Here is a 140,810-nt window from a genome sequence, read left to right on the forward strand (position 1 = left end):
TTCAGTGAATAGCATCCTGTTCCAGTAGTGGGTGGTTGTTCAGCATTTTGAAAACTCAAGCCTCTTGCAACTGGAATTTATCAAAAGACTAAATTATCGTATCTGTCAAACTTGCATTGACTTGTAATATATTTGCTGTCTACCTCACTGGGCTCGTTTAAAATTTTATGTCCATTCTTCCAGTGGCTTTAGATTACAGAAAAGAACCGATTCAGGTGAGCAACGTCAGTTTGGTAATTAGCCCACATACTAAGCTAAGAAAATAACAAGTAACCACCCAGAAAGGCTGAGCCAAAATTTGAGCTTATAAGTATATAATGCTATCCCTGTACACAGAAATGAGATTTCTCTTCTGTACTCCAAAATATATTGAGTCATTTGGGCTGTAGAATAAAAAATAAGATATAAAGCCTTCTAAACTTAAAAGGAGAAAAAAAAAATAAAATGAGGCAAATTGACTAAAAAAGCTGAGATCAGATTCACAGCAGATCCCAAACTTCATGAAAATCTTAAACAAAGATGTAAACTGCTCCATTTTGTATTGATTTTGGAGAAATTAGACCACTGCAACTTACACTTTGAATGTGTTAAAATGCTAGGATAGGCTGTGGGGATTTTGTGCTGTTCATATGCTGGTATCAAGTTTGTTGCTGTACCCATATGCTTAAATTGTTATGCTATGCTCTTGAAATGCTTCCTTTTAAGCAGAACTTGGCTGCATTTTCTCAACTGATGTACCACCTGTGTTAGAATGCTACTTTTTAGGTGTGGACTCCTGTCTAATAAATGCAACAGCTGTTTAACACGGTACAAAGATATGGTAGCAATTACCTCACTACATCCACTTGAGAAAATAAAAAATCCCTGAAGGTTATTGCAGCCTTTCTCTACACTGACACCAGTGCCTTTTGTGCACAAGCATCTGCAACAACCTGTCTGTTCAATAACCTTTGTGGTTAAAATATCAGATGGATACAATCTAGTGCAGCACATAGTTTTCTCTCCAAAATATAGCAATTTAAAAGCAATGCTAGCTTCCGTGCTCACACAAAAAAAGCTGAAATCAAATGTCTGTTTGCTGTTTTATATAGCTGCAGAATTATCTTTAAAAGCGTACTTCCCAAGCAAAGCAGCATCCTTGAAGAAAGATGTGCTCCTTTCAGTCCTTGAGTAGCTGTTTTTCCATTCATCGTACCATTCAGATGTGGTTTCTGGCCCTTCCTCGAGTACATGAGAGGAGTGCAGGCGCCACCCGCATCCTGTGCCGTGGCAGGCATCCTCACCTAGCAAATTCCAGTTGTCACAGCAAAGCTGAGGAGTGGAAAAAATGTGCTTTCAGAGCTCAGCCACCTGTGGCTCTGGCTTCGTATGGACAACAAGGGCCCTACTGAGGCGGAGCACCAGCTGTCCCCAGGCTGAGGATGCCCTTTATACTCAAAAAAGCAGCCTTTCAATGGCAAGGTTTAAAAGCAGAAGTGTGTTGAATGGATCCCTTCCAGAGACAAGAGGCTTCTCGATGATGTTTCTCAACGCGTGTACCTGCCAGGTGTGGCCATGTGTCACGGACCCGATGTGGGCACCTGTATGTGGGCAATGCCACCTGGTCCCCTCTGCTGCTACCCCCTGCCCTCAGTAGCAGGTCCTGCCAAGGGGACAGACCCTGGCAGCCCAGCATTTTGGGTCTACTGAGCTCACTGGTGTCTCTGCTCCTCTGGGGAGGTCTTCATGATCTTTGTGGACAGAGGCAAGCGTTCCTCTGAGCTCTATGGATGGGAACCAGTCTGGAGACAGTGATGATGCAGCAGAGCAGAATATGATTTCTAAGCCTACTTTTTACTTTTTTTTTTTTTTTTGGGGGGGGGGGGGGGTGGAGGGAGGTGTCTGGATTTTTTTTTCCATGTTATTTGTTTGTTTTGCTCTGTTTTTTAGTCTTTTTGAGTTATCTAATCCACCTGAGCTACTCCTATTCACAAAGTTGGATAACACCTTTTAAGACAGACTATTTAGCAGGTGACACAGTGCACTTCTGGAGGTGCAGGAGGCCTTCTAAAAAGATGAATTACAGGTTTTGTGCCACTCCTACTGTGCTCAGTGTCAGTCACATGCAGAAAAAGCGGAGAACTGAGACCTTCAGCGTTGTGTAGTTCCTCCTAAGACACAGGGTGAAAAGTCAGTCCAGGTGTGTTAAAACCCATCTGCCTGAGAACTAACAAGAGCAGAGAATGGTGTTGTCCTGTGTCTGAGGTCTTCTAGACGCATAAAGTAAGTATCTGCCCATCGCTCTCAAACAAAGGAAGGGCAGATCAGTTGCTGTTTATGTAGTGCTATGGTTAGGATTGTGCAAAATAGAGAGCACATTTCAACATGACACCTCCACAAGCTTGCAGGAGCCCGCATGCAAGACAGAGATCAGGGGGATGATACAGGTGTGAATAAACATCACAAAGAAATGTTGCTCATTTGGATCAAACTCATTCAAAGCAACAGCAACCAAATAAAGTTCACACAACCCCTATTAACTTCTACATACCTGCTGTCACTTGTTGTACTGCCAGTTGTGAGAAGCTGGTTTCAGGTGCTTATGCTGGCATTTTAGCAAAGCACTGATACCTTTATGGGCCGCAGCCAAAGAGGGTTCTTTCAACAGAAAATTAGTAGAGGGTCTGCTAATCTTGTTGTGTAAAATGAGCAGGCAAGCAGGTGCACCAGGATCTTCTCAGAGGTCCTTCTGCAGGACTCGCAAACACCCCTGCCGTTCCAGCCTGATGGCTTTCCTTCGTTTTCCTGCTTCACAGAAAGAGCAAAGCCCAGCACCTCTCTTAATGCCTTTGTGACAAAATGAGGGGTTAAGTGACTGGGCTGCAGTGCTTGCCATATAGCTCTGAAGCATGTTGCAGTTTGTCATAACTACAGTGCAGTCTTCCCACCTCCATGCATCAGGGAGCATTACAGAAAGCACTGGCAATCAGCAGGTGCAGGACAGCACTAACAGAATTTAGACTCAATTGCTGCACCTCTGCAAAACTAGTATTGAAATTATTTATATATCAGCCTTGACTTCTGGTTGCTTCCCAGCACTCACCACTCCCATCTTCTATGTCCCACTATTTGGAGTTTATTTCAAGCAGAGGAAAAAAACACACTCATGTTTCTTATTTTTGAGAGGTTTTTTTGTTTGTTTGTTTGTTTTTCCCATAATGCAGAAGCAAGCTGAAGAGCAGCTTTGTGAAACAGCAGGTAATCCCTGATATGAGATCAAACTCAGAAAATTAGCTATGCCCACGCGCTTATGTCCCCACAGACAAGTGACAACGCTTTGCAAAACACAGCTGATGTCGCTGAACCATGGCCCAAGTCTTGCCTGTGGGGTGACACTGCTTTCACACTCCTCATGTCCAGGTCTCATCTTTGCACTTCATCGTATCCAGGAGGCACCTCTGATGTTTTTACTTCAGTAAAGGAAAGGGACATATTCTGTTTCTGGAAAAAAAAAAATATATTTACACACACACACACACACACACACACATATATATATTAATCCTTGTGCTGTCATTTCAACAAACTGTTCGAGTTGCTGAGTCCTCTAGGCTCCAAAGTGCTGCTTCCCACAGCCTCCTGTTCCGCACAGCTGACTAAAGGCAGAAGCAATTCATCTGTCAGCAGTGCTTGACCCAGCACCTCATCACCACCCTGGCCATTGACAAACAGGAGAAAAAAGATGTAACTGGGACAGCTTCCCCTTTTTGCTGACAGCCTGGTGAAGCTGAGCAAATCTGAACTTCTACACCATTTCCCTGCCTCTCCCTCCAAAGTATCTCTTGTAGTTATCATGTTGTCTCTTCTTCTTGGCCCTTGACCTCAAAAAGCATTTAAAGAATAGGAAGCTTTGAGCTTTAAAGCTTCAGGTGAGACCTCACTCTCAAAACTACCCATTGGCTCAGACACTAAATACACATACTTTTTAATCGTGTATTCTGTACACACTGGGGAAATTTATGTTATAAAGGACTACTAAGGAACGGCATGGAGAAACACTCTTTACTTGGGTAAATGATAGGACAAGGTGGAATAGTCTTAAACTAAAAGAGGATAGATTTAGATTAGACATTAGGAGGAAATTCACTGTAAGGTTAGCGAGGCACTGAAACACATTGCTCAGAGAAGCTGTGGATCACAGAATCATCTAGGTTGGAAGAGACCTCCAAGACCACCAAGTCCAACCTCTGACCTAAGACTAACAAGTCCTGCACTAAACCGTATCACTAAGCTCTACATCTAAACGTCTCTTAAAGACCTCCAGGGATGGTGACTCAACCACTTCCCTGGGCAGCCGATTCCAATGTCTAACAACCCTTTCAGTAAAGAAGTTCTTCCTAATATCCAACCTAAACCTCCCATGGCGCAACTTTAGCCCATTTCCCCTCATCCTGTCACCAGGCACGTGGGAGAACAGACCAACCCCCACCTCACTACAACCTCCTGTAAGGTACCTGTAGAGAGCGATAAGGTCACCCCTGAGACTCCGCTTCACCAGGCTGAACAAGCCCAGCTCCCTCAGGTGCTCCTTGTAAGACTTGTTCTCCAGACCCCTCACCAGCTTCGCTGCCATTCTCTGGACATGGTCGAGCACCTCAATGCCCTTCTTGTAGTGAGGGGCCCAAATCTGAACACAGTACTCTTGGTGCAGCCTCACCAGAGCCGCGTACAGGGGGACAAGGGGACAATCACTTCCCTAGTCCTGCTGGCCACACTGTTTCTTATACAAGCCAGGATGCCATTGGCCTTCTTGGCCACCTGAGCACACTGCTGGCTCATATTCAGCCGACTATCAACCAATACTCCCAGGTCCTTCTCTGCCAGACAGCTTTCCAACCACTCCTCTCCCAGCCTGTAGGTCTGCTTGGGGTTGTTGTGCCCCGGAACAGGACCCGGCACTTGGCCTTGTTGAACTTCACACAGTTGGCCTCAGCCCATCAGTCCAGCCTATCCAGATCCTCCTGAAAAGCCTTCCTTCCCTCGAGCATATTGACACACGCGCCTAACTTGGGGTTGTCTGCAAACTTACTGAGGGTGCACTCGATTGTGCAATGAGGAAGGCCAAGGCCTGGTTAGAATGAAATTTAGCAACAGACATCAAGGACAACAGGAAGGGCTTCTTCAAATACATTAGCAGCAAAAGGAAATCTTAGGAAAATATGGGTGCACTGCTAAATGAGGTGAGTGCCTTGGTTACAGCAGATACAGAGAAGGCAGAGTTACTGAATGCTTTCTTACGTTCATTCTTCACTGCTAAGGCTAGCCCTCATGCAGTACTGAGCCCAGAAACAAGAGAGAAAATGTGGAGAGAGGAAGACTTTCCCCTGGTTGAAGAGGACTGGGGTACAGGTTATTTAGGGAAGCTAGACACCCACAGGTCTATGGGCCCAGATGGGATGCACCCGAGCGTGCTGAGGGAGCTGGCGAATGTGATTGCTGGGCCACTTTCCATCATCTATCAGCAGAACGGTCCTGGATGACTGGAGACTTGCTAATATGATGCCCATCTCTAAGAAGGGTCATAAGAAGGAACCGGGCAACTACAAGCCTAATCTCGGTGCCAGGAAAAGGGATGGAAAAGGTCGTCTTGAATGCAATCACGCAATGTATACAGGAGCACCGGGGGATCAGGTCCAGCCAGCATGGGTTCATGAAAGGCAAGTTCTGCCTGACCAACCTCATCTCCTTCTACGACTGGGTGACCTGCCTGGTGGATGAGGGAAAGGCTGTTGATGTAGCCTACTTAGACTTCAACAAAGCCTTTGATACAGTCACAGTCTCTCAGTGTTCTGGAGAAGCTGGAGACCCATGGCTTGGACAGGTACACTCTGCTGGCTTAAAAGCTGGCTGGACAGCTGGGCCCAGAGTGGTGGTGAATGGAGTGAAATCCACAGCGTCCTGGCTTGTATCAGGAATAGTGTAGCCAGCAGGACCAGGGAGGTGATTGTCCCCTTGTATTCTGCTCTGGTGAGGCCGCACCTCGAGCACTGTGTAAAGTTTTGGGCCCCTCACTACATGAAGGACATCGAGGCCCTGAAGCATGTCAAGTGAAGGACTAGGAACATGGTGAAGGGCCTGGAGTGCAAGACATGTGAGGAGCAGCTGAGGGAACTGGGTTTTTTCAGTCTGGAGAAGTGGAAGCTCAGGGGAGACCTTATTGCTCTTTACAGCTACCTGAAAGGAAGGTGCAGGGAGCTGGTGGTTGGCCTCTTCTCACAGGTAACTAGTGACAGGACTAGAGGGAATGGCCTCAAGTTGCACCAGGTTCAGGTTGGAAATGAGGAGACATTTCTTTTCAGAAAGAGCAGTCAGGCATTAGGACAGGCTGCCCAGGGAGGTGGTGGGGTCACCGTCCCTGGGGGTGTTCAAGGACAGGCTGGACCTGGTCATTAGGGACATGATTTAGTGGGTGATAGCGTCGGCAGGGCGATACTTGGACCAGATGACCTCGGAGAACTCTCCCACCACTAACGACCCTTCACCCCCATGCCCCTGCAGCCACGCAGGCGCGCTGCCCGCTCTCCCTCCTGTCCCCTCCCCGGAGCGGGCAGGTCCCGCCCAGCGCCGCGGCGTCGCCCCGGCGACGCGTTAGCGGGGCCCGGCGGCTGTTGGCGGCCGGCTCCGCGCCCCGCGCCCCGCTCCCCGTGCGCAGCGCCGCGCTCTGCCCGCGGCTGCGGGGCTCCTGCGGGGCTCCTGCGGCTCCCGGGCGCAGGTGGGTGGCACTGCCCCTGGCGCACTCGCCCCGCCGCCGCGGTGGGCCCGTGCGCTGTTTTTGTTGCGGGTTTGGCCTTTCTGAGTTTCTTCGTTAGTTTTTGTAGCCGGCTGAGCGCGCAGCTCAGAGGTGCTCGCTAACGCGTAATTCAGGTACAGCAGAAGCCCTGGAAACGCAAAGAGCGATGCAACTTCCCAGGACTCGTTTTGGAGAATTAGGAAGCGGGTGTTCCTTATTAGCAGCGCTGGGTAAGCGGGGGATGATTCCGCCCAGCGCGTACACCTAACCGAGACAAGGAGCACTGATCTGCGGTACGGGGATAAACACCCGCGCGTTTTGCCGAGGCAGGGCAGGACTTGGTTACTGGTTTCTGCGGCCAGCTGTCGGACCGTCCCCCCTCCTTTCGCCTGCGCAGTGCCCTCTGGCGGTGGCACTTTGGGGCCGTTCCGATGAAGGTTTGTAGCCCCCTTCCCCGGGGACTTTGCTCCTTTCCCCGCTGCCCGTGCTCTGTGGTTGTTCAGCACTTCGGCAGCTTTGCTTGTTTCCAGCTCAGCCAATTCAGTTGTCTGAGTTCTACTCTGGGGCACCGTGTGCCTTCTTCAGGCTTGATTTTGTGGCTAGGGCTGAGCCTTGTTGCGTAAGGCTGATACAACAGTTGAACAGTTTGAGCAATCCCTTCGGCTTGCTGTGTTATATATTTTGCATTTTATACTTGTTGTTTCACCCTGATACTTTGCCATTATTAATTACCTTTGAAAATGGAATATCTACATTCATTTAAGGTTAGTGCTGTTGCATAAAGTAATAAAACACCAGAAATACAGGAAAAGTAAAAATGAGCTTAGAATATTGAGTAGTTCTACGTTTACACAAATGACCAGATTCTGTGGCTCTGCTGCATCAGTCCTCTGTTTGTCCCCTGCTTTCATCCCTCTTTAATCCCATCTGAGGAGCTTATGGACAGTGTGTCAGTAAGGGTGTAAAACAATAGGATTTCTGTTGTCAGTTTGGTAGAAGAGACCATTATAACAATTTTACATTTTAGAGCTTCAGGCGAGTGAGGAAATGATACCACATAAGTGTTGAAATACCAAAGGACATGTCAGAGGCCTGCAGTACCAAGTAAAGATAGATCGGGTCTTCCCTGGGCTGGTACAAAAGAGAAGAGCCTGGAGTCAAGTGTGATACACTTGGCTGGCTTTTTTCCACTGCGTTTGGTTAGTTTTCAGTTGGTGATGTCTCACTGTGAGTTGCCTCCTTTCCATCTTTTTGTTGACTGTAAGTACCTGAGGAAACTTGTTCATAAGAGTCATTTGTGAGGTGGCCTGGTCTGCATCTGTGGTGTTGAGTGTGTGTGGCATGTAAATACATTCATACAAGATACATAAGGAAAGGAATAAAGCAATAAAGTATTTGCCAGATCAGACAAAATGCATGCTTATTATGCCTGAGTTGTGTTACATTACAGAGGAATTTTGGAGGGAAGAAGTGATTTATGTGGTGCTGTTCCCAGTGCACATGCTAAAACAATAGCAAGAATTGGCCGAACGGAGTAATTGTAAAAGCAAGTGATTAATTTATAACCCTAAATAGTCTTGGAATGCAGGCAGGATTTAGGCACCAAAATCAGAGGACTTAAAGGTCAAAACCTGAGGTGTGTATCTAGATCTGGGTCTTTGGTTTTTACAAATGCAGAGTTTTCTTTCTTAGTATTTTAGTTCACTTTGTTAGAGAGCAGAAAGTTGGGCATGAAATGTAGATACACATGTGAGTTCTAATGTATACAGCTCCAGGCTAGGGCCATCTTTGACAGATACTGTGGAATTCCCCCTGAAAACCATGTCCTAACAAGCTACAGTTAGGTTTGTTGAAACAGAGAAGTGCAGTTACATTTAACTCCTACATTTAACTTCACTACAATACACAAAATGCATGCACAATACATGGTTGCTTTAGAGGCTGATACTGTTTTAAAATGTGTATTAGAATATCTTATGGAAGTTTGTGTGTGTGTGTGTACAACCTTACAATCAGAAAATAGCAAGAGATGACGAGCTAGTATGTGTCAGCTTGATCATCTGCTTTTTACTGCAGCCAACAAATGGTCTCCTTGAAGAAATAGCACTCAAGGTATTAGAGTGCATGTAGGAACTTTGGGGAATAAGACAAAAAGCTGAATTGTGAGAAACACAGTAGGCAGAAAATATATGTCTGTATTTTAAGTTGGACTAATATGAAGACGTAATTTTAATTGTCTATGATTGTAAATTTCTGTTTGTGTGTGTGTGGTTGTTTTTTTTTTTTTTGTTTGTTTTTTGTTTTTGTTTTTGTTTTTTTTTTTTTACTTTGCTGTAGAATATGCTCTTAACCAGTGACCTCACTTTATGGTAGAAATGGCTTTTTTCTGGGATGGATAAAAACTTCTTTATATTTCTTACTGCCAAACTGGTTGTTGTCTGGTGCAAAGATTATAAACTGAGGTTGTCCACAGGGCCATTCATTACTGGCATCACGACAGCTAGTGCAAGATTCCTCCCCAGTAACAGAAGCACCAGCAAGTAACGAGGTGCATGTTACTTCTCTGGGGAAGCAGCATTTCAAGTAACAACAGCTCAGAAACATCAGTGCACAGTCCACACAGAGGTTTCTTTTATGCAGCAGACATCTGCTCTAGCATGCTGTGTTCACACTCCTAAGGGACCAGTTTCATTGTTGCATTTTGCCAGACCTGTAAATCTCAAGCCTGAGATTTGTTACTGGCTGAATTTGAGCTCCTTAATCTGTTTGGACAGCCTTACCAGCCTGTCGCTAATTCTGGCATAAGCATAAGGACTACAAAGCTGCATGCTGAATTCTGCATCTCCTACAGAGGTAGGTTGTCAGTGAATGTCAGCTGATTCAAGTGTTATTTTGAATTTTCAGACAGCAGAGGCAAAAGATAGAGCTAATGCTGGAATTTGTTTAGCAGCAGGTGGTTTGTTTGCATTTAAGCGTTTGTGTTGCGGAGAATGAAAGCTGCAGTGAGCAGTTGTTAGATTTTCCTAGGACTATGTAAATAAATGAATGATTTCTGGGCGTTTGTCTAAATGCCTCAGTATTGGCTTTGAGGATTGTGTCTTGGAGGCAGCCAGAGCTGAGGTTAGAGTTAGGATTTGTGAATAGGACCCACAGGAACACTCCTAACTCTTAAACACTGGTGACATAGTATTGTGTATCACGAAAGCTAGGGTTAGGATTCAAGTTTGGATTGGGGTTCAAATTAAGATTTACATAAATTTGAAGAATCAGCATTGTTTGATGTGCTTTCTTTTCCAAATGAAAATTCAGATCAAGTCTTCCATACCAATGCATGTGAGCTCTATACTTACTTATGCAGGCCTTGTGAAATTGAAGAATAAATTTAGATCTTCAACCATTACAGTGCCGAACCCTAGCTGTGGGTCCAAGAATTCTGTGAATTAAAGAGTGAGATATTCAAGTAAATTTAGAAGAACTCAATTTACCTTGGCAACAAATGCTGTGTTTATCTTGCTTTCTCATGTCCTTTCCTCACTAACTTTAAGCGAGCCTGCTTGCACTTCCCATCCATAATGCGGCATTCAGACCAGCAAGCACCAGCCCTGGATTTACCGTAGCACCCTGTGCAAGATTTGGGTTCTGTTGCCTGTGTTCCCAAACTTCAGTCTTGCCGTTGCTGCAGATTAGGAACCTGCCTCTGCTTGCAAATTAGGGAGATCCGTCAGAGGACACCAGCCTTAAACATGCTTCTGTGGTTCTAGGGGATTATGGCAGTAATCTCAACTCTCCACTGCTTACTCTAACCCTAATCCTAGACTAGGCACCCCATGGCTTGAAGGATTGAAAAGAACTTATATTGAAGCGTTCTATTTAAGGAACGCATAAAGGTATGGAGTTATTATTCTTAGATACAAATTGCACAGTGTCTTTGCCTAAAATACTGTGAAATTACATATTTATCTATTCTCTCTCTTTTTTTTTTTTTTTTTTTTTTGAAGTATCAGTTGAGAATGGCCATGTTCTTCTCTCTCTCAAACTTTATATCTGCATCTCAAAATTTGGAGGAGACTAGTGACTATCCTGCACAGTTATGAGAAGACAACCAGCAACCTAAAGCAGCCTGGAAGAGGAGTTCTCTAAGAAAACCAAAAAGCACAAAATCCTTTAAGACATCCTTTAAAACATTTAGAATTTTATAAGCTTTTGGCTACCCTGGTCTTCAAAAAATAATTAAAAAATATGAACCGTTACACAATCATGAAGCAACTAGGTGATGGCACCTATGGCAGTGTGTTGATGGGAAAGAGCAACGAGTCAGGAGAACTTGTGGCTATCAAACGGTATGTAACATCTAAATTCAGTAGATACTTGCACAAGCTGAACATTTTCACTTTATTGCTGTCTGCTGTGTACAATAAAAAAGAGTGTCTCTTTTTATGGAAATGAATATAAAATCTATTTTATTTATGTAATTCAGATGCCTAACTGAGAGTGGATCAGGCTCCTAAGCTGGTGTATCACCAGTGAGACACATCAGTTTGTATAACTTGGCATATTGGCATACGAAATTACATGCTGCCTTTATTCAGTTAGTATGTGCTTCCTTGTAAAGTGTTGCTAGGTTTTTGTTTTGTTTTTACACCAAAGGAAAAAACAAACAATGTGCAGGGGGTTGTTTAGGGAGCTTTTATATTTATATGAATCGTAAAAATTGGTAACAACCGTCTTAATGGGTAGATGTGAAATACCTCTCCACTCCCCAAATCTCTTTACATACTACGTAAGTGTCAGATACTACTACAACAATAAATAGCAGGTAACAGTCTGGTCAGATAAATATAAGGTATCTCCTTGGAGCTAACAAAGTTGTGTTATGCGTATCCATCAGCATTGCTATACTTCTTTAAAAAGATTATCACAAAACAACAAAAATCACATTAGAGGAGTGGGGATGCTCCCTACAGAATTACAAGCAAGATCCAAGACATAAGTACTAAAAACTGTAGATTGCTGAGATTTTTTTCCTCCTTTTATGGGTTTATCTTATGTCCTTTTATGGAGATATCTTTCTGAAAAGATAACTTTAAAGAGTTATCTGCAAAGTAAAAGCTGCAGAAGGGTAATTGGAATGTAATTGATTCTTTTTTGTTGTTTGTTTTGAGAATTTCTGAGAGTGTTAGCTTTCTCCATATACTGCTAGTACTGTTGCCTGTTTGTAATATGAATCTATACCCAAAGGAAAATCTCTGATTTGATTATTTTTGTGATTTTATTATTATTATTATTATTATTATTATTATTATTATTATTATTATTATTATTATTATTATTTATTATTATTATTATTTATTATTATTATTTAAAAGCAAAAACAAAAACAACTATTTTCACTATTTCGAGACTTGGAATTTTTTTGTGTGACTGTCAAGTTTGGGATTTGGGGAAGGAACAGTTTTGGTTGAAAATGCATTTATTTTAAATTAAATCTTAGTTTTATATAGTTTCACTCTAGGAGCTGGAACTTTACAAAAACACAATAAACAATATGACATTAACAACTCAGTGCCAAAATCTGAGCAACACTTAATTATCCTTATTTGTATCTAAGACTTCTGAATAAATGTATTACACAACTATATGTAGTGGTTAGTTTAGAGATTATTGTATTTATGTATGGGTATTGCTTGGAAAAAATGAAACAATTTCTATTCACTATTTAGTATTTTTGAACAGGCTTGTAAAAAAGACTGATCAAGTCAGATGGCTAATTACAATTTTAGGCAGTTAAGATACTTCACAGATTTCAGAAGTATCATTTACTTGTTTTCCTAGAATGTGCAAGGTAGGCATGAGGAAGTGATTTTTCTTGTTTTAAAATCCATGCTTTATGTGTTGTGTCACTGTTGCTTTCCTCTTTATCAAGGGCACAATTCAAACAATACAACAGGAATCTGTGTCCCTGATGCTTTTAGAAATACCTTTGTAGTATCGTGGTCTCTGGTTATCTACTCTGCTAGAAATGTTTGCAGTGATTAATCATCAAGCATGTTAATTTCTAGTACATGTAAGACTTCAGTTTACTTTGATGATGTTGCTGAAGAGTAATATAAAATATTTTCAATTTGGTTCAAAATACAGCTAGTGCTATATTCAGGAAAAAAAAGAAAACAACAACATCCTGGTTTGCTCTAAAAGTATTCTGTGCTACTCACTGAAGATACTTTTTCTCTGACCTTATTTCAGAATGAAAAGAAAGTTCTATTCATGGGATGAATGCATGAATTTGAGAGAAGTCAAGGTAAAATGGCAGACATACCACATTTAAAAATGTTTGGTTAGGTTTTCCTGAAAGAGAAGGGCATCTACCATGTCATAATAAGGCCAAACTTAGTGAACTCTTTAAATGGGGTGACAGGTTCCACAAAGCCATGAACTGATGGCACTCCAAGAGCTGCTTCTGCTTTGCAGAATATTCTGCCATTCTCAAGCTGTGGCCATGTCTTGTAGCCAAGCCTCTTGTCTTTGAGAAAAGATGGATTTGATTTGCTTTTGTGTGTGTATTTTAGCAGTCTGCTCTTTCACTTTATTGATGGATTTCCAGTCCATCCAGTATATTTAGTCCTCATATCTTTTCTTTGGGGCATCTGTAGAAAGCACCAGGAGTTTTGGCTAGCCAAGTGATAGAATAAAGCCTGACACGTGAAAACGTGGACTAAAATTTCAAGTCATCCCATGTTTCAAGCATCTAATTTTTTGTAAAAACAAAACTCCCTAACAGAGGAATTAGGCATCTATAATTTAGGTTTGACTAGATTTATAATTTAGGTACTGGAAATTGCATATATCTCCAAAAAGAAAACCTATAATGGAGTATACTTGTTCATGAAATTTTCATTAAAAAATGCTGGGTTGTCTTACTGAGTTCTGTAAGTAAAAGCTGTTACAGGTTCAGAACTATCTTTCAGCGTAGACATTTAGGTTTTGTTATTCTTCATCTCAGTTATGATATCCCTAGAAATGGAAGTTTTAAACTGCTACTAATATGCTGTTTTTGTTTTGAAATTAATGTAAAATGTTGTTTCATTGTTCTTAGACACAGAGTTTACAAGATAAATACAGGCTTCCAGACAGACTTATTTTGTAAATTCCTTCCAATAAACTTTTACATATTACAGACTTAGCTCAGATAAGGAATCAAAGCCACTGTCAAGTTATCTGAAACTGTTTCGGCTCTTTTACAGTCTCTGAAGAAGCTAAATCATGCCAATGTAATAAAACTGAAAGAAGTCATACGAGAAAATGACCACCTTTACTTTGTGTTTGAATACATGAAGGAAAATCTTTATCAGTTAATGAAGGACAGGTATGTTCCTTTTAGGGAACAACTACTGTGCTATCATGCTTTCTGTAATGATTTTTATGCCATAGTGTAGAATGTGCTGCAATTCCCTCTTGCAGCCCCACTGATGTGAACAGGAGCTGCTGCACCTACTTGTGCAAGGGTAGAATTCTGCTTTGCTCAGCATTGCACATTTCAATGCCTCTGGGAGAAAGTCTTTGCTCAGTTGTTAATGAGATAACTTGCATGTCTTCAGTATGTATTGAGCCAATGGAGAAATTCAAAATCCTTTCTTTTTTCTTAGTTAGCCTTCTTTAATGTATGAAGGATTGTACAAACATCATTAATTCTTGCATTAATTACAGATTTGGCTTGGGGTGGTGGGGGTAGTCATCTGTGCATACACACATGCATGTTTATGAGAAAACCTTGATATGGATTGTGTGATGTTACAATCTTGGACAAACAGTATGTCGCACTATTTGTCATCACTTTCAAGGTGAACTTTAGAGTAGGACCTGCCATTTCAGTAACCATTTTCTTTGCTGAATTCTTCCGAGTTTAATGTTTCCTTCATGCACATTTAGCTCCTTATGCACAAAGCCCTTAGTTACGTGTTAGCAAAGTTAGCACGCTGTTACCCTACAGCTGAGAAGCACTGTCCTCGGTCAGGGTTCCCTTAACGGTGCCACTGGGTAGCACACCTACTACATTGCTACATAGGGCAGTCTCTCGTTCATTCCTATACTGTGTGTGCCATATCATCTATATAGTCAGTCATGCTACAGGCCAGCCAGATTCATCTACGGGTCTGTTTTCATCTGTTCAGGACATATCGTGCAAGATGAGGAAGCGTGTATATTTTGTCTTACAAAAAATACAGTGTTGTGTTTTTTTTTAATCATGCAAAGTTGTTAATCTTTCTTCACAGAAGCAAGTTGTTCCCTGAGTCAGTCATCAGAAACATGATGTATCAGATATTACAAGGGCTAGCTTTTATCCACAAACACGGTAGGTTTGATACTGGAGTTTAACTATATAGTACTCTTCTAAGAAAAGAAGATACTGCACAGTAATAGCATGAATAAAAATATATAGCAAAGGCTATCAATTATCTCTAATAAAATTATTCCTATCTGCCTCAAGTATGGTGCATTTTTAAAACAATATCTGAAGTTATGTTTTATTTTTCTATAAGCAGATATTCTTCCTTTTTGAAAGTGCTAGGTATTGTTCATACACTGTTTAGTATCAGCAGATGCCAGATGAATAAATAAGCTAAAGAAGCCTGTATGCTGTGCATTTCTGTTTCCTTGGAGAGATCCATCCAAGAAACAATAATACCTTATAGATGGCAGTTTCTCTCATCTTCAGGCGTCATAACTAATATGGTGTCCTAAGTCATAATAAATAAATAAATAACTTGCTCACTAAGAAATCCAGTCTCCTCATCAAATACAATTTGGATGTAAATACTTTGAGATGAGACTTTTCTAGCAATTACAAGCACATTCTAAAAATGAGGTGCTGTGTGCTAGCAACAAAAACAAAAAGCTTCACAACACTTACAGACACTTACTTATATCGTGTTATGTGTCTGCAACCTACATTCTGAACTACTGGCATTAAGCTCCTTTGCATTTCAAAAGATAGTATCTTTTGCTTAACTTGCTTAACTCTCTTTAGTACTTGTCCATCACATCATATTCCTATCCCTAAAACTTTAGTAAAAAGCTTATTTAGAGTGAATTAAGCAGCAATGTTTCCAGTGATCTATGATTAGCTTTCATGTACCCTGATAAGGCCTGTTGATGGGTTGGAGTAATTTTTTTTTTTTATTTACTCCATTTAGTATTATAAAATACACAAAAGTTGCTGGTTTTGTGTCTTTCTGATCAAGGTCATGTATTGTTTTCTGATTTTTAGCATCCTCTTTCCCTTCCTCCTTTCTACATGTAATAAATGAGAACATTAAAATATATTAAAAATTGACACTTCTAAGTTACAGTATTAATATTTTGTTTTGAACATAAATATTTGGGAATAACAGGTATGATAAATATGAACGTTTACATTTCACTGTAATAATTTACAGTGGTTGCCAGTTTCTGCAGGCAGAAATTGAATGCTTTACTGTAGTAAGTGAATTTCAATCAAATTGATTTATAACATATTGTGAGCTCCAGTTAACCAGAACTGATTTGCTCAGCTGCTTAGCTCCTCTGCAGGTATATAGCTGCTTAAGCCACCACTAACCATTAAAGAAACTTTACGTGCCTGCTTTATTAATATTAATATTTCTGAGCAGAACTTGGATACATTTTAAATGTCTGTGCCTGCAAATTGTTGTCACACTGATAAATAAAATAATGAAAAATTGTTCAATGAATTCCATAAATGAAGCAAGTATCAGATGGTCAATTTGACAAAACAGTTCTGTTCTTGTTTTTCAAAAGATTTAATTCTAAATTGGTTGTTATTTGATACCTCTGCAATAGCCAATTCATATTCTACAGCATGTTAATGAATGTTTACATTTGTTAATTTAAGAATTCTTCATGTAATAATCACTGTAGGGAAAATATGTGTGTTGGGGGTGGGGTTGCCATTAATTTATTTTTAATTTTAAAAGGGATTTTTTTTTTCCAAAATAATCTTAAAGTAAAATTTGGATGTCTATTTAAGAAATGGCTCTTGCTGTTTAAGAAATGATGACACAATTCTTTACCATTTTTTTCTGTCTGTTTTTGTATAGGATTTTTTCATAGAGACATGAAGCCTGAAAACCTCCTTTGTATTGGTCCAGAACTTGTAAAAATAGCTGATTTTGGTTTGGCTAGAGAGCTAAGATCTCAGCCACCATATACAGATTATGTTTCTACCAGGTGGTAAGTATATCATGAAGTTAATAATTATCTTAATGAATTACCTTTCTCTGCTTACCATTTTAATTTATCTATTGCTTCTTTCCATCCTCATAGGTACCGTGCTCCTGAAGTTTTGCTGAGATCATCTGTTTATAGCTCACCTATTGATATGTGGGCAGTAGGCAGCATCATGGCTGAACTATACACACTAAGACCTCTTTTCCCAGGCACAAGTGAAGTAGATGAAATCTTCAAAATTTGCCAAGTATTAGGGACTCCAAAGAAGGTAAGACTTTTAGAAGAACTTATGCAATAGTATTAAAAAAACAAAAGTTAAATAAAATTATTATAAAACGTTGAATGTTACCTCACGTCCAGAACATACATATCAATGGCTGTTTTAGTATATTTCCCATGGAGTTAAGACTTTCTCAACTGTATGTCTTTCTAGACATCCATTAAGACATAGAATGCTGGACTTTTGTTGCATATTAGCATCTGTTTTATATCCTACTATTATGTGTAATCCTGCTCTACTCTATGATGAAAGCCAGATAAAATTGTTTTGTTTGGTTATTTAAAGCCATGCATGTCAAGAGAATTTAAAAAAATATATATTAAATCAGTCTCTTAAGGCTTCATTTAGTTTTGCTTCAGCTGATTTGTTTTCCTTTCCTGAAACCTTAATTGTTATAGGCTGGTGCCCAGATTTTGGAGTTTGTGGAATTTATCCTGAATAAGATGAATTATGCTTTTTGTGTTTTTGAAGCATAAAAGAAACACGATCTCAAACACAAACCTGTCATATAATATTCTTAGCAATAAGAAGTAATGGAGGGAAGCGTTTTTCAATTATTTTCTGACAGGGCTAAATATTTTAAAATCTACAATTAGGTAATGCATGTACAATTTATGCAATTATACTTACTTCAGTTAAAAAGTTTTTAGGAAGTGGATATGTGAATGTAAAAGAACATGTCATAGAATCATAGAATCATAGAATATCCTGAGTTGGAAGGGACCCTTAAGGATCATCAAGTCCAACTCTTGACACCGCACAGGTCTACCCAAAAGTTCAGACCATGTGACTAAGTGCACAGTCCAATCTCTTCTTAAATTCAGTCAGGCTCGGTGCAGTGACCACTTCCCTGGGGAGCCTGTTCCAGTGTGCAACCACTCTCTCTGTGAAGAACTTCCTCCTGATGTCAAGCCTAAACTTCCCCTGCCTCAGCTTAATCCCGTTCCCGCGGGTCCTGTCGCTGATGTTAATGGAGAAAAGGTCTCCTGCCTCTCGACACCCCCTTACGAGGAAGTTGTAGACTGCGATGAGGTCTCCCCTTAGCCTCCTCTTCTCCAGGCTGAACAGGCCCAGTGCCCTCAGCCGTTCCTCGTACGTCTTCCCCTCCAGGCCTTTCACCATCTTCGTAGCCCTCCTCTGGACACTCTCCAACAGTTTCATGTCCTTTTTATACTGTGGTGCCCAGAACTGCACACAGTACTCGAGGTGAGGCCTCACCAGCGCAGAGTAGAGCGGGACAATCACCTCCCTCGACCTACTAGCGATGCCGTGCTTGATGCACCCCAGGACACGGTTGGCCCTCCTGGCTGCCAGGGCACACTGCCGGCTCATATTCAACTTGCTGTCTACCACGACCCCCAGATCCCTCTCTTCTAGGCTGCTCTCCAGCGTCTCATCGCCCAGTCTGTACGTGCAGCCAGGGTTTCCCCGTCCCAGGTGCAGGACCCGGCACTTGCTCTTATTGAACTTCATGCGGTTAGCGATCGCCCAGCTCTCCAACCTATCCAGATCCCTCTGCAAGGCCTTTCCACCCTCATTCGAGTCATGTCTTACATAACCAATACTTCTGACAAGTAAGCATCAAGGTGTGTTGTTGTTCTCTATACTGACTAATATGCTTGATCCTTTGAATTACAAGAGTTCTTAATTTAATTGAATTAAGATGTTAGAGTCATACAGAAACACAGATTAAAATGCTTCATGAAAAGGTGAGTTTGAAAGAGAAGGTAAAGGATGTTTAAAAGAAAATGAATTCCTAGGAAGTGGCTCAAAACAAGTGCAAAACTAGAACATGAGAAAAACAGCACCACAGCATGGAAAAAAAGTCAAGCAAGGATTAGAAAGGAAGCCTTGAAACTAAGGTGTCTGATGAAGCTGTGAAGAGATGTCAGAATCAATTGGAATAAAAGAGGGGAACGAAGTTTACCGTTAGAATATTGAGTAAGCTGGAAAAAAAAAAAAAGACAAAATAATAGAGATATATTTTGGGGTAGCAAATTGTGATAGCTAATGTAAGAGATGACAGAAGTATATCAGCACTTTGCCCATGGGAGTAAGCAGATCTTTGTGAAATAACTGACTGAACACAGTCTCTAGAACTGCAGAATCATTGGTGTTTTACCAATAAAATATAAAGCATAACGTTTCCTCTCCTCTACAAGACCTATCAGTGGAGAAGTGAGGAACAACAACAACAAAAAAAATAGAGTAGGTGTAGCTAGGGACATACAGAGCTTGAAGTGGTGGGAAAACATCAAAGAGAACATACTGAGAGACAGGTGCGAGTTCATGACAGAGCAGAGTGTGAAAGGCCAAAGGTGGTGAGTTATATACGACATTTTGTGGAAGTTAAAATTGAGTCTAGAGGATTAAGTGCAAATTGTTAGGTGTAAAACAGTGCTCACTATGACAATTGTGCATCAGAAATAATGTGTGATAGGTAGGAGTATTTTAAGACTTGAGTTTTCAATCCAAGGTGCTAACTTAATTTTCTTAAGCATCTCACAAGTCTAGGATAGTAAGAATAAAGTTTTGATGCGTAGTCAGTGTAGCTGCGCAAGAGAACAACACACTAGCTTCTGGAACGTTTTCAGTGTTTTTAGCATAAACAAGTTCTTGGCATGCACAGGAGGTTTCCACGATGTGCAGCAGAGCAGCGTTGGGGTCACTGGTGTGGTTCTGTAACTTTACCAGTAGCTGAACAGAAGCATATCATGGCTGGTTGCTTGGGGAAGCAGGGAGCATTACCAGCTGAGTATTTCAGAGGAAACTGTGGCCTCTTTTAAAGACCCTAGGGGTTAGAGATGCTATAAATCAGCTCTTTAGAATCAGGAGACTGTAATTTAAAGCTTTGTGCCCCTCTCATCTGATGGGCAGACTTGGGAATTTTATCTCCTTATGACAATGTTAAGATATTCTTCAGGGACATATCTGTGTAAGACGAGCATTTAAATATTATGAATTATCACAAGAAACAATGTTTTGTTACTGGTGAAGTGTTTTTCCACATTCTGAAAAACACAAGGAGTTACTTTTATAGTATGTTTTTATAGATAAAGTTTCATAAACAGTTGTTTTTTTTCCAGGTATATGTTTTCATTTCTTCCATTAACCTGCAATAAGGAATTACAGGAATTATGCCCACAGATGGTCTAATTTCAAATTGCCTTCCTTTTATTGGTTTAAATCCATAATACAATGCTTATGACTTCTGTTGGTTGGTTGGTTTGCTTGTTTTAATATTGACAGGTAACTACTTTGCTCTGTTCTATAACCCTTGGATAACATTACTACAGATACAGTTCTGTTACCTAATTCAAGTATTGGTTGTGATGGTGCTCTAAGAATATCCTCTTCTAATGCAAATGTAATGTCAACATGAAAAGAAGATGAATGAAATGCATTTTCATAAGTTGAAGGTGGCAATGGCACTTTAATTCCAAATTCATTTTTTTTGAGAAATTGAAATGTTTTCTTCATTTTTCCATTGTACCATTTTCACTCTTGGTACTTCACCAGTTCAACATTTAGCCCTTGCTACTCAGTTGTAAATTGTTCCTTTTTCAGTGGGATGTCACAAGCTACGATAAAGCAGAGCTGCAGAGGAGGAGGAAAGAGTTTACCTTTATTCATTTAAATCAGCAGATAATTTTGTGATGGAATAGAATGTCACTTGAAGTCTTGAGACTTATTTTAACCAGATTTGGCTTATAATTACATTTGAGTTCTTTGATTACTGTAGACTGATAAAAGAACTAAAAAGTTGTTGTTAGTTTGTGCTACAAGATTAGCAATAGCTAACAAGGTATCTTGAGACCAAACTGTCAAATCAATCCAATTTACGGTTTTAGCAGTGTAACAAGCTTTGTGGATAGAAGAGAAGCAATAACATCATACATTGTCATCAGTAAGGCTTTTGATGCTGTTCCTTATAACATTATTAGCAGCATATTTAGACAAACAGCTATACCTATATACTGTATAGTATATACCTATATTCTGTATATACTATATACTACATATATACCTATATACTGTAGGTATATAGGTAGGTATATACTGTAGATATATATGTACCTATATACCCGAATACCTATTTGGAAGACCTTACTCAGAGAGTAACTTTTAATGGTTCACGCTCAAAATGATAGGTAGATTACATAGGACTCTGAGTGGTTCTGCGCATAATTAAAAAAAAAAATCTATTAAGTGCCTTCTGATAGAATAGGTTTTCCTTATTAAGCTGGCAGGTAGCAGGCTAGAAAGTCTGTTAGATTAGAATTCAGAATTCCTTATAAAATTAGAGATGCAGCTTTAAAAATATTCGTTAACTATGTTTAGAGTGGTATACTTGGTCAAGTATAACTATCCAGCTAACAATTCTGCAGAAGAGGATGTAGGAGATGTATACTGCATTGTACATCAACAGCTTTTTGTTGCAGCAAAGACAAATACCATATCATGTACAAAGAAAGGAGTACAGTCCATGGATATATGAACTATTCTTTTCATTTCACTTGCAGTGTGATGCGCAGTTGTAAGTTTTGCCTTTCAAGGAAGAAAATCAGAGTCTGGATAAGAGGAAAAACTTTAGAAGTCAAGACCAGAAGTTCAATTGTTTGGGCTTCTTCAGCCTACACAAAGGAAGACTGGAAAAAAAGGACAAGAAATACAGCTCCTGATATATAAAAAGGCTGTTCTAGATAGACAAACAGGATTCTTTCTTGGTATCTCTGGATACCAAAAGCATGTTCAGTTATGGTCTTGTATTGCTTCCAGAGAAGCGTACATTCCTCTAATCATGAGGAGATCCAACTACAAGTGACACTGTCTAGAACAGCTGTTTTTTACCAGGAACTGGAAGCTTTTTTGAGACTAAACTGTCAGAAAGGGACAAGGGCATGATGATTCGATGATCTCTTTTGAGATGTTTGATGATCTCTTGAGATCTGTATTCAAATAATGCAATTTTCATGCAACTAAAGACTTCAGGTTTTAGTTTTTGAAAGCACAACACTTAAAAAGAAAACTTTTTTTTAAATCTAGTGGTCATGATTTTTCCTGTTGCAATACTGTCTAGCTGTAATTTAATCAACCGTTTTAATGATGGAAGCAGGTACATTGCATAGGTTGCATTGTGGCTGCACAGCCATGGTCTGCTGGTGCAAGGGCTTCACCTCTAGTATGAAGAGAAATGCATAGAAATCAGCTGTTAGAGCTTATTTCTGTAATAGTTGGGATGTGCATTACTGCTCCTGTTATTGCTGCATTCTCTTCTCCTTCCAAGAGAGTATGTCCAAGTGTTGTATGCACAATGACAGATCCACCCTTACCTACAGGAGAGCTTGAGGACTGCCACTGGGGACTGACGCTGCAGTCACTAGTGTCATAGCAATTATAGTGAAAAATGCATGCTTTTCACTGTATAGGAAGGAGCTACAGAGACCATGCGTGACTCAAGCTGCAGAAAAGTTGATTTGATCGAACACCAAGTATGCATAGTCTTCATCCTTTTATTTATTTATTTATTTGTTTATACTGTTTTTCTTTCCTTTTAAACAGAGTGACTGGCCAGAAGGATACCACCTTGCTTCTACTATGAATTTCCGTTTCCCACAGTGTGTCCCCATAAGCCTAAAAACTCTTATCCCAAATGCAAGCAATGAAGCCATACAGCTTATGACTGATATGCTGAACTGGAATCCAAAGAAGAGACCTACAGCAAGTCAGGTCTGAGCTTCCTGAATTGTAATTATAAGTCACTTCCCCCACTTGATTTTCATCACTTGCCTGTATGGAGGGGGATAGTGAAAGTAAAGCTTTGATTTTGTAAGGCTGCAGATGGAATGCAATATGGAAGAGCTAAGGATTGCTTTTCACTAGGAGATGGGACATAAACTGTATGAAGTGATAAAGAAAGAACTTTGAAAAGAACATACCAGTAGGTCACAGAGGTTACAGGCTTTCTTTAAGTTAACTAAAAAAAAAAAAAAAAGTATACAATTTTCAAAGATGCGTACATTCTACTGATTTTTGAGTATTTATACCTAATGCAATACTATTTAGAAGTTACAAAAGGGCAATGTGGAGAATTTTGTTGGGAAACAAACATAATGCAAGGTATAGGTGGATGTAATGTAAGTGATTTAGAAGTGGTTAAGCAGATGGTGCAAAGCAGAGCAACCATATCTGTCCACTTTATGTAGCATTTCTATTGTTACAGTCACTGAGATCTAACTGTAGTCTGATGCTATACATCTGTACTCAGAATTCTTGCATGGCACTTTATGAAAGCAAATAACCAGGTTTTACCCAAGTGAGTTGTCAAGGAAGCAGCTGCAGTAGTTGTGCAATCCACAGGCAAAAGGGAGAGTTTAATGCACATTTGCAGAAATGTGTACAAACATAGCAATTCTCAAGTGTAGCTGAGGCAAAACATTGCTGAGAACTAACAAAAGAGTCCTTTGGATGATTCAATCCAAAACGGGCAGTGAGAGCATATTGAGAGCTGGTGTGTTAATAAGGTATGAAAGATAGTTAGCAGGGAAGCATGCAATAAAGCAGTAAGGGTTTTGTACTGTAGTGGAAACTACCTGTTTTTAAAATTGAAATTTGTTACTGCGTGAATGTAGAATGGAGTTGAGTGTAAAATGCACCTCAAAACACAGACTCCAAAAAATCTAGAAATAAAAGAATTTAGAAAAGGACATGACTGCTATAACATGTCCAAGTGGATCCATCTTGTTAAGTTAAACGGTAGGAAGCGCTTAACATGCTGAACTGAGAGCTAGCTATACATAAGATCTAATTATACATCCATCTTGCATTGGTGCTGAAGAGATTGCTTGAATGCTTCAGAAACATAATTAGATTCTAGATGAAATTACCAAAGTCAATTTTATTAAGTATAATTAGTAAGTTATATCTTCTTCTCCAGGCTCTGAAGTATCCTTACTTTCAAGTTGGCCAAATGTTAGGACCTCCTCCACAATACCTGGAGAAGCAGACTCCTATTAAGCCAGTGCAGCCGACAGAACCAAAGCCAACTTTACCCAAACTGGAAGCAGTATCCAAGCCAGAACCTCTGTCTTCACCTGATGTACCTGACCAAATGCAGCCACAGCCCCTCTCAAAGGTTAACCACCAGCCACTCCAGCAAATTCAGTTACCTCAGAATACAGCTAACCAGCAAGTACCAAAACAGCAGCAGCCACAGGCACAACCATTTTTTCCGACTATCAGTAAAAACTCATCACCAGTAAGTTGCCTTCAGTAAATACCTAACTTAGACAGGTGATTTTATTGCAGGATTTTACTGTATTCAACCTGGTCATTCTCTGAAAACAGCTGTACTTTTTATTATAGAAAATACAAGTTGATAATTCAGGACTAACTAGGGATATAGCTAATTACTTATTAAAATTTTACAGCAAATTGGGAAAATACATTAATTACAACAACAATGTAAGTTCTCTTACAATAGCCTTTCCTGACGTGCTTCTGCAGTAATGTAGTTACAACAGCTATCATTATTGACCTTTGAGAAACAACTCACAAAAATATTGTTGTTATACGAAAAAGAAATAGAAGTGAGAACTTTGGTTGTCTCAAGCAGGAAAGTACCTGAGCGAGTATGCTAAAAATAACAAGTATTCCAGAAAATAGTGGAAGGCAAACTACAGTCGCATGAAAAGATAGCTTTAAAAGGTAGTTATTCTTTGGTAGATAATGTTAAGGGAAAACCTGACTAATTTCTGAAAGTTGCATTTGCTCTGGGGCTATGGGAATCGGTACTCCAAACCCTGAGCGTGATTGCTGTGAATGATTTGTACCCCTGTGCCCTGCTTCTGACAGTTGTTCTACTGCCAGCGAGAGACTTCAGCAAGATGCCAACAACAGAGGCTAAGTGCTCTACTGGGCCTGCATACAGAACATTAACCTAACTACTTCAACTAGACTTAAGCCATTGAAGGGTGATGGTCTAAAAGAGCTACGCACAAAATACCTGCCATCTTTGTAACATGTTTTGTGCTTAAAATCTTTCTTAACATTGTGACCAAAACAGGCACAACACAATAGGGAAAAATTCTTCAATGTTTTTAAGTACTAGTCTGAAGTAAACTAGATGTAAAAATATTAAGTTTTAGAATTTATTTAAAGCTTTTTTTTTTTTCCCCCTATTCAAAACAGAAACAAGCAGCTAGTGGCCCTCAGAATGGCACAGTAGGACCTAAAAGCTGCAGGAGGCGATGGGGTCAGACTTTGGTAAAGGCTATGGATAGTTGGGATGACTTGGACAATGCTGAATTTGGAATGTCATGTTCAAAGAAACCTAGCATTGCACTGTTAAAAGAAAATAAAAACAAGGAATGCCTTTTTAGGTAAGTCCTTTAAGTATATAATCACTTTTTTTTTTTTTTTCATACACAATGACCAGTAGATTTATAGGTTGGTTAAAACAGATCTGCTAAAATTTAAGTCACTCAAGCTCTGCAAGAATGCAAGGAGCTGTATGAACAGGCCAGCTTTGGGTGTGGTATCTATGTGACACCAGTAATATCCATATTTATGTTTAAGCACTATACATTTCATATGTTCATCCTGTTTCTATGAAACTGCATTTTACTGTAATCATATAAACTAGATTCACTTCATTTCCTATATCAGTTGAGCTAGGGAAAGTTCTGCAAGTTACCTACAGTTGCTTTTTATTCTGTAGTATTGGATACACTTTTTTTTTTCCTCCATATTCTCATCTAAAACTCTCATGAGGTTTGAGACTTGAGTGTTACTTTCTGTAGGACCAAAGTCTAATGATGAAATCAGGCTAAGAGAAGAGCAGTGTATTCTTCAAGCTAGCATCAGCTTGTGCTGTTCTGAGGTGGAGTCGCTGGCCACATAGTTTGAATGTTTTGATTTTTCAGCATTCCAGAACCAAATGCTTCATGCTGCATCCAGCCAGGCGGGGAAAATAAGGTTTTGATGAGAAATGATTCTGGAAGATCAAATACATCAGCAAAACAGTACTATCTAAGACAATCAAGATATCTACCTGGTAAGGGGAAAAGCCAACACAATATGGAAAACATAAGCAGTGAACAATATTTTTACAGTACATTTAAACTCTAGATTTTGCACTGGATAATTTTGCTTTTCATACCCAGGCTAAATTTTCAAATTTTGGGCTGAATGCCTTTCCAAGAACATATCTCACCACAACTGATGCAGAAGGTCCTGGCTATGTAAAAGTGGAAGGGAGCTCAACCAACTCTGCTTGTACATCATAAACATTCGCAGGCCCTCTTATAGTCAGTAGCATAGGAAACCCTTGGTAATATGAATCCAAGATCTCTTGGATGACTAGGAATACATCCTGATTGACTATAAGCAAGCATACCCAAGGAGTGAAGAAACTATTCATCTGTAGTGCATATGCATCTTCCTCAGTTTTGCAATACAAGGAGGTTTTGTTTCTTTTGAACTTCCAGTTCTGATAAGTGCGGTTACCCTTCTTGATAGGAGGTACTAAAAAATACCAGCCCTTGCATGGGTAGGAATATACCCTTGCATGGGTAGGAATTCACACCTGGTCACTTCCCTTCCTAAGGCACTTATTCTCCATAAGATAACATTGATAATTAACAGACAATTCCAGTAAGTGTATCATGACATCTACAGTAATCCACAGTGAGCATTTAGTTGGCTCCTGATTGCCAGGCAAGTTGTTTTATTACAGTGTATCCCCAGTTTCTCAGGAATTCATTAGTCCAGCTAATGTATGTCCAGTCCTTCTAAATATGAAATCACTTCTTTAATGCTAAATAGGATTCCCTAAGACTCAAGAGTTTGTTCAAATGGAGGGGAAAAAAAAAAAAGCTTCCTTGTCTAGAGGTAACAAATGGAAAATGAATCTATATTCCTTATATTTTTAAGTATGCTTCCAGTACATCTGTTTTTATTAGTTTTCAATGAGAAAGGCATTGTTTTTAAAAAAATATGTATGTAGTAATTCCAGCACTTAAGAGAATAATAACTCCAAGGAGCATACTTGGTATTTATCCGTATTACTTTAGTTCTATCACCACTAGCTCTGGGAGCTGCTTTCCTACTGCGTAATCCCATTAACTCCCGTAAAGCTCATAACATGGTAAAGTAGCAAGAACCTCTTTGTCCTACTTTTAAACTTATTCTTTAAAGATATAGTTTTTCAGCCTTAAGAACTCAAATTTTCAATAATTTACTTAATTTCTGTTAATTGTTTGAGAGTCAAAAATATCAATAATGAGCTTATGATTTTATAGGAACCAAATAACTGTAGTAAAACATCTCTGAAAGCATGAAAAGTATTATTTAATCGGCATCTCCAATTTTTATAGTAGAGGAATATAAACTAATCAATGGACATTGTGCTTTGACTTACATTTATGGTGTTTACATTATGCTACAAATAATTTGGTGTTGTTTCATGGTTCTAGAAATGACTGTTTTTCATTGGTTGAATTATGTTTCAAATTAATAAAATTTGCCATGGTTTGTTTTCTAAGGTGTAAACCCTAAGAGTATCTCTTTAGTAACAGTCAATAAAGAAGGATCTCATGGAACCTGGAACAACCAGTTATTTTCTAAACCACTGGCACATTTTGGAGAAGGAATGTCTTTCAACAGAAATAATACAGGTAATGTGTAATAAAAATGGTCGTGTTGTATTTCATCATACTTCATTTAATTAATTTACTTAAGACCTTCTAGTTTAACTTCTGTTGTCAGGCTTAGGTTCTAGGCTTTTTTCTTTTTTCTTATTTAAACGCAGACTCTTAAAAACTTTTTCATACATAAGTGATTTATTTTGATTTCATAGCACAAAGGGAGTATAGACTCTCTCCTAGAATAAAGTTCTGTCAAGACAAATTTTTTTTCTGTAATCCTCTTAGACCAATTATTGTACTGTGCTAATTCAAGCAAGTAGTTTGACCTCATTACTGCCTGGTCAATGTCATGTGGAACACTATAAAACAGCAGTCTCATATATGAAAAGAAACTAGGTGATGAATGGTAAGCTCATATAATAAAAATGATGCATAATATTCTAACCAAGTTATTCAGTAATCTACCAGCTTTGTAGCTGCATGAAAAGTCTCTTCTTTCAGGAAGGCACTTGTAGAAAGGTGCCTTTTGTGCTACATTTCTTAAAAATCTCTGCTATCAGTGTTTTAAAGTGTGAAGACTAACACTTACAACTTAAATGACTTACCTAAGATTTCATTGACTTGAGACTAAAACCTATCTTCTGACCTCCAAGCCATACACACCATCTGTGTACTCCCACCACCCTGTGATTGGAGGTAACTTTAACAGCTTTGAAGCCACTGTAACTCCCAACTTCACTGATGCTAATAAACCACCTAACCTAACGTGCTTATACAAGAACTTCAGAAAGCTTGTTTACATGCAGATGCTACACCCCAGCTCTTTTTAACAGAACTTTAGTAGCCATCTTGCAGTGTCATAAGAACTGATCCTCCCTCTGGAAGTCAGGTGAGGTATAAATCGTTCATCATTATGTGAAAGACAGGAAATGGAAAAATAACAGCATCCCCTGGATTAGAAGAGACTTTTTTTTTTCCAAGCAATTATGATATGTACCTTTTTATTTTCAGAAACATTGTGTCAGGGTGCCTTAGAATTAATTAGTTTATTCATAAAATGCTCTTGCATTTGAAAGAGGCACAAAAAGGTCAAGAGCTGTTTCTGAAACTATGTGTCAGAAAGCTAGACAGCTACCTACTGAATTAGAACGTAGCATTCATCTAAGTTAATTTAATGGTAAAAATCCCCCTGTTGTCTTACTGGGTTACTTTGAGTATCTACCAAAAATAATAATAATTTTAAAAATAAATTAAAAAAAAATCTAAAACTGATAATTTCATGTGTTTGAAAATTCTTAGTATTATTTCCATCAACATCTTAAATAATAGTATATTTCATATACCCAGGAAGCAACAACGTTAAAGATAGACACACAGGAAACAAGAATAGTTGGAGCACAGATCAGGGTAATATAGCACTTCATTCATGTTTGTTTGTTTGTTTGTTTGTTTTATAATGACAGGGTTGAAAACTGACACTGCTGTGTAGTATGCGAGTAACTAAATTTAGTTTATTGAAGTGTTTTATTTTTCTTACCCATGACATTTCCCTAGGGTGAAATAAGATGAAAGCAAATGGTTACAAATGCTTTGTGAAGAATGGTAAAGTTATGATCAGTCAGCTTTGCAAATATGCCTGAATGCTTAAACTTGGAATTTATATATTTATGTGATTGGAATATGACTGCATTGTTGGTAAACTACATTTTCATTCCATTATTAGAATGGCTCTTATAAAATAACTAGACAGAGTAACATTTCCTGCTTGTAAAAACATAGAAGTGAAACGAGAAAAATGTCAGATGTTTATTTTCTTGTTTTGCTTTTCCTCATTTCTTTGATATCATCTAGCCAGATTCTTTCTATACTTTTTCTAAAGTTCTGTCTTTCCATCTTTTTCTTCCTTTTCATTTTCTTCTCTACAGAAGAGAACTTAATTATACCAATTGAAAAACTATCATGCAAAGAAAGGTTGAATGAAAAGTTAGAGGATCCAAAAGGTAATTTATAGCAACTATAGCCTGGTTCTTTGCACATTTTGTATTTGTTTTATGCTTTCTTCTAAAAATTGCACTTGCAGTGCAGATTCCAAATAATCACATACTTCATTTTCAGTTGTAATCTATTTTGTCAAACTTTGCCCTGTTCATTATGTCTGCTTTAGACTAAGCCTCTCTAGGCTGAGGGAGTTAAGGCAGAGGCTATACTTACCAATGAGCTATGTTTTAACAACTCTTGCTGTGACACACAGAAGCAGGTAAACAGCAGAGGTCAATCTCATTTACCATAGTGTAACATAGTGTGGAAAATCGCTGCTACTGTGAATTTTACTCTTTGGAGTAGTCAGATGAACTCAAGTAAAACACATCCATGTATTTAAGATCCCTCTGTTGTTGGGTGTTTTTGTTTTGTTTTTGTTTTTAATACTGACAGAATTGTTTCACCTTTTGTATTTGCTTTGAAACCAAGTTAAGTGTGTGCTGTTATACCTGAGTAGGATAAGTGATTTCCCCCTACGTGCAGCCCAACCTGAACTGCATCAGCACACTCTTTGAAATGTGAAAGAATAAACTGACTGTATATACTTACTGAAGTCTTTTATATAACATCTGGATGTTCCAATAAGTGACTTCCTAACTTTTCTTCTGGATTCTCAGCACTTTAAAAGATAAAGTAAATTTTATTATCATAATTGTAATGCATAGCATGCGACTGCACTGTTGCTGGATAATGGCAAAGAACCGATCCCAATAACTGCGTTCCAATTTTCTATCTATTACACTGATTTTACAGTACTGTGATTGCATAGACTTTGTTGGAGTTAACCTCAGTGTAAGAGAGTAGAAACAGGTTTCCAAGCAGCCTGGTTTGTGCCTAAACACACTCTCCACTGCAAGCAGTGTGAAGCTGGAATGTTTCACCTCTCCCTCAGGTGTGTACCTTTGTGGTACATCTCATTGCAATTATTCATAGCTCTTTTTCTTTCAACTCACTACCCAGCTCAGATGATTCAGTGACTTTATTCTCTGTGAAGAACCAGGTATATGTTGAGGTAGGGTATACTGACCAGGCCACACTTGCACTTGTCATCATGGCCTCCTGCATGTCTGAAGGATGAATAGCAAGAACTCCTTTTGTACAGCAGTGGTCAGAGGTAAGGAACAATTTAGTATGTGATTTTAAGATTTTTTAAAAAATATTTGTAGTTACTCCTCTGTATTGAACTTCTACTTTTCCTCCTTTGTTCTCATCCAAAAAGATCATACCTCCAGACCTCTCAGTTTCACCGAGACGCTTCTTCTGGGCTGCCCTCTACTATTTGCTGAAGAAGGGCTCATAAAGTACATCGGGCATTAAGAGGTAAGGGGAAGGGAAAAAATGGTTCAGCAGTTTGTTTTTTAGTTTACAGATACGCAACTTTGCTGAGCTGTAGATAAGAAACAGGCAGGAATAGTCTTTTTGAGGTTATATTAGTCTGAGCCCTGCCATGATCTTACTTTTAGATTTCAGAATTTTAAGACGTGCTTAGACAGGTGAATGTAATCCTAAAACTGCATTGCTTTGTTTTTCAGGCAAATTCCTGAAAAGGAAGAACAACTTAAAACGGCAAGAAAGTCATATTTTAATTGAGTATTTTATTAAAGTTTTATTTTTCACCAGGACTCTTGTGTCATTCTTTATTGCACTGGAGACTGGCATGCACTATACACAGGGAAGTCCCATAAAGACCCAACTATTCACAGGACTTACAGAACATACAGCTTGGCGAAATCAAGTCAGCTGAATGCTTTTTGTTGGTGTTTAAGAAAAAACAGGAAGGTACACAATGACACAACACAGCTGTAATTAGCTGAGGATACTTTAGGGGTTGGTAGATGACCAATTTTGCAGTTTACAGGTCTACTGCACTGAACTCTGGTATTAGCACAGAGAGCTGGGGGTGTTTTTGTGAAGAGGAGCATTTTGCAAGCACACGGGCCAGAGACAGGAAAACTTTGTCAATGCACACACTGTGTAAAACTATGGTTGAAACCAACCTAAACATTAATAAAAGTGTTCACACTTGATAAAGGTCAAAATAAAACTACTATGGTCTAGTAGTTCATAAAATGTAATACTACTCAATATGGAACCTCAACACCAGAGAAAGCACGTTTCTTCAGATGTTGTGCCAGCACAGTCTTTAAGTCTGTCCCTATGATGACACACTTGGAGGTGAGAAATTTGCTTGGAGCACAGCGTTAAATTGTAACAGAATCCAAAGCTATTGTACAATAACACAGTACTAATTTTGTGTGCAGATGCATGACATTTCTCAGCTTCCAAAAGAAGATGATTATGTCAATCTTTTCAAGGTAGCACTGCTTTAAAAAAGATCTGGACCAAAACTAGGCCCAATAAAATAATAGCCAGAGTTCAAAGGCGAGGGGAACTGGGTCCAGATTTTTGAACCTGGCTAAGTCACCTTCATACGGGGTACCACTTACCACAAGAGGATTTTGTTTCTGTTTTGGATAGACTTAAGCCCAATATGTTGAGTGCAAGACTCCTGTTGAGCGCTGATTTTCAAATATGGAAATACTTAAACTAGCTTTCAGTAAATTAATTAACTGTAAGTAAAAGGTAAGATCTTGTCTTCTCTAAGCTTTGCTACGCAATCTAAGTTTAATGAAAGTACTAATGAAATGTTTGTACTGTTTTTCTGGCTTTAGTCCTACTGCGTCACAGGATCAGATGTACTAGAGTATACACAAATGTAGTTTGTTAGGGACCTTAAGGGGTCCAACTACAATACAAAGAAAAGAATAAGTACTTTTGCCAATAGGCAAGCACTAGGGAGTTCTTAAAGAACTCTCACACTCATTATTTGTGTTAAAGCAAAGGTGTTTTGAAGTGTCTATAAAAAGCAGGCAAGGTTTTCTGCATGTAACTGAAAATATTAAAACTCTAATGTCAACAGGAAATCCTGACTTTGTAGGAGGTGCTGCTTACAACCCATTAGGAGGATACATCCCTTCCTTTCATAAAAAAGAAGTTGGATCAGCTGGACAACGGATACAGCTAGCTCCTCTTGGTCCATCTGTATCAGGTAAGAAACATCCTTTTAACATATATATCTAAGGAAATGGCAAATGTTAATTTTGTGTGCTTCCTAAAATGTTTATTATCCCTTAATAAGTCTTCCTTCAAGTTTTGTAAGTAAAATTATTAGGCATATTTTTCTTAAATGATTTGAATGCAGGAATCTAGAGGGAATCATGATATAATACCTGGAGAAACAACTGCTATTAGATGTTAGGTAAAAGTAAACAAATGTGCAACCCTTTTGTTATTCCAGTTGTGGAAAAGTTGCTAAACTACTTTTTATTAGAAATTCAGGCTAAATAAAATTGCTAAAAAAAAAAAAAATAGTAACTCCACAACTCAATGTAAGTGGTCACGTAGACTGGATATAAATATAACTGCATGATTTATGTAGCTATTAGGAAACATTAGTCACCAACTAGTAAGTATGAAAAATAGATAAATGCAAGTTAAAAACAAACAAACAAACAAGAACAACACTCCTATTTAACAATCTGCAGGATTTTTTTCTTGACAGTGACTTTAATGTAGCACGTGACTGTCTTGCATGGGTATTTCATCAGTATAATGTAATTGATGATCCTGATCCATGCTTATAATGGCCTCAACTATTTGGAAAAAAAAAAAGCAAAGACCTTCCTTAGGTGACTTAATAAATAATAAATTCACAAATAATGTCCCAGATACAGTGCAAGCACTAAATTAAAATGAATTGCTCTTTTATTTACTAGCCCTTTCTGGTTGGTTAGCAGCTTCTGTGGTGGTGATTTAAGACAGGTTTTCACTGTGTCTTCATCTTCACTATGTTAGCTATGCAAGTCTGAGTGTCATCGCAGTAGGTGACACTGTTCTTATACCCTTGAAATATCACAGGAGTGCTTTCTGGAGTGAAAATCTCAATACTGGTACGTTATACAAGGTAAAAGCCAAACGAGAATGCAAGCGACCAGTTCTGAATAGTTATGATATACTAGTGATCTAGCTGTACATTACCTTAAACACATTAAAAGATAGTTTCCTCCATTCAGTTAAAAACAATATGAAATCTATCCTGAATATAACAGTTACCTTGTATATTCTATGGTACGGATGATGTTTCTTTGTTGATATGTTTCTGATTCAGAGAAGACAAACAAAAGTGCTCAGGAAAAACTGGTTTGTGAGTAGAAAACTTAGCACCATTGTCCAAACCCAACAGAATACTTCTCTAGTTACTTCAGATGAAATAATAAGGCCCTAAACTGACAGTGAATTGTTTAATTGAAGGGCCTATGACAGACCAATCTGATATGGTCCTACCTAAGCATGCTGTCTGTTTTGCTGACTTGCTCTTTTGAGCTACTTGTTCCCACCTAGGAACTGGCAAACAACTTCTGAGGAGAGACGGAGGGAAGGAAGGAGATGGCATGCATATATAAAATACACTTAACTAAATTAATGTTCTGAGCCTGGGTTGATCAGGAATCCACCAGGGAAGACTAAAGCTGCACTTAATTATCTGAAATTTACCAGTGCAAGTTTTGATTTGTCACTGTGTGGACCAGGAAGTTCACAGGAAGACAAAATCCACAACTACTTCTAGATTGCTGAGAACAGTGAGAATGAAAAGAAATTACTTAAGTGATCCAAAGGGAAATAAATTCAGTGTTGATCTGTAATTAGAAAGGGAAATGTAGTAAAAGTCAGAAAGGCTGGCAGACAGAGGTCAGTTAAAAAAGTCTTCCATGTCCTGGAGAAAGAGCAATAATCCTGTTGCTTAAACTAATCATATTTAGCCTAAAATCCACAGGCCTGCATGGGAAGAGAGGTAAAGGTGAAGCAAACAGCAGTTTCTCTCTCCTATAGTTGAACATTAACATTTTTGTTGACCCTTTGCTTTCTATTATCCAAACTGAAATAAACTGGGCTCTCAGTTGCTTTTGCTCCCTTTGTTTGTTCAGAGATTTATAATGCCATAAGTTAAATATATTAAATAGAAAATATAGCATTTTGTTCAGAAAACTTATTCAAGACCCAAGAAAAGTGACCTTCCTTGCCAACAGAGAGGATATGCCAGAATCATACTGATGAAAGATAAGGAATGCCAGCTTATAATAAAAAAGAACATTAGAAAAGGTGTTTGTTTTCAAAGAGATGGGGATGACCTGACCCTCAGTTTCAGATTCTTGAGATTCCCCCTTTCTTAAATGCCTTGATTCTCACCTGTACCTTAACAAGTTCAACCCAGTGGTGAAAAATACCATACATGCTTTTCCACAAGAAACAGAATATGCAGGCACAAAAAAATCATGTATTTTTATTCATAACATTTTAATTAAAACAAAACAAAACCTATCAGTAATAACTAACAAGACTGAACTATGAAAGTAGGAAAAGAATGGCAGGACATACGATAGGAAGGCTAAGGAAACAATGGTAGGGTACAGCAAAAGTTTGGATAAGAGAGATTCTGAATAACTAGTTTAGAAGCTTGGGAAAATAGCAGAATCGGTGATGAACATGAATAAAAACATGGGTTATCAGTCCCTGCAACAGGGCAATCACTTTAGTAAGCTTGAGGCAGCAGTGACTATTTGAAATGCAGAAAAGGAGAGTCTGAGGAGGAAGGCCAGGAATGTGGTAGTGTGCTACTACCAGTGCGGGAGACCCGATGGATGCCAATATAAGGGGTGGGGGGGTGCAGGGAGAGGGAGGGAAGAGCATTTAGAATAGAACCTATTAAATCAAAAGAGAAATGGAAATTACCAGCAGATACACCAGCAGTCCTTAGCTAAGCAGGAAGGAAATAAAATGCATAAAATCTCAGAAGAAACAAGAGGGTCTTCAGAATCTGTGCTTTAGTACAGGCTGTTTGAGATGTAATGAGTTTATTGAAGTTGTTATTATATGCTTTTTCAAATATTTGAGATAAAGAGGGAAAAAAAATTTCCTTTCTGTAGCAGCTTTATGATAGGAGATAGAATTGTAGGCGTAATCATGAGGTTTCACTGAATTTCGGTCTTGGTGTTTTCTACAGGGATTGTTGTAAAAGAGACATCCAGTAGAAGAGAATTACTAGTAAGATACAAAAATGCTAGGAAACTTTAGCCTTATCGGAAAACAAGCATAGATAGCATGTCAGAGACTAAACCATCCTTCTGTGGTTTGTGAGTAGAAAACTTAGCACCATTGTCCAAACCCAACAGAATACTTCTCTAGTTACTTCAGATGAAATAACAAGGCCCTAATCTGACAGAGAATTGTTTAATTGAAGGGCCTATGACAGACCAATCTGATATGGTCCTACCTAAGCATGCTGTCTGTTTTGCTGACTTGCTCTTTTGAGCTACTTGTTCCCACCTAGGAACTGGCAAACAACTTCTGAGGAGAGACGGAGGGAAGGAAGGAGATGGCATGTTAGCTTTCAGCTCTCATTCAAATCTGTAGTGAAAGTAGTGAAACACTTTTTTGATTCTGACTTCTGGTTTCTTTCAGACTATTCCTGGAAAAACAAAGCTGCTCGTGCGTTACCAGGTCCTACTTACAATTCAGCAGCAAAAAACATGAATATTTTAACTCGTGCACCAACAATTCAGCCAGTACATGGAAGAACAGACTGGGTGGCCAAATATGGAGGACACAGATAGAAAATGCCATCCTCTGCAGGTATCATGTGAGCTGTGTTCAGTTCTCCTGCAATGGAAACCTGAATTGCCTACTTGCTCCAACTTTTCTTAAGACTGTTCAATAGTAAAGAAGGGAAAAAAGACCTTGGGTTCTGTTACCTGTGGAAGAAAAATAATTTACAAAATATTATGTAAAAATATTGTCTATGTAGTAGGACATCATGAAGCATTGTGTAACATCTTGCCAAATCTGAGTATTTTAAGCTAATGAGAAGTAGATTTCACCTGATATTTCTCTATAGATCCACTTCCTGTCAGAATACTCTTACAGGAGCATACTCTTGGTCCGATGTCTACCACTGACATACACTGTTTTCACATACACAAGCAGCTAGAAGCAGGGCTAAATCTGAGCAGCACCAGGCTTCCAGGTGAAATGCTTGTTCTTTACTAGCCAGGTAAGCGTGAAAGTACAGAGTGGGCTTGGAAGAACACAGTGTCATACAAGGATTTCAGAACTCACCTAAGAGGTACTTACGATCTGTGACATCTAAATGTTTATAGTAGCAATGACAACTCTGTATAGTTGGATATAAGTTATCCACTGACAAATACTATACAAGGTCTGAAAACCTGGCCCAGGATTATACAGCAAGACTGGAAAATAGCTAAACTACTATCAAATGCTACACTTGTTGAGCTGTAGTGAAGCTTAAAATTAGACTCTACTGTTAAAATTAAATTGATTGTTTTCAGTTGAAGATCTGTGGAGATTTACATCTCCCCTGTCAAAGGTGTGTCATAGCAATGTTTAAAGGAGCCTGAATCACTGCAGTCTCATCAGCTCTTTTAATGTTGAATTTGCCAAAAAGGCTTAAGTGATCCATAAACTCGTGTTTTTATGTCTTACAGACTTCCCCTTATTTTAAAGAAGTTGAATCAGGCTGTTCTTCAAAGAGGTTACTTTCTGCTATAGCTCTCAAAAGCTAACTTAAGTCCCTGAAAACACACACAAACTTTACCAATGCAATACCTCAATGTATATGCTCATGCCATACCTTCCCTGGCTTCTATTTTAAGTTTTACAGTAACATCCTGCAAAAGACCTTGCAGTGTACAATAAATCTTTTTTCACATGTTGACCTAGGCTAATTCTGTTAACGGTTGCATTCAGAATAGATACTTTGGACTGTAATTACATAATTAGTAATTACATAAACCCTGCCAATTTCAAGTGCAAAATTAGTATGTTCTTTAAAGATGTACAGCTGTTAATGATTACTTTAGGCATTGTAAATAGAGAAGTATTTGTATGATTTTTATAACTACATATAAAATTTCAATTTCTACTGTTGACCTAATGTGCCATAATATATGGGCTACATAACTTAATGTATGTCAATTTAATCTTAAGCTGTTGTACCAAAAAATTATATGGTTTGTTATAAAAGCAGCACCTAAACAAAACACTAATACTGGAAGAAATGTACAGGGATAGGAGTATCTAGTTAGTAACACACTAGAAACTTTAATTCATTTGCCATGGGTCTACTCTCAAGTATTTGTTATTCCCTTACTGCTAGCAGGCCTTCATATGCTATTTAAATGTACCTTAATTTATCTGTAGAAGTTCTGTTAATTGTAAAACCAGTGCATTTATAAAAAAAAAAAAAAAAAAAAGAGAAATCCATCACTCGTCTCTAGTATAAGATGCCAGTGGTGAGTTAGTTACAGTCACAGTCTAGGCAAGCAACTAACTAATTATGTGGCCATAGCTCACTAATATTTACCTAGAGCAGAAAAACGTAGTACTTGTTGCATTAAATATGGCTAGAAGAAGCACACCATCCTTACCATATACTAATGGACATTGAAACTATTTTGACATAACCACAACGGTCTTGACTTGTCCGTAATCAAAGTATGACAAGTGTTTAGTTTTTCTTGCAACCAGTAGGAGACTAATAAGGCTCTCTACAGTCACATTAACCCTGATCCACTGACATACGCTTTCAGTGCAGAAATGCCAGCTGCTTAAGAAGTTTAGTATACACTCAAAGGGGATTAAAAGTACACAACTGTCAAACTCTGATCCTCTCTTGGTTTGGCTTACTGTTCCTCCTGACTGTGAGAAGTAGAAACAAAGAGTTCCAGCAGCAGTTCTCAATTCAGGCTACTGCTTTCCACAGCTCATGAAACAACAGCAAGGCATAAACTCTTTGGTCTAATTCCCTGCTTTTCATTGCCTTGTTGTCCATTAAAGGACAACTGCTGCCTAGACGTGCAAGTTATCTGATTTGAGACCAGCATTACGCAATTAGAAAACTGCTGGATCTCTGCCTGTGCTCAAGGCCAGCTGTAACCCAAGCTGTGTGGCCCAAGACTAGGCTGCTGGCAGCTGCGCTCTGTAGCAGCAGTGATCACAACCCTTGGTCCTTGGGGAAGCTGTGTTGCAGCTATGCCCATGCCCAGCCATGTCCCTACTGACTGCAACCCCATCCACTGATTTCCCGGCCTGCCTGATTTCCTGGCCTCCCCAACCTTGCCTCATTGCTGCAACCTGCTAGACAAATCCCCGTACTTGTGGCAGACCCCAGACACTGCCACTGGATGCAATCTCATGACCTGCTCAGGTAGCAGGGGCCATGCCATCCTCAGGGAGGTCACTGCCCTGCCTGTTTTGCTGAAACTCCCACCTCTTCCTATGGGAACAGACTTCCCACTTCCACTGCTCCCATCCATGTCCAGAACATAAAACTATCCAACAAGAAAGGAAGGAAAAAGGGAAGAAAAAAATACGTACGTGGTCATCCTCCTGCTGAGGTACTGGCTCAGTATTTAGGGAACTCTGAACAAATGAGGCCCTACAAGCTATCTAACTTAACAGATCAATCCCACCACTTCCATTGCTCGCAGTACCAGACACCAAAGAGAGGTTGTGAACATCAAGTTCAGGCCCTGTGCAGAAAGGGACATAAGGCAGATCGTACCAGGAAGGGATATATTACCATCCACACATAGCTCCCAGCTGCACTGCAAGTTTATATTTAGAATGATTTCAGGCAACAGAGTACTTGTGAGGGAATCATCTGAGCCTTTTAGTCTTTAAATAAACTTTCACTGAGAGTATTTTCCAATCTTAAATAGATTATTTTCTCTCAGAAAAAAAAAAAAAAAGAAAAAAAACCAACAACAATTTAATACTTGTATGAATATATAAAGTAGCTGCTTTTTTCCTCTGGCTATACTCCTCCTCCCCAACCAGTTCAGGAAACTTAAAAGTCCCTATATTCAGGGAATGTAACAAGGATAATTTCTACAATTCACATTCACAAATACATGTAGATATGCTACAGAAGAGGTACCAAATTGCATCAATCCAGATGAATGATTAAAGAAAACAGTTACAGAGAATGTAAGTTTGTAATCATAATTTCTTCATTTATTTAGAATAACATTTTAATTCTCATGAAATGCAAGTGCTATGACTACAATTCAGCATTATCTAATGAAGCATATTTTTTATTTCTCTTACCAGTGATAGTATGTAAAAGTGAAATGCATGACATTAAGCAGGGCACTTTTCCTCATGAAAAACTAATTAAGGGGTTTACTTTCACTGTATCACAATAGCAACTTGACAGCCTGCTCCATGATTGTTTTGTGGGCTCTAACGGCCCTAGCAGAAAAAAGGCCCTGACTGACAAACGTGATGAGCAGCAGATAAGCTGCCAGGGAAGTGGGAGGGGAAAGGTGACAGAACAAACACATTTGTTATTGGCAGTATTAGCAACAAGTTGGCAACTTGTCTCCCATTGTTTCAGAAGTACAAAGGATTTCAGATTTTAAGTCCACATGTATATTTAAGCTTCATTCCTATCAGCACGCAAAAGCACCAACAGGCCTCTTTCTACAGTCATCTGCGGAACAAGCATCTGAACTAACCCCACACTCATATTTTCTTCCTTCATAATTTAGATACTGAGATAAGTGCCAGTTTGGAAGACAACACAGGTTCTCAGTTTATGTCCTTTAAAGACAGACCCATGTGCGTTAGGATATGAAAAGTACAGTGCACAGTCAGTAGTGCCTTTTCTATTTTGCGTGGTACATTCAGGCAGTTGCATTTCCAGGCTTCTTAATGATCTGTGTCAAGTCACTCGAAGATAGGCTTATGGCTTAAGAGGTTTTTCCATCATCTGCAATCCAAGCCGTCCAACCATCAGTATACTGTTGAACAGAATATTTGTTAAAAAAAAAAAAAAAAAAAAAAAGCAAGGGGTAGCAAAAAATCTTAAAAAAACATCATGAAAACTTGATATGATTTAATTTAGCTGAACTCCAACATAAGATTTCATTTTTCACAGGACTCACCATGTAATATTTTTAAACACTATAAGGCATGTATATGTTAAATAAAATGCTTATTCAAAATGTGGACGAGAACAGAAAACAGGTGACTACCTGGCCCCAGCAATCAGCCCAGGCATTGCTTTTCTGGAGTTGTAAAATCTCATTCCCATAACAGCAGACAAGGTTCCAGATGCCACTGATAAAAGAGAAGCGCAGTCAGGACTACGTGAGGGAAGCAGGTCTGAAGCACCAGCACAGCACTGTCAGGGCAACTGGCAGTGCCAAGCAGGCACAAATACACAGGCAGGAATACCTCCCTCCTCCCCACAGAAGTAAATGTTTTCCTTGTTTCTGTTAAGTAGCAGAGCAGCTGAAAGCTTTACAGCAGTTTGGTAAGCATACTCTGCTGCTCATTAGAGATGAGTAGTTCTAATGAGTTAAGACCACTGCCTAAACACCGAAAAACTCTGATCCCCTGTGCAAATTACTAACTCCCCTTCAATTTCTCCTTATTTGTGCAAGGGGAATGTTTACTTCCTTGAATACAGATATCCTCAAAATGGCCAAAAAGGTGGGACAGTGACAAAGATCACCATGGGGGAGCCAAATATTATTACACTGCCCCTTTCTTGGTGACCTTTGGAACTGAAAGGTGGAACTAAATTAATAGTTGCATTTTGACATTAGATTTGAATGCTACGTTCCTACATACATTCATGCAAAAGAAGTTAGCTTTGAAAAAGATTAAGAGTCAACAGTAAGTATGAGCTACAGTACATTTTTTAATGGCTTAACAACAATAACTTCAGACATAAAACTCCACTTGAAATACGAATTAGCAAATAAAAACAAGCCAAAGGATCAACCTGAAAGAGCAACTAATGTTTTAAACACGATTCCTAATTATTTGATTGTTAACTCTGGAACAAATCCAATTAATACTCACATAAAAAGTTACAGGGCTGCCATTTCTTTGAAGAATAAAGGCAGGTGTTATAAAAACTTCACATTAGTTTCTATCAGACAGGGTAAAATATATCCTCAAGGTACATTTCTGCTCTAAAAAGGAGGTTCTTCTCTCAGAGATTTACTTATGAGGTAGTGTGACCAATCTAAGCTCAGCTGGAGTCACACCTGCAGCCTTTTGTTTCACCTGAGGGGTTTACTACCAGCTAAACCCACAACTTCTCCTATCATCTGTCGTAAACAAGGAGAGTACATCACCATTCCCTCCTTTCCTTTGGAGGCTTCAGGCTTTCTCCCCTAGCGTGGGACACACTGAAGCACACGCTGTACAGAGATGCCTGTGCACCCCTCTGCAGCCACGGCTCACGTAGCTGCATCATGCACCTGCATCAGTCTAACGTGGCATCAAGCCTGGCAGCAGAGGGAGGTGTTTCTCACTGAATTTCCAGCTTCGAGGGGCAGCGAGGTTTCAGAGCCTACAAACCTTACACAGACACCTCCAGCTACGTGCAGGAGGCCCTGCCGCCATTTACAACACCTGCACAAATAATAAAAAAACCGCGCTAGAAAAAGCGCTGCTACTCGCACCGCTACCAGGCACGCCTGGTACAGAAACACAGAGCGCACCTACCGAGAGAAAGCCAGATATTCTTTGGGTCTTGGGCCTGCTGGTAGGCCCCCAACCCCGCCAAACCACCGAAGAGGAGCCCGGCGGCCAGAGACGGGACGCTGCCTTGGGTGAGGGAAGGAGAAAGGCGTTAGCGGGCCCGCCCCCCGAACACACGCATAAATAAACAACCAAATGCACAAATGCAGCTCCCCCGGCCCGCCCCCACCTGCCCGGGCGTAGCCGATGATGCCCCCCGAGGCCACCAGCGCGGCGTAGCCGAGGCCGACCCAGTCGTAGGCCATCGGCGGCCCCGCGGCTACCCCCGGCCGGCCGGGCGGAGCGCAGCGCAGCGCAGGGAACGCAACGGCCGCTGGGCAGCGCCCCGCCGACCTTGCCGCTGGGCCGGGCGGCGCCTTCCCCGCGTCCCGCCCCTGGGAGGGGGGAGGGGACGGGTGACTCTCAGAGAGGTGTTTCTGAGGGCTCCCGAGCTTCGGTGAAGGGGCTTGTGAGGATGCCCGGTGTTCAGTAAAGCGGCGTGTGAGGGTGCCCCGAAACGGCGTGGAAGCCACGCGTTAGGCACAAGTGGCAGCACGGTGCCTGCAGCCACGCACATGGAGCAGGGCTGAAGGTGCAGCTCCGGCCAGCACAGCACGGGCTGGCCCCGCGGGTGTGCTGCCGTCAGGACTCAGCCTGGGTAACTGCTCGCCATCGCACGCCCAGTGCTGCTTGCCCCTTCTGCTGCCTTGTGCCAGGCCGTGCGAGCTAACAACGCCACGGCTCCGCTGTTAAGGCCACGGTGCTGCGTTGCGGGGTGGGAAGTGAGACCCCGGCAGTGCCTACTGGGACTGGAGAAAGGCTGTCTGTTAGCAAGGTGAAAGCCTGGGAAGGAACTCTTAGCTCTCACATCAAAGAGGTACTCCAGAACCCTGTAGGAGAAAATTCCACAAGAAGCAGCCCTGTCAGCTCATACATCCCATTGCAGGACTGACTACGGTGCTGTACAACTGTGCACCAGAGCGCTCCAAGTCTTGCACCACCACCTACCTGCATTAACGGACTAGTTCAACAAACCCTGGTGATGAGTCCAAGATTTGTCCTAGACTAAGACGACAGCAAGCACGGCGTGATGCAGTGGTGGTATCTCTTCCCTACCTCTCTGATAGAGCATGCCATCAGCTCCTCCAAACCTCCTCGCTTCCAAGCATCCTCTCCTTCCTAGTTCATGTATTGAGTGACAAAAAAAAAAAAAAAAAGGAATGCATGCTGCTTCTCTCTTTTTTTTTTTTTTTAATAGACCGGACATCTGAGATGCTAGGGAATAAAGAAAGAATGATGCAGCATCTAGAAAAAGCACAGAATTTTGCATGGGAATGAAGCAGCTCATACAGCATCAATACAGGCCCAGTCAGCTTTGAGGGGGGGAAACAGCATGGAAAACTTTGCTCTGCTGTTCATACTGATTCAGAAAGACAGTCAAAAGTAGTATTGGAAAGAATTTTTTGTTTGTTTGTTTTTTATCACTGTATCTGTAGAAAAAAATGGGGGCAATGTCTGTTATTGATATTCCATAGCACTGCTAATACTGTCAGGTCACACTGATTTAGATGTATCTATTGAGGTCAGCTGTCAGAACCTTTTATTTTAGAATCATAGAATCACAGAATGGCTTGGATTGGAAGGGACCTCAAAGCCCATCCAGTTCCACTCCCCCACCATAGACAGGGACACTTCCCACCAGACCAGGTTGCCCAAGGCTCCATCAAGCCTGGCCTTGAACGCTTCCAGGGATGGGGCATCCACAGCTTCTCTGGGTAACCTGTTCCAGCGCCTCACTGCCCTCTGAATGAAGAATTTCTTCCTAATGTCTAATCTAAACTTACCCTCTCTTAGTTTAAACCATTCCCACTTGTCCTATCCCTACCCTCCGTAACAAAGAGTCTCTCCCCAACTTTCCTGTAGGCCCCCTTTAGGTATTGGAAGGCCACTGTAAGGTCTCGCTAGAGCCTTCTCTTCTCCAGGCGGAACAACCCCAACTCCCTCAGCCTGTCTTCATTTAAAAAGAAAAGAAGCTGATGATTTGCACCCAAAAATCAGTCACACAATGAAAACAAAACGATTTATTTCAAGAAAAACATGACAAAGAGTAGCATTCATTTAAAAACAACAATAACAAACTCGAAATCAAGGTCTCTCAGTAGACTAACCACCTTTGATTTTTTTCCGGGTTCTTTCTATAACCAGTACTACAACACAGTCGTAAAATATCTATATTTGCTCAGGCTTGGAGCCTTTGATATCTGTGGCTTCAAACTGCCAAACTTATTGCTTCTGCTACTGGGAGATATTTTGCCATTTGCCTGTATTTTCTTGAGTCTGAACAATGAAATGTAACTGAAATGTAACCTTGTTTGTACTCTGTGCTACTTTAAATAGTCACATTAAACTGTGAAATCGTCTTTTATTTGGAACATTTCAATTTGGGGATATTCAGCTAGACAGAACAACCTGGGGGGGGGGGGGGAGGGGGGGGCAGATTTTGGCTCCAGAACTCTTAGTTGGGCACTTTAAAACTCTTTCTTTAAAAGACTTGTCTCTTCAGCTGCCACCATGGTAGCAAGTTCCCTCCACAAGAAAGCGAGTAGGATTTCCACCAAAAACCTGCTGTGGAGATAAACTCTTGATGCCTTTCTGCAGAAATCTGCATTATTAAGTGTTGACAGCTATAAACACAGAACAAGCTGACTGAAGCAGATCCAGCCCTTTCAGACCCATGCCTGGGGGTTACCAACCATGCTTCAGGACATCTGAATATGATGTGTTGTCATTTCTGAACTGCTGCCGTTTGCAATCCAGTTTGTTAAAACCGAAATTAGCAATGGTTTAATAAAGTTGGATGTTAAACTGCTGCTATTCAAGACCTCCTCTTTGAGCCACCTTTACTTGTTCAGGAGAGCAGCACATTCACTCCCAATTTGTACTACCCCAGTGCTGCTGACTTGGGCCATTCAACAGTGCAGCTAAAATACCACATAAACTCCACCAGTCATCACTACAGGAAGAAGCATTCACAGTTTTGCTTCCCTGCTTTGTTTTTTCAGGACACAATGACTGATACCTGTAACTTTTGCCTTCTGTTGGCCATACTAAAATATTCCTGAATGCAGATTTTTCTCTACAGCATGCCTAGTCTGTTTAAACTGTGCATGGAAGAGCGTTAGGTAGACTTGGAAAGGAACATCAGCTCACATATTTGATTGCCTCCCTCTAGTGGCTGAATAAAGGGGAATAAAAATAGGGCTGGGATGAAGTGAACCCTAATGTTAAGTATGTGTATTAGCCACTAGTTTAAGATCAAAGGAAGTAACTTGGGAAGAATACTCAGGCTATATCAAAACATGACACAGAATTACTGAGTTATTGCCAAAGCACAGTTACCTTCTTCCAGTCCTGAAAATATGTGTCTTGCCACTGTCTTCCTCACTTTGTGTCCTACATGGGATGATCTAAGGACACAGGTGGGCCAAAATCTGTGTATAGAGACTATTTTAGTTTAGTTTAGTTTAGTTTAGTTTAGTTTAGTTTTTCCAGCTCTATTGGTTGGCCTTCTAAAACAAATACGTAAGCCCTTGCTTTTCAGATATAAAGAAGGGCTTCTGCACCTGCCTATCAAATTTTTCTAGCCATATTCATTAACCTAGCAAAAGATGCTGTTTTCTTTCACAAACCTTGTCCCAGTAGATATTTAAAGAACAGGTAAGATCTGGACAGTGCAGCATCTTTATTCTATTTCCAGTACTTTCTTGATGGTTCTATGCACTAGATTTTGTCTTTGACAAAACAGCATCTATATGTATGACCACCAACTGTATTCCTGTTTTTTACTGAGGTACGAGAAATCCCAATGATGCATGGTTCTCTACACATTTTATAGAAACAGGTAGCAATGTCACTAAAGCTAGACAAAAGTTATGGCTGGAAAAAAAGCCCATTAAAAATGGTAAAAATGCAGACAGGGCAGCTGCAAGAGGGGTTGTGCCTTAGTGCTTCCTTTTGGATCTCTCACACTTTGGCCTCAGGGTGTTAAGTCAAAGGTTAGATTTGCAGACTGAGTGAGACAAGCTGAACTGAGCTGTAGCTACCACACATCCTAAAGAAACCTGGTGGATGAATTTGTGTTACCAGCACAGCAGAAATTAGACATTTGCTGCTATTCTCCTGATCACTTTCATTGATGTAGCCTGATTTTTTTTTGCTAGCTAGAAATACCAATTTGGTTCCACCTGAACCTCACTCTGGGACAAGGTTCTCTTTCGATGTCTCAGCTCCAAGCACTCCACAGTCAGTGGGTATGTTCTGAGCTCAAACTTATTTGCGAACATACAGGTGGAGTTAAAAAGCCATTTGAGGTCACCCGTTCCATACACACAAATGCCTCTGACATAATGGCCTGCCAAAAAAAAAAAAAAAAAAAGAAGAAAAAAAAAGAAGAAAGAAATGTCAGAACCCAGGTTTATTTCCAGAGGCATGCTCAAGGAGCCAAAACTTTCTTTTGGTAACTTTTATCTGCAAAGCCACTATCAATAATCTCCTACACAACAAACATGCTAAAATACCTTATAAATGTGAATAAAATGAATGAAATGAAGAAAGTTACTTGAAAGTAAACAACAAGTAAAATTCCTGAATAAGGAGATAGATCAGAAAAGAAGTGTTATTAGTTAAGACTTTCTATGATGAGACTGACACATAGCAAAGGGGAGAATTTTCTTCTGTCAGTGAAGAGGAACTTACGCTTTTACTTATACAAGATTTTCAACTAAATAATTCCTGTTGGCACTGGTTCAGTGTCACTTATTTCAGTGTATTCATGCTGATGTGAAACTGATGCAATTTAAGCTGACTGAAATTCTCAAAATTTTTCTCCTCAGCACAAAAAACTATATGAGATGGACCAAAAATTCTTGAAATAAAATTTGTATTCTCTTTTTCTCCCACTTTTTTATGTCAGAAGTACAAAACAGTAAGCAAAAAATGAAGTGTGCCATAGAGGTTATATCTTGTTAAGGTCATATCATGAAAACTGTTCCAGCTTTCTCACTGCTTGTCATATGTAGCTATTATCATTCACTACCTAATGACTACGGAAGAGCTAACTCCTTTTAAATGCCTTATCTGCCACCTGAAGACTGACTCACATTACAGTTAGAGGCCATAGGACTACAGGAAAAATAGGCAAGTGTTTTTCAGTAGATGAACAGAAAGAATAAAGGATGAAAAATGTATACATTACCATGACAACCTCCATGGCTCTCTTCCATATCAATCCACTTCACTGCTTTCAAGTCTCCTTCCCATGACGCGTTGGGCATGGAGCCTGGGACACCTGCAATTAGGTAACAAAAAATAAAATAATTAGTCCTTTTAACAGGTATATGCTCAGTTTTCTGTTTGTTTGCTAGGACCCTTCTCACAAAACTAGGATAAAATACTCTGTAGTATGTGTCAACCAATGCCTGGATGCTAACTTTGTTGTAAAGCTTTTTCACTGAAAGCAGCTTTCAAGCTGTGAACAAGTTGACAGCCCAAGAGACCTAAATAATTTTACCTGAAAAACAAAGTCTCAGTGTGATACTGCATGCATGATACTGCATTCACATCACCTTCATAACCAGTATGGCCCCCCCAGTGCTATTCGCACACCAGGCCACTGACACATCACATCTTCAGTAGTGTTAAATACTTTATTTTTTCTTACAGTTTCTTTCTCTCTCTCTTAAATATATATATATATATATTTGAGAAAACAAAAAGGAAAAGAGACCACGAGAACAAGTTCAAGTGCAATATCAGTGGATGGAGTTATTGAAACTGAACTATATAGCTCATGAAAGTACACAATAGTATGTTAAAATCTAGACATATCACAGGACCTATCTAGACATAAACTGGTAAATGATGAACACCTGCTATAACATCCATTTTAAGTACTTAAGGGGATAATGCTGAGCACTCAGTGTTTGGTATTTCATGAAGAGTAAACAAGCAACATATATGCAATGCGTTGGCAGCTGCTTAAGTCATTCAGTATTTTTAGTCATTCAGTATTTTCAACTCTAGGCAGCAACAAAGACCCATTGTCATGGGATGAGACCTTTGGTTTTGAAGGTAGGAACTGACCAGGTAGGTACAGCTAGGAAACCCTCTATGCCTGATCTGTATGGCTATAAGTGACCAGTGATAGGACCCATGGGAATGGTGTCAAGCTGCGGCAGGAGAGGTTCAGGCTGGACATCAGGAAGAGGTTCTTCACTGAGAGGGTTGTCGTGCACTGGAACAGTCTCCCCAGGGAAGTAGTCACTGCACCAAGCCTGTTGGAGTTCAAGCGTTTGGACTGTGCACTTAGTCACATGATCTGAATTTTTGGGCTGACCTGTGTGGTGCCAGGAGCTGGGCTTGATGATCCTTGTGGGTCCCTTCCAATTCGGGATATTCTATGATTCTATAGCGTACTCAGTATAGTGAAAGATGTTTATTGAAGCCCTTCTTAACACAGTCTTCAAAATACAGTAGAAAAAAGTAAAGGCATGTTATGTAAAAGCATAAAAGCTTTCTACGAACTCATCCCTTTCTGTAAATTTTATCTTTCTTACTGGCTAATTTGTTGCTTGAGAGCTAAGCAATGATACAGACTGTGTAACCGCCACCCCATACACACTAAGAAAATTGGAAAAGCACCAACTTCTCACTGTAGCACAAACACTTGTCAATAATTTATTTGCCTGCTTGGAACAAAAAAAAAAAAAAACAAAAAACTAACTAACAAAAAAAAAAACATATTCTGTTCTTTCCTGCCCAGCAATGTAGTGTTGTGCCTGAGTTATTGTATGGCAGAACAGGCAACATCTGGGGAGCCAAACACATGCAGGTACAAAAATGCAGACATTATTTCTGCTTTCTCCTCATGAAGTTACAAACAGAGGAAAAGACTAACTTGCTCAAATGCAAGCATTAATTTACCATTGTGGAGTACCTGCAATTCAATCTTCAATTCAACAGCTGCAGCAGAAGCAACAGGGTGTGACTGTGGTGGCAGTGGCAGGCAGCAGCAAGCTGCAGCTCCCTCTTCTGAGAGTCCCCCCATCACAGATGACAATGATATTAATAATGTCATTAACTAATAACCCCTGGTCATAGTTGAACTGTAATTAAAGCAAAAGTTAAACTACTTTAACAGATAAACATATTCAAGTGTTTTTCTTCCAGATTTTTAATAGGGCTATTTAAAATCTTTTATTCCTATGTCCTCTTGTTTGCTTTTCAAAAGAAACTATCTGAGCAGTAGGGAGGGAACCATGCAGTTTTTTATTGAAACATCCTCATAATTTTTGCATTATTATCCATCATTTGTACAGACTCTCAGTACTGAAAACACAGCAATTTTCCTCGATTTACAGTAAGATTTTTAGAGCTTGAACAAAATGCAGAATAGTGTTGGTTTGCCGTTGCAGGACCTGTGTCCAGTATGATTTTAAGTAAAATAAAACAGACATTTTAATCCCCACTTCTGACCTCTTTCTTTAAGAGCAATTAGCCCACTTTCTGGTTTTCATAAAGTCATTTAAAATGTGTATTAATATAAACTATTTATTTTGCTATTTAACTACACTCCTAAAAGGGGTTATTTGATAGCAGTTCTGTAAAGCAGAACAGAAAGCTAGTGCTTGCAGAACACAAAGAAGCCATCAGCAGTGTTCAAATGGTAACTGAAATAGTGTCATCACCTCAACTTTGGTGTTTTCTGAAATTTAAAGCTGAAAGCAAAGGAAGATTTTGCTACTATTCTGTTTTGTTTGTTTGTTTGTCTGTTTGCTTGCCTTCTGTTCCCTTCTGGATGGCAGTAATCACAGTATCTTCACAGTTACTCTAGCCTAACAACTACTTTGCTTGTGAGCTTGAAGAGAAGTACAGCAAAGGTCAAAAGAGATCCTAAAGGCACTGAGTAATATCAAAGGCATGGGAGTGGGTATTTTGGTTTGTTTTGAGGATATTTGATGGGAGGAAGGTTAAGCAGTTTTTTGGCTTTGTTTTTGATTTCAGATTGCTTGCTTGGTTTGGTGTATTTAAATACAGCATGTTCCTTGCAACTAAAAAAGGTTGTTTGCAAATATTGAGTTGTGACTTTTATGTCAGATGCAAAAAGACTGCTTGATCTGCCAGCAGAACCACTGCAGCAGATACCTGGCAGCAATAACTGGAACTTCACAATCTTATTCTGCCCCCCCTTTGTATATTAGGCTTTTGTCAAACAAAAGAACATGCCAAAAAGCATGATTTTGTCCTGGGGAAAATTCTGAAAATGTTATTCCTTTGCAGAAAGCATCCAACTAAAGATAACACTTCATAAAAGAGAAAAAAAAAAAAAAAAGAGGCAGTGATGACAGGCTATATGCACCTCAAATGGCCTGGGATATATGTTATTGCTCCAAATTAAAAACCTGTTCACAAGAGCTGGCAGTAAATGTGGTGTGAGGAAAATCTTGGAAAATGCTGACACTGTGGGAAAGCAAAAAAGATGACTGACAAAACAGGAAAGACCTCAGGATATCCACAAAAACAATGGGAGCACTGCCTTCTAGGAATACAAAATTACTGACTTCACATTATTCACTAGCTCTCAAATTAAGTAAACTAGGCATTTTTGTAAGTTAATTGAAGAGTAAGGAATAATGTAGTTCAGCACTAAAAAAAAATGGATTTATCACATTCTCCATTATATATTTGTTTGGTCCTTACCAATTGTTTTCCTATTCAGAAACTGTTCTTGGAACCTCTTTTGATAAATACTTTGTCTGAAAAGTTATGCTGATGTTAAATATGAATATAAACTCAGGTGTGAGTTGCTAACCTCTACTTTTGTTCAGCTCTTATCTCCCCCTCCATGGGGCTAAAAGGAGTTTTGTCCCTAAAACACAGGCAGCAGAAATGAAGGCTGCCCTGTAAACTACAACAGGGATGAACATATTCCCTGCTCCTTCTCATTTAGCACAAGTGGGGAAGCATGATCAATATCTCCACATTTTCCTGTCCACCTTTTAATTGTACTTGGTTGCTGGAGGGAAAGTAAGGGGGAAGGGGGAAGTGTGATGTTTCTGCTCTATCCAACATGAGAATCATGCAGCTCAAATCCCCCATGTATTGTGACAGTTTATTTTTCAGGAACTTAAAGGTGCCCCCAGCAAAGGAAGTGTTTTTCAAGTACACACTAAGGGAAGAAATGAAATTAAAGGCATCAGAGGGCTGGACTGTCTGTCCAGTCAGTCATGGTCGTCTTCATACCTGACCTGTGCAGTTTTGTTGGCTGCAAACCACTACTTGGCAAGCAAAGCACACTCTTTCCGTGAGCAGCACCTCCTGTGGGCACAACACCGTGCTGAGCACCCTTCCTTTTCAGACAGAGGTTTGGAGGCAGGAAAAATACACTTTGGTTCAGAACATGGACCTCATCCACAGGATACAACACGTTTCTCAGCTAAGCTCTTCCTTTTTCCTTTTTTTTTCCTTTTTTTTTTTTTTTTCTTCTTTTCACCATTGAAATACAATGAGAGTTGATTTGCATGTGTTGGCACTAAGACAGAGGCAACTCCATTTCCTTCTTGCATCTCTACCAGGTATTATCAAGAAAGACATCCATATGTTACATAAAATGAGCCACCGTACTTGCATTTCTGCAACGCACGCATAAACCGACATTCAGATGGAAATGCTACAGCATAAATGGCTTCCCAGTTTGCTCTGAACTTCCAAGCCCTGTACCTGTAATTCCAGAACCAAACCAACACATCAGTTAAAGCCAAGATGACAAGCAGCTAGTCCTCTCTGGTCTTCTGAAGCAGCAGTGTGTGCTTCCTCATTTGCAGCTGTATAGGGAAGGGGATGAGCTTACACATCTATACCACCAGCTCATCCAAGATTTTCTCCTGCACTTTTTAAGCAGGTACACAGAAAGAAAATCCATGCCCTCACCTGGAACATGAGGGCTAGGGCACGCTTCCTAAATCTGCTCCAAACAGTGCATGCTTGGGGTAGAGAGGGACTATTATTCTGAGAGACCTTTTGAAATCAGTGATAACTTTGGCTGGACTTTAGGATCAGATATTTACGTTCCTGAAAAACGTTGGTATTGGAGTGGGATATGCATAGGTGGGCGAGCTCCATTAGGGTTAATGCCACAGAGGTGAGACTCGTGGTGACCACCACAACCAGCTGACACCATGCCATGGCCAGTTATTCCTACTGTACTATTTTAGCAATAATTAGTACTAAAACCTTCTCGTCACCTGTCCCAAGATGCTGGATGCCAGGACACGGACCTCAAAGCTTACCTGGGATCCTGTTGAGAGTCACCCAGAAGTGCTCATCGGGGCTGTAGGTGTCCTGGGACCATGCCAGCAAGTCGATGGCACGCCGGTCCTGCAGCACGAACTTCACAAAGGGCCGGGTGACTGCAATGTATGCGGAGCCGAAGTAGATGGTCAGGTTGTGTGGTGGGGGAGCTTTGTGCACCTGGGGGGTGACCAGCCCCGAAATGTTGCTTCCCTCCCACTCTTGGTGCATGAATCGTGTTCGTGCAGTGATGTGGGGTGGCGGCAGCACCCCAGGGGTGACATTCTTTCCCCTGAAGCCCTTCAGCTGCCGGACAATCTCCCGGTTGGTCTTCAAGGGGAAGTCCTGCCCGCAGGCGTTCAGCACGTAGCGCCAGGGCACGGCGGAGGCCAGCAGGTCCCGCATGCAGTGCAGGTCGGCCCGCAGGCGGGATGCGCCACCATAGACCACCCGCTCGGTGTGGGAGGCAAGGAAGGCGTTGGGGAAGCAGCCCACCAGCTGCCACACTGCCTGCCGCAAGGCAGCCGGCGCCTTACCGTCCACGTGGACGCAGTAGACATTTTGGGGCATGTAGACTGCCCTGAAGAGCCGCTCGAAGGTCTCAAACTCCTTATGCAGGGTGATGATGTAGGCAAGGGGGAAGGCGGCCTCCTCAGAGGACAGGGCACGGGTGATATACCGGCTGTGGAACACGTATGTGCTGCAGGATGAGCCCCTGGTCGCGGGCCGCAGCCCACCGCCCTGCATGCCAGGGGCCTGCCCGGCCAGCAGCGCCCCACACACCCGCTCCAGCACCATGCCCTCAGCTGAGCCACTGCCAGGCCCTGCTGTCCGCCACCTGCCACGGCCCAGCAGCACGGTGGCACCCAGCAGCACCATGGTCACCAGCACTGCCACTGCACGTCGCTGCCGCATGGCCATGCTGGGCCGGAGGGGCAGCGCTGGTAGTGCTGTTACCGGCTGCCTTTCACAGGCTTGGGGATCCGTCCATCTTAGTGCTCTCCAGCTTCTGGAACTGTGGATTAGATTGGTTTGGAGGGGGAGGATGGGGGAGGGAGGGTGTTCTCTCTTTGGGTTTGTGTTTGGTTTTCTTTTGTTGCTTTTTTCCAGCCTCTGTCATTTTACAGAAGTGCCTAGGGAGAAGTCCAAACCACAATCTGCCAGTGCCAGGAGGAGCGAGGGAGACCAAGCAGCCACAGGTAGGATAGAAGTGGTCACCTCCAAATGGAAATGGTGGCTGGGCTCTTGAGGTGACACGCAGGAAGGATTTGCGCTGAAATCCTGGTTTAGTTGTTGTCCAGCTTGTCCTTCAAGACAAACTCTCCCAGCTGTCCTTCAGGGAGGTGACTGGTAAAGGTACCAGGAGGTCTTTAAAAGAAAAACTCTTCTTTTAAAAGAAGAAAAGGAAAAAAAAATATTGCAAGAAAAGCTCTTCTTGCAAGATTAGATTGAAATAACAGGGAAAAACAAACAAAACAAAAAAACAAAAAACAAAAAACAAAAAAAAAAAAAAAAAAAAAAAAAAAAAAAAAAAAAAAACACTTCCCCTTAAAAATGTACAAATGCTCAGTTTTGTATCTTGTTGTCATAAATGTCCATTTCAGTGGGGGTTACGGATGTAAAAGCAGTGTGTGTGGCAGGGGTGGGAGTTAAATTAACAGAAGATTGACAAGCTTTAAGGCAGACCTCTGAACCTGTAGAGCAGGAAATAGAACTTGAGGGGGGGAGCTTGTTTGAAACTGCTTCTTTCAAGACCGTGGTTTGAATTAAGGCAATGCATGCTCTCTGCTTGAGCATTTAGGCTGTTGACAATGGTAGGAGAGCTAACCTGCACCTCTTGTTTTGATTAATCTGATGGATAATAAGGAAATGGTCTCAGTTCTAGTAACCAGCTTCATTTGACAATATGTTTTGAAGGAGGCTTTTCTAAGCTTTTTATTCGCCCATAAACCAATGTGAGCATCTTCAGCAGGGTCATGGTTTTGACTCAGAGGAGCTGGCTGATCTCTACAGGGCTGCTTAGGACTTGCCTGCTTTGCCAGCACCCTGTCAGGAATGGCTCTGCTGACTTCTACATCAGCTGCCCAGACAGGCTTCTGGCGACAGGGCTTGTCTCTCAACACGTGTAACACAGCTTTCAGTGCGGTCAGATGAGTTTGTGTGTAGATGAAAGCAGAGGACAGGTTCAGGAGGCCTGACTGTGCCTTCCTAATGAAAACAAGGGGTTGTAAGCAGCTCAGCATCTCGCGGGAACACTATATTCAAAAAGAGGCTCTGTTACTGCAGCTGGACTGAAGTTTGTTTAGTTACATGCAATAATTTTGATAGATATTACCTGATGGTAAAATTCAAAGAAAAAAATAAATGCTTTCTTAAGATGTTGTCATCTGATTCTGCTCTTCAAGGAGTTGTGCTGTTTGAAGCCCATTATGCCAATGTGTGATAGATACAAAGATACTGGAGAGTCGAGCAAAGGAGTGCAAGTCCATTTATTAGTTGTGCCTTTTCAGAAAGCCTTCCTTAAGGCATATCCTTCCTTATCCTGTCATCACTAGGCAGCTTTAGTGCAAAACAAACAACTGGTTGTGAAGCAACATTTGACTTCAATAGCAGCAAAATCAAATTGATCAAACTGAAAGCAGTACTTAAGTTCCAATGACTGCAGATTGCATAAAGACTAAACCATATTTTAATTCACATTTTTTCAGATGAACTTTGGTATCTGAATGGTGAATAGAGGACAAGAGTATTTTTTCTGGAAATTCTACCATAAAGCAGATGTATTTGTGATTGCTGCCATTGTGTTGCAACACCTCGCCCTAAGTAGGTTTGGCAAAAGAGAAAGGTTTTAATTATGAGATTGCAACAGCTTTGTGGACATAAGACTCAATAACGATCGCAAAAGATTCCCTGGCCTTTTTATACCTTATTACTACAAGAAATTCTTGCTCGATCAGGAAGTCTCATTAAAATAATGTGGAATAGGAACAAGAGAACAAGTATTAGTTATATAAGTAATGCTGCAGATATAGGTACAAAATACTTCCTTCTAGAATATTGCTTGTTCAACTAGCATCTCTGTCTGGAATCATACTAAAAAGCATCTGCCTCTCTGTCTACCTGTCATTTGAAGTGTGGGCACTAACTTAAGGAAAATGAACAATTGTGGCAGACAAAAGCCAACCCAAATGGTGAATGTTAGTATGGTGCATGCATTGCTGAGAAGGTCATTCTAAGAGTCTGTATAGAAACTATGGAGAGGTACCAAAGTAGTTTTAAATTATTTAGTTGCTGTAGAAAGAACCTTCATGCAGCCTAAATTGCTGGGGGGAGCAGGTCTGTTTGTTAAAATTTCACTGCAGTTTATTTGAGGCAATAGTTTCAGAGACAAATGAGAGCTGATAGCTCTCAAGGAAAATCTCATCCACTTCCTTTGGTTGTGGTTGTGAGAAAAGAATACCAGAAAATTCAGGGTATCACTGATAGCACATTAATCGATCACGTTAGGCAATTCCTAATTTTTAAATTTTTATGTGTCTGTTTGCTTGTACAAAAAGAACTCCTGTCTGCCTTGAGAGTGCACTTAGCTTGACTCACAGCACTGCCTCCCACATGCCTGCCATTCCCTGAGGCATACTGTATGACAACTGCCCTTCTTATTTTGCTGTCTACTATTGAAATCCCAGCTGAGGGCTTGCCATCAGGATGGTGCAGATATACTTTTGAAGTTTGGGTGTGATTTAAGACACCACTTGCTAACAAAACTATCCACCCTTTTCATTCTTTCTCAGCCATTGTTGAAACGAATGAGTCAGTTAGCAACCTTTATCCTGTTCAGAGAAAGTTGAGGTGAGACTGGTTCTTTCCACTTAGGTAGACACGATATGCAATTGTATCCAAAAAAAAAAAAAAAACAACAAACTTTGTGATAGGCACACAGCTGGATGAATACTTGGAAAAGCAAGCACAGAGTAGAATGCAAAGTCATCTTCCATGGCTTTCCTATTTCTATGTTGAATTAACAGTAACAGGAGAAAGGACCTCACCCAAAGATAGCGGGTTGAGGTTGCTGATATCCCCAGGTGCTTGTTCTCGAAGGGAAGCTGCCTAAAGGTTCAGTGATCTGACCATTCAAATCAAGGGTGGTCTGGGTGTGCAAGACAGGACACTGTGAACCACCCCTTCTGTTAATCAACTACCTTGTGTTCACACTAACCCAAAAGTTTGTCACAGCAGGCAGTGATGGTATGCTGTGTAACCAGTGTTCTTCCCAGGCTGGCGCATCAGCAGAAGTGACATGGTACTCCAATCTTTATTTCTTCTCCTCTGGGACACACAATCCACAGCTGCAGGCTTCTTGCAGAACCAGGAATAAAAGCAATTCTGCCCTGGCGCTTTCCCTGCAAACCCCCAGCTTCCCTCATACCAAGTGACCATCACCTCTGTGGAGTCATGTGCGTGACCAAGGGAGGTCCCAGTAGCGGAACCTCCAGGTCAGAGTCATAGAATTATAGCGTCATAGAATCATTAAGGTTGGAAAAGACTTTCAAGATCATCTGGTCCAAACATCCCCCTACCACCACTGTCACCCACAAAACCATGTCCCTAAGCACTACGTCCAGCCTTTTCTCGAACACCCCCAGGGACAGTGGATCCACTACCTCTCTGGGCAACCCATTCCAATGCCTGACTGCTCTTTCTGAGAAGAAATGTCTCCTGATTTCCAATCTAAACCTTCCCTGGTGCAACCTGAGGCCATTCTCTCTAGTCCTATCACTAGTTATCTGTGAGAAGAGGCTGACCCCCAGCTCCCCACACCTTATGTGTACTCCCACATAAAGCTGAAGAGAAGTGAAAGAACAGAGTTGTGCTGTGTGTGAGGGGGCACACTGAATCCCATACCACATGCATAGGTGGCATTGTAGAAGATAGCTTGAACCAAGCTAATGATTCACGGTTCCTGAAAAAGGAAGGTTTGACTTCTCTTCCTCCTGACTTCCCTCTCTTTCTTACCCACATCTGCCTGTTTCCCCCTGCTTTTCTTTGTGCTGACTTCAGTGCTGGCTTCACTCAGTGCTTCACTGAGTCAGTTCAACTCACCCACTCAGAAACAGTACATTGTTTTACTTCAGGGCTAATTAATTGAACTGGCAACACTCCTGGCACAGAAGGGAGGAAAGGATGAGCAGGATGCAGGAGGAAAAGAAAGTATTGGTCTTTGTTGCATGGCTGTGGGTAATACGCGTGCTATTTTAAGATATGGGGACCAAACAGTCTTTTGTATTATCTGAATGAGATTGTCATGGCTGTCTGAAACTACAAATACCTGTTTTGTTTAGTTCTTTCATGATACCGTGTGTGTTGAAACTGATCTGCAGATGATCTCTCTTCCTGCATGAAGGCCTCCAACTATTTGTTCTAATAGCTGGACCACTGCCTGATGCTATTATCTTCAAGAGTCACATCAAGCATTGGATCCAACTCACATATGCCTGGGACAGTCAGACACCTCCTGCTACACTTAGGAGATAGGCTTCAAAATCCTGGATGACAGCAGCCCTTGAGTACATCTGTCAAAGCTATATGGCTACTTTTGTCACTCTAGTAATGTCAGGGAAAACATGGAAGAGGAAGGAGCATTTCTCATGTGGAAACTGCTCCTTGTTTTCATCCTCTGCAAGTTAGAGGATGAAAAGGAAAAAGACAGGAGAATAAACCTATCCTTGCTTCCATTGCTTGTGTTCCTGCTTTGGGCTGCTATGAAACTCTAGGAAGTTAGGAGCAGTAAAATCCTACCTGGTGTTTCTAAAAGCAGTGTGCATGCATGGGGGAGAAGTCCTGTGCACTTTCCAACCCTTCCTTAGGCAAGGTAAAACTAATTATAAATACATAAGGTAAAAGTGAAAGTACTGGTTCTAATTCTGTTCCTCTTAACCAATCCTTGAGCCTGTATGTTGGAATTTAGGCAGTACCTATGAGTACCTGCTTTTTGCAGCTGTTACGGGAGAGCTGATATCTTTGTACCCACAGAAGGGCATGTAAAGACTAGAAACAAATTATAGGCTGAATTCAGATTTTTGCTCTGGAGTAATAGATAGAGAAAAAGAAATTGGCTTCTATTTGTGGAAAAATAAAATCCTCCCCCAAAATGTGGATATCTTGTAGAAAACCTTCACTTCCATAGCTTACTCTTTATTCTGTGCCTTTTCTTCATCTTGATTTCTACCAGTAAAAGGATTGAATCAGCAGAGATTTCCAAAGGTTTGAATTGGAACTTAGATCCTCTGGGCTTTTGGTCAGATAAAAAGAAAGTAATGCACACCACACAGAACAGTGATCTAAGTGGCCAAGAACAGCAAATAAGCTTATTTCGTAGCTCATCCTTTTGTACAAATTATAATCTGATTACATTTTTCGTCTCGGTTTTGCCAAAGTCAGCCTGAGGTATGTGAATGTGTATGGTGTGTGCACACCTACGTGTGCATCTTCAGGAAAAAAAAATAAAGAAAGAAAGAAAGTGTCCTTACCTGGGATCCTGTTAAGAGTCACCCAGAAGTGCTCATCGGGGCTGTAGGTGTCCTGGGACCATGCCAGCAAGTCGATGGCACGCCGGTCCTGCAGCACGAACTTCACAAAGGGCCGAGTGACTGCAATGTATGCAGAGCCGAAGTAGATGGTCAGGTTGTGTGGTGGGGGAGCCTTGTGCACAAACGTCGGCAGCATGAAAGAAAAGAAAGGGTATAGTTGCTCCCGGTGCACATACTTGGTGCGAGCGATGACGTGGGGTGGCGGCAGCACCCCAGGGGTGACATTCTTTCCCCTGAAGCCCTTCAGCTGCCGGACAATCTCCCGGTTGGTCTTCAAGGGGAAGTCCTGCCCGCAGACGTTCAGCACGTAGCGCCAGGGCACGGCGGAGGCCAGCAGGTCCCGCATGCAGTGCAGGTCAGCCCGCAGGCGGGATGCACCACCATAGACCACCCGCTCGGTGTGGGAGGCAAGGAAGGCGTTGGGGAAGCAGCCCACCAGCTGCCACACTGCCTGCCGCAAGGCAGCCGGCGCCTTACCGTCCACGTGGACGCAGTAGACATTTTGGGGCATGTAGACTGCCCTGAAGAGCCGCTCGAAGGTCTCAAACTCCTTATGCAGGGTGATGATGTAGGCAAGGGGGAAGGCAGCCTCCTCGGAGGACAGGGCACGGGTGATGTAGTGGTTCCGTGTGATGTACTCCGTGCAGTTGGATTTTCTGAAGGATGTTTTTAAAGCAGTTTCCTTCAGAAAGGGCGCCTTATCTTCAATAAGTGCTTTACAGGCTTCTGCTAAAGTTGAGCTCACTGGGAAGTTGAGCCTCCTTAGAGATTTTTGCACATGGAAATTAATGGCATAGAAAACAAATAGAAGGGAAACACTGAAAATCAAGATGGTAAAGAAGCAATATCTGAGTGTATTCATTGCTGCTTGGAAAGAGTATCACTTGAAATATTACAAGGAGGTCAGATCAAACATCCGAAACACCTCATTTCACTGGCTGTGCTTGCTTCCTTCTGGAGAATGCCTGTGTCAGGCTGATGCATAATACGTAGCTGATGTCCTTACTTTTCGTATATTTTTGTAGTTGTTCGTTACGTGGAAGGAACATGAGTAGTGAACAAACTGTAGAGGGAAGCTGCTTCACAGCATCCTAAAGATTGAACAGACACATTGTGTAATTGCTAATTTAACAAGAACATCCACCACCACATACTTCAGTGTCTTTGAATACAGTTTGTGGGTTTCCTCTTAATTGCTCCCTCCCACTCTTCCTGCAGGAATTCCAGTGCCATGAAACTTTGTAGGTGTATACTGTGACAGAAAAAACTCATATGTACCTCTTGTATAATTCCTTTTTTATTATTATTATTTATAGGGACTTTTTTTTTTTTCTCTGACCCATCCAAGTTTATCAGTCATTGCTACTTGAGAATTACAAAAGGTTTGTACACTGTATTACCATGTAAGGCCACCAACAGTCATTTATAAAAAGCAGAAGAGGGTTTTTGGCCTCTGTGTAGAGTTATTTCAGAACAATATTGCAACAATATTTGCTTGTTGTAAATTTGGAAGCTGTAAAATTGTTTCTGCTAAGTGTTGTGGACGTGTTGAGATGAGCTCCTGGCTTACAGTTGTCACAAGGAACCAAGTTCACAAAATCTACTAGTTAAACTATTTAAGTTAACCTTATGCTTTCTAACAAGGCATTCTTGTTTCTAAGAGCCACGCATGCATTAGGTACAACATCATGCTTATGCAGTGAGAGATTTTGGCATGGCTCTGTCTAAAGTGGAACACTTGGTAATTCTCTCTTTTCCAACTGCGAGTCTGTTACTGTGGATATGCTGCCATGAGACAGCATATTTGGAGGATGTAAGCATTTTCCATACTCATACTACTTTGATCCAACATGAAATAATGTTGAGGCAATGTCAGATGATCTGAGATTGCACCAATAAATGCTTTGATCAGGCAATCCAGCATGCTACAAGGCAAAGGTGGAAATACCATCACCTGCCTTCCAACACATGCAGACAGGCTACCTCAGGCACAGACAGGTTCCTCCTGATGCCCTTTGGGTCTCTTTCCTCCCATCCTGGCCCCAAACACTCAGTTAATAAAAGACTGAAGACTGCAGGTGGTAGCTTCAGCCCTACCAGGTACAGTCATAAGCTGTACTGAAAGGAGCACTGAAGCTGCTTTGTAAGGATTCGTGGCTAGAATGAACCCTAGGCAGGCACTGATGCAGGACGCAGGAGTCAAGCTTACACAGTGATGGTAAGCAGCACACTCTTCAAAAACAACACCTCATTGGGGAGCTAGCAAGGATGGGTAGGGGTAGCCATGGTCATGCTGGGCTTCCAGTGCAGTCATCTTCACCAACGCCACTGCCTTTGGTTGGAGGCAGGAAGACTGCTCTGGTGGAGCCGAAGAACTGGAACAGGGTTGTTCAAAGTCACAGGGAGTAAAGGAGACTTGCCAGACACCACTAAGAAGTCATCTGGAAAATGGCACCACAGCCCAACAGTACAGCTTGTTAAAAGAGGAATCAGAGAGATGAGCAAACACTGAGCTGAGACCACTGTTGAAGTCAACAAAGGAATATGGAGCAAACACCAGTTCACTGGTCCCAGCTCAGTGACTGGTGAATGCTGTCCCACGGGTGCACAGACCTGCCCTCAACACCTCAAACCACTGCTACTTCCTAATTGGATCGTTAGAGTGAATCTCATTCAGGAGTGAACCCTGCCAGACACCTCAGTAACACAAAGTGCTGTGATCTCAGGTCATTATAAAGCCAGCAGCCTCTGTGCTCCCCTCTGTGCTCCACGGACCATTGAGTTCAGTGTGTTCCCATTGGGACTAGCTGCCCTCAGCCAACTGCAAGACCATTTCTTTCCCTGCACCATGGTCTTAGAGGAGAGCTCCCCCCATCTGGAATGAGGAAAATGTGGAAGGAGGAAAACTGGGAGCAGGTGCCAGTTTTCCTGCGGGAGCATGATTTCCTTGGGGAAGTCTCAGTTTGGGGCAGAGAACACAGGTAATGTTTCCAAAGTATTAAATGCTGAGATCCTCCAAAGCATTTGAATAACTTTGAAACTGCTCAGGTGCTTCTAAAACTCTATTTTAGGCACTGTGTAACTTGCTAGACAGCTAGGAAGACTTAAAAACTTTATATACATATAAATGAATATATGTCCAAGGAGACTGTTTACTCTTAGCTGTCGAAGTTTGCATTACTTGTATGATCCATAGATCCATAGCAAACATAAGCTACATTCAGAAAATGAGAGAGAGAGACCTGCTCATCACAGGACTGGAATGCGAATGCAAGCCTTAACTTTTTTTTTTTTCTTTTTTTTTTCCTTGCACAGACACTGCTGCAACACCCTTTCAGCAAACCAGACTAGCCACAATCCTTTGGTACTACTAGCCTCTGGGGAAAGGAAGGCTGCATGCTTGGTGGTACTTCTTAATCCTGGTGCATTGATGCTTCAGCACAGTTATTATTTAAAATTCTGAAAACATGCATGCAAATAATTACTGTAGAAATCCAAGCTGTCAAAAAATTTTTGATCGTTTGGTGGGTTGGTTTTGTTTTTGTTTTTAACTAGTTCTAACTTGTGGTGATTTCTATGAAATAACGCCCATGCCTTGGATTATAGGCAGAAATCACATACACATACACACGCACAGAGCAAGGAAGCAAACAGAGTGTAAAGCCACATGGAAAGTCTCTGTCTGAGGTCTTGGTGCAAAGTTCAGCCAAACAAAGAACAGCCAAGCAAAGAACAGCCAAATCTAGATGTAAATCTGAATTATATTATGGCAAAAATCAGTGAAGGAGCAGCTGGGTGCCAGGAGACCTCATGATACCTACGGCTTCTCTTGATGTGGGTTGTACTGGACCTTGGCATGCATTTTGGGTATAAAACCAGTTACTGGGCAAAATAGAAGATCAAATTTAACATGTTCTTCAACAGGGGCTGTGTAATAGAGGTCTGTGCTTGTAGAACTAAATCTGTTGCTGAATGAGACTTGCAGTGCAGCTCCTTTTTATTGCTCCCTGGGCCTTCATTGTGGCAATTCTCATTTTTGCTTTAGAGGAAGTTTTGGTACAGCTCACACAGTAGAAACACGCTCCCCAGTAAGATTAGCAATTGAAATGTCTTCCCTGGGGATGAACAGGAACAGACCTTCCCAGTCAGGAAGGATATTTTCTTAGGCATATAGTTAGCACTCACTAAACTGCTCCTGGCCTTCATCAATATAGGTAATTGGTTTCAACTAATTTACTAGCAAATTAAAAAGCAAAATTCATGGGCTTTGCACGTTGTGGATTTAAGCTGCGATTTGGCCTTGGTCAGTAGTGACATCATGTATTTCACATCTATTAGGAATTACTTAGACCTTTATATTCTGTTGTTGGGACAGATCTGTCAGTATCATGGCATTCCTTTTCATGACCCTCATACGCAAAGCTGGCAGTTTGAATCGGCATTGTCAGAATCACAGCAAGGCCTCAGCAAGCAAGCAATTTCTCCTCAGTGTGGTTTTTCTGTTTCAGAAATGCAGGTAGTCACAGATTTCTGCTTTGTGCCCATATAAAGGAGCCCCCATCCCTCTGTCCTTGCACCAAGATGAAACTGTCTCAGTCTCACGCTGCTCTTGGATGCTGCATGGCCTCCACAAAACTCTTTCCTTGGAACAGTCCTACCTGGCAGTGATCTTCTCTATCACATGCATAACGTGTCCCACCTGAGCTAGAAAGCATGTATGCACAGTGTAACATGAGAAAGGAGAAAGCAGAGTTGAGCACAGGAGCAGTTAAAGTTTATTCCTCTCTATTTTTCTCGCAGTCCCTGGCATTGCTGCACTTGCCAGCTGGAAATAAACTGGCTGTCCAAAGAGACAAAAACACAAACCTACCTGAAAAAGGAGCTCCCAGGCAGGCACACAGGCTGACACCGGACCGTCACATCGCAGCAGCGCTCGCAGCAAGTGGGAGGAGAGATAAAGTGACACATCAAGGAAAACGCTCGCTCAGCTCACATGGTTCAGTAGAATCATCAAGTAATCTAATCATGCACCATCAGTGAGCACATCTGTCTGCACAAACAGCAAAGGACGGACAGTACACCATCTCATCTGATTTTGTCTTGCTGTGCTCATAGAGCTTCTCACATTGTGGTAACTTCACTTTTTGTCTGATTTCATGGAAGACTTTTCAATACAAAGAAGGCAGGAATATGTAAAGCTCTCTAGTCTCCAGCAGAGCACATTTTGCAACTCAAACATACTACTGCTCCAAAGCAGAGCACTCCACTGCTCACTCTTCCAATGAATTTCCAGCAGGGACACTTACCTGTGTGAAAACAACTCACCAGCTGCTGTGTGAGGGGATGGTGACCTAATGATTGTAATTGTGGTGTTTTGTCCATCATGGAATAGCTCATCCTTAAGCACACAACACTGGGGTGTAGGTTTCCGAGCGTGTATGCAGGGTGTTATAAGTGAGACCACGCAAATTTTCTGGTCTATCAAAAGTGTTTTATTAATTAATTAATTGAGTAAGCAGGCACAAGCAAAACAGTGCTGGGCAGCTGGGGAGTCTCCACTCCACCACGGCACACAACTTCCCTTTCCAGTGTCGCTGTTTTATAGCATTCAAGTTCCAACTTGTTGAGACTTGTCGACTTGTCGTCTGGTCGAGACTTGGCAACTTGACAACTTGTCAAGACTTGGCGACTTGTCGACTTGTTCTGAGGCTGTGCAGTCTGTTGTTGGGGGTCGTTATTCTTCCTCTGGTGTTCATGCGTTGTGCTTGTGTTCAGGTAGGGGAAGTGAAGCGGCAAAACAGGATGTAACAAGGATGTTTACCCAACCCCCCTTCCCCATTTGTCCCCATGTCACAATGCCGTGAGTTGTGAAACCTTATCTCCTCAGTAGATTCTTTAAATTCTCAAGGACAATGAACAAACCGCTACTAATTTATCACACAGGGTAAAGAGAAGGACAGAAGGGGAACCAACTAAGTTCTTGGGTCAATGTTGGCAGAACGGTTGCACCACTGATAAAACTTTGCAGTTTGGCTCGTGCCCACAACCTTGGCAGTTGGTCAGGTTGGCCAAAGGACAAAAAGGAAGATGATGGAGGATTGAAGCAGCGACACCTGTGGGGCCAGTGCAGCCCCAACTCCAACAGTGCGCATCCACATTTGTAGGTATGCTTATACAACACCTACGAGGAGCCTGGCATCCCTTTTGACACGTTTGCCCCACCTGTCAGAACAGCTGCTGGGCTGGAGGGGATAAAATCGTGACTCTCCTGAAGGAGAAGCAGACACACTACAGAGGCCAATGTTGCCTCAGCGGGGTCGTCTGTTTGAGCAGTGTGCCTGCATTATTTTATAGGTGATCCCCGGGAGGATTATTAATATAGCTTAATTAATTTTTGGCTAGCTTTAGGATATTTAGCGCTAATGCAACAAGTGTATTTATCACTGGCAATTCCAGATCTGTTATACCTGTCACCTCAATAAAATCATCTAGTTTTGACTTTGTAAAACTGTCTCAGTGAAAGTCCTTGGAGGGGCTCTGTCAAGCAAACGTCAAATCCATAGGCTTTATGTAATACTAATTTCTCCTCCTGTGCAGAGAAAGCAAGCCATAATTAAACATTCTAATAGAGGACAGGTTAGCTGCGATGGAGAACTATATGGAGAATATTTATTATTATTTTTTAAATATGGCTGGATTTTATAGGTGATACTGATATAACATCATATATAGTGTAATATCAAGGCATGGAGAGAGCACTGTTTTCTTAATGCAGCTTAATATACATATTAATTAGCATGCAGAACTGCATGTATTCATGCAGGTATTATCTGCGCTGGAGGAATGTCCAAAGGTAGCTCTCAATGGATTTTGCAAACACTTAGGCACTTGCTAACTTTATGAACATGAGCTTCAGGAAGTGCAGTGTGTGTCAAGCCTGACCACCATCAGCAGAGCTTTCAGATTTTGTCTTCTCCTGATAATTGTCAGTTAAAGATACTCTTAGTCACAGGTCTAGGTTAATGGGGGGAAAGTAATTCCCCAATATGTGATGTCAAACCTCATCTGTCTGTAGAAATTGGGAAACTGCCCCCTGCTGCAGGTGCCTCAGCAGCTACAGGAGTAACATAACTCCATCTGGTTGTGAGCGACCCGTTCTGCCAAGCGCAGCTACCCACAGCCTTGCTGGCTGCCGCAGGTGTCTGGCTGCTCTTTATTCTGCGATTTGTTTAAACGTGATTTGTTGCAGAGTATGAAATGAGCAGTAGGTGTCTACATCCATGAGTAATGACCTAAAAAGAAAGAAAGAAAGAAAGAAAGAAAGAAAGAAAGAAAGAAAGAAAGAAAGAAAGAAAGAAAGAGAGAGAGAAAGAGAGAAAGAAAATAAAAGAGAAAATAAAAGAGAAAATAAAAGAGAAAATAAAAAAGAAAGTAAAGAGGGAAGGGAAGGGAAGGGAAGGGAAGGGAAGGGAAGGGAAGGGAAGGGAAGGGAAGGGAAGGGAAGGGAAGGGAAGGGAAGGGAAGGGAAGGGAAGGGAAGGGAAGGGAAGGGAAGGGAAGGGAAGGGAAGGGAAGGGAAGGGAAGGGAAGGGAAGGGAAGGGAAGGGAAGGAAAATTCAAAATTTCTAGAAAGTCTATGAATATGTTAAAAAAATAAATGAAGTGAAGCCTGATGCAAATATGTAAGGGAGCAGCTGATTCTTCATGTTCTCTGTGGACAGGAAAAGAACTGATCAGCTTAGATAGCATCAGGAGAGTTGAAGATCAGACTTTAGGGAAGCTTTGTAGTGATAAACAGGTAAATGTGGACTAGATGGTCTGGAAAGACTGGAATTCTCCCCCTTGATGGTGTTGAAGAGCCGGTTAGGCATAGCTTTGTCAGCTACTTTGCAGACCATACTGGTCCAGCCCTGGTGATTTTCTAGGTCTTTTCCTGCTCAGTTTCTCTGATTGTCTATATTACAGTATCATCTAGCTTGGCTGTAGCTGGGTTAGCGATCCTACACCTAGGAACTGTATGAAAACATTAACCAAAGTACTTTGTCATCATTTAGGAATATGTTTGTCATCCTTGCTAATTACCATTAAATAGCAGTTTTGGTAAGCTTGAGATAGTCCTGGAGCACTCTGGAAGGAAAAAGCATTTATATGATACTTTTGTGTTTCACCCTAAATGCAAAGAAAGATCATTTCTCAGTAGCTGTTCACCTATTGACATGTTTCACCTCACAATTTTTCATGTCATAACACAAATCAGTTTAATGTCTGCTCCACCTCTTTGCATAGCTTTCTTTCAGTGAATTATCAGGAGCCTCTTTCAGAGGTCCATGGTAGGCATCTGTTGTCCTTAGAGAGCCTTTCTGACTGGGACAGACCTTTTACTAAGTTGAGGTAGAACCAAACCAGGACTTGTCTTTAAAAAGTTCCTGAATGAGCCCTTATTCTCTGTATCTCTCTGTTTCAGAAGTGGCAAATTTGCTGTAGCTAAAGTATATGGTGTTTTTGTTGTTGTTATTGTTGTTGTTGTTTTGGAGGTATTCCTTGGGTTTCTCTATAGTTCAGATTCTCCCATTTTGTTTCTTCTCTGTGCAAGAAACATCCACGGCTGCTCTAGCCCCTCAGATTCTTATTGAGTAGTGATGAGCCACTAGTAAATGTATCTGCAGCTGTCAAACTGTGGAGGAAGTTGGCCAATGGTAGCTTCTGTTTATTTTCCCAGCTAGGGAGGCTAGTGCTCATGGTTTGGTCCCCTGTCCTGCTGCTAACACAATCATTTTGATGGCCATCTGATAGGAAGGGCAAGGCTGCAATCACCAGTTCCCATGAGGTCCAGGGCAGACTCTGATGGTATTACTGAAGCCGGGACAATCTAGGCTGACTGGATTGTGTCACTGGGAGGTTATAAAAGGGATAGAAAACTACTGGAAACCTCCACTCTTGCACAACATCACATTCCTAACTACTGCATCCAGCTTCCTCTTGCCTGGTCCCTTCCTACTCAAATACCTCTCCCAGACCAGGATTTTCTTACTGGATTTCCCACTTAAACATACCTGGCAGCTGGTACCCGATATGCTTTTTTTTTTTTTTTTTCCTGTAATTTCTTGGATATTCCTTTTTCAGCATGCCTGGATCCTGTCTTAAAATTTAATTCCACTCTGCAGTCTCAAAATTCTCCAGCTGTCTTTGCTTCTTTTGTCCGCTTTGGCTCAGTTTCTCTTGCTGACTACTTCCAGTTTCTAGCCTGTTGCTCACATTGTGAATGCTCCTTGGCCTGAACCTCTAGCCCATACTTGGGTTAGTTTTTTGCTCTAATCCTTTTTATTTGCAAAGAAAGTGCAGAAAGGGCTGGGTGTCATGACCCAGGACAGCCAACTGCTGCTTTTCTTACTCTCCAGTCCTTTTCCACATCCATGCATATGCCTTGGGAGAGTTGCACATGCCCTGTCCCAGGCTGCAGGTACCAGCGGATACTGAGGTTTCTGCGTGTCAGGTCTTGCTCGGGACATTGCACACAGCATCTCAGATGGTGGCTTCTGCTGTTCTCATGATGACTAAACAGTGAGGGTGTTGGAGTTTCTGCCAGTGGTTAGCCTGAGCAGGACAAGGAGGCACATCAGCAGCCGGCTCTGAGCTTCCTTATGTGCCAAGCTCGCCACTTCCAGCATGAGGCCGCCTTGTTCCCTCACCAGCTCAGCACTTGTGGAGTGTCTTGGCTTCTCTGTCAGAAAACAGAGGCTGGATCCAGCATTTAGACAGACCCACCTCAAAAATTTCAGCCAGGCCATCTCACAGTGGAAGTAAGACTTTTTCCAGGGGCCTTAGCTGTGGGATCTCTAGAGTTATAGCCCCATTAATCATGAATTCCCCAAGAAACTGCCCTACCCCATTAAGTACACTGGCATATTTTTTAATAAGGTCACCTGCCTTGTGTCGGCTGAGATGGAGTAATTCCCACTTTCATTACCAGTTTGATCAATTTAATATCCAGCCTGCTTGGGGACTGAGCTCTGGTGATGCCGCTGTGTGTGTACAGCACAAAATGTGTGGCATTTTACATGCCATTTCCATCGGGCCTAACAGCACACCTCCTCTGTTAACGTCAGCCCTGCTGTCATCCCACTAATGTCTTTCAGAGGAAGACTCGGTGGCCAGTTGAGGAACTGTGGCTGGAGACACTCTAGCTTCTCTTTCTACCGGGAGCTGGCTGCCTCCACGGGGACACCAGATTTCATCCTGGTTGCAGTTGTGTAGACAGAGGTCGTGCATCAGGTCTTCGTAGCAAAACCATCACAGGCCACCACGCTGTTCCCACACTGTCTTGGGTATTCACTGGCCAGAACCTCCTGTCTTGCTGTGGGAATTTCAGCTGTGGTAGCAAGACCTGCCTCACCATGCAGGGCCAGTGGCTCTTTGCGGGCTCACAAACTAACCCACTTGCTGTCCTGTCTGCAGAAACCCAGCTTCAGCAGAAAGGAAAGGTCCTTTTCATTCTTTTTCTGCAACCACTTCACCCCGGCAGATTTTTTTCCCCGCTAATTGCCTTGAAAAATGACTGTTTTTGGCTTATTTGGGCTAGGAGAGGGACCCAGATAATTCAGATGATCAGACAAGAATGTGTGATCACTAAATGTGTGATCACTGAATGTGTGATCACTGAATGTGTGATCACAAGAATGTGTGAACACTGTGGCCAAGGCATGAATAGCAGGTAGATGACAGATACGTTCCAAAGCCTAGAACTTAAAGTTTTCTAGAAAGGAAAATCTATGTTATTGTATATTTTTCTCCAATATTTTTGGATCACTTGAGGTTCTTAAGAGCATCCTGACTAGCAGCATCTCTGGGAAAAAAAAAAAAAAAAAAAAAGATGAATGAATTAGAGACCTTTTATATTGCAACTTAGTCACTCTAATCTGTAAAGCAATAATAAAACAAGCTTCTGCCTACTAAAGCACCATGGAGTTATCCCAGGAAAACCAACCAACCAAAAGCACACCCTCCCCATAAAAGCAGGATTTAGGATCCGCTGGCAGCCACCCTCTAGATGGGCCGGGTACCAGCACAGCACCTCGTGCTGAGGTGACACGCTCACCATCTTTTTTCCCCACGGCACCCCGATTAACAGCCACTTCTTGCAAGCTGCCAGTAAAGAGGTGCAGCCGTCCAAATTTAGTCTAAACCGTGCAGCGGCGATCTGCTGCAGTTCACCCCCCACACCTTCAAGCCGGCGCTGTCTCTCCGCTGTCATTTATCCCCTGTGCCACTGGATGGCAATGTTGGCCAAAACATGCACCGGGTTTTGCTGCTGTTGGGAGAAGTGGGAGCGAAAAGAGGAGGCCGGCAGCGGGGCCGAGCGCCGCAGAGCCGGGGCTGCCGTGGCCTCGAGCCGGCGGGAGGCGCATCCCCTCGCGGCGCGGTGATTTCTCAGGACCACCCTCTCCCCTCGATCACGGAAATATTAGTATTTATATTGTACTTTAAACGGAGCAAAAGTTACCGGCTGGAGTGAGTAAGAATCACGTTGTCACGGCTTGCTAGAAATTGCCCAATTTTATACTTAAAACTATACTTAAACTGTGTGAAAACGACTTTGTAAGCATGGCATTGCCGGGCTCAATGACTATTCAGTGCGCTCATTTGAATGTGCATAGACAGGGCTTGCTTGAACTGCTGCATCAAAGAGAAATGCTGAAATGAGTCATTTGTGAATCACGGCTTATTTTCTGTTGTTAGCTCATCTGGAATCCCATGGTGATCAAACAGCCTTTTAAAATGTGTTAACACATTGCTACTCCGTGTGTTTAGCAACAGCCTAGTCCCAATAAATTGTAGCTAGTCACCGGTTCTAAAGAGGTGGTATTTTCTGCTCTGCGTCAAGTGGCAAGGACAAAACCTGGAGACAAAAATGTGATAAAGTCCTGCTGTTCCAGGTTCTCTTTTCCACGCTGCTTCCACCCTGATTTCATAGTGTTTTCTGTCTCCTTGCTTGCAGGGCACAGTCCAGCAGAAGAGCCTGCCTTGTCTTCCAGGAGAGCTGGGACAGCCGCTCCTGCAGGACCAGAGCTGCTTTCGAGGTGCAGAAGTGGAAGGTAGCACAAGAAACCCAGCCTCATCAGCGATGTAAGGTAGGGCCCTGTTTTCCTACCTTTCCTGTGTAGCTTGTGGGCCAGACTGTCACCACATTCAGGAATTGATCTGCTTGGGGAAGTTCACACTTTTTTTTTTTTATATATATATATACCTCACACACACACATGCAGACAAAGTGAATCCATCCAGCAGGTCTGGGAGGAAAAAAAAAAAAAGTGTTGGCATGAGGCTGGAGAAGAGGGTGTGAATCCCTTAAGGCTGCTATTGTCATTGAACTCTCTGGTGCAAAACCACAGCCTGAGGTTCAGAGCTTTACCCCAGAGCGATTGAGGCTCAGGATCCGATTCCTTTCTGCCAACTCTTTATTGGAGTGAGCAGCTCAAGATGGAAACATCTTCAACCAACACAGAAAGCTTTACCACAACCCGCCTGTCAGTGCCCAAAGCCCTGTCTGCGAGTTACATGGCCATAAAGGACAAATACTCTGCCATCAGACGCTTCTTCTGTCACACATAATTGTAGCTTAAAGATACTAAATAATCACGTTCATGTTGGGCCTGATCCAGCCCCCAGTAAGAAGCCTAATAACACTGCTCTTATCTAGCCACATGGATTCCTTTCAGTCCCCAGTGAGGGCTCTGTCACACTAATTCAGTAGAGGAGGCCATTCACTATGGGGCTAATTTAGTTTAAAATGTGGACAGCCCATTTATGGGACAATTTTTCAATCCTGTTCTAAATTCTTGTGCTCAATCAGCAACCTGTAAGCCAGGTCAAACCAATCACTCATTAATGTAGGTAGTTGGGCTTACAGCCTTTTGGAGCTGTTTGTGCTGTGCTCCCCAACAAGTGGGATAGATCCCCTACATAAGAAGAAAAGTAGAAACCTTTTTCCAACACTGCAAATAAATTTCACTGGGCTGAGTATGACCTCACACTTGCGATCAACTCTTGCCTTCTGAAAGGAAACAAACGTCAATTTCCTGCTGTGAAGGAGGAGTGCTAGTTGGAGGTAAGCAGAAGATGTCCACCCTGCCGAGATGGACACCTTTCTCCCACCGGCCGTGCCACCAGGACTGACCAAGAAAGGGAGCTCCCAAGGACAAAGGGAGCTGTGGTCCTACCAGGCAGGCTTATGGCTAGCACGGGACTGTTAATGAAGTTCAGGTTCCTCCATGAGTCTAGAATAGGATTAAGCAGTGGCTCGCTCACAATTTTGAAATACAACCCACAGTACATTGTGGGAGGAGACAGGATTAAGACGTGCCCATATCCATACCCAGCAGTGAAGTGGGCAGTAAGACAAACCACCCTGGATCCTTGCTCTGGGAACCCAAAGCTAGGCAAGCCCCCTGATTTAAGGGATGCCCCCTCCATTTTCTCTCCAGGGCTATTTTTAAGCTGACTGATCCCAGCAACACGCCTTACAGAGGAGCAACACAACACTGCAAAAGGTGGAAGCAGAGCAGGAAGCAAGGGAGATGAGAAACACTTTTTCAGATGGCTTCTCCTTGTGTGGGCAGCTGTGGCCTTAGGGGCCAAATTTACCTGTGACAAGGGAAGCTGTAGTGGAAGAGCTGGTGAAAGGAGCAATAAGCGCTGCAGGTGGGAAACAAAGGTAGGGCAACCACCCACCAATAAATATAGGCAGGGCTACATTTTGTACAGCTGGGGCCATCTGCCTAATGGCAGGGAAGGGCAAGCTAGGTGTCACGAGAGGGCCCGTTTCAGGTTAGCGAGGTTAAGTGCAAAGCAGGTGATGCTGACTCTGGGGCAAGTGATAGCCTGCCTGCATTTGCATGCCATATTTTTCCAATGACACTTTGCAGAGTGCCTGTGCTTTCTGAATAGCCCCAAATAAACACCGCACCCATCAGACGTGCACATCCCTTATATGTTTTGAAATAAGTACCGTCAGCTAGAAGACAGTGAAGGGGGCAAAGGGTTTAGAGACTTGGTGCTGCAGGGCCAACTTGTAGCAGGATCTACGGCAGGGTAAATCTCACCAGAGTGCAGCCTGGCTTGGTTTCCTTCCTTTTTGTCCAGATGTCCTGCCTGTATCCATAGGCAATTCCCTTCATTCCTTTGTGTTCTGGTTATCTTCAAGATACGAGAGAGATAATGATAAATCTACCCTACAAAAAGTATTTATAATGAGGATTTTCCTTTTTTTTTTTTTTTTCTTTTTTTTGAATTTCCTGTTTCTGCCTTTACTGTTTGAAGAACATGGGGGGGTTTATATTGCAATTGTTGACACAGAGGTATAGATATGCATCTGCCACAAGTACAGTATTATTGTCCAATATGCAAATCTGAACCCTCAGGAGGCTAAGATACTTGTATTTTTACTTCTTTCCTTTCAGGCTCTTTCAAAACTGTGCTTCACTGATACCAGGAGGAACACAGATGAGGAGATGATGCTAAACATCACAACTCCAGGAAGCAGTGCCTTAAAAACATGAATCACTCTGCCATGAAGCTTTGGATGAAGTTGCAAGGGGGTAATGCTGGAGTGTGTAGGAGGTTGGGTAAGGGGTGGGAATCTGCACAGCTCAAGTGGGGGGCCAGCCACTGCGCACTGCAGCCTGGGAAGCGCTACCCAGGCTGCCCCACAGGGGAGATCTCCAATACTCAAGCACGAGGTAGAGGATTGTCCTGCTACCGAATTCTCCAAAAATGAGACACACAGGGGCGCCAAAGTCTCAGGAAAAGAAACCTCAGTGTGAGGCTTTTTGCTGCAGAGCTGCTTGTGGGCAGCCTGCTCCCCACAGGAGCAACAGCTCATCAGCCTTGGCCTGCTTTCATTTGCAGCCACGCTGGGGCTTCACAGGCCCCTGAACTTGCCTGTGGTAGGCAGGATAGGTGGCTGCTTGCTGCTTTTAACCCTGCTCCTCTGGCCAGAAGTTCCCAAAGGAGGGGCAAGGTGTGACCGGGTGTAAGGGATGTCACTTCCTCGGCAGAGCCAGGCAGTGTTTTGTCCTTCTGCCACAAGCGAGGCCAGTGAAAGAGTGATTCCACCAGCCCTGGGCTGCCATGAGATTATGCATATAGAGGACTGCTGTTCCTTCTGTTGCTCTTTGGGAAGATCACACTGCATCACCCAGAGCACAACCTATGGTTTCTCTCACTTCAGCGGTTTTCTTCCACAGCAGTCAGGGAGGCAGGCAACGTATGCCAGTATAAAACACCCCAGAAACACAACTGAGTCAAGCAAGCCAGACCCATGGTACAGGCTGCTGTGGAAAGACCATGCTGTTCACTGCTTCGTTTTGCTTTGCTCTCTGCTGAGTGATATATCTTAGTGACAAGTTGCTCTAGCCATGCAGCACTGCTTTTAATGCCATAAAGTGTCATGGGGTGTAGGCATGTGCTAGGACAATGGCTAGAGCTAATGTTAAAGGCTAAATGTATTGCAGCTGCATGCAAGCTGGTCTCGATTAAAGACTACAGCCTTGGAAGTTTCTTGTTAAAAAAGTCACTTGGAGGTTTTTTTTTTTTTTTTGTATATTAATATTGTTATGGACATCAGAGCCTCCAACAGTTATTTTCCAGTAATATGTCTTTTTGTAATTATTTGACACATTAAAATATATGCCTTGCAGACAGCAGTTCTAATGTTAGCTTAAATATATCAAAGTAGATTTTATTTAAACCCCACTATGGAGACTGCCAGGCTTTGTTTCATAAATACGTCTTGGAATTATTAGGGTGTTTTATTCAATGCACTGAAGAATGCAATTCCACTTCCAGTGTATCACATTGTGCCAGGGTGGATGCAATGCCCAAGTGTCGTTAGAGAGACACCAAGAGTTCCAAATGTGGGTGTGGGTGCCCAGGTTTAGATACCAAAGAGCACAATTCGGCACCTGAATGGAAGCAGCCTATTGCAGAGAGGCCCCAAGCACACACTGCTCCTCCCAATCTCTCGCTCCTGACAATGGGATGCAATGTCAGCAGCAGCAGGAGGAGCAGATACTGGTCTAGCGGATGGTTCTTGGTTTCCTTTCCTTGATCTTCACCAAACCAGCTGCAAGACCTTGGGGAAATTCCTTATCTTCCCCTTGCATCAATTCACTTATCTGTAAAGCAGATAAACTAATAACACTGCCTCTCTCAAGGGTTTGTTGAAGCTTATTATAGAGTTTGAGAGGGAAGTCATTATAAAAATGACCGCATTAATATGACATGAATGTAACATGAAGGAGCCCCGTTCTGCTCCATGCCAGTTTGTGGAGCCCTGTTATTTGCTTTAGCAGAAACAGGGATTTGGCCTGTACTTAAATAACTTTCATTTGTTTTTCTTGCAGCTAAGAGATAGCATTAAAAGGAAAGCTCACTCCTGCCTATGTGTAAATATTCAGCACCTGAATAGGTGTTCATTTGCAGAGCACAGATTCTGCTTCTTAACACTTTCCAAGGATGTTAGTACAGACTCTTTCTAAGCTGCTGCAGATCAGAAGATACCCCGAAATTAATGGATCAAAATCCTTCCCAGATAAGCATACACATACAGAATTTATTTTACTGAGCAATTAAATATTTAATATAAATATCCCTGGGGGAGTAGGGTTGTGTGAGGTTTTATGGCATATCTTATTATGGGCTCAGTTTTGAAATCTTAATCCAAGCAAAACTCGTCATGTAGAGACTTAGCACTGGAGTGTAACTTGGTACTTCGTCCTCAGGTCAGTGGATACTTGCAGTTGCATCAATGATTTTTAGGGCAGGGGGCAGTGAAGATGGTGAAACTTTACCCAAAGAAGTGCAGCCCTCTCCATAAACAATTAATTTGGTTTAGCAATAATGCTTTGTTCAGGCAAGTCACATTGAAGGATACTGTTCTATGAATTTCACCTAACAACTTTAGTGATGAAAAATTATAAAATAATAAATGTCAAATAACAATTTTGTATTTGTTTTTCAGTGGCATGGTCAATAAAACTGCAATCTGCTGCAGCTGAGATTGTTGGCAAAATAGTTTCCTGTATTTCAAATGCAAAAGTCTTTTTGGAGAATGTGTGAGCAGACAGAATCACACAGAAAACACTCACATTTTTTATGCTCAAGCTGCAAGCGGAACTGTTTTCTTAAAACTATGTAGGTTTTTTTCCTGTTTAGCAAATTAAACGTACAATTAAAAAAAAAAAGTGAATAGGGCAGAATAATCAAGTAATTGGATCTCAGCATGTTTATAGTAGCTAGATTTCTTCTCCTGAAGACAAAAGTGCTTGGTGGCTTTAGCATGGATTTATTGTGCTCTATAAAAGGGTCAAATTCCTTGCAAACATTTGCATTTGAGACCCTACAACTCTTCCCTGAGTGATCAAAAAAAGCTGAAGTGCAGAGTTTTACCTCATGGGTGCTCTATCATTAGGATGGATTTTTAGGAGTTTGTTTTCTGGAGGTGGCAATGTACTGAGCCCCAAAGGCCCTACGCTGGGAAAGGGGTGTCAGCTGAACCGGAATGTACCTGCTACATTTCCATACATCTACAGCATGGGAATTTGCAGCGTGCGGTTGCTCATGCAGACACCAAGAAGTCCTCAGCAGAGCTGTTGCATCCATACAGCGCTGCGTGCTCAGTTTTCCCTGGGTTTGCTCACTTAGTTGCTTTGGTGTAGTTGGGTTAGTCAATAAATATTAAATGGGCAGATGGGGACCCACGTGTGAAGAAAAAAAAAAAAAAGAGAGAAAGAATGAAAGAGAGAGAGAAGGAAAGAAGGAAAGAAAAAACACTTAGTTGTTTGTTTTTTTTTTTTCTTCTGGACTGCAAATGAGAGAGAGGTGTGCAGCATGCTCGGCTGCATCCCCGTGTGTGGGTCCCCAGGAAAGGCAGAAGCTACCCCAGCTGCCTGAATCTCTCTGCATCTCAGAGGAAAACTCTGCCAAAAGTGATGGGCAGGACAGGCACAGGTGCAAGCAGCCCCACGCCCAATGAGGTTCCGCTCCTGCACCCCAAAGCCCGTTCCATCCACCAGCTTGGTCTGCAGAGTGGTTTGTGGGGGCTGCTTCTTTCTCTTCTTATTTTTTCCTTTATATATATATATAAATGTATATAAAATGTAAATATATAATATATAATGTTAATATATAATATATTTTAATATACTGCCAGGTTTTGCCTCTTTCCTTCTGCTCTTCTCTGCTCCTGGGAAGACCCCAGCGCAGCCTGGAAATCCTCTTTCATGGGGGATGCTGGTGGATATGACCCCTGGGAAGCCGAGGAGACCCACACCGACCTGAACCTCTCCTTTTTTCGCTGGAAACACCCCTGCCAGGAGTTTGTCTGGGGATGGGATGGGATGGCATGGGATGGGAGGGTAAGGGGCGGGCGGAGCGGTGCCCCCCTTCCTCGGCGGCACGGATCCTACGGGCTGCCAAAAAATCGCCAACTGCAACTTCTGTGACCACGAGCCAGTGGAAATCAGCCTGTAGCCTGTGCCTGGCACTGGGGAAGGGAGAAGGAGAAAGCAACATTGCGAGGAGCGAGCACAGAGGGTAGAGACCTTCCGCTGCCTTCTGAAATAGGTGGCAGAGGAAGGAGCTCCACGAGGACTGTCGGAGATTTACATTCCGAATTCACCGCCCAGCTGCAAAGCGGCCGGCGCGACGGAGGGAAATAAATAAAATAATAAAATAAAATAAAATAAAATAAAATAAAATAAAATAAAATAAAATAAAATAAAAATAATGTAGCCTCTGCGCTACACCTCCCCCCCAGGCTAAAAAAGCGTAGGATTGAGCCCGATGCCAGCCAGGGCTGCCTCGAGGTCCCCAAAACCGTGTTGCGGCCGCCTCCCGGCCAAGCGCACGGCTCCCGTCCGTGCGGGGCTGGGGGGGACAGGGGGCCGGGGGATGGGAGCAGGGGGCGATCCCGACGGCAGGATACGAAAAGAGTGGCAGCCAAGTTTACCGGGAACTTTTCGCCAAAGGCCAGCTTCAGACCGGATTAATTCTCCGCCTCTCCCTGGAAATATACATATGTATACATATATATATATATAATGATAGAAAGTAACGTTTTAAGTAATTGTAAGAAGAAAATCGCTGCCCCCCCGGGGCGGCTCAGAGGGGCAGGACGGCCGGGGAGCAGGCAGGGAAGCCCCAGAGCCGCGCAACTTTCGCGCTAGGCAAAGGGCCACCTTTCCTCGGGAGGCTCCCCGGACCCGGGGGGGTGGAGGGGGAAGGGAGTGGGAAGGGGCAGGGCCGGGTAATTAAATTCCGGTGCCCGGCTAATTGCTGTAATTTGACGCTAACTGTACACCGCGGGCAGGCGCTGGTAGCAGCGGTGCGCAGCGCGCCTCTCACGGCCCATTGAGCGCGCTCAGCGCAGGAGCCCCCGGGATCCCCGGCTCTGTCCACCCCTTCCCCTGCCCCTCCCCGGGGACTGAGCCAAGCCCAGGACCCCGTTTCCCGGCCAGACGCTGCTGTCCTCCCTCGGTGTCGCCCTGTCTTTTGGCAGGCCTAGGGGTGACCCGCAGACGGGACAGGGTGCGGCGTTGTCCCGGCTGCGAGATGCGAACAGCTTTTTCTCTGCGCCTTCAAAGTGCAGATGGATGGCAGTCCCCCCGACACCCCCCTCCTCGGGCTGGGAAATCAAAACTGCCCTAAAGCCGGGCCGCCTTCCCGAGGCATTTCGGCACTCGAAAATAGGGTCGGGGGCGGGGGTAGGAGGGAGGAGGAAGTGGGGGAAGAAAACAGGGGTGGGAGGTTCGGGCACCGGGAGGCCCGAAGCCCCCAGGATGTCCCAGAGGGGTCGCAGCGTCCCCGGGACCGGCCGGGATGGGGAACGGCGGCGGGCAGCCCCCTTTACCCCCTCGTAGGGGGGCTGGGAAGATCTTCTGCGTCTCTCTTATTTCCTCCCAGCTCTCTGGGCAATTTGCAGCATCCCCGTTCCCCCCTCGGGCTAGTTCGGAAGCCCCAGCCCCGAGGCGCTTTGTATTTAGGGCTGCTATTGTAGGCCGGTTATTGTTGTTGTTATTATTATTATTATTATCATCACTGTCGCAGTTAGGAATTCGCCCCCGAGGGACCCGCCGCCCCCCCCGGGGAGGGGAGGAATAGAAGGGCAGGGGGCTCGCCCGTCCCCACCCCGGCCCGGGGCAGCCCCGGGGCTGCGCGGCGGCGGGGGGCAGCGCGCAGGCAGCGCGCAAGTAGCGCGCAGGCGCAGGCAGGGAGCACCCAGCTCTTTATGGCCAGGTGAGAGAGTCCCGGCGCAGGTAAGGGGAGGATTTACCCACAGGCGTCGCGGGTAAATCGCAGTCCATGACCAGCGGGGACCTGGGGATACGCAGCCCGCAGCCAGGATGTCCATCCTTGCCAAAATGGGGGACTGGCAGGTAACGCGAGCCTCCTTCGCTGTTGGATTTTGTTGTTGTTGTTTTGGGGTGGTGTTGTTATTTTGGGAGGGGAGATAGGGCTGGAACGGGGAAAGGCGTCGGGCCCTGCGGCCGCTGGCTGCGGGGGAAGGAGAGGGCTAAATTGTGGGGTGCGCCTACCTGCGCCCCCCCAGCCCAATCCCACCGCTTGCTACCTGTTGCAGGGGGACAGCCACGTCGTGGGCTCCCCTGAGCCTATCCCATGGGAAAAAAAAAGCCCCCCGCTGTTCCTACCTGGCCGGAGAGGTGCCAGGAGCGGCCCCGGGGACGAGTTGAAATCGGGGAGGGTGGCTTGGGAGGTAGCAGCGTGGCCCCGACCCCGTGGGGCCGTAGGGACCCCCCCACCCCACGGGGGAGCCGTCACGCGTGGAGAAACTGGGGTAGTTTTGGGAAATCCCACAGCCTCCGGAATGTGCGGCCGCGATTTAGGCAGTTAATAAAAAGCGGAGGTGAAGGGGGCTGTTGAAGCACTCATGTTTTTGCTGCCGAAAACGATTTACTTTTTCCCGGACAGTGCAGCGCAAGATGGGAGCCCATCTTTTCTGCTCCCAACTTTTCGATTCTCGCGACTAAGTCTTTCCTTGTGCTGCTTTTTTCTTATTTCTTTCTTTGGGGGGGGGGGTGGGTGGTGGGTGGGAGGGGGGCTTAGGGGTTGGGGGGGATGTAGCAGTAAGTTTTCTGCGGGAAAACATGCAGTAAACAAAAATATCTCTGAAGTTATTTTCCCAGTTAGTCCCGGCGTTATTTTATCAGGTCGGCGCGCAGAAGTGATCAAAAAAGGATTTCGTTATTATTATTATTATTAGTTTTCTCCTAAAAGCAACCCTTACACGATTCCACCTACGGGCTATCTGCCTTGAAATTCACTCCTGAGTTCGCCGTGCGCCCCTTCTCTCCTTTTCGCCAAGGCACCCCTGCGGCTTTGCTGGGCCGTGCGGAGCCGTGCCCGCAGCCTCAGGGGGCTACTCCGGGTGGTCCCGGGCGGGGGGCTCCGCACTCCTCGGCCGTGCCCCGCCAGGCCGGCGCTAAGGCGCGGCGACCCCCTGGGTTCCCTCCTCCCCCGGCCCGCATTAGCCGGCCTTAATCTGCCAGCTCCATTTGAACCTCAATGGGAGTAAAACCAACAATTTACTCTCCAGCCATTTGCAGACAAAAGAGCTGGTGAGGGGAGAGGGGGAAAAAAAAAAAAAGCATCGAAGGGTAGGGAATGGGGGGGCGGTGGTGGGGGGGGAGCGCTGCATTTTGGGGCTGGGGGCGCGCAGGGCAGCGTGTTTCGGCTCTCCCGTGAGCACCCATAGGGGTTCCCCGCGGCCTGAAGGGTTGCTCGCTCCCGCAGGCGGTGAATGCGGCCTCGGTGTCGGGCGGTGCCCCCTGGGGGGGGTTTCCCAGGTCTGGAGGTCCCCTGCGCGCCCCGCTCCGCAGCGGGTCTGGGGGCCCGACCCGTTCGAGCCGTGCCAGGCCCGAGGCAGCGGCCTCAAGAAGGGAAAAAATGGGGAAACGGAGCAACAGAAAATAAACCTTTCGGCTGGGCATCGCGGGAAACAAACAAACAAAAAAAAAAAAGAGGAGGTTGGAAAAGAAGCCCTAGAGGAGGGCAGGAGGAGCGCTCAGTTAGCAGTGGATTGTTAGGCAAACGAAGCGCTCCACCTAAGAAACAGCCCAAGTTTTATTATGGCCATTGTTCTGTCCCTCTGCCGAAGTGCTTGCAAAAGACTTTTTGGCTCCTGATGCGTTCGCGTTACCGCTCGCTCAATGCTGTCTGGGAGGTTACGTTGTTGGTTTTTGTTTGTTTGTTTGAAGAGCAATAGCCAACAGACCCGAGAGGAAGCAAATAGTTTGTAAAAGACAGAAGCTTTTTAAGTATCCACCAAAAATATAATTAAAAAAAAAAAAAATCAAAGCCGCCAGGCAGCAGCCTCCACAGAGAGCAATCAGCCTGGACAGAGCGCGGCCCGGGTCTCGTTGCTCTCCTCTTGGGTGTTTTCAACCCGATGGAAAGAGGAGGAAAAACCCTAAAAAGAAACGAGAAGGGTGGCTTCTCGGCTAGTCCCAAACTCCAGGCAGGCGGAGGGAGCCGCGCACGGGTGGTCAGAGGCCTCTGCCCCCACGCGTGGCTCGGCAAAGCCCCGTGGCCCGTGGGTCCGTTGTACCTGTGTCCGCCGCTGCAGGTTGTTGTGCTGGAGAGCAATTGGGCTATTGTTGATATGCTAATGAGGCGATTAGGCTGTTGGTAAAGAGCTGGAAAAGGGAAAAGTTTCGACCATTAGAGGGAGATCTCAGAGCGCGCAGAGGAGCAGTGCACAGCCTCCGCCAGCCGCGCTCCGCATACCAGAGGCACCACTTTAGTGAAAGGCAGGGAGAAACAAATCCTCTCTCACGCCAATCCATGAAAATGCTTTGGAAACTGACGGATAATATCAAGTATGAGGAATGTGAGGTAAGCTCTTTCCCGGGCCGGGGCAGAGAGCCCCGGGCCCCTCAGCTGCGAGCGGGACCCCGCAGCATCCATCGATCTCTGAATTTCGTTTAGGAAAACTTCTGCTCCTTCGCCAGGCTTCCTCGCGGTCCTGCAGCTGGAGAGGGGCTGGGGTCCTTCCCCAGGAACTTCGGGGCTTGTGGAAACCCAGCTTTGTCGGCAGTGTGTGAGGGAAGACGAGCAGGACGGAGGATGCAGCAGCGGTCTTGTCTCTAGGTAGATCCTCTCTAGATAAGGCTCTGTAGGATGCTACGCTCATCCGTATGGATGGATGGATGGATGGATGGATGGACGGATGGCTGGATGAATGAAAGGGCAAGGAGACAAAGGGAAGAGAAAGAATCGCTCTCGCACACCAGGTGCCCGAGGCACCCCTATAGATCGACTCGGGACCGACGCCTAAAATCCTATATTTCGCTGGAGCCGCGGCTCGCTCGTTGCGAGCTGCGTGCCTTGCGGGGCCAGCTGTGGAGCCGCAATCCGGGGCTGCGGAGCGGCGCCCCCCAGCCAGCCTCCGCCCCGCAGGGCCGCGCTCCCCTGGCTCTGGGCAAGGATTTTGGGTCCTCCTGGGAGTGCAGCGCCCACCTAACCAGGGCTGGGAGCCGTTCAGCACAGCCCCGGGTGCGTGCATGTGTGTATGGGTGTGCATCTGTCTCTTGAGAAAGAGGCGAGTGGCTTTTCACCTTCCAGAAAGGAGGAGAAGACGAAGAAAAAGAAGAGCCATGCCCGGAATGGTTTGCCTCATCCCAAACCAACGAATACCCTTGTCATGCGTTTTGCAAAAGTTGCCTGTGCCGTGCACTCGAACCGCGCAATAAAGGACTGCACTGTGCAAATGAATGTATTTCTTTGGTGCTGAGCCGGGCGGGGAGGCAGCCTCAGCCTCGGCGGAGCCTCTGCCGGCATCCATGCCAAGGGAGCGGGGGGGCACGCTCCCGTCCTCCCCCGCCGCGGCTTTTGGCGATGCTGTAGCGTAGGAAAGGGATGGAGGACTCGCCGCGCTTGCCGGGGATTAAATTATTTGGTGCTCGGGTCCTGGATCAAGCCGTTGGGATGAAGCTGCTCTCCCGGCGTGGGAGCTGAGCGCTTAGATCCACTTGCTGGCAGAAGCCTGATTTCTAGGAATGAAGTGTCAGGGCAATCTTTCTATTATTATTATTTTTCTTTTTTCTTAAGTGCTTTCCCCTGGCTGGACTTGGGGCGCAAGCCATACCTCTCCCCTTCTTCCCCCGCCCAGGACATGGGATTTTTAGGCGTGGGATTTCGTCCTCACTGCTTTTTGTCGCCCCCGCGCTGAGGGGATGTAGCACCCCGCTGCTCCCGGCTGCGGGATGCCACTCCTGGGAAGGGGATGCGGGCTGCAAGGGGGTTTGCGGGGGAAGGGGGGAAAAAATGGAGGGGGAGGGAGCTCCTGCTCAGTGGGGGGCAGGCTCTGGGGAAAGAAAAGGACCTGGGGGAGAGCGGCGGGGCGCAGCCCGGCCGTTCCCGTCGCCGTTGCGTGGCCGGGCGGCGGAAAGTGGAGCAGCGCCCGGCCGAGGGAGTAGCTGGGGAGTTGCGCAGCCAGTCCGACGGGTTGCGCCGGAGCCCCGGCTTGTCTGGGCCGGGAGAAGCTCTCGCCGTGCCTCTTTTCCCGTCTCCCTCTCCCCCCCGCCCTCCTTCCCTTCCCTTCCTTCCCCGCCCGTTGTCTTTTCCCCCTTTCTTTCTTTTCCCGGCTCCTCCGAGAGGGGGGCCGAGGGGAGCCCGGTGAATGCTCCCGGGGCTCCCCAGCCCCCTACCCCGGGCTCGCCTCGGCCTCGAAGAGGAGGAGGAGGAAGAGGAGGACGGCGACGGGGAGGCGGAGGAGGGCTGAGACGGAGCAGGGGAGACACCCAAAAAAAAAAAAAAGGCCAAAAAACTTTCCCAGCCGCTTTCCGGGACGCACGGAGGCGAGCCGGCTCGGCGGCGCTGGGAGCCCCCCGGCGGGGCGCCGTCGAGGCATGGACGGGGCGGCGGCGGCAGCAGCGGGGGGGGGCGGCCCCCCGGAGCCCACCCCGCGGAAAGGAGGCGGCGGGGGCTCCTCGGAGGGTAGCAAGAGCCAAGCGGGGAGCCAGCAGCCGCTCTTCGCCGTGGGCTTTGAGGCCGGCTTCGCCCAGCAGCCGCAGCCCGAGGTGCGCCCTCGCCGGCCCGCGGGGGCAGGGGAAGATGGACTGGTGGGAGGGAAGGGAAGGGGAAGGAAGCGAAGGGAAGGAAGGGGGGATCCCGCGCCCCCTCCCCTCTCTCTTTCTGCCCGTCCTCCCCCCCCTTTTCGTCCCCCCCCTCCCGCTCCCGCCGCACGCCCTCCCGTCTCCCACCCTCTCCCTCTCTCCGGATCTCTTTCTCTTTCACTTTTGCATGCCCTGCAACCTTTTAAAATGTTGCCCCTTTCCTGTGATTCGTCAGACGCAGCAGCATGTCCCCCCTCTCGCTCTCCCTCTCTCTCCCTTTTTGTCTCTCTCTCTCTCTCTCTCCCTCTCTCTCTCTCTCTCTCCCTCTCCCCCATCTCTGATTAGATACACTGATTCTTCATTCAATGGACGTCATTTAGAACAGGCTCTGCCTTGAGTTGCCTTCTCGCTTCACGCTCGATTTCCAGCCATTCTTCCCTTATTAAGTATTCGTGTAATATTAATAGTCATGAATATCTGCTATTAGGAGTCTCCAGGAAGGCAGCAGATCTGTTATTAGGAGCTCAAGTGAACCAGCAGCTAAGTCAAAGGAGAAAAAAAAAAAAAAGAGAGACAGAGGAGAAAAAAAAAAAGGATTAAGAAACAAACACACACACGCTAAAAAGCGGGAAAAAAAAAAAGGCAAAAAAAAAAAAAAGCGCAAAACCAAAAAAAAAAAAAAAAAAGCGACCAACTTTGACTCCTCACACCACGCCAGGATAGAGAGAGAGCTCGCCTTTGCAAGAGCCGATGAAGGGCAGCCGGGATCGGTGCAAGTTCTGATGGATTATCGTGGCGCACCCGCGGAGCAGCCCCGGCGCCCCGGTCCCCCCCGCGCCTAGCGCCGGGCTCCGGCCGCGCTCCCTCCGCGCCCGCGCAGGCTCCGCCGGGGGCTGTGCGCGCAGCTCCGGTCACTTTGCTCTGCTTTTTTGTTGTTGTTATTATCGTTATTTTTTTCTGCCCTGCCTCGTAACCCCCCGACTCTTCGCAGATGTTAGTGCACAGTTTTTCGGCTATGGTGAGTGGCTTCGCGGCTCTCTCGGAGGGGGATCGGGTGCTGGGTGTTGCTATTGTTGGTGGCGGTGGCAGCCGGGCTTTCGCATCCAGCTTGCTGGAGAGGGCTCTTTTTCCTTCCTGCATTTTTATTAAATCGGTGCTTTACCTTCCCTTCTCTCTCTCTCTCTTTTTTTTTTTTTTTTTTTTTCCTTCTCGTCCACTCTCGTTTTTTTTTTTTTTGTTTTCTTCGTTTCGTTTTTTTATTTTTTTTATATTTTTTTCTCTCTCCCCCTACGGTCTTTATTTTATTTTGTTTTTATTTTATTTTGTTTTTTTATTTTGTTTTGGTTTATTTTATTTATTTTTGGTTTGCGAACGGCAAAAGGCTTTGCTTGGACCCCGCCGCTCAGATTTCTCCCCCTTGCCACCTGCAAACGGGATATTTCCAGCTTTCCCGTTTCCTTTTTGCGGGCCCGTGGCCCTTTCCCTCCGACCCCCCCTTCCTCCTCCTTCTCCTCCTCTTCCTCCTCCTTCTCCTCCTCCGCGGAGGCCATGCCTTTTTCCCCGGACGTACCTGCGGGCTCTTTTGCCCGGCCTCAGAAGCCTCCAGAGCCGGGGATCCCGCATCCCCCCGCCGACCCCTATTTCCCTCGGGCAAACGGGGGCTCGGTGCGGCTTTGCCCCCGGGTGGGCTGCGGAGGGGCCCCGCGGCCGTGCCTTCGCCCCGACACATTTGCCAAAGTTGCAAGGGGAACGGGTGGGTGGTCAGAGCCCATTTCGGCGTCTTCTGGTAACAAGATGGCAGTGGTCTTTGATTTCCCACGTTTTTCTTGGGATGCGTTAGCGGTAATCTCGGCGGCTGACTCCGTCTTAATTTTGCTCAGGGCCGGCAGGAGCGTTTTTTGGGTGGCAAGAGCGTTATTCTTATTATCATTTTCCTACGGCACGCTTAGAAATGATTCTTTCTATTTGCGGGAAATACCTGCTCCTGCAATGCCCGGGCGCGATCTGTCGTGAATCCACGCTGTGCCGCCGCAACATTTCATGAATTGTTGTGAGCAGTCCTGCTATGAGTAGTGCTATCGCCGCTGCTATCGTCGTCGTTATTGTTATTATTCGAGAAGCGAGAGTACCTCAGGATTTTGTTGAAAGGGCGGTGGGGGGGGCAGAGAAATCCTCAGCTCTGCCTCCGAGCAGGCGGATCGCCCGGCGGGTGAAATTTGGGAGCCGCTTTTGACGAGAAACAGTTTGATTTTATCTTTTGTTTTTCTTTTCTCCCCCCCTCCTTCTCCTCCCCGTGTCCTTCCCCCCTTCCCCCCCCTCCCCATTTTGACACCCCCACACCCTAGGAGCGCCACGACAGCACCAGCAACGGGACGGCCCGGCTGCCCCAGCTGGGGACCGTGGGTCAGTCCCCCTACACCAGCGCCCCGCCGCTCTCCCATACCCCCAACGCCGACTTCCAGCCTCCCTACTTCCCCCCTCCTTACCAGCCCATCTACCCCCAGTCTCAGGACCCCTACTCCCACGTGAACGACCCCTACAGCCTCAACCCCCTCCACGCCCAGCCGCAGCCCCAGCACCCTGGATGGCCGGGACAGAGGCAGAGCCAGGAAACGGGGCTCCTGCACACGCACCGGGGGCTCCCCCACCAGCTTTCGGGCTTGGACCCCCGCAGGGACTACCGGCGGCATGACGACCTGCTGCATGCCCCGCACGGGCTGGGCTCGGGGCTGGCTGACCTGCCCCTACACTCCATCCCTCACGCCATCGAGGACGTGCCGGTAAGCCCCGCTGCTCGGGCCCTTGCATCCCTCTGGCATCACTCCCCACATCCCTCTACCCCCCTTGGGGGGGGCAGAGGGCAAGGGGAAGGGGATCTCCCCCCAGACCTTCTCCCCACTAAGCAAAAAAGGGAGGGGGGCAAGGAGACCCTGAGCCCCCCACACAGAACAATGGGTTCTCGCGTTTCATCCCTGCACGATGCCTCCCTGTTAGCGTGCCCGCTAAAATATAAATAAATCAAATTACTGTCATCGTTAACAATATCTTTCCTTCTCAATGACAATAAGCTGTTACGATTGGAAGAATGTATAATATCACCACAGGGCCGTGCATTTGGGGATTTCTCGCTGCCTTGGGAAAAGCATTAGTCTGAAATGCGAGATCTCATTAAATGTCCTCTCAGGCAAACGTAAAGGGAAAGAGGGGAAAGAAAAGGGGAAAAAAATAAAAGTGGGTGAAAGTGGTCTTAAAAGAAAAAAAAAAAACGTTCCCCATGATTACAGAATTGGCATACAGGATAATGACATCTAAAGTTGTAAGAGGATACGGGCAGATCCTCTTCTCCAAAGGAATTAATTGACAAATCAGAGGAGAGGTATATTAAAATGCTGCCTTATTCTTTTAGCAGTAGTGCAGAGGGATGACCTCATAAATCATTAGCTATAGGTTATCAAATTCTAGCCAGACCTGCTACACCCTATATTAAATTAAATGTTTGGAGCCTATTGGGTGGTGCGTTATTTGGGGGATCTAATTTTGTTATCAATAAATACAGATTAAAAAATGATTCCTAATTAAGCATGACATTAGCACGAGGGGTATTTACAAAGTGAGCCGTGCTATTGTTCAGTTAGGAAAGTGGCCTTATGCAATGTGATAGGAATGACTGCTTGTGATCAAAGTTCATCTTTCTGGGTTTCTCCCTGAAAATAGAATTAGAACATGCCAATAAATTTATTAAAGCCCACAGAGCTTGTGCTAAGGGGCTGAAGCTGCTTTACTTTGCAACGAGGAAAGAGGAGGAGGGAATTGTGGTATCTGGATGTGATTTTTGCTGAAATGCCATCCCAAATTACAGGATCAAATATTACAACAATATATTCGCTGACAGTTTAATGAGTACAGTTTCGTGTTGCAAGGATAATGTTCAGATGAACTTACCTATTTTGGGGGGTCATTTTGAAATCTTTTGTAAATCATATTCGGGGAAAATAGTGAATTTATTACAGCCCTCATCTGGCTAAATTAGCCACAGAAAATTGCTGGTTATGTTTAGCAGTTTTGCAATAAACGCATATGTTTCCCAAAGTGGAGGATTTAGTAAGCAATTTGGATCCGTTAAAAACAGGTCGATTCTTTTAACCTGATATAAAATAACACGGAGGCAATAGTAAGAATAAACTAATTTGTTGACTGTGAGCCCCTGACTGCTGTAGGAACGTGACCTAAAATGTTCTCTTGAATTCCCCCTCACTGTGATTGCGCTTTGTTGCAGTGGGCTGGCTTGGGAAGCCTCTTGTGCAGATATTTTAAGTACAAATCATTTTATTTGCCTTTGTAAGATCTATGAATTAATAGCATTGCTATAGTTTGTGAAAACCAAATGCCATCTGGTTTAAATCCTTAAACCAGCCCAGCCAATTTTATTTTACTCTCTGTAAAACTGAATCAGCAGGATGCATGAAGGAAGGCATAAAAATAAGATAATGTATCTTTTGAGAGCATTTATCTAGTTATGAAACAACAACAACAAAATCCTTTGCAGAAATTTGGGTCGTGGAAAGTGTGATTTTTCAAAATTTTCTGTTGCTGCAACAGCTAACCTTTAATAAAAGGGACCACTAAATATTTAAGAAAATCAAGTAGACGGTGAAAATTATTTAATCATAAATATCTCTGTGGGATTTTAAACTTAACAGTCCTCCCTGTATGGAATATGTGTAGAAATAACACAAATAAAAGTATTATGCCACACTACATTTACTTTATGGGTTTAGGGTGCATGCATAAAGGGATCATATTTCCCCATATAGTTAAAACACAAGAACTGCAGCAGTAGTCATTTCTGAACATTTCTCAATTTAATTATACTTAAATCCAGAAGCACTTTAGGCAAGTTACAAATGAGAGCATTGAGTATAATAAAACCTGTAATAAAGCAACTTAGTACCATCCACCCGGAATCATTGAGATCAGGCACAATTAACAGGAGCATAAATCCAAGACAGAATGGAAAATGTTAGAATCAGTATTATTGTTGGACAAAGACTAGAGAAGGAAGTAATAGTTTTTTAAATGGTAATGCCTGTGTTTTGTAACGATTGCGAAATCTTCTATCTCAGCACCACTGGTGTTAATTTGTAAACACAGCCAGACATTATATCGCTTGTCATTTTTTTGAATTAGAAAACATGATTTCATTTGACTTTCTAATCACGTTGCGGCGCGGGCGCGCAAAACCCCATCTGCAGCCTCCAGCGCGCAAAAGTGCGAGCGGACAATAGTGGGGACCCCGGGGCTGCAGGGGCTCGGCCCGGCTCGGCTCGGCTCGCCCCGTCGGTGCGGTGCGGGCGCTTCTTTGTGCTCCCTTGCGGCGGGGAGAGGCCGGGCCGGGGAGGCAGAAAGGGAGGCTGGAGGCCGACCGGGCGTCGGGCTCGGCAGGACGAGTCCCGAGGGTGTGGGGTGGATCTTTGTTCTTTTTTTGTTGTTGTTGTTATCATTATTATTTTTTTCTCGTTTTTCGTGGAGAAGAGCGGGGAGGGAGGCAGGGTTCTTCCGTGCGAAGGAAGCGCCCCCGAACCCCGTCTCCTCTCCGCCCCCCCGTTGTCGCTTTCCCTCTGCCCGGTGCCCTCCGGGGCTCCCCTCCCACGCCCCGTTGCCTTTCGCCGGCACCGCGCACTGACAGCCCGCCTCTCTCCCTTTCCTTGCAGCACGTAGAAGACCCCGGTATTAACATCCCGGATCAAACTGTAATTAAGAAAGGTGAGCTGCTTCCTCGCGCGTGGTGGCAGAGCCTGGGCGCCGCTGGCCAGGGGCTCAGAGGCAGAGCAGGGTAGTCGGGCTCAGCCCTGCCCTGGAAATGTCCAACAAAGCCGAGCCGGTGCTCTGGTGCCTCGGCAAGCGGCTCCCTTCCCAGCTCTGCGCAGAGCATCGGTATTTAATCGTTGTTACCAAACTGGGCTCTGGAGGAGAACAATCTCTTCCTTCCCCTTCGTGTTTTTGTGGCTAAAGTGCAGTGGAGACTAGCTGGGCTGCTGGAGAGCAAAGGGCTAGATGCTGGGGGATCAGTTGTGCTTAGCTTTGTGCTCTTTGCTTTGCTTGAGATTGAAATTGCTGGGATTGCTGGGGGGTTGAAGCTGCTGGGAGGCCGGTCCCGGAGCGCTGTGTGTGGGGCACTGCCGGCGTGTCTCCGCTCGGACGTGCGCTCCCACCGTGCTCCGGACGAGCAGAGGGAAGGGAAGGTGGCACAGGGCGCTCTGCTCTCCGTGTGAAGGTGCAAAGCCACCCGGGGGTGCTGTGCCAAGCAAGGTGCCGGCTCACACCACTCTTCCCCCCGAGCCCAGCCGCTGTGCTTAAAGTTTTGTCCCCTTCCCCTGCCCGCGAAGCCTTTGTCACGTCAAATTAGACGTGCAAGGGATAAATCTTAAGAGATGCTCTTTCCGAGCCGACATGATAATTGGCTCTTTTATTAGTAATCTCAAGAGTTCGTTTAACTCCTGGCGTATCTATTAGCCCTCCCAGAGCTATTAATGTCACAAGCCATCTATCCAAAACGGCGGGGGCCCCTTCGGGCCGGGGCTGGGGGGCATGGGCGAGGACGGAGCCCGAAGGCTCCCGCCGGGCCCGGGGAGAGGGAAAAGGGGCGCGGGTGGCCGCGGCCCCCCGGGAATCGCCTCCCTCGGCGTCCAGCGCTGGGCGCCCCGTTTGTTTTCCCTCTTGTTCTGGTGTCGGGCAGCCGCTGCGGACCAAGGGGTGCCTGCCCTCGCCTCATCCCCCCCGGTCCCCCCCTCCCGTAGCCCGGCGGCCGCCTCTCCTCCTCCTCCTCCTGCCCCGTCCCCCCGCCCGCTCCTCACCCTCACCGCCCTGCTCCTCCCTCCCTGCAGGCCCCGTGTCCCTCTCCAAGTCTAACAACAACGCCGTCTCCTCCATCCCCATCAACAAGGACGCGCTCTTCGGCGGGGTGGTCAACCCCAACGAGGTCTTCTGCTCGGTGCCGGGCCGCCTCTCGCTGCTCAGCTCCACCTCCAAGTACAAGGTCACGGTGGCGGAAGTGCAGCGACGCCTCTCGCCGCCCGAGTGCCTCAACGCCTCCCTGCTGGGCGGAGTGCTGCGGAGGTGAGGGGCGGCGGGATGGCGGCGGGCTCCGCTCCGTGTGTCTGTCTGTCTGTCTGTCTGGCTGTGCCCTAACGGGCGCCCGCCAGCTGAGAAGGGGGGGAATTGGGGGGGGGGGGGGCTCAGCGCGCACCCCCCCTGCCGCCAGGGGTCGGGGCAGAGCCGGCAGAAAGGGGGCGGGGGGCGCTCCAGCCACGGCGATGCTGCCTGGAGTGGGTGCCCCTCCGTCACGTCATGTACCCCAACAGCAGTGGCACCCCAAAACCCCTGGGCTGTGGGGACCACCCCCCCTGCTGTAACGTAGTCCAGACAATTAAAGAGTGTTTGGGCAGGGAATAAACTCCAGGGTTAATTGGCCAAAGTGGCCCGTCTCCTGTCCCCATCGCTGTCAGGAAGCTCATCTGTGCGGAGATGAGCCCCTGTGCGTTCGTCTCCCCGTTCACGTGTGGTGGTGTGGGCTCCTGACCCTCCCAGCTAGTGAAATAATGTACTGGCCCTCGCCAGAGAGCAGGCGGCCCCTTCAGGGACATGGCAGGTGAGGGTGCGAAGAGGGTTGTCTCCTCACTGTGCAGCTCCCATCTGCACATTTAGCTCAGCTTTCAGCCCTTTGTCCCCCAAAACCTCCCCTCAACACCTCTTTTGTGGTGAATCTCCCCAAATAAACTCTCCTTGACACCCCTTCAATAGCAAATCCCCCCCAAACCTCCCCTCAACGCCCCTTCTGTAGGAGCACGGTGTCCAGGGGTGAATCCTGTCCCTCTTTTCTAACCATCTTTCTGTCGTGGTGCAGGGCAAAGTCCAAAAATGGAGGGCGATCCCTCAGAGAGAAACTGGACAAAATAGGGCTAAACCTGCCAGCCGGGAGGCGCAAAGCTGCTAACGTCACCTTGCTCACTTCGCTGGTGGAGGGTAAGTGACTCCACGGGCCGGGAGGGTTGGTAGGATAAACCTTGCCCATTGGTTTTCCCCAGCAGGACGAGGCTTAGTTTTTGGTTTTTTTTTTTTTTTTTTTTTTTTTTTTTTTTTTTTTTTTCCTGAGTCAGTGCTGAGGCATCGTTGTGTTTGGTCAGATAAAAACGTACATCTCTGCCTTTTGTTTTAATCTGAAACAGGCTTGCATGAGTCCTGCAGACTCAGCAGCGTGTCCCACCGTTGGTTGATTTGCTTTGGACTAGATCTTTTCAGGGTCCTGTCCCGCTCCCGTAGTCAGGCCAGTAATCCCTCCCCAGTGTAAACTGGTTTTGTTGGTGGCAGCAAGCGGGGGCTGCGGACTTGGTCTCGCCAGTGCTGGATTAGAAGTTACAGGGAGCAGAGTCGCTGCCGTCCTTCTTCCACCGGTGGACAACTAGGCGATCTTAAATGTCAAAAACTGCAGCCACGTTAGGATTCGCCTCCCTCCCGCCCACAGCAACATAACAGTAAATCATTTGAGTTTTCCGACATCTGCATTTGAGAAATGCGTGACCATTACTTCCTGAATTAATTTGGGAATCCTTGACCTAAGCTATGAATTAATGGTGTCCTGAAAGCCTCAAAGTTGCACTCCCCCCTTTCCCTTTTGGTTCTCATTTTCAGAACATATGTTCCCTTCATTATATCATTCTCCTCTACTTTGCTCTGGCCAGAAAACGTGCGCTTACTTTTAACACCTTCAGATGTCCTATGCTTTCAGAACTTGGAGGTGGGAAGCTCAAGAGTTTGCAATCATTTAGTTTTGAAACAGTTGCTTTGCCACCCTGGCTGGCACAAAGTAAACCCACGACCAGAAAATACATCCTCCTCCTTTCTCCTTACTTGTAGGTTTCACAACGTTTTGGACTGCTTCAGTCTGCAGAGTGCTTTTAACCTCAGCCCGGGCTGTGTAGGTTAGCTTAAGTTTGGTTGTGTAGGAGGGAATTTGTAGCTTTGTTTTGTTGTCACTTTGCGTTCTGCTAGAGATGTTTCATGTTCAAAGGGATGGGGAAAGAAGCACTGTGCCATGCCAGACGTCTTTCTTTTTTTTTTAAAAAAAAAAAATCAGATTAGTAGCTGCATTATATTTATACTGCGTGAAAATTACTGTGTCTTCATGTTTTTGAAAAGGCTTTGCAATTGCATCAACACACCGTACTAAAAAAAATCACGAGGGGAGAACTTGTAAAAAGTCTAGATTTGGTAGACACTTAACATTATTTGTGATGTTAATGAATATGGAAGATGTTTTATGGTAATCTATTGTTCTGCTTGGCTTTGGCATACAATGGCTTTAAAAGAATTTTTTTTTTTTTATAATAAAAATAAAAAGCAAAACAGAGGCCTGATCTCCAGTTAGCTTAGCGGTGGTGGCTAATTTTGGGGGGATGATAGTATAAACATTGCTTGGGCTTTGAGTCCTGTAGCGATGAGGCAGTTTCTAGAGTACTGTTATTGTTTATGATCCGCTCCATTTTATGGAAACAAGCTCACTGGACTGAGGCTTTGAAGCTCTAATTGGCGCATGCGTTCTTCCGGAGCTAGAGCTAATGGCAGGAAGCCCTGCAGTAAAAACCAACTGGTTCAGGAAATTAAAACCAAAGATTTGAAAATCAACAAAACAGACAGACTCAGTGGAATGACCCTAAAATTCTCATGGTTAATCGTTTGGGGGTGAACGTATAATTATATGCGATCAAGTTAAATTTTAAACACTTAGCTGTTTAATGCATTTTATTTAAAAGAGCTCTAGGAGTAATTATGATCAATATTAATCATTGATGCGTTGCAAAAGAATATAGAGACATGGCCGAGGCAAACAAATATTTCTGGAGTAAATAGCTTTGAATGAAATATGTATGAATGGCTGTTGTATACATGTGTATGTGTAAATGTAAGCGCACATTCTAGGTGCATGGAGCCGGTCTGTATAAAATCTGTTAGTCAATGGAAACTTTAAAAAGGAAAATCTAGTGTGAGATTTCACTTGTAATGGCTGGCATGAAAATACACGTTTGCATTACCCTAAACTGAAGCAAAGACAATTCCTACACGGTAAGACGTGATTAGCATTTCTTACCGTACCTTTTTGTAAAGAAACAAGTCCAAGTCTTTTAGAAGAAGAACCTGAGTAGAAGGTAGTACTTTCTTTCCTAATGGATTTTTGCCTCTGTGCCATGTGTACTGATGAGCTGTGTGTTTTCCTCCCGCATCTCCCTTTGCAGGAGAAGCAGTGCATCTAGCTAGAGATTTTGGGTACGTTTGTGAGACAGAATTTCCTGCCAAAGCAGTAGCTGAATTTCTCAACCGACAACATTCCGATCCAAACGAGCAAGTCACAAGAAAAAACATGCTTCTAGCTACAAAGTAAGACATTTTACCTTTCTGGCATGTTGCTCAGTTGTGAGGGGAGTGCGAGAGACCCGGGTTTGGGGCCTTTGTGTGCAAGTGTTTGCCACGTAGTCAGTGGCTAATGGTTTTGCAAATTGTGAGGGGGTGTGTGTGCCCTCATGCTCTAGGACTGCTGCATAACCCAGCTTGGTCTCCATCAAGTTGGTTTGTGTGAGGATTACCTTGAAAGTGAGTTGTGAAAATCGTGGGTGGATGTTTAGTTGAAGAAAAGGCAATAATTCTTCAAAGAAAAACATTTTCCAGGTCTTTTCACTTAGCTTATCACTTTAGGTGGAAGGAGAAGGTTTCCCATTGACAGTAAAATAAAACTGGCGCATTAAACCAATTTCAGTTCATTAAAATCTGCAATGGTTCTTTCTTCCCTAGGAGCTCGGTTACTTAGTGAATATAGGGATATTAAAAATATATTTTAAATGCCAATCTGTACGCAGTTAAAATGCTAGTGGAGTTTATCGTTGGTGGGGCTGACTAGACTTCCAGGTGGTGTGTGAAAAGAAAATGATTGTTTTGATATGTTTGCTGGAAATTAAAAGGGCTGTTTAGTAGCCCTTAATTACCAATGGAGGTGTCACCAAAGGGCACAGTGCCAGAGGGCGCAGGCAGAAGATGGGAGCCAGTTTATGGCTGGAAGACATTAACGTGGGTTTTAGAACACAAACTATTTCAACACGCCTCTAAGCTCTTGCTATAAGGTGTGTTATTTCCCCAAACGTTTGTGCAGCGAGCAGGTGATACAGCCTCACTTCTGCACCGTGCCCTTGTATCCTCCCTTCCTGGCTCCCTGGAAGGAAATTTCCAGACTCCAGTTAGCGTCAGCCTTCCCCTCTGTGGCAAGGTCCCTTCGGATTTTGAGATATAGATGTACATATATAAGTGCTTCAGCATACCCTAATTTAAAGCCTCTGCTCCCCTCTCTGCCCTCACTCTTTCTTCCTGACACGTGGGCATGTTTTAGCCTCATGCAGGAGGAGGCCTGAGGCTCTCTCCAGTTCCAAAACACGAATAAATCCCTGAAAAACTTTCTTTAGATATTACTCCCCATCTCTTCTGTTCCCCTTCGCTGGAGAACTTTAAACTGTGTTACAGTTCTGTTCCAAAACCCAGCTGGGAAGGGATGTGTGTTTGTAGGAAGTAGGTGAAGGAGTGCGATGCGGGGATTGCTGGGGTGGGCAAAAGATGCTTGCGTGTGCGTGCTGCTTGTTGTTTGCCTGTGCATTGGCTGGGGCGTGAGGCATGTGCGCAATTGTGCGTGTATGCGAGGTGAGGGGAAGAGGTTTGTGCTTGCCTGCCAAGAGTGAGAATCGGGGGAAAGGTTGTGCAGAAGGACGGGTGGAGAGTGCGTATGCATGTGTGCACTCGGGGGCAGCAACCCCCTTGATCCAGGGCCTTGTGTAATCTAGCAGGGAGTACACACTGACTTTGCTGCTGACGGCGATGGTTCATTTCTCTCCCTCTCTCTTCCTCTCCCTCCCTCTCTCTGTCTCTCTGCTCCATTTGTGCTACAGACAGATCTGTAAAGAGTTCACCGACCTGCTGGCTCAGGACCGATCTCCCCTGGGGAACTCGCGGCCCAACCCCATTTTGGAGCCGGGCATCCAGAGCTGCCTGACCCACTTCAACCTCATCTCACACGGCTTCGGCAGCCCGGCGGTGTGCGCTGCTGTTACCGCCCTGCAGAACTATCTCACCGAGGCGCTCAAGGCCATGGACAAAATGTACCTCAGCAACAATCCCAACAGCCACACAGACAACAGCACCAAAAGCGGCGACAAAGAGGAGAAGCACCGAAAGTGAGGATCCCCCCCCCAACTCCTCTCCCTTCCCCCCTTACAGCCCATCAGTCCATTCGTCTCCCTCCTCCCTCTTCCCTGCACCCAGCACCCCAGGCTACAGCAACAGAATGAGCGTCCTTCTGCCAATCCTGTTCTCTGACTCTGCAGGACTGCTCTGCCCTCTCCCCGCACCCTTTCCCAGCATCCACATTTCCATTTTTTCCCTTTTCACTTGCCCCTCCTCTCCCCCCGCTGCTACCATCGTTTTACTACTCCAGTTTGGAGCCTAAGAGAACAGAACAGGGGGACGGAGCCAGCAAAGAGAAAAAGTTCTGTCTTGAGTTTGTGGACGTTTTTTTTTTAAATAAAACAAAAGGAGGAAAACAAAAACAAAACAAAAAGGACCTTTTTTCTAAAAATATATTAAAAATAATAATAAAAAAAAGAAATAAATAATACTAAAAAAAAATTCTATGAGCTTCACCGGACTGAATCACCACCTTCCCTTACATAAACTTCAGTTAAGATTGTAGCCATATTAAGAAAAAAGTGAAAAAAGTGCAACAGCAAACAAACAAAGAAAAGGCAAAAAGGACTGATGACATTTTATCAGTATTGTGAATAAACTTGAACACAAAACACAAGCAGTTCCATGTCATATCTTCAGTTATAGAACTTTTTCCTGTCAAAGGTAAAGCGACCAACTTGAACTTTCTATTGCAACACGGTTCACGGTTATTATATAAGGGAATCAGTGTTCATGTATGTATATATTTATTTATGTGTAATTTAATGGGAATTGTAAATATGGTGAGTCTGTTTTAAGCCTTTTTTTATTTATCTGGTGATCTCGTTTACCTCTTGTTTAGTGGGTTTTAAATCTTCCCCTCTTAGTTCATCATGTGGTTCATGGTACTTATTTAGATATCAGAGGTTTTTTGGGGGTTATTCTCTGGGATACATCATTTTTAGCCCTGTTGTAGCATGTTAAAGGCGACAATGAAGCAGCTGAACAAATAAAAAAAAAACATGAATTTTTATATATAATTAGTATGACATTTAGTTTCTCATTGCAGAAAAAAATTAAGTGATGTTGGACCCTGGCAAGATTTTTAAACATGTTAGTGGTTTTACAACCTTTATGTGTTGTGGGAAATGAAAGAAGTTATTTTTATCCACTGTCCCTTTCCTGAAAGCACCATCAGAGCAATAAATTAATATTGTCTTTTAAAACAAGATTTAGCTTTTCTTTCCTTTTTTTTTTTTTCTTCCTCCCTTTTGTTTTTCTTCTTTTTTTTTTTTTCCCAAAAAACTTCGAACATTTGGGACCACCTGGTATCCTGTAATTCCACTGGCCATATTGGAAGCAGTTATAGTTGTATTGTATTGAGTTGTGCCGGCAGTAGTTTCCATGCCTGTCAATGTATCATAGTCCTTTGTTGCCCAGATAAATAAATATTTGATACGCTTTATGTCGATTTTTTTATTCAGTGGCTGTCTTTACCCAGGCGTATTTTTGTTCTTGGCAGTATTTTTTATTCAGTATGGTTACAGTAATTGAGTTTAACTCTCCCTTGACAATTGCTCCTTGCAATAAGCAGCTGAACCCATTGTTTCCCTCAAGTATAATAAAAACTTACTTTCAACTTGGAGTTCAGAGCAGGGTATCATTTAGATATTCCACTGAGTCTGTATTCAGACAAATGACACAATAAAGCACAATGTATTCTTTTGGATAAAAAATTGTCTGTACTACTAACAAAATGACACACTATCTTTTCTTTAACCAATACATAATTTTATTTAAAAAATAAAGTTTTATTTTATTTATGTTGACCTCTAGGATTTTATTTATGTTTCTATATAGCATACAGAATTATAAGCCTATAAAATTTTGTACATGTAGTTGTCCTAAAGGAGAGCGGAGATAAACAAAAATCTATCTCAAGAAGGACGTTTTAAAAAGAATCATTGCTAAGCAAATACTGAAAATTAGGTACTCTGAGGAAAAAACAAAACAAACAAACAAAAAAAATGGTGAATCAGACCTGAGTGCTCCCTCCTCCTCAAGAAAAAGAAAAGCTCCATAGTCGATGCCAACAACATCATCTCACGGTTGTGAACTTTAGCGAAATCTTGCAGGAGACAGATTATTTCTGATTGATGGTTTACGTTTTAGTGGAAGGCTCGGATTGACATTTTGAGATGGCTGTGTTAGGTTGTAAGGAACTGCAGTTTTTATCTTAAGTTTCTTCTTGTGGAAACCAGTTGTAAAATAGGGAAGTTTGCTTGAAAAAAAAAAAAAAAGAAAGAAATGGAGTGTACACCTTGTAGCTAGGCTGTAAAAATGTGAGAATTCGGACTTTGAATCTATTTTCTTTGGCCCAAGGGGTAGGTGAAGTTTGGATCATACTGGATTATATTATATCACAGGAAAAGGGGCTAATGCAGTTGAGATTGTAAAGGCATTTTAAAGAGATGGTCTCCTTTAAGTGGTGATGATATTTTGGAGGTGGTGGCTGATTTTTCTCTCTTTCTTGACTCTGCTTCTCTCTCTCTCTCTCTCTCTCTTTCTTTTTGCTCAGGCAGAAATTGAGGAGGTTAAGAGGGAGATGTTTACAATAAAGCTGCAAAGAGAATTAACATTTGCTCATATATTTTGACGTTTGGTAGGGCTGGTGAAGCAAAGCATTAGATAAAGCCCAAGATGTTTCATTTTGCTTTGGTAATCTACTTATGGAAGGCAGTGTAAAATCAATCTTGCCAAGCAGAAAGAGAGTTGGTGGAGTCTAAATTCTATTTCTGAGAGCCAGCCAGTTTATAAAAATGGTGAATATTTTTTTCTTATAAATTGAAAGTGGTTCTTTTGAATGCAAAGCTGCAATTGTTTTAAAAACAGTTATTTATTATTTCCAAGAGAGACTGGTTAACTGTAAAGTAGATGTAACAAAATAATGAGGTGAATGAACCCTAACTGTACATATTCTTGACATAAATGAAATGCACAGTATTGTAGCAGGTGAAGTGAAGCATTGTCTATCAGGGCTGTTTTTCTTGGCTGCATCTCAGATTGTGTGTGGGATCCTAACCTCAGGCACAATAGCATTCATAAACAGCAATACATTGCTGCTCTTTCTACAGCAACACATAAATACTCATTTTTAAACGAAAACAATCTTATTAAATACCATTCATTCATATCTGGATTTACAGATGCTTGTTACTTTTTGAGACCTGTATCCAATATAATCGTTTTATACTGGGCAATGTATATATAAAGAGGTCTTATGCTAGAACATTATAAGGTCATAATAAATAATGTTTTAAAGATATAATTAGCTACTTTATGCTAGGAGAGTGCATTTTAAGTGTCCTTCTCCTGCATTAGCAAGCCACCAGAAAACAGAAATGAAATAACCTTGTGTAGATTTCTTTATTATTATATTATTATTTCTAAGGGAGGATTTTTCAGGCGATAATGGAAATCAGACCAGCTTCAGGTTCAGCCTCTTCCGCTGTGCCCAACGCGCAGTTACTAAAACGTGCTAATTACTTTAGTGTTCTTTGGATGCTTTTTTAACATTGTAATAAACCTGCAGCAGTACAATTCTAGGTTATGCTTTGATACACTAACAAAAATCTACTGTTATTTTCTTTCCCAGATAGGCTGAAATTAGGGTGAGTGGCTGCATGTTAGACCGTTGCTGCGACACAATGCTGATTTCTGCATGTGAACCAAAACACAGCTCAGCGGTCTTGCACCATAGATAAGGACAGCCCTTTCCTTTGTACCATAATTTACCCCACCCTCCAAAAATCGAATATCAGTATAATTTGAGATTTAACTGGTGGAACAGCCATCAGGACAGCAATGCCCCACAGCTGAAATAATATTTAAAATAGAAGGGATTTGACATTTGAGAAGTCAGTGGCTTGAAATACCCAGTTGTACTTAGCTAATTCAGTCCTTAACCTCTGGTTTCAAATAAATCAATTACAGTCGATTCCACTTCAGTTCAGAAGTGCACGAGGTTTTTAGTTAATTGAATACATTTTATTCACTTGCCAGGAGTATTCATTTATCCAAACCCTTACATTTGAGGGTGATTTCTTTATTGTCCATGATAAATTTGACTGCGTAATCAGATCAACTCCTTGTTTGTTTACTCATGTCCTGCCTCGCATTGAAATTCCAGAGAGTGCACTTCCCTTTCCCTTGTCAGTACGTACGTGTCTGAGCCCAAACTGGATTCCCAGAGCGCCAGCCCTCGCCTTCAAAAAGCATAGCTAAAATAATAAATGTCGCTCTGACAAGGAGCGGCGCGAAGCCCATCCCAGCTAGCGAGGGCGGCATGATTTAAGCAGCTTGACAGCCGAACAGAAAAGGTTAGGAGTGTACAAAATAAATCGTGCATCTGGTTCTATCCTGTGCACCTTCCCTGAATGGAACAGCTCTGTCACTGCTCCCTGCTCTGCAAGTGCCAGGAGCTGTTAACTCTTGGAGAGTGTTTGGAGCCTGCTTAGCCTCTGCAGGAGACGATTTTGTTGAGTGCAGGGCGGTGAGGTTGTGCCACTGATCCATTCCAAACAGATAGGGATATACACAGTCCTTTGGATGTGGTGTTTGCAGAATCCTGCTGGTGTTGGTTTGCTGTTTTGGAAAGGAAAGGGGTTAATTAGCATCATTATCAATCACTAATGCTTGTCTAACGTGTCCAAAGAATAATCAAGTTAGAGGACTGCATGAAGCTAACATCTGCTTCATTCCAGCTAAAGATTTTTCCCTATATCGTTCAATTATTGGAAGTCCACACCAGTTTCAGGCTTTGTCAGGGCCATAAAACAGGGTCAGATCGTTAGAAATCTAGAATGGAGGGGAAAGTGCAATATAAATAACAAATGGCTTCATTATTTGAGTTACAGGTGCAAGAATGGCCATGAAAATGAGCAGGGATTACTAGAATGTGTTCCTTCTTTTTATCTCCAGGATGGAGAAAAAAAAAGAAATCAGCCAAGCCTGGTTCTTAAATCATTTGTCCTCTCTAATGCAGTATTTAGTTGAGCAACCCCAAACACCCCCCAGATAAGTAATTTAAAGCAATTGGAAGCAGAGGAAAAGTAAAATTCTGCCATGGCTATTTACTAGTGGAGCCTTACTGGTTCCAGTATAGCAGAATGGCCTTGTTTCTCTTTTTCTAGTTGAAATTGCTAGACTTCCTTGGGTGGCTAATGTTTTGGGCAGGGCAAATAGAAATATAGCTTATGACAGAGGGAAATATTTGTGTCCTTGAGCTGTTACTCTTCTGTTCTGGTGCCTGGTGCTGTAAGCAAGCAGGTAACAGATCTGTGGGCTTTAATTCCCTCTTACAGTCTCTGCAGTCACATCTCCATGAGGTCGTGTTCGGTTTGAGTGGCCCAAATTAGAGGGCCAACGTTTCTCCTCTCTCTGATGAAGTGGTTGGGGCACCTTCACTGAGTGAACATGGTGTGGAATTCAGTCTATTAATTCTGTGTCTACCTGGAGAGCTTTTTAGTAGGGTAGGAGGGACCCAATGGTTTCCAGCTTTTTTTTTTTTTTCTTTTTTTTTTTTTTCTTCAAGGCAGGCACTGGCATCCAAATATCACCATGAGCTCTGCAATTATTAGTCTGCTCATAGTCACTCATTTGCACGGACACCTTCAGACCAGGTGGAGGAAAGCATGTCCTGGGTGCAGAAGAAATTGTCTTGTTTTCAAAGCAGGGATGTGAAGGGCTGCTGGCTGTGAAATAAGTGTCGTTGCTCAAGTGAGATGTGCACACACCCCAGTCCTGGTTTCCACGTGACATTACAGGATCTATGTGAAGACCTTTCCTGTCCAGAGGTACTCGTGAGCCGTGCTGCTCTTGTTGCCTGTGGTGTGGTTAATTCCCTTTGTAATAGTCTATTGGAAGCAGATGGGGGGGCTCTGAATGGAGAGTTGTTTTCTGGCAGGAGCGTGGGCCATGCAGTTGGGCTTAGGGATGCACGTTACTTCACTATGATAGTTTTGGTTGTGCTCCTACTGGCTTGTTGGTCCTGCAGGACTCCTGCCCTGTGCTTCTCTGGGCGCAGCTGCCCCCTCCTCTCTTTGTGAAATCTGCCCCAAGCCCAAAGCTGAGGATAAAGAAGCAGAGGTGTGAAATACAAGGGGCACATTTTCAGTGGTGCTTGGGGCTGTGGGGAAGGAGAGAGCTGCCTTTCCGATCTTCTCCCTTGTTCCCTTCCTGAGCCTGCTGGCTGTCTCCCAGCAGCTCCAGCACCCCCCCCTCCTCGCCTTCCCCCTGTCTTCTGGGTGCTGCTCCCACTGCTAGTCCTGTCTCCCGCAGCCCTTCCTCTTCTGCTTGGGGATTGTCTTTCTGCTCTGCAAGCAGGGTGGCCCGGACCTTAGCTGTGGTGAGCCCCTGCTGTGGCCTCAGCTCTCCCCTCCCCTGTAGACCCAAAGAGCTAGAGTGTAAATATGCCAAAAACGTGCTCCTGCTGTCCCTGCTCAGGTTTGGGCTTTTAGCAGATGGGTTTTCCTATTGCCACCGAGATAGGGGGCAGGATGTTCCTGAGGGCTGCTGTGTAGGCTCAGCTCGGACTGGCCAAGGGGGCTTCTCCCCATCTCTGTGCACTCCCCATGCAGCCACCTGACTGGGAAGGACAGGATTTTGCAGGGAGCTGGGGAGAGGGAGAAAATTTGATGGAAAAGCGTTTTGCCCCAAGCCTTCCACGTAGCTCAGGCAGGACTGTGAGGAGGCAGAGATAACCCCATCCCTCACTGCAGCTGCCTCTAGGAAGTTTCTTGGGAAGGCACTGGGGAAACTGGAGCCTGCAGGAGAGCACCGGCTGCTGCTAGGAGCCTCTCAGAGGCTGGCTGCTTGTTTGTTCGCATCGTCACACCCATGGAGGCTTTCCATCCAGGGTGTCCCTCTGTCCATCCGTGTGGCCGTGCTTGGAGGCGTGTAGGCAGGTGGCTGTATGCAGAAGTGTGGGTGCCTCTGCCCTTGTCCATGGATGTCCATGGGTGTCCATGAGTATCCCTTCGTCTCTGCAGGCGGGTGTATTTATCTCACCATCCCTGCGATTTTGGAGAGGCTGGGAGAGGAGGGGGTTGGGAGGGCTGTCTCCCGGATAGTTGATATTCCAGGTTCAGCCTCTTTCTCCGCTCTCATTCTCTAAACCCAGCCGGGGGGAGTGTCGCCCCAGGCCGAACATATGCTTCTTTCCATTGCACTAATCCACCTTCAGCGTGGAGGAATAATTGCTCGAGTGTCCATGGCTCCTCGCCGCTTTGTCCCTCGCTGGCTCCCATCAGCTTGGCACACGCCATTTCAATCAAAGCCTTTCAGAGCCCTGTCTCCTTTTATCACTGCCCCGCTTCACCGAAAGGAAAGGAGGGCTGCACCCCGTCCCGCAAGGTGGGGGGGACGGGGTTGAGGGGGGCCCAACCCCCTCATCCGCCCCGCCGGGAACAAAAGGACAGTAAAAAAAGAACAGTACCGGGCTGAGTTTACTCTGCCTGCATGTACGGCGTTGGAGTATTTTTGTTGTTGTTGCTGATGGAAAAAAAAAAAAGGGCGGGGGGTGTGGGGGGGGGGGGAATGAAAAAAAAAAATAAAACCGGCCCGACTGCACTGCAAGTGGCGACCGGCATTTCCTTTCCCCACGTTTGGGGTGAGCCCAAATGAGACGGGACGGGAGCGGCCTCCTCCGGCTGGATCCGACCGGGGGGGGAGGCAGCGGGGACAGGAGGTGCCCTGGGGCAGGGGCAGCCTCCGCAGGGCTGTTGCAGCACCCATCCTTTCTTTCCCTATTTTCCTCCCTCCAGGCAAGGGGGTCGTGGGTGTTGCGAGGGTGGGGTGGAGGGCTTGAAAATTCCTCCCAAGAGCTGAGGGAGAGAAAAAAGGAAAAGGAAAAGGAAAAGGAAAAGAAAAAAAAAGAAAAAGAAAAAAAAAAAGAAAAAGAAAAAAGAAAAAATGAAAAGCAATCCAAGATCCTTGGGATTTTTACATCTTTGAGGGACCGCCCAGCTTTTTCTCACCTCCACTTTCCGCGCAGCTGCCCCCGCCGGGTGTAGGGGGGGGGGGATGCTCGGTTTTGGGGGGAGGGGGTCCTGCCCCGACCCCACCTGCAAAATGCCGGCTCCCCGGGGGGGGCGAGGGTTGGGACGAGCTTTGACCAAGCGAGAGGGGTTTGCTAACCCCCCGGCGGGACAAAGAGCAAAGGGAAGCGGGGCTGGATCCGACCGGGCACCGTGGGAGCGCACAGGGGAGATGCGCAGCGCTCGGGCAGCTCCGGCTTTTTCCCCTCGCATCGTGAATCTCTGGATAGTTTTGTTAAGCACGGGGCTTTTCCGCTGCTGAGAAATATCGCCTTAAAAAAAAAAAAAAAAAAAAAAAAAAAAAAAAAAGGCTAAATTTCCCCTCTCCGCTAGGTTTAGGTTTAACCGCAACACCCACAGAAAGTGCCTTATGAAAACCAGACTTTTCTATGAAAAGACTCTTCTGGCAGCAATTAGTCTGGCTTTCTTTAACAAAATTCTTTGTAATGTCATTCAGAGGGAAAAAAAAAAAAAAAAGAAAAATTCCAGGACAATTTTGATTACTTACTTAAAAGAAAAAAAAGTATAAAAAAGTATTTTCGGTTTTGCTCTGAAAAAAAAAAAAGCATTTAAATCGCCCATTAATCGGAAAAAAAAAAGGCTAAAATTTTGCGAGAATGGGTTTTCATTGGAAATGAACTTGCTCGTATCATACGTGACGGGCGTAAAAACACACCCAGACGGTACGGATTTATTTAGGGGGCTTCAGCACCACCTTGGTTGGGAAGGGGAGGGAAAGCAGGGGGGCTGGGAGGCGCATTTTGGGGCCCATTCATATGCACCCGCCGAGGTCCGGCGCTCAGAGGCGGTCCCAAAACCACCCCCGGCAGGCTGCGCCTGGAGGAGCCGCGCTGAAAATTGCTGAAAATCGCGGCGCTCCGGAGCGCTCAGGGATCGGAGCTCCCCCCCGCCGCGACAGCAGGGGCGAGGGGCGGCGAGATTCGAGGCCGCCCCCTGCCCACCTTCAGGCGGAGGAAGAGGAGGAGGAGGAGAAGGAGAAGGAGGAAGGGGGGCGCCTACCTGGGCATTTGTGGCGGGTGCTGGGGCAAAGCTGGTCCCTCTGTCTCATCCGCAGTTTTTTTCTGCTTCGCTTCTCTCCCCCCCCCGTGCTCTGGTGAAAGGTTGTGTGTTCCAGCCCAGAGATTGAAACGTTAAATTGCTAAAAAGTCGGAAAGAGGGGTGTAGAGGAGGGAGGCGTGTTTATATTTCAGATCTGTTCAAAGGTCGGCTTTAATTAGGTTAAATACAAGTATTATTGGCCCAGAAACAAGTAGTGCGTTAAGCTCGTTACAAGCCTAATTGCAAGGCAAAAATAAATAAAAAGAATAATAACAAAGTACGTGGGAAGAGGAGAAAAGCTGTGCTCCTCCATCCCTACCCGCGGACCCTGCGCCCACCTGGGCACATCTCTCCTTGAGGGGGGCGTTTTTCAAGGCCCTGCCGAGACCCTAAAAAGGTGGGGTGGGGTGTGTTTGGGGTGCGTGAACCTGCTCAAAACTTGTGGGGGGCCTGGTCCCACGCGATCCTCCAAAATCCATCACCCCATCTGGTCCTGCTCGCTCAGCCCCTTGACAGCGCAACTTGGGGGGGGGGGGGGGGAGGGCGGAGAAAGGGGAGGAGAGGGGGAAAAAGGGAGACATTTGTCCCGAATCACGAATTTTCATGGCTCGGAAAGAAAAAGGTAAACCTCGTGTCTAGCTCAATTAATAAACATGGTAATTTCACACCCAAAAGGAGGACATTATTTCATGTGAGTGCTATCGGCTCCATCACAAAGGGTCACAGCGCAGCTGTGGCGAGCCCGGGGTTATTATGCAGCCTGATGATAGGATCCCGCTTGCCATCCCGGCTCCTTCCTCGGGGCTACCAATAGCCCCCGGCAGGGCTCGTGCCACCTCATGATAAAGGACTTACCCAATGCGGGAGGAAATGGAGCAGCTTTCAGATGAGAGGTAATCAGCTTGCAGGCGCAGACCCAGCCTCTCTTTCCCCAATCCCCCCACCCCTCGCCCCCTTCTCCTGCCTTTCCATTTAACTTTTTTTTTTTTTTCTCCCTCCCCCAGACCCAAACAAGCCCCCGAAGTTGTTTGCAAGCCCCCGAGCGCAAAGCGGAGCTGGGAGAGTCCCCTGCTCGGCCAGCGCCCCCCCAACCCCGGCGCATGGGATTTCTGGTGTCAGGAACCGGGTCCAGGAGCCGTGAGGCGACACATTAACTGCGATCCCATAATCTCTTAATCACATTACGTTTTAAGTGAGCATGTGTAATTTCACCCATCAATGATTTATTTAAGCATCGGAGCACAATTACTCGTCTCGTATGCAACCGCCGGTCGGGGAAGCGTTATTTGCTCGAAATAAAATCTGGGGTCTGGGGGGGACTGCCACTACCTCTGTGCTGAGACCCCCGCAGCCAGGAGCTGCCGCTGGCTGCCTTTCTCTCCTCTCTTAAAAAGCGAAGCCCCCCGAAGCACTCCTCAGCAGGAGGTTTGCTAGCGGCCGTGGGACGGGCCCCTGCTGCACCCTTTTGGCTGAAGCAGGTGCAAACTGGGGAGGGGGGGGAGGAAAGGGACTGATTTTCACGCCTGGGTGGGGCCGGTTTCACCCTTCCCGGATCCTATATGTTACCCATCCCTGGCTGGCTGCCGCTGCCGCTCCGCTGTGACAAACGCCGAAAGGATGCTGGCAAGGAGCGAGGCGGCTTCCCTGGGGGTGGGCAGAATCCTTCCTCCTCTTTTTTGTCCTTTTTCCAGCCGCAGCCCACCCCATATTCCCGACGGCAACAGATTCAATCCGTTCCCCCAGAGGGGCTGGGGGACACTCCGCCCGTCACCGTCGCATCGCGCCTAGGGGCCACGGACGTCGCTTGTCCCTGCAGAGATGGGGCAGAGGGGGGCCCCGAACCCCCCGTGCCGAGGATAGCACCCCCCAGCACAGGCTGGAAGTATTATTATTATTATATAGTGTTATTATAATTTTATTTTCCCGCGGATTGCAGTGCTGCGGGCCGGAGGAAAAGGCGTCCCACAAACACGGGGGGCTGCTGGGGGCTGAAACCTTCCCTAAGCCGTGCTGGGCTTTCCCAGATTTTTGTTCCACATGTACCAGTATTTTTGTTAAATCGTCGATACAAGGAGATGCCTGAGAGAGAAAATCTTTGGTTAAAGACAGAAAGAGATGTCCTTCCCTTATTTTTTTTTCTCTTTGCATCCACTTGTTTATTTATTTTTTCTTTCCTAGAGCTGCTTTAGTCAGGCATTTGGCAGATTTAACGTTGCAAAGGAAACAAAGGAAAAAATGTAATTACATTTTTGGAAAACAAACAATAATTACACGACACAATCGGTATAATAGTAAGTGAAACACAGCAGCGGGAGTTAGAAACAATATTCAAGCCGTGGAGATGGGCTCTGCTGCTGACTCAGCGTTTCTGAATTCTACAAATTATCCTTACATCGGATTTCATCGTATTCAGCTGCAGTCTATTGGCTTTTAAATGAAAACATATCTCACTGATTAGGCACATATTAGCTGCCTAAAATAAAAATAAAATAAAAAACAAAAGGAAGGAAGCAGGTTTGCTGAGGCACAAACAGTTTTGGTGAATGGAAGATATTTTGGGAGCCCTGCCTTCTACCTGTGCCCTGCTCCCCCTCTATTAGTGCCTTTGGCTGGGGTGAATTTCTGCAACACCTGTCACCTGGGAAGGCTGTGGGTTTGCATGGCCCGGGGCTGCAACTTCATGTCGGGGCACGTTATCCCCTGCCCTGGATAGGGCTGACAGTACCCCCTGACATCCACTCCACAGCTTCGTCCCGGCTCTTGCACGGAGATTTAGTTCTGGGGGGGCTCTCTGGGTACCAGGAAAGTTGTGCGTGTGTTCATCTGTTTTTCAGTGGCCTGGATTTTACTTTAATTGAGAGCCTTTAGGATTAGTTGTAATAATAGGAGTGGTTAAGATGGGAAGGTCTCAAGGCTGGGAAGAACTCTCTTTGCCTCCGAATAAAATACCAGACATCCCACAGAAACAACCTTGTAGGGTATAGGTCTTGTGCAGACAGAGGGAAATCATCGGGCTGTTGGTGTGCTGTGAAGTGTATGTGAAATCAAGCATTTGCTCAAGCAGTCCTTCGTTCTGCTTTCTATTAAGCGCCAAATCAAAAACATGATCAAAAATCAAAAAAGAAGGAAGTGAGAGATTAAAAAAAAAGAAGAAGAAGAAGAAGAAAGACTACTTTTAGTGCCCAGCACTGAAGCAGGAGAATCCCAGGGAGAAGTTTGGAGCTGTGCTGCTGCTCAGCCCCCCAGTTCTGCTCTCTGGATTCCCCAATTCCCAAGCAAGCAGGCGCATTACCGGCGACAACAGCAGCAGCAGGAACAAACACGAGGCTCCTTGCTGCCCGCTCCTTTGAAAACAAACACGGTCTATTTTTGGTCAGGAAACTCCAGACAGAAGTGGCAAGTAAAGCTTTAAACCATTTGGAAATTCCTTTATGATTTAAAGAGAGAGCCGGGGGGCTTTAGTCCTCTGCCTGCCATTGGTTGCAAAAAGGGAAACAAAAGAGGTAAAATGCATTCTCCAACTAACTGGCGAAGCGTTTCATATGCATCAAAGGGAAAGAAAGAGCTAATCCGAAAATGACCACTTTAATGTACACAAAACCGTTGCAAACCCATGGCTACAGCGGCAGAACCGAGGGGGATTTTTAACTCACTACCACAACAAAAACCTACACTTAATGTCATAATAACAGATATTAAACAAAGGGGAATGAAAGGATCTCACGCTGGTTTTTCTGCATTCTTGACTCTAATTAAAAATATACAGAAAGAAGACATAGTTTGGGTCAAAATGGCATGAGAGCTGCCTTGTGCCAGCAAAGGGTCTACAATTATCAGCTTAGAGGCTGGACCTGAGAGGTCTCACTCTCTGGCTCTGGGGGAGCCATGAGCTGGGCGCGGGGGTCAGGGTGGGATGAGCTTGGCAAGGGCTGGGGGACAGGGCACCTAGTCCTACCCCTAGATGGCAATGGGACATCAAAGAGGGGCTAAAACAAACATTCAAACATTCAAGCTTTTTTTTTTTTTTTTTTTTTTTTCTCCTCTTAGTTTTGGAGGCTACTTGGACAGCCCTTCCAATTTGAATGGCGCCGGGGTGTTTGCCCAGCATCAGGTGGTGACTGCTCCCATCCAACAAGTGCCCTGCATGACAATACCTACCCAGGGAGAAAATGCCAGCACAGAAGGAACTTTCTCTGAAACTGGGGGCCAGGAGCTGGAGCCAGGCACATTCAAATGTGAGATAAGGCACATGCAGGCAATTAACTACTTGAATAAGCTACTGAGGGCAGCAGCGGTCTTGTCCCTTGCTGTATTTTGGCAGAGGAGTGGATGATACTGTGGTTTAGTCTAATCCAGGTGCCCAGGCTCCACACAGAGGCAGCTAGGTACAGCTCAAGAACCTGCAGTATGCAAGAGGTCGGATGGGGACCTTACAGCCATGATTCACGAGTGACTTCAAGACTTTTTGATTTGACCCCATAGTAATATCCATAGTGGTGTGTGCTTTGTGTTACTGATGTTTCAGTGTAGGAAGTGCCTCTTCCCTGGTTTGTATGGAGGGAAGCATCTTTAATGCTTGTCTATTTTACTTTCAGAAGAACCAAACTTGGCCAGGTATCAAGAAGACAGGTCTGCTGTGAAGAGTCACCAGTCTCACTGCTCTCTGCAGGCCTTCTTCCATCTTTGCAGAAGACTTTTAGGTGCCTGCAAGCATCCTGGGCTACACTCAAGATATTCTCATTCACCAGCAACGGGAAAGGCTCCTTCAGTTAAGGTGGTTGAGGAAACCTACAGATGGTGCTCCCAGCCTGGGGAAGGGACAAAATTGGAAACTGAGGGAAGTCAAGCTGTAGGGGGAGGGGAGCAGTGGTGCTCTCATCACACAGTGTTCACACCTGAGCTCATTGTCCCATTTACCTGCCCCCAGAGCTGGTCTGAAGGACTGACAAGGAGCTCCTCCAAGAACTATATATGATCTCAACAACAATATATGCTTCAGTGAATAAGGAAATAGCTGAGAGCACCCTCCAGACTTGCTACCTGATCCAAACTTGCATCTTGATATCTTTAGCTATTTCCTTCATGCAGAAAGTCCTCTCATGGTCCTCCAGAGAGGCCAGAGCCTCATTGTCTGTGCCTCATCTTCAAAGGCTTCAGCAGCCCAAGTTGTCCTCACCTAGCACAGTCACACAGTTGGTGCTACAGGGAGAGCAGTGTCTTTCCAGCAAAGCCTACCTAACCTGAGGGCCTTTGCGAGAGGCACAGGAAAGCTTCCCCCATAATTGTAGGGTGCTCAGCTTGGGGCTGCCTGTGTAGTGCAATTATCTTTTACCAACACAGTGACTCCTGCTCACCCTGCAGCACAGCTGCCTCGCAGGAGCAAAAGGTTAACTATTAATTACTGCCTGTAAATCCAAGAGGTCTTCTCCAGACAGCATCACTAACACTTCCAAGACTGGCTTTATACATGTTGAGTAAAAGCTGTCAGATGGCGATTTCAGCTAGCATCATTTTTCAGCTTGTAAAATCATAAATGGGGGAGAGGAATACCTGATATTTCAGGGCTTGAGCTGGGGCTCTTTGCCTGCCACTCTGTTTATGGCTTTGGAGTGACACCTACACAGCAGCGTTTAAAATATTTATGTGCTGTTTTCGGTGAACACCTGCAGAGGAATCCCACTCCTCATTACAGAGGATGCTAGCAGGACGGGAGAGAGAGGGGTGAGAAAGCTGATTTTCCTGCTGCAGGTGTAGGCTCACGCTACTTAATCCTGCACTCATCTTTGGCTAGGGCACTTGGGAAGTGAACCCCGATACTCAGCATCGCAAGGGTGCAGCTCAGCCACCCCCTGAGATGGATGCCACTCTGCATCCCCTCTGGGCCCATGGTCTCCTGTACCAGGCTATTAAAAATATCGCTACCTGGTCTCACAAGGGGAGCAGTCCTGCCTCAGACAAGACAGCTGTGAGGCAGCTCTGACACTGTGGATGCTTTCTGTGTGGTGGGGTGCCCACCAGACACACGAGGTGAGCAGGATGCTATGAGCATGTCCAAAGCACACTGCCTCTCTCCTAAAGATAGGCTTTTACCTGCAGCTTGCAGAATATTGATTTTGGAGGTGCGTTTCCTTAGTTCCCTTTGTAAGAGACACAGTGTGTGTTGGTGTGGCTGAAGTCCTCATCAGGACAAGTACATCAGAAATAGCAATGGACAGATGGATTTTAAAATAAAAATGATTTTGTGCAGCAGCAGCTTTGTATACAGTTATTTCTTGGAGAGATGATCTTAACTAGCTATCCTATTGTAAAGCCAGTTGGGCTCTTGAGATAAAAACAACAGGAGGAATTTGAATCTAATAATAAAATTATCATCATCATCACCAAAGGAAATGGTAATGACAGCCAGGATGAGCTTGACCATTTCTCCCAGGCTAATAAAATAATCTGGTTTGCCTTGCTCATATCTGATAGTGCCTAATTGCCATGCCAGTTGCAGTCCTATTGCCAGTGTAATTTTGAAGCGATTTAGCATTTGTCTGCAAAAATTTGCCCTCTTGTGAGTCTTGCTTTATACATTCTTCCCCAGGATGTGCTAATTTTCTTAACCAAAATTGTGCAGAATGATCGGTTAAGCCATAAAAATAAACACTGACATATTTAGGGCCAAAATGTGTCATCATTTCACTCTTAAGGGTGTGAGCACTCACGGCATGTTCTGCACGGGCAGGTTTTCTCATGCACCTCTTGGCCAGCTTGATGGCTTGATGGATGTGCTGAGATGGGGATGGGAGGAAGGGCAGTGGGGAAGCTGGGAACCAGACCAGGACGTAGGAGACCTGCACTTGCTTCTGTTCCTTCTACAAGAGGGAATAGGCAGGAGGAGGTGGGATCACAGCTCAGTGTACGTGCTATGCTTTTTGTGGTCTGCTTGAGGAATATTTCTACAACATAAATGCAAGCTCTTGGCACATCAGAGGAACAAAAGGCACCATACCCCTTCTGTAGTCAACAAGTTTGTTCTTCACATTTTTCAAGTACAGAGGTGCTGAGATCACATTTATGAGCCTGTGCCTGGTCCTTCTGCATGGAGAGCAACGGGAAACAGCTAGGTGTCTCTCTGCACTTTCAGGTGCTTGAATGCTTTAAAAATCTGAGCCCTGTGTGTCTGTGTCCTTGTCTTAAAATAAGTCTAACTGCTTTGGAAACAGTAGGAAATATTACCACAAACACTCAGTGGCCTGTTTCTAACTACATGTTAGAAAATAAAGACAAAAAGGGTACTGTGAATCCATGCTACCCTTGCCAGGAGAGCATCTAATAAGGCCAGACGGAGAGCTGAACCCTGCAGATGGGATATGTGGGGTTGGCTGTGCCTGCTGAGTGTGGGGGGATTGGTCCTACCAGGAAGGCTTCCCACACCTCAGCATTTGGAGACCTGGGCACAGAGGTGGGGCTGCCAAGGCACTGTGCCATCCCTTGCACCCTTGGCATCACCTTCTGCTGCTCTGCAGATTTTTAGTGAAAAATGCATGAGAAGGAAAATTCTCAAGGAGAGGAAGCAAACCCCACAACCCTGCTTATAATTAATGCCAAGATTTAAACCCAAAATGATGGGGAGCTCACATTTTAAGCTGGGCCTGTGTCCTGTTTTCTCCCTGTTGAGCGAGAATGCAGTACCGTTACTTAAGATTCCTTGTTTGCTGTGGCACTGATAGTATCCAGGGTGGGAATGGTTGCAGTCATCTACTGCCGTGTTTCTTCAACGACAGAGTTGTTTTTCTCTGGCTACTCCTCAAGTGGCCTATTTGTCCTTAAACTCATTGGCCTCCATCAGACCCAGCCTCTGAGATTCGGTATGAAACTCACTGGTAGTGTCCTTCCTGGTGGCCTTTAAGGTAGGGTCCTCTAAGTGACAGACAGACCTCTAGCTCCTCAGTCATTGCCCTTCATCTTGTCCCTAAGCGCCTCCTGTGAACTTCCACAAAAGGACTCTGAGCATAGCTGCAGAGTGTGATACGTCTTGGCATCCCTGCCTAGGCTTCTTCAAAATGTGCTTCCCCTTGTTCAGAGCAATCAGTCCATTCCTGATGATGGTTCAGCAATGCCTCCCAGGCAAGTGAGGGCATGATCGGTCCTCCTTCTCCAAATTTTATTGCGAGTGAGTCAGATAAATCAGCTGGGCATGGAGAGGCTCTGTGAGGCAGGGGAGAGCAGAGGCTGCTGGTGCCTGCATGTCCCTCACAGAGGAGACAAGATGGCTCCTGGGGCTGGGAGGGTTTGGTGCCAGCACCCCAGCACCAGAGGCCACCACACTTGAGGCATGAGGCCACCATGCACCACAGCTGAATTTAGGGATTTTCATGGGTCTTTTTTTTTTTCTGTAGAAGCAGACCTGTTGTTGCATCCAGCTATGCCTTCTTGAAAAGCATGGATATCTGGAGGTACGGCCATGTGTTAGCAACAGTATGATGAAATCTAGAAGTGACTCCTCTGTCAGTTATCATAAAATGCCTTCTGGGGTAGCAACAAGCTTTTGTTTTAATGGCAAACAAAGAAAAAAAGTGTGTCTCTTTTCATTGTTAGTTGGTGTGTCAGTAATCCATTAACTTTTCAAGAGAAATCCTTTTAGGATCCAGGTTTAATTTTATTCACAGTTATGTACAGGACAGAAAATGGTACCAAAAAAGGACAGAGTAAGAAACGAAGGTGTTTTCTATGATTACTTACTTTTGAGGTAGCAGATAGCACACATATCCTATCCTCTCCAAAACAAAGAATCCAATAGATAATTTTTAGATGGTAAGTTGCCACTGAGAAACTTGATTAACCCTGGTCATGGTCTAGCATGCTAGCACTTCTCCTGTCACAGCAGTACATCTTAGACATGACAGCTGCTCAGCCTTAACACTGCTGCGGCTGGCAAAAGCAGAAGCAATTTCCCTCAGCCCACAGACCTCACTCAGCCAGCTCACCCCTAAATTAGCCTCTAGTTTGCGCACTTCTTGTTACCAGGAGAAGGCCTTGGGATCAGGCCATCTGGGATCTGGGGCAGCCTTGAGCAGAGGAAGAGTGAGCTTTTGCTGTTCTGCCCTGCAGCAGAGCGATGCCATCAGCAATGACAGCCACACGTCCGCTTTGTACTTGCAGTGCATGGCACCTCTGGCTCAGGCGCGTGGGACAGTGCTGGTGCTGTCCTCTGCCAGGAGGGGAATCAAAGCACCGGGCTGTTAAGGGAGCAGTTCAAGGCCAAAAATCATGCCCCACACAGAGCTGGGAAGAAATGCAAGACACTTTCCTCTCAAACCCTGTATAAACCACCCTTCCCCCCTGCAGGGAGGTATAGGATTTACAGTGGGGAAAATAAGCATGGTGTAGACATATAGAATAAAGGGAAGATGTGAAAGGATTTGCACAAGACTGCAGATTTTCAGGGAGCAAACTACATGTGCTTTGTAATTGCTTTTTGAGATTATTGGGTGCAGAGAAGGGTTTGGTCTGTTTCCATGTATGGGAATCACAAGTGAAACTTGCTTTAACTAAATTATGCCAACATGATATCCCTGTGTGCTTTTACTGCTGGCATCAGGAGGTAGGCTACAGCTATGAGCACAGTGTTCAAGACATGCAGAAGTTGAATATACTGCAAAAGCAGAAGACATGAATAGATGTTATACATTCAACTTTAACTCCTGCTTGATATGTGAATTTGCATTGCCTAACTGGTGAGGGGTGGGTGTTTCTTTTGCATTACTTGCTCTTTAAGGATGTGATCAAAATGAGGCTATAAAACATCCTGTGTTTTATTCCAAAGTCACCTAGTAGACAAAAAAAGTGAGAATATCCTGGGGAGTGTCAGTAGTGGGACCATCTCCCATCACCAGAGTGCGTAAGCTAACCTCTTCACAGCACATATGTAAAACTTTGTCCATTGTCCGGTGCTGGGTCTATAAGAAATGTTTTATTAACACCAGGACAAATCAAAATGTCTGCACAAGACCTGCAAAGGATGGCATATGTTGAACATCTCCTCAGCACCTCTGCCCCCAGTGTGGTGATGTCCCCTTAGGTATGTAGACAGCAGCCCCCATCACTGCCAGTGAACCCCATGGGGCTCCAGAGGAAGGAAAATCCCAACCAAAGCCAAAAGTTAGCTCTGCAGCATTATCATAAAAAGTGTAGTTGCACAAGGGGCTATTCTCTGGTTGTGTTTATGTGGCTTGCCAGTTAGTGCTAATAGCAGCTACTCTTGTATGTCCCACAGTGGGAACAAGCCTCTTAGTGAATAATGTAGTGTTAAATTCTGGGTAAGACATCAAAGTGCCAGTAAAACCAGTGCTATAAGATTACCTCTGGCAGCTCCAGTTTGTGACCAAGCTATTTTTAATATTATAAAATCTGTTGCTCCCCTCCCATGAATAGGCATACTGTATTTTGCTCTTTCAAGTCAGAACATGCCTTTGTGAATTTTTTTTTCTCTCTTGCTTTCTCTTTTTTACGTGTCTCAATACTTTCCCCTGTGCTCTACAAATGAAACTAAAACTGAGGGCTCAAAGATGGACGTCAATGAAGACCCTACAATTTTAAGTCATGGGTGAGACCCTCATACTAATCTTTGAGGGCAGGCTGGGCATTTGTTGTAAACCAACAGCAACAGCATGCCTCAGTATGAATGCACATATGATACCTACAAAATATCATGTGCTTCTTGATTTGGGACCTCAGCAATACCTTAGCATACGGAGAATATAAGAACCACAAGAAAAGGTCATGGGAAGAGGAAAAGTCCCTTTTAATTCCACCTTCCTGCTTTTTCAACCTCCTCCCCCATCCTCTCCTCCAGCAACAAATGAAGGTGTCTGTGCAACTCATTTACATGCTTTGCTTAGACTGCCTACTCTGATAATTTATTCCATATGTTTATTGCCCTTTGTGTGCAATACTCCTGCCTGTGTTCCCTATTTGCTTATAATTTCTGAATTTTTCAGGTCCTACCTCCTGTTTTTTGTTTCGTTTTATTTTGTTTTGAACCTGCTCACCCATGTGTGATCTCTGTGAAATTTCTGCTTACAGCAAAGTTAGCAGCCGATGTTACTTTTAGCCTTTGCAAAGCAGTGCCTTGTTCAGGGGGACTATGCTGAGGCTGCGGACAGGATGGGACCTACTCGGAGATGTAATTAGTGCCAGCCCTGCTTTGGCAAGTCAGCGCTCCCCTTCTCTTCTGCTGTTTCAGGAGCCACAGCTTTCCAGAATGGGCCCATAAGGAGAGGAACTAACTGTCAAGGCACCTCTCAATACATGGCTGGGTTTAACAAAGCACTGAGCTATGTGAAGCAGCTCCAGCTTGAGAAGGAAATGTTCTGAGAGTGTGATTTTGAGCCTGAGATTTGGTTTTGGAAATCTCACCTGTGCTATTTTCAAGAAAATGGTGGCACTTGCCACTGCCACAGTTCTATTACACCCTCATGCTCATTCATGAGTTTAGTTTATAGGCAGCATCCATGTGGCATCTCCTGTACACCCCTCAGACTGGACACATTGATGGACACCCTGTGAGCATCACCCAGCCACAAGACTTCTGAATGCTTGGGCAGCTCAGTGCTTCCCAAGAATGCTGCCTGAGCAGGACTTGGAGGATTTGCTACAAAATGGGAATGCTGTACATAGTGGTGGGCATCATCTGCACCCAGCACAACCTAGTGGGAATGTCAGTGTCCAGTCCAGCTGTGGCAAGGTGGGAGCTGCCCAGGAGGCTGGTAGGTGCTGGGGTGGGATGTGTCTCTGGGGCATCAGAGGGTGAGCCCTAACAGGCATGTGACATTTCTCAGCACCCACACTGTTTGTCAGGCAAGGAGCTGCTGCCAAGCTGGGTTAGTATTGCCTGCAACATGAACTCTTTTCCTGATGGCTGCTAGGAGAACATCAATTATTTTTTACTATGGAAAAAAAAAAAAGTTTTTTTTTTTTTTTTTCTCTGTGTGTGCATGTGTTTGTGGGGGCACTTTAGAGAATTTCTGTCTCTGTTGGTAGATATCATCCCTGTTTTTCTTCCCAGTGATGTGAGAGTGCACATATTTGTGGTCCCTTTTTGTCTTGTTGGCTTCAGTATTTCCAAATAAATGGAAGTGATTGCTTCAGTTGTGGCTGAATTCTTTGTGCAGAAAGACGCTTAAACTTGTACTCAGCTTTAAACTTGGGAGTTATCAGTTTGACTGTGGGTCAGCCCCACAGATTCTGGATGTGCACCCATGCCATCACTTTTCGTGGTGTTGCGTAACCTCTTCATAAATTTCTCTTATATATATATCGATGTCTAGGTCAGGATCTGTATCTTTTCAGTAAGCCATTCCAGAAGATGCAGTATTATATACAAATAGATAAATCAATAAGTACACACACACATATATAAAACCAAAGTGTGCAGATGTAATTTGCTAGAGAATCCTGACTGTAAAAAGTCTTGCAGTAACCTATGTGTAACTAAATATGAAGTATTGGTATGTCCCAAGACATATTCTGTGTCATTATTTCCATATCCATGTCATTGCTTCTAATTGTCATGCAATACTCTTAACCGTGCTTCATGTTTTTCTACCAGGGATGGAAATGCATCCTCTTTGACCATCACTATGTGGCTCGTGTGAGGGACAGTCTCCATGACATTGCTAAGGATTTTGGTTCAGGTAATGCATCTCTGCAATAGTCCCATTGCCTCTGATTTGACCTTAAATCTTAAATTTTGTGATTGTGGTGTAAGAATTTTACATACCGTGATGTCAAGCTTTGCCTTCCAACACATTAAGCAGCCCCCACCAGAGACATCACCTGTGCCCAGGGACTCTTCTTTTGGGGGAGATTTTTATTAAAAGGGGCCCAAGCAGCACATGCACGTACAAACAGATACTGTGGGTGTGTAAGACATGGGAAGAAGTGTGCGTGGGGAGCATTTTGCTTTTGTGAAGGCTCAGATTAGCAAGGCTGCCTTTGCGTCATCCCACCCTTATCCCAGGGCTATTCATCTTACCCAGGGCTGCTCCTGGGCACAAGGGAGAATCCTGGGATGTAGTACATCCTGTCAGAATTTTTCTGATCTACACAGGAAAAAAAATCTGACCTCCTATTTAGAAGTTTTTTCTGCAGATCCACCTTGGTAATTTTCCTCTTGTTTTATTTAACACGTCAAATTGAGACTAAGGTATTCACTCTCCTGGTTTTTAACAGTTACTGATTTTACCACATTTGGTTTGGCAGTTAAAAAAAATCAACAGAAGGATTACATTTCAATGGCACAACACCATAATCCTCAGGCAAATGATTTGTCCAAGCTTAATATGAAGTACTTAGGATGTATTGTTTGATGTAAACACTAGTTCTAATAAAATGGTGCCTGAGGTACAGTTCTTCAACTTGTAATACCCTATTTGCGTTGGCCTGTACACATTGGATTTGAAACCATTATAATAAAATATATCCTCTTCAGTCTGATAAAAAATAAAAAATAATAATAAAAAAAATCACAGTGTAGGGCCTCCTCTCCAAGGGAGGACACAGAGCATAGCCAGGAGTCTCCTTTGCACAAGGCAGGCCATGTTAGGGTCAGCTAGGATTGTGCCCCATCATCCACAACGTATTTCTAGGGCAAAAATCAGCTCTGTCCAATGGATTTTTCCCTTGCATGATGCATGCAGGGCAATCCCCACAACACTCAGCAGGCAGAAGGTTGCAGCAGGCATGTGCTTGGGTAGAGCAGTGGGGCTGAAGGGAAGCAGGTTCCCTCATCCCCATGCTGTGTCCCACATTTCCTGCCCCATCATGGTAAGCAGGGCAGGGAGTGTGTTTGGTGTGTCAAGATGTCACATTCACCTTACCACCTCATTAGTACACGAGTGACAGAAAGTCACCTCCAGCCACCTCCCCTGCTGCTTGCACTACTGGGTTCCTCTGAAAGGTTTTCACAGAAATAACAAAAAACGTGCTGTTCTGGCAGGGTTGCAGCAGTGCAGCTCACTGATGACTGAATGCGTTTTGGGACTAAATACCTACATTTTGGATGAGTTTCCTCATTCTTGCTGAGCTATGACTTGCTCAAAGTAATGTTGTCTTTATATCTGTCTTTAATGCTGTCTTGTAAATCCTTTTAAAAAATGAGGCACAAGTGATGAGGACAGAGACATCTCTTTTGACACAAAGGTTTTGGTTTTGACGGGAGAGGAAGGGTACCCTACATCTTGTTCAGTAACATTTCTGTTTTCTCCAAGGAAAATCAGAAACATCAATTGTGTAATGAGGAAACATTCAGCTTTCTTGCTCAATGCCCCTGAGTTAGCTTGTGGGACAAGCTAATGAAACTGGAGCATGATCAGATATTCCAATTTCCAGGGCTCACTGTCTGTTGTCACATGCATCAGACCATGTGGGACTGAATAAGTCAGCCCAAACTTTGTAGGGAGCATAGCAGAAAATGCCACCCAAAGCTACAGGGGCTGACTGGTCCTAACAGTCTGTGTGGGTTGAGACAGGTAAAAAGGAAAAGGAAAAGGAAAAAGCTAATTCCCCACACTGGCTCTAGAAGATGAACAGGCTTCTGTTGGGGAGGAGCTGAGGAACAACAAATGCAAATAGCACCCAGCCTTCTTCCCCTTTCTGGAGTTTTGTTTCACAACCAGCTTTCCTGTGAAAACAGAAAAATGTGGGCATCAAAACACAGGAAACAACAACACCGGAAGATGAGTTTCTGCTCTTTCCTCAGAAGATACCACTCCCTTCAGGACCTGTCCCTAACTCTGCGTTAGTTCTCAGCTTTGCCTGTGACAGCTGTGGAGAAAGCCTTTTTGGGGATCCCTTTTTCAAAGATGTGGTGTGTCCATTTAATTGTTGGTTGAGGGAGAAGATAGGCAGAGTGGTTGGGGAAGGTGACCAGGTGTCAGGATTTCCTAAGCAGTGTGGAGATGCCCTCTCTCAGCTCCAGCAAGATGAATTGAAACACCATTGCTGCTGTTCATGGCCATGCACTGTGGAGGAACAGAGGCTTGGACAGTGCCAAAACCACCCTGTGGAAAACCACCAGGGTTAGCTCCAAAGGTTTGCCTAGGTAGTATAGGGAGCCCTGTGTGCTGGTGGCCATGCCCCTGCCACCACCGCTACCACCTCTTGCTCCAGCGGCCATGTGCCCACAGCTGGAGGTCCTGCTCCCGAGCCATGACCCAGGTTTGTGGGTTGCAACCTTTCTGTGCATGTTCTCAGGCGTTTTTAAAACAAGCACTGCAATGTTTAGTCCCAGACCTTGCAGGGAATTATGCATGGAGGCTGATCAGATAAAAACTGTGCCTTCCACTCCAGGAGCAGGGGCTGAAATTACACCCTGTAATTATAATGTAGTTAACCTGTGACTGTGCTTGGTATTTTTTTTTCCTTCAAGCCAATTATTACTAAAACTGTAAACTCAGTATGACTGAGTTGTTTATCACTGCCCTGAGAGGAAATCATCATTTGGCTTCACACTCCTCAGGAGTCAGGTACTTCTTACCTTACATTTACACTGCTGTTAAGATAATGTTAGCATTAATACCGCTATTTTTCCTGTATTAATGCAACATTGTTGGTATTAATAATATTTAATTCAACTCCTCAGTTCCTTAGGAGGAATCAAAGCCCAGAGTTATTATTAAGTGTGCAACTGGGTAATAAGCAGCTTGTCCCAGCAAAATTACAGCCTTTATGGCAAGGTGGCAATAGGCTGTGGAAGCCTTGCCTGCTTGCTGAAGCTTAGCAGCAGCTAGCATTGCAGGGGAAAAATAGTATTTGGTCCTATGGATGGAAGAGTTGGGCCTGATTCCTCCAATAATTCACTTGGACTACTTTTTTATTCTGCTCTTTGAGAGTTCATTTTACCTGCATCAGTATAAACCCTGTTCTGGACCTGAGGGGTTTCTCTAGAACACTCTTCTGTCTGGCTTTGGAATGAGAGCAGATTACTGGGGGTGCTCTAAATTCTCAAGGGAAGAGACCTGCACATCTTCAGGTGGCCCACACTGGGAGACTTTGCTTTACAATTCAGAAACCTTACACTGCACTTTAGCCCTCTGATCACCTGAGAAAGTCAGTCCTCTCTTTTCTCCCTCCACACATTTTTTTTTAAACTCCTTGGTCTGCAGAGAAAGGGGTCTGCTGTTTGTTTATTATAGAAATGACACAAGCTTAGGAAAACATTAGCTTATGCTAATACATATTTTTCAGCCTTTCTAAAAGTAACATTTTATTCCCCAAACCCTCCATGTGAAATCTCCTGTAATCTGTCAGAGATACCCCTTCCCTTACGCCACCAGATATGTAAACACATTTTTCTCTTCCAAGCTGCTCAAAACCCATCTATTTTGCTTTTGGTAGCTACATGCTTCCCTGTGCCTCCTCATACAGAAACCAGATCTGGCTCCACTGCCATTTTTTGCTCCAAAATACCCGGGCTGAGCACAGCACTCTGTACAGGGCTTATTAATAAAGTGCTCCTCTCCTGCCAGTGTGCTGACTCCTTGCAGACCCAGCAGTGGGCAGAATGTGATCAAGGAAGATGACACCGATAGATGCATCTCCCCAGAAAGCCTCCACATAATTAACAACATCTCAGTCCATAGCCTCAAGTTGGCATGCACTTGAGAAACAGTTTGGGTCTATCGCTTTTCACTCTTGACATGGATCAAACTGGCCGTAACGGGGCTCACTTTGAGTTTTATCGACTTCATCAATGCTAAGAAAGGATTTTTTATTTTTTTTAAAGCATTACTTTTTTTTTTTTTTTTTTAAATGTGCGGAGAAAGAGCATTCTGCCTTGACATCCGCAGTCAAATCTCCCCACCTCTTTGTCTACAAAATAGCTCGTCCGTGCCCAAACTCCCGGCCGCAGGGCAATTAGGGGGCGTCCCGCTGTGCCCCGGCCGGCGAGCTGCTGCTCCCACGGGCGGCCCCCTTGCAGCCCGAGGGTCCCCCACGCGTGGGCTGGGGACCCCACGCCCTGAGGGGAGCGGAGCATCCTCTGCCGGCAGCCGGCTGGGGCGGCCGGGGACTGAATTTGATGTATGAGCTTTGGCTCGCCGTTGTGAGTCAGCCCCGAACTAGCCGCAGGCGAAAGGAAAAAAAAAATCTTTTGTGATTAATTAGAAAAACTGGACAATTATGAATTGACTGCGCTCAGGCAGCGTGCGGCGATATAAATAGTAATGAAGGCGGCTAGATGTGATGGACGCGCCGTGTTTGTGTGAGCTCGCAGGGAAAAGGATCCGATGAAGCTGGTGTCGCCTTAAATCACGCAATTCCTGCTCTCTGACTCTTTGTTCGCTCCGTCCCCGCGATTAGATTTGAAACTTTACAACCTAATTTTGGTTGTATTGTCTAAACGCCGGGTTGTGCTTTTGCTGTCTGCCCACAACGTATGCTTCTTTTCAACGAGCATCTCAAATTATTATGGTATGACGACTGAATAAGTCCAGCGGTGCTGTAAGTGGTGCGCAGTCATCGTTGCTCCTTTGTGTTTGTCAACAGCCTTTGCACAGGGGCTGACAGGCTCCGCGCACAGGGAGCTGAGGGTTATTTGAATTACCCAGCTTCTTCCCAGTTTGTAGAGCGGGGGAGGGGGAAATAACAACAAACAACAACAACAATAATAATAATAATGACAATAATAATAATAATATCTGTAGGCAGCTCTCTAACGCACAATGGATAATTGCATTCACCGCGTTCTACATCACTCTTCATTTGGCCGCCGCCTAATTTAAAAAAAAAAATATATATATATATATATAAAATGTATGTATATTTATATATATATCGGGGATGAGATCGCGTCATTGCTCGCTTTTGCCCCCGGTTTCGGGGGAGCGGCGCACTTCGTAGGAACACACACGGCTTCTTCGTGTCGTGCGGGAAAAACCCACGCGGTTCATCCAGGGGCATCATCTGCCCCTCCCCCTCTCCCTCCGTCTGTCCGTCCGTCTGTCCGTGCTTGCCCTCGCAGCCCCAAAGCAGGGAGCGGTTTCCCGTGCTCATCTCTATACCGGTGCGGAGCCGTGCACGCAGGGGCACCGCTGGAGCCTCCTGCCGCGTTTATTTGCTAAAATGATCAGGGGTTACACATGCACACAACTTTTTTTTTTTTTTTTTTTTTTTCCCCCCCACCTTTGCAGCTTCGATTTTTGCCCTTTAGGTTTTGTTTTCACGGGGAAGAGTTTAACACCAACATTTCATGCTTGCAAACGTAATCGGGGTAAGGCAGTGCGTGGGCTTTTTGCTTCACGGCCCTGCCAAAAGTACGTGGGCACCCACGGGTGCTTTGCTGAAGAGGGCTCCTGGAGCCGAAATTACTTCTTGCCTCCTCCAACTGAAGAAATGGGGTTGGAGAGGTACACTCGGTCTTTGATTATCACAGCAATTCGCCAACCAAAAATGCAACACCGTAACATGAAGGCATGCCTCTTCCACAGTTTGTTGCACTTTTACTGCCTCTGACTCAAAGAGCAAACATATGATTGGGCAGGTTTGAGAGATAAGACAATAATAAACGTTTCTTCAGGACTACTAATGATCTTTCAGTAGATACTGTTGACAGAAGATGCAGATAACATCATGCAAAACAGGGTAAATGGCTCCTGATGGCATTAACTGTTCTCAGGTCCTATGCGGCGTTTTGGGGAAGGGGTGGGGTTTTTTACACTTTGGACCCTGCCTGAATTAACAGAGCGCTGATTAAAGGCTTTGAGTACAACTGCAAACTACTGCAAATAATAGGAAAGCAACTGGGGGCATTTGCTGTCAAGTGTCCCACATAGATGTAGAGATGTGCAGAGTGACACTACTGGAGACTGTATTTTTTTGCTGATACATTATCCCTAACATTAAATTTAATGAAACTCTGTATTGGTACATACCACTAGTATAATGTTCTAGTCTCACAAGGTGTTAAATGACACATCTTTGAAAATTTACAGAATCAGTCTAAATTTTGACTGAAGCCATCAGGCCATATTCATTTTGAATTCCATCTGGAAATGTAGGGGAACAAGGACAATATCAACCCCATTATCCTGCATCTCTACCAACTCGCCTAAAAGCAAACGTGGGTCTTTATCTTGCAGATCCTCCATGCACAAAATTTCCATTACAGTCGTGATATCTGACTTAGCAATTGATTTTCTCATTATTGTTCCCATGTCAATAACTCCCCATTCCAAGCCAGAGTGTATCTGCATTGCAACTAGGAGCCTGACCTCAGCACAACTGCTGCATGCTAGTTTTTTATCTGGTGATCTGGAGCATCTCTAAAATGCTAAGGCATGGCAGCAAGGGCTCCAACCTCCCAGCCATGTGCTGTGCATTTGCTGGGTTTGGAAGACCTCTGTAAAACACACAAAAGTGTGTTTTTATTTCTCTTTGCAAATTGTGTCCAGATTGCAGCATGGACAACCCCATGCACTTTGCTTTGCCATATTATGTCAGGTTCCTGGTGTGGTCCCTTGCCTGGACACCCCAAAACCTCCCTTTAACCCCAGAGATGCTCTCTGGCTGCCCCTCCTCCAGGATGTTGGGCTAACTGTGTCCCCATCTGCTCTTTATTCCCTGAGCAAGTCAATCTGTCAGAAATCTCTAGGTAGGTCATCAAAGTGATTTGCACTGCACTTGGTGCATTTTGGGGTGTAGCCAAGCAAATCTCACTTCAACCTGTGTCTTATACCCATGATATGGTTGACACTAACAGCACCATTCCTGGACTGTACCAGGGGTGCTCAAGCTTAGTGGTGGGTCAGATCCAAACGGCTGCAGTGATGTTTCCTTCTCAGGGTCCTACTCCAATAAACAAACAAACAAAAAAAACCCCACCAAAACAAAAACACATTTTGCTTTCCATTATATTATGTATCATGTTATAAGGTAGTCTTTTAAGGTAATACTGATTTAAACCTTTTTTTTTTTTTTTTTTTTTTTTTTTTTTTTCTGGGTACTTTTTCTGCCATTAATGATAGCTGATTGTTGTTGCTGTTCCTTTTACCTAGGACATAATTTTGTTTCCAGGCCTTGAATGATTGCAGTACAACGTCTGTCACCTAAGGTGATGCCTTTCACCAGGATTTGGAGGTTGCCTCTCTTTGCATCTTTGACAGGGAGGAGCTCTAATGATTTTGTGCCCTGAGCTCCTTCACTGAGCAAGGGAGAGGAGGATTATGTCCTGACCACAAGGCAGGGGTCAGTGTCTGTTCACTCCAGTCACTGCTGTTAAACCACACCTCTGAAAAGAGAGACAGAAAGAAAAACAGAATGCAAACAGAATGAAATAACAGAATCCTCTACCTGCTGCCCCCAAATATATGTTCATATGGTGGCAGGGGTGGGGAGAAGACCAGAAGCCCCTCAATGCTGAGAGTCTGTTTGGCATCACAGGGCTTGGGTTGCTGACCACTTGCTGGGCATCTCTGTGACTTTCTCATTCCATGCTCTGCTCCTCATCTCCAGCATCTGTTCAGCAGCACTGGACATCAGTGTTGCTTTCACTTTGTTGTTGTTGCAAGGTGGGCTTTTGTCACTTCTGCTGGCACAGGAGCCATGGCAACTTCTTTTGGGTGTCATCAAGGTACAGCCGGTAGCTCCCGGTCTTCCTACAGGCCTTCCTGTTGGCCAGGCTTCTCACATTTGACTTTGGCACAGCCACAACAGTACTAGGTATGTCATGTTCCCAAATACTTACTGAAATCTCCCATTTAGATAGTAGCTATTAGGCAATTTTGGATGTTGCTCTTGTCCTGGCATGACCTCCTGTAACTATCCTTAAGATTAATTGTATTTGCTCAAGGAGTTGGCAGAGTTGTGTTTTGCCTTCTGCTTACTTGCCCCAAACTGGTGAACTTAATAAAGTGTTGTGAGGTGTGTTGTGATATTCCAATGATGACAAATATCAACCTTTTTCATCTACCAAGACTTTTTGTTATCTAGTTCATCATCTACCATCTGCCAGCCTGTTTGACATTGCACAGTGTAGACTTGGCACATTACTCCTCACTGATATATTAAAGGGAATTGGTCAGAGGAACCACTTACAGCCTATGCTAGCTGTTTATGACTTAACTGGAAATGCATGTGATGCAAACTAGGATTTATAATTTGTTAACCTGCTGCTGTGTGCTGTGCTGTTCAACACCTTATCAAAATGCCCAGAACTAGAACTAGAAGAAGACAGCAAATAAGAGGCAGGTCATTCAGTGACATTTCTGTTTTCCCTCAAATAGGTATTCATCAGTCACATACCAAAAATTTTCAGGAATTTCATGTTGTTTAAGTGATTCTGTAGTATGTTGCCTCCTCCATTTATTACGGCATCACTTGGTTATCTTATCTCTGGTGAGTGCACTGCTATCTACAAAGGAACGTCTCCTGCTCTGCTTTTATGCCTCAGCTGAACGCTGAAGGCTGTGACTAAGATTTCTGACTGCTTAGAATGACATGATAGTGCCTTCATCTCCTGTTAGCCAAGGGAAGATTTTTATCTGGAAGTACCTAAACCTTGTCTATTGGCTGTTCATCTGGAGCCATGCTTTCAAAATCCTGTCAGGTTGGGTCAAGTTCTGGGTTTGCCCCAGCACAGATGCCAGTTGACTTTGGTTCAAATAGGACATGAGGAAATGTAGGGCTAACATTTACTTCACATCAGCCTTTTGAAATTCTTTGCTCCCTTTAAATTGAGTATGAGCTCATTTTGAAGTTTTCTGGTCAGATTTGTGCAGTTTGGGTACAATTTGATAAATGGTGTCCTTAATATGATTTCCAGTGTTTTATGGACTTACTCATTTTTACCGTGGTTTATTTCTGCCTATATTCATAGACTCAAGAGATTTGTCATATATTTTTTTTCCCTTTCCAATTTTCAATTAGAGTCTATTGTGTTTCAGGCTATGACTTGCTGAAAACAGCCTCCAAAACCAGGTGAGGTTGTACCAGGTTCTTCTGTTACTCTCAAGATTTTTCATTAGGAATGTTTCTCTGACTCTTTTGCTTAATTCCCAGAAGCTTTTTTTCTTGTCAGACATGCTAGTGGCACTCTGAATTATGCCAAAGACACTCTGAATAGAGCACTTAACTGAAGCCAATTAGAGGATGAATTTGCTTAGGTATGTTAAGTTGCCTGTGAAGGTATGGGAGACTGTCTTGATTTGGTATCTTTCCACTAAATAATCTTCAATTTACTTGTATTTTGCCAAGCTACTTTTCTTCTCAGTATGTGCTCTGTAAGTTTACGGCTGAATTTAGCTTTTCCTTCTCTTATGTTTAGAGTTCCATACTCACGCTCATTCCTCTTTCTACACAGCGTGACTATTTCTGACCTCAAGTCAGAAGATCATCTGAAATTGTGTCAGCTTATCTGAAACCTTCAAGACAAGAAACATTGCTGAGAATCTTTTTTTGTTGCCTGTACAGATTGTTTGCTATGTAGACTAGAAAAATTGAGACCTATTCTCTAGATATTACTCTAGTGCAAATAACCACAATTAACAGTTTGCCCATCTCCAAAGGAAGCCACCTGCCCACATACCATACCTACCAATAAAGGAAGGAAAGAAGCAATGGCATGTTTTTCCCATAGCAAATTGGATTGGCTAAAGACAATTGCTTGCATCCAGTAGAGGAAGTACTCCTATTTAGTGCAGATTGGCCATGTTTTCCTCTATTGTCTTTACCTCTTTCTCTGGCTGACATTGGTAATCAAGTCATCCAGAATTCTTGCCATTGACTCCAGTCAGAGAGGGAAGTGGAGCCCTGATGTTTGCAATGGAAAATAATGGGACTTGCTTGATACCCAACAGTGTTGAAAATGCTGTTCCATAATGGTCAAGGTGTGGTGTTGAGCCTCAGCATTAGGGACAATAAAATGAAGAGCACTGAGGAGCAATGTGCTGGAAGTTAGAGATGCTGCATGGCCTTGGTTATGTTATGCCTTCAGACCAGTGTGTTAATAGATATAACTCCAGAAAACTGCCTTTCTAAATTTGGTGATTGTTCCTATAATACTCACAGGTGGCATCAAGAACATGATTTGAGAATGCCTTCACAACACAAAGGGCAATTGAACAGAGGCTCTGAGAGGAACAGAGTCCCTCCCAGAGAGAGGTGGTCACTCCAGCTGAGGTACAGCTGGTGTAATTCTTGCCTCCACCAAGAACAGCATGAAGGTAAGAAGGAAAATAATATATTCTTTCCTGCCTTCTGTGTATCTATGAAGAAGCATCCAAAACCCACACTGCAAAACACTGAAGAGAAAAAAAAAAAGAAAAAAGTCCAACGCAGTCATGTACAATGACTGAATTGGAAAAAGGATGCTCCTCCCCCAGCCCTGTGTCTGTTCTTCCCACATCACCTTTGCTATAGCCTCCAGGAGAAAGGAGTGTCATGGTTGAGAGATTGTTAATATTTCTCCCATTTAGAAGACATGTTTATGAATTAGGGCACTTATTCTGGGCCTTGAAGAGGCTGATTTTTCTCTCTGCTCTGCCCCAGGCTCCTCATGTGCCTCTGAGTCAGTGACTTTGACATTTTTGGCAAGGAGGACATGCCTAACTTACACTACTTGTGAAATTTATGTTCTCTAACACCTCACTGAGCTGCCACCTGACTTGGAGACATCAGAAGCCTTAAAGCACTCAAGGATGTATTTGGTGTAGCTGCTGCAAGTCAGACGCCTCAGTTCCTGGTAGCACACTGCAGGAGCACAGGGCTAACAGCAACCACTGGTTACTGAAGGGCTGCACAACTCACTTCAGGCTGCTGCAGCTGTGTGACCAGCAATATCTGCAGAGAGAGCTGAGCAATCCTAAGTGAGCTTGCTGCACAGGAAAACCTTAGATTTTGGTTGTTATGGCCCATATTCACCACAAAGTCAACTTATGTACGCCCCTCCAATGTGTACACTGGGGGAACAATTCAAATCCCTGTAGCTCAGTGTGCTGTTGTCAAGGATGATCATTAGTGGTTGTTTAGGGGTAGAGTATAGGAAATGAGACAAACGTGGAGTGAGCCTTCACCTGCTCTTCTCTCCCTCAACCTCTGCCTGCTCTTGAAGGTGTTGGATGGACACTGCAGGGTGTTGGGGCTGTATCTCGCAGTGTGGTGGCCACAGAGTCTTTCTGCCAGCTGGTCTGACCGTGCGTGTAGCTGGGCTGGAAGGGCCTGAAGTGCTTTGAACTTGTCTTGCATCTGTGGAAAGTCCTGAAACTCTTCACCATTGTGGTGCCTAATGTTGTTTGTGGGTCTCACCAGCAACTCTCCGTGACTTGTTCTCACTCTGCAAAATGAGCTCATGGTACTTCCCTATGCTGGCATAAGTGTCATGAAAACAAACAAAAGATTGCAAAATGCAAGTATTAGAGCAATGGAAAGTCTTTAAATATTCCAAAGAGATGGCTTGAGTGGCATGTATACTCTGTTACGTCATGCAGTATTTTCCCTGGAAAAAATGGAGGACTCAAGCCATTGTTTATAAGTTGGCAGTCTGATTACTTGCTTGTGTAGTGATGTTGAATCCAGAAATTACACCACAAGTGAACCTGGCCTGATATTCTTTAACAAATTTGTTAATGAAGTCTGAAAGCCTGACTGTATTTTAGGATGTTCAGTTATTAATCAGAAGAATTAAACTTACAGCTGTGTCACCCCTGTGAAAAGAATACAGAAAAGTAGATCTAAAAGAAACCATAAAGAACACAAAAATAAATTTTTTAGGGGTAATGTGATGCTTGCTAACAGTCGGTTCCTGGGAGAAGTTGCCTGTTTTCTTGACAGCTAATTTCTTATTGTTTATCAGTTTAACTAAACCAAGTTAAATAACCTCTGGTTTTGGATGATACTAATGAAAGACATCAAGAAAAGTACATGTATATCTTTATATATATATATATATATATATATATATATATATATATATATATATATATATATTATTACTTAATTTGTTCCTTACATTATTTCACAGAAATATTACAGCTTCATGAGTTCCACCTCCCCCTGTTGAGGTTGTTTTGCCAAGGAGCAGCCTCCAGCCTGATGAGGTCATGACTGCACTGGCTCCTTCCACACCTGGTGCTCAAGTGCCATCAGCTTCAGTGGGAACAGGGGGCTTCTGGTGCCCCTAAGGAGCTGTTCCCAAAAGGCTGAAAAATGCAGAAAGTAAGAAATAGATGATGCAGAGGATGTTGTTGTTCGGATGTTCACCATCCAGGTGTAGATGCTGATGCTGTAACTTATCCCGCTGAAATCTCTTTGAACTATGGCAGATTTCTAAAGCAACGGTAATGCGTGCTTGCCTCTGGTAAAATAGGAGAGGCCAACATGTAGGCTTTTACTGCCTCAATATCCCAAGGAATTTCTAACGAGTCAGAGTTAACTCCAGTGTTTAAAAGTAAAATATGGTTATGGCTCTCAAATGCAAGCTACATTTAACAACCATATATTGATTTTTCCCCCTTGTAATTTTATTTCCGTGAACATTTCTGTTTTCTTAATTAGTAGCCTTTTAAAGAGAGATTTAACATTTTCATTATCAGAGGGTAACTTATGAAACGGCTGTATGGAGAGAGGGAAAGATAGAGAGGGTGGGACAAAAAAAAAAAGAGCATTGGTGAAAGACTTTCTATCTACTTAAAGGGGAAGCGTGCACACACATGCGCGCACATGCATGCACACAAGCTAACCCTGACTTTACAATTAAGACAAAATAGCAGTGGCAAAGCTGGTGACAAAACTCAGCAATTTCCAATTGCACAGTCACTCTGTAACGGGAAGAACTGTTTACCCCATGTTCCTTATTAAATTGAAGTATTTTATTTAATGAGCATGACTCATGCAAGGTGTTCCCATAAATCATCAGCTGGTTTACAAACTCAATAACTAGGCTTCCTGCTATAACTAGGCTGTGCACACCTTAAATTATTAACACGCCAGGGCCTTAAGGCAGATCTTTGATGATGATGATATAAACACTGTGAGGACAAGGTGCTCTCTCAGCAAAAGATTATTGACTCTAATTACCATTTACCACAGGAAAAAGAAAAGAAAAGACAATAAAATATGAGGGAGAATTTAAATCTCAGATTTAATTTTATGAGGAGTTTTAAACCCCAAACTTTTTGTTGTTGTTGTTGTTGTTTTTGCTGCTGCTCTTTTCAGCTGCTGCTGTTGCATGATACTCTGTAGTTGGCTGATCTTGAAAGCATGACGGTTGTTAAGAAGAAAAGAAACAAAAAAAAAATAAAGCATGAGAGAATGTTCAGTTGATGTTACGTACATTCTTTGAAAAGGATGGAAAAAGGCCAGAGGGAACAGAAAATGATAATACATTGGAAAGAATCCCAGCCTTAATTGTTTTCATGTATGTAATGTAATAAAAAGGTTAAAGCACTAATATGCCTGACTACAGTCATTTAGTTTGTAAACCAGAACTGCAGGTCAGTCTTTAAAAAAAGAATAGTATCCTCTTATTATATGCTTCGATTTTACTGAACCCTCATTATAAGAACACTTGAAGTAATGGTCTGGGGCTGAAATACAGTTATAGGAGAGCTTTACTTTGAATTCTGGCCAGGTGAAATGGCAGGGACAGTCCCACGTACAATTTATACTTTAGTTTGGTGAGTGCAAATTTCATTAGAGAGTGGCATGGTGAGGCAGCAGAAGCTGGATTCAGTGTAGTCACATCCAAACAGATGAAAATAAACCTTAGATTTCACTGCAAGAGGAAATGGCTTTTGTTTTAAAGGCATTTACAATGTTGTTCTTTTCTCAACCTCATTTTTGAATGTGTGTTTTTATTAATGTAAACAGCAACTTCGTACATTTTTAATGATACTTCCACGCCATCGGATCCCCAAGGTACTTGGCAGATGGTACAACAAGGGCTCGCTTTCTGCCTGCTGCTGAAATAAATCATTTGGGATTGGAAAAAGGCTATCCTCTTGCCTTATAATAACAGGAGCATGTCTGTAACTTGTGTAATCAGGAAGACTTCTCTCCTTCCCAACATTGGTGCACCCAAATCCTCCTGTTTCCTAATTTTTGTTTTACCTGTCAGTCATTTGCAGGTGGAAACAACAGCGCCCCTAAATTCACTCCTAATTTGTCACTGCTATGCAGCTACCAATGGACTTTGTGTGCACTGATTCTGCAGCTTATACATGCAAAGGAAACTGAGGCCAAACTCAGCACAAAAATGGAGGCAATGTATTACTATTTCTCTTCAAAAAGTGTTGGAGGTCAGACTTTATATTTCTCTTATAAACCAGCACCTCCTCCAGTGAGTCACAGCTGGAGTCCGGGTTCAATATTAAGCATCAGGGATATGCACTGCATAGTGAGCCACTAATGCCGTGTTCTGCTTTATTTAAGCTTTCCTTGGAGGTCCTCTATCCAAGCTCTGATCAGTCCCACTTCTACTTAGCATGTGATATATAACATAATCGCAGCCAATGGTTGTAAGCTACAGGCACTCACTGGGTATTCTAGTGTGGAAAGGTTTTAAGTACTGGTGCTGCTTCCATCTCCCTAGCAAGAGATGTTGGTGCTTTCACATTCTCTGAGGTTTATTGTCCCAACAATGAATGGGAGACTTACATGAGTAACTCGTGTTAATATTACTGGAAGCTAGGAAACCTTTACAATATGCATTGTGTATGAAACATATATAATGTAAAAAACGGAATGACCATGAACATGTGAGAGAGATGAAGAGAAAAGAAAGATAAATAAGTGTTCACAGATAATAAAGTAAAAAAAAAAAAAAAAGATAAAATAAAAAAATAAAATAAAAAAATAAAAAGATTTTCCAGACCCGCGGGAACGGGGTTAAGCTGAGGCAGGGGAAATTTAGGCTTGACATCAGGAGGGGGTTCTTCACAGAGAGGGTGGTTGCACACTGGAACAAGCTCCCCAGGGAAGTGGTCACTGCACCGAGCCTGTCTGAATTTAAGAAGAGATTGGACTGTGCACTTAGTCACATGGTCTGAACTTTTGGGTAGACCTGTGCGGTGTCAAGAGTTGGACTTGATGATCCTTAAGGGTCCCTTCCAACTCAGGATATTCTATGATTCTATGATTCTATGATAATTTATTTTTCCCTACAACTTCACTAACAAGGGATAGGGTTAACTTTAACTATACAAGTCAGAAAATTCGGAGTTTCCATAGAAACCTGAACTCTCTTTCCCTTTGTACATGCATTTCTAATTTATCTTTATTTGCTCACAGAACATAAATACAGTTTTACAGAATGAGCACTCTCTAGCAATAGAAGTGAATGCTCTCCCATTGTGTTGTATTGTGAGTGTGCTGTGTGACAAGGCTCATCTCAGCAGAGCACCTATGAATCTAAACTGCAATGATAGAGGAGGGACTCCATCATGCCCTTGTACTTATGGCGATGTGTGGTTTACCTCACCTTGTGTCACATTGCCCACTAACAGCCTCTTGAGAGAGTCACAAAGTGACGAGAACTTGGGAGCTTTGTCAATCAGGGACGAGGATTAACTGACTAATTACTGCCTGGGAGGTACAGAAAACAGAGCCTGCTGCTGGTGGAGGTGTAAGTTGTTGTGAACAGAGATGCAGGCCTACTGAAAGCACAGAGAGTGAAGGGCAGCAAATTATTATTATTATTACTATTACTATTACTATTACTATTACTATTACTATTACTATTACTATTACTATTACTATTACTATTATTATTATTATTATTATTATTATTATTATTATGAATAATTGAATGCAAGATGGACTCCAGGCATATTCTGGGCCCTTTGTGTTGGTGGTTACTTCATGCAAAGGAAGGCTGTGAGGAGAAATGCCCATCAGTGTCACAGCCACACAGCAAAACATCTTGCAAAGCCCTGCAGAGACAGCCACCAAGCTCATTTCTGAGCCTCACCATCACTGCTGCCCTGTCTCCTTCCTGCTGCTGAAGCTACCTCTTGCATTTTTCCCAGGCTTTGTGTTCCCAGCTGGCTCCACATCAGCTTAGATTTGGGTGGGAGAAACACGATGCCTGTTTTCTCATGTCCTCTCTCAGAACATAATCTCCTTGCCACGTCCTGCCCCGTTCAAGCCTCTCCACACTAACATGTATCTGTCAGCTCTCCCCCAAGCCTGAGAATATTACTGGTTAGAGATGCAGCAACACTTTCAGAAGGAAAGCTGTGAATAGACTCAAATCAACAAATACAAATAACTGAATGGTTGCATCCTGTCTCCTTTCTTCCCATTGAAAGAAGTGTTGGAACTGTAATACTGCCTGTTTCTCAGAAGGCTGTCTGCAGGTAGCCACCAGAATGGAGGCCTGACATTCTCTGGGACATCCTCTGCCTCAAAGGTGTGATTGCAAGGCTTCACTTTCTGCATCACTCAGTTGTGAGCTGATGGGTTTGTTTTGGGTGAGATGAAAGTCTGAGACAGAGAGCGAAATAATTTCAAATGTAAGTAACAGTCCTGAGCTGTTGTGGCATGACAGGCCAGGCTTCATCTCCATTTGGTCCATGTGTTTTGCAGAGTGGCTTGATTGTAGTAAATGGACACCCCAATTTACTGTGCAGTTGCTTCTGTGCCAGCCAAATCATAAATCTGATTTATGCCCTGTTTCAGTGACCGAAGACCCTTACCATGCAGTGGCTTGCATTATGGCATAACTAGAAATGGTTGCAGCAGCCATGACAGAGAGGGAAAACAGCACAAAGACAAGTGGTGCTGCAAATGAAATGACCCTACCAGGAAAAGCAGTTTAATGAGGGAAGTGATGGAGATGCATCTCTCACTTTTATTTTTGCATATGGGTGTGCTCCAGCATTGCTCTTTGTTATGTCATTGCTTTACAAATGATAACCAAGGTTTTTCTTGTGTTTTACTTTGTGTGTGTGTGTATGTGTGTGTGCTTTTTCTTCCCTGTGGTTGGTTGACTTTGTGAGTGTGTTGTTCAAAGCCACTGTAAGTTTTGCAACACTGGAAGACCTGGTAGGTACAGATAATCCAGCAGGGCACATGTGGCTGTCAGTTTAGCTACAGGACTGGTATCTCCTACTTTACCTAGAAAGATAGTACACACTCGCCACCACCTTAAGAATGGGAAGAGGGGTTCTGGAAGCAAGCACAGACACAGCTGCACATATAGCACAAAGCCATCACAACAAGTCATGCCAGGAAGAATTTCTCTTTTCTGGTGCAGGAAAATAAATAAATAAATAAATGAAATAGCACCTTTCCAGATAGAGGTCAACACTCCCAGCACAAGCAATGGGAAGCCTTGAACTTCCAAATGCATGTGCATTTCTGAAACTGAGAGCCACTGCATCTTAAGATGGTTGATTTTGCCTCCCAGCCTACACCTGGAGGAAGTGTTTTTAGGTTTGCATTCTAGCTCTTTCATTAAACGTGTGTAATAAACACTGTCATAACTTGTAATACAGGAACATACTAGAAAGTAACAATTTTAACTGCTTTTCTCACTTTTCCCACTCATTCATTTAAATATAGTAGTGGCTTTTAAACAAACAAAAAAATGGGGAGGAGAAGTATTAGGAGTTCTAGGCAATTTGTACAGCTTGCTTGTGTGTGTGAATGAGATGGAAATTTAAATCTCTACTACCAGTTTGTTGCTGCTCTGGGAGGAAGCAGCAACAACAAAAAAGTGCCTGTAAGTACTTGTTGAAATAATGGCCCCATCATACCAGATGTTGGCCAGATGAGCAGTCTTTTTCTATGTGTTCATATTTCCCTTGCTAATATTTGATTTCTGTGCAAAAATTAAAACTCACTTAGTGCCTGCCTACAAGCTGGCAAGCCTCCAGATTATTAGGATATTTTAACACATTTTAAACAAAAGGCTCAGAAACATTTGCTATGCCTTTTGTTAAAGGATGCTTAGGAGAACAACAACAACAAAACATCCAAAAGGCCTTCCCTTGCTGGAAGGTCCTGCTGAGGAGAAAGGCTATGTTATACTCGGATGTGTCATATAGAGCTGTGGATGTTGTCTCGTGGTCTGAGTAGGAGAGGCACACTGGATTAGGTGTTTAAGGCATCACTGAAGACTATCGACCTGCCACTAATCATCAAGTGCCTTTCAGTGAAGCAAGCCAAGTAGTAAACTAGTCATGATAACCTGACTTTTTAGCTCTTGCCAGAGAAACCTAATTCTTATGCAGTAACATAGAAAACGTTTTTATAATGAAGACTTCACAAGTCAAAATACCGCAGTTTTTGTGACTCTGGATATCCCAAGGGTAAAAACTGAATGAGTCATTAATTTCCTGAAAAAGCAATATATTCATGTAGATTTAAATATGTTCACAAGTCAGGCGTTTCCCTCTGTCATGACTCCCATTATGAAAAATTCAGAGTTCTTCTCTGACAGTGTCCTGGTTTCAGTTAGCACAGAATTAATTTTCTTCCTAGTAGCTGGTGGAATGCTGTGTTTTGGCTTGGGATGAGAAGAGTGCTGATAACACCCCGATGCTTTAATTGTTGCAGAGCAGTGCTTATACTAAGCCAAGGACATCTCAGCCTTTTGCTCTGTCCTGCCAGCGGGCAGGCTGGGGGTGCAGTAAGAGCTGGGAGGGGACAGACCCAGGACAGGTGACCCAAACTAGCCAAAGGGGTATTCCATACCATCTGACGTCATGCTAAACAATATATAGGGGTGGCTAGCCGGGGGGAGGGGGCCGGACTGCTCGGGGTTAGGCTGGGCATCGGTCAGCGAGTGGTGAGCAATTGCATTGTGCATCACTTGTTTGTACATATTATTATTATTTTCCCTATTATCACCATATTATTATTATTGTTATTATTGTTATTATTATTTTGTTATTATTATTTTCCTGTCTTATTAAACTGTCTTTATCTCAACTCACGGGCTTCACTTTCCATTTCTCTCCCCCGTCCCAGAGAGGGAGGGGGAAGGGTGAGCGAACGGCTGCGTGGTGTTTAGCTGCCGGCCGGGTTAAACCACGACAGTCTTTTTGGCGCCCAACGTGGGGCCCGAAAGGTTGAGATAACGGCAGATCTGACCAGAGTGTGTTAAACTAAAATTGGTGTAAGGATTAGACCTGCTTAATAGTCACTTGTCATAATGCTGATTGCTTTAATCTCAACTCTGCTGCGCCTGTTTTCCAAATTGAGTATTATAGTACATTATTTTCCGTATTTGCTCTCTGTCGTGTTGTTTATCCTCTCCGGGCCCTGGTTTCAGATCATTATGGTGCTGTGTGTTGTAGCAATGGCTTATGAGACGATGAAATACGTGGTCATGACTCTAACTTGTTATTTGTATTCAGTAACATCGTCGACTCTGTACTTTGGAAACTGTATCTTGGAAACTATTAGCAATTATACCTATTGTTTTTTTTCATTAGGGAGTCAATCTGTGGAGGGGAAAGGGGAGGATATTTTTCCTTACTTGCTTACTCTCCCTTTCTCCTTCACCCCCCCTGTATCCTCCTGGGTCACTCTGCCTTCCTCCTTCACCACTCTCTTATCCCCTGAGCTTGTCACAATAGCTCTCCAAGATATTGAATATTTCTGGAATACTCAGAGTACCATAGTCTTGTTGTTCTGCCTCATGAATGCACTTCAGATTCTGCTTATGGTTAAACAACTACTTGGGAAGCTCATCCGGATATCTGCCCGGAGGCAGGATAGTTGTGGGTGGCAGGGAGTATGGGCGGATATGGGCAGGCATCTAGAGCAGTTGGCACCCCCAGTGTGTTGGAAATTCACCCCTGAACAATGGCAAAATCCTCAAAAACTGGCAGAATGCTTGAAAAAAAGGTGTCATGATTCTGGCAGTTCCAAAGTAACACAAATCATTGTAACGTGCTGGGGCCTGGCTCATGCCTATCGAGCTGCCATTGATACTGCTATCAACTTAGTGACAGACCCTGCGGCCACTCCAAGCCCTGTGACAGATCCAACGGCCACTGTGACCCCTACGGTGGACTCGGCAGCTGCTCCAGATCCGGTTCCTGCAGCCACTCCAGATCCGGTTCCTGCAGCCACTCCAGTCCCAGCTCCTGCAGCCGCTCCAGTCCCAGCTCCTGCAGCTGCTCCAGTCCCAGCTCCTGCAGCCGCTCCAGTCCCAGCTCCTGCAGCCGCTCCAGTTCCAGCTCCTGCAGCCGCTCCAGTCCCAGCTCCTGCAGCCGCTCCAGTCCCAGCTCCTGCAGCCGCTCCAGTCCCAGCTCCTGCAGCCGCTCCAGTTCCAGCTCCTGCAGCCGTTCCAGTCCCAGCTCCTGCAGCCGCTCCAGTCCCAGCTCCTGCAGCTGCTCCAGTCCCAGCTCCTGCAGCCGCTCCAGTCCCAGCTCCTGCAGCCGCTCCAGTTCCAGCTCCTGCAGCCGCTCCAGTCCCAGCTCCTGCAGCCGCTCCAGTCCCAGCTCCTGCAGCTGCTCCAGTTCCAGCTCCTGCAGCCGCTCCAGTCCCAGCTCCTGCAGCCGCTCCAGTCCCAGTTCCTGCAGCCGCTCCAGTCCCAGTTCCTGCAGCCGCTCCAGTCCCAGTTCCTGCAGCCGCTCCAGTTCCAGCTCCGGCCGCTACTCCAGTCCCAGATCCTGCAACTGCTCCAGCTCCAGCTCCTGAAGCTGCTCCAGCTCCAGCTCCTGAAGCCGCTCCAGCTCCAGCTCCTACTGCTGCTCCAGTCCCAGCTCCTGCAACTGCTCCAGCTCCTGCAGCCGCTCCAGCTCCTGTGGCCGTGTCAGAGAAACGAGCTGTAGCAGTGCAAGTTGACCCTGCAGAGGGTATTCCAATTCCTGTAACGGGGTCAGAGAAACGAGCTGTAGCAGTGCAAGCTGCCCCTGCAGAGGGCATTCCAACCCCTGTGGCAGACCCTGTAACAAAGTCAGAGAAACGAGCAGTAGCAGTGCAAGCTGCCCCTGTAGAGAAGGTGAAAATATGGTACAGAAATTCAAGTCGTTTAGAACGCAGAGAGTCTTCTGCCAATCCAGGTAAGGCTTCTGCCAAAACTAAGTATAGAGATGACGAAGATGATGACGACGCTGGGCCATCAAGGATTCAGGAGGAGGAAGATGAGGATGCCGAAAGAGCAACAGTAACTACCCGAAGCCTAAACGAGCGCGAGCTACGAGATGTGCGAAAAGATTTTGGTCGCTGTATAGGTGAGCAGCTTGTCACCTGGCTGCTCCGGTGCTGGGACTCTGGAGCCAATTGTGTGGAATTAGACGGCAGGGAAGCCAAGCGGCTGGGATCCCTTGCTCGAGACGCCGGCATTGACAAAGCAATTGCAGATGGAGCAAGTGGGTTGCACTGATTACTCAGCGGGCTCGAATAGGAAACCCCAGTCGCCCAGGAATATTGGAAGTGATCATGGACTGGCCAGAAGGCAAATACTTTGGGATATCATCAGAGGAGGAGGTGGGTCGTGCTGAAGAAGCCCCACTGTACAACCAGTTGCCAGAGAATGAAAAGAAATATGCCCTGTTCACTGATGGGTCCTGTCGTATTGTGGGGAAGCATCGGAGATGGAAGGCTGCTGTATGGAGTCCTACGCGACGAGTTGCAGAAGCTGCTGAGGGAGAAGGTGAATCGAGTCAGTTTGCAGAAGTGAAAGCCATTCAGCTGGCTTTAGACATTGCTGAACGAGAAAAATGGCCAGTTCTCTATCTCTACACCGATTCATGGATGGTAGCAAATGCCCTGTGGGGATGGTTACAGCAATGGAAGCAAAACAACTGGCAGCGTAGGGGCAAACCCAT

General features: G+C 44.2%; 5 protein-coding genes and 4 long non-coding RNA genes across 20 annotated transcripts; 5 read left to right on the forward strand and 4 right to left on the reverse strand.

Annotated features, from left to right (window-relative positions):
• Nucleotides 1-6,582: 6,582 nt before the first annotated feature.
• MAK (male germ cell associated kinase) lies at nt 6,583-37,411 on the forward strand. Of its 8 annotated transcripts, none has more exons than XM_068670746.1 (15): nt 6,583-6,751; nt 10,768-11,109; nt 13,013-13,067; nt 14,011-14,132; nt 15,040-15,119; nt 16,864-16,996; nt 17,090-17,261; nt 22,836-23,003; nt 24,211-24,531; nt 25,464-25,654; nt 26,198-26,328; nt 27,818-27,949; nt 29,845-29,919; nt 32,880-33,008; nt 36,479-37,411. In XM_068670746.1, the coding sequence occupies exons 2-15, from the start codon at nt 11,009-11,011 to the stop codon at nt 36,628-36,630; spliced, it is 1,962 nt and encodes a 653-aa protein (XP_068526847.1). In that variant the 5' UTR covers nt 6,583-6,751; nt 10,768-11,008; the 3' UTR covers nt 36,631-37,411. The 8 variants fall into 8 exon arrangements, 6 of the variants coding, with proteins under 6 accessions (XP_068526847.1, XP_068526846.1, XP_068526848.1 ...); XR_011092615.1 differs by lacking the exons at nt 6,583-6,751; nt 29,845-29,919; nt 32,880-33,008; nt 36,479-37,411 and adding exons at nt 6,760-7,206; nt 30,920-31,073; nt 31,179-31,279; nt 31,492-32,873; XM_068670745.1 differs by lacking the exon at nt 6,583-6,751 and adding an exon at nt 6,760-7,206.
• Nucleotides 37,412-40,025: 2,614 nt separating this feature from the next.
• LOC137850555 (transmembrane protein 14C-like) lies at nt 40,026-42,950 on the reverse strand. The gene is made up of 4 exons (XM_068670759.1): nt 42,765-42,950; nt 42,560-42,661; nt 41,074-41,158; nt 40,026-40,839 (listed from the first exon to the last, which is right to left on the reverse strand). Exons 1-4 carry the CDS (start codon nt 42,838-42,840, stop codon nt 40,782-40,784), a joined length of 321 nt encoding a protein of 106 aa, XP_068526860.1. The 5' UTR covers nt 42,841-42,950; the 3' UTR covers nt 40,026-40,781.
• A 1,534-nt stretch (nt 42,951-44,484) lies between these two features.
• Nucleotides 44,485-56,902, reverse strand: LOC137850551 (N-acetyllactosaminide beta-1,6-N-acetylglucosaminyl-transferase-like). Its single transcript, XM_068670755.1, has 3 exons — nt 52,921-56,902; nt 47,829-47,921; nt 44,485-46,985 (listed from the first exon to the last, which is right to left on the reverse strand). The coding sequence occupies exons 1-3, from the start codon at nt 53,840-53,842 to the stop codon at nt 46,795-46,797; spliced, it is 1,206 nt and encodes a 401-aa protein (XP_068526856.1). The 5' UTR covers nt 53,843-56,902; the 3' UTR covers nt 44,485-46,794.
• A 44-nt stretch (nt 56,903-56,946) lies between these two features.
• LOC137850552 (N-acetyllactosaminide beta-1,6-N-acetylglucosaminyl-transferase-like) lies at nt 56,947-65,272 on the reverse strand. Its single transcript, XM_068670756.1, has 3 exons — nt 65,076-65,272; nt 64,379-64,981; nt 56,947-60,599 (listed from the first exon to the last, which is right to left on the reverse strand). The coding sequence occupies exon 3, from the start codon at nt 60,368-60,370 to the stop codon at nt 59,327-59,329; it is 1,044 nt and encodes a 347-aa protein (XP_068526857.1). The 5' UTR covers nt 60,371-60,599; nt 64,379-64,981; nt 65,076-65,272; the 3' UTR covers nt 56,947-59,326.
• LOC137850557 (uncharacterized) lies at nt 61,869-64,447 on the forward strand. 2 transcript variants are annotated; one of them, XR_011092637.1, is made up of 3 exons: nt 61,869-62,489; nt 62,824-62,930; nt 64,309-64,447. It is a non-coding gene; the product is annotated as an uncharacterized lncRNA (long non-coding RNA). The 2 variants fall into 2 exon arrangements; XR_011092636.1 differs by having other exon boundaries at nt 61,872-62,489; nt 62,824-62,914; nt 64,309-64,442.
• Nucleotides 65,273-70,877: 5,605 nt separating the features above from the next.
• On the forward strand, nt 70,878-75,201 carry LOC137850558 (uncharacterized). Its single transcript, XR_011092638.1, has 3 exons — nt 70,878-71,015; nt 71,503-71,635; nt 73,964-75,201. It is a non-coding gene; the product is annotated as an uncharacterized lncRNA (long non-coding RNA).
• A 4,584-nt stretch (nt 75,202-79,785) lies between these two features.
• TFAP2A (transcription factor AP-2 alpha) lies at nt 79,786-98,357 on the forward strand. Of its 4 annotated transcripts, none has more exons than XM_068670761.1 (8): nt 84,185-84,601; nt 85,629-85,655; nt 86,983-87,417; nt 90,349-90,400; nt 91,522-91,753; nt 92,541-92,659; nt 94,927-95,068; nt 96,619-98,357. In XM_068670761.1, exons 1-8 carry the CDS (start codon nt 84,431-84,433, stop codon nt 96,905-96,907), a joined length of 1,467 nt encoding a protein of 488 aa, XP_068526862.1. In that variant the 5' UTR covers nt 84,185-84,430; the 3' UTR covers nt 96,908-98,357. The 4 variants fall into 4 exon arrangements, with proteins under 4 accessions (XP_068526864.1, XP_068526863.1, XP_068526862.1 ...); XM_068670764.1 differs by having other exon boundaries at nt 84,464-84,601; nt 85,125-85,655; XM_068670763.1 differs by lacking the exons at nt 84,185-84,601; nt 85,629-85,655 and adding an exon at nt 79,786-79,939.
• A 3,253-nt stretch (nt 98,358-101,610) lies between these two features.
• LOC137850561 (uncharacterized) lies at nt 101,611-106,336 on the reverse strand. The gene is made up of 3 exons (XR_011092639.1): nt 106,009-106,336; nt 104,929-105,260; nt 101,611-104,775 (listed from the first exon to the last, which is right to left on the reverse strand). It is a non-coding gene; the product is annotated as an uncharacterized lncRNA (long non-coding RNA).
• Nucleotides 106,337-106,652: 316 nt separating this feature from the next.
• Nucleotides 106,653-107,292, forward strand: LOC137851730 (uncharacterized). Its single transcript, XR_011093404.1, has 2 exons — nt 106,653-106,940; nt 107,052-107,292. It is a non-coding gene; the product is annotated as an uncharacterized lncRNA (long non-coding RNA).
• Nucleotides 107,293-140,810: the final 33,518 nt, after the last annotated feature.

This window comes from Anas acuta, chromosome 2 (assembly GCF_963932015.1).
Source record: "Anas acuta chromosome 2, bAnaAcu1.1, whole genome shotgun sequence".
NCBI classification, from domain to species: Eukaryota; Metazoa; Chordata; class Aves; order Anseriformes; family Anatidae; genus Anas; species Anas acuta.

What these genes read in the sequence shown, in the direction of transcription:
- MAK (XM_068670746.1), top strand. Translation starts at nt 11,009, where the DNA reads ATGAACCGTTACACAATCATGAAGCAACTAGGTGATGGCACCTATGGC. An exon ending in GAACTTGTGGCTATCAAACG is followed by an intron (nt 11,110 to 13,012) that starts GTATGTAACATC and finishes ACCTTATTTCAG; the next exon opens with AATGAAAAGAAAGTTCTATT. An exon ending in ACAATCAAGATATCTACCTG is followed by an intron (nt 26,329 to 27,817) that starts GTAAGGGGAAAA and finishes TTGTTTTCTAAG; the next exon opens with GTGTAAACCCTAAGAGTATC.
- LOC137850555 (XM_068670759.1), bottom strand. Translation starts at nt 42,840, where the DNA reads ATGGCCTACGACTGGGTCGGCCTCGGCTACGCCGCGCTGGTGGCCTCG. An exon ending in CATCGGCTACGCCCGGGCAG is followed by an intron (nt 42,662 to 42,764) that starts GTGGGGGCGGGC and finishes CCCTCACCCAAG; the next exon opens with GCAGCGTCCCGTCTCTGGCC. An exon ending in GGGCTGATTGCTGGGGCCAG is followed by an intron (nt 40,840 to 41,073) that starts GTAGTCACCTGT and finishes TCTGTTCAACAG; the next exon opens with TATACTGATGGTTGGACGGC.
- LOC137850551 (XM_068670755.1), bottom strand. Translation starts at nt 53,842, where the DNA reads ATGGCCATGCGGCAGCGACGTGCAGTGGCAGTGCTGGTGACCATGGTG. An exon ending in GACTCTCAACAGGATCCCAG is followed by an intron (nt 47,922 to 52,920) that starts GTAAGCTTTGAG and finishes ACCTAATTGCAG; the next exon opens with GTGTCCCAGGCTCCATGCCC. An exon ending in GAGCCATGGAGGTTGTCATG is followed by an intron (nt 46,986 to 47,828) that starts GTAATGTATACA and finishes TTTTTTTGGCAG; the next exon opens with GCCATTATGTCAGAGGCATT.
- LOC137850552 (XM_068670756.1), bottom strand. Translation starts at nt 60,370, where the DNA reads ATGAATACACTCAGATATTGCTTCTTTACCATCTTGATTTTCAGTGTT.
- TFAP2A (XM_068670761.1), top strand. Translation starts at nt 84,431, where the DNA reads ATGGACGGGGCGGCGGCGGCAGCAGCGGGGGGGGGCGGCCCCCCGGAG. An exon ending in TGCACAGTTTTTCGGCTATG is followed by an intron (nt 85,656 to 86,982) that starts GTGAGTGGCTTC and finishes CCCACACCCTAG; the next exon opens with GAGCGCCACGACAGCACCAG. An exon ending in CTGGGCGGAGTGCTGCGGAG is followed by an intron (nt 91,754 to 92,540) that starts GTGAGGGGCGGC and finishes GTCGTGGTGCAG; the next exon opens with GGCAAAGTCCAAAAATGGAG.